This window comes from Protopterus annectens, chromosome 3.part1, assembly GCF_019279795.1.
Source record: "Protopterus annectens isolate FY-2018-M chromosome 3.part1, PAN1.0, whole genome shotgun sequence".
NCBI classification, from domain to species: domain Eukaryota; kingdom Metazoa; phylum Chordata; order Ceratodontiformes; family Protopteridae; genus Protopterus; species Protopterus annectens.
The window spans coordinates 1,476,307,214-1,476,451,392 of NC_056732.1; positions in this window are offsets into that span (position 1 = coordinate 1,476,307,214).

Sequence of the window (144,179 nt, forward strand, 5' to 3'; positions counted from 1 at the left end):
TGTAATGATGACATGTCATTGATCTCCAAATGTGTTACACCTACAGAGGAACTAGAGTACAGTAAAGATAGAATGCTTTTTGTTAACTAGGTACACTGGTCTCCTGGAAAATTCCCTTGATAGTGGCTGTAATACTACACTGCTATTTGTTTGGCACTGTTGTTTTTATATATTATAAGGGGGGTTTACACTTTGTGGCCACACTTTAATAGACTACTGTGTTGGGTGTGTGATAATATATGTATCTGTCATGGCACAAACAGGAATAGCTGCCTATTGGTACTATCCTAGTTGCATCCGCATCCTTACTCTGTTTGCATAGTGTTGAATATGAGATATGTAATCAAGCATACTGCTAGCCATCTGTTATTGCTGTATCACTATACACTATATTCCCATGTATGTGATCCTGACATGTGCTCCCATTTTGTTGTCTTTCAGGAAATATGTAAACTCGATGCTGGTTCCCTTTTACAGATGCTGAAAATGACATCATCCTGGAGGCCTTGCATCGACACCATCAACTCTTGCTGTCCAGGGGGAGGCCAAAGAGGGAAGAGCAGGCAGGGTTGTGGGCTGACCTGGTTTGCAATGTGAATGCTATCAGTCACCAGAGCAGGACATATGAGTAGGTGCGACACCACGCCACTGATATGATCAACACCGTCCACAAAGCAGCAGCAGACATGGCCAGGGATCATGGTGTCACTGGTGGATAGCCTGTAGCAGAACAACAACTGTAAGCCACTGAGGAACTCCTGGTGAACCTAGGAAAAACAGGACAGCTCCCAGGCATCCATCACATGGTATGTCATGGATGTGGGTGCCACCATTTCCATGCAAGAGGAGCATCTAGGTATGCTTAGTTGGATCCAGAAGTGGAATACTGTAGCATTCAGTGTGTCAGGGTGTACATAGTTTTATGTGGGTGTCAGGTATTTATTTTTACGGGGAAGGAGGTTAGTTGCAGTTTAAATCTCATGCTCAGATTGTGACCAACATACCAATTAACACAGTAGCTGCTGTAAATGTGAGCTATTTGGATGTATTAGCCTGTTACAGTGCAACATGTGGTGCTGTGTACATTACCTCTCCCTCAAATTTTCACAGGACTGTCAGGAATCAGACATGGCCATGCTCCTGCTCCTGGTAAGCACAACACTGTTTTGTTAGAGATGTAGATTTAGTGCAATGTATTCGCTAAAGTGTCATACCAGGCCTGCCGGCTAGATTGATGTACTGTCTGCACAATTGCCAGCCTCACAGATATTTTCCAACTAAACACAATTTAGAGTCATTCCTATGCCTTGTAGGTGTGACTACACTGATACATTTGACAGTATTTTCAGGACATTACAGACTGCCATATGTGTCGTCTGTGCAGAGGTTTGCCAAATGTCAACAGTGTACATCATTGTTGCTCATGAGATTCTTGATTAAAGAGCTTTTTATTTACAAGTAACTACAGATGTTTGTTAGAAAATGATGTCCTCATGTCCTAGTATATGAGGCTGGGGGTTAAACAAGTCTGTAATACTGATGACATTGTATACAGCTTAACATATATTGCAAGATAGTACTGCAGAGCATAGTAGTGCAGGTATTAATGTACTGCTTTACTCCTTTTATCACAGATGACCATAGGGGTTGGTTTCTGTGCCCTTCACAACCTGATGTCAGTGTCTCTTCAGACTCTGATGATGGTGACCAAAGTAAGGTACAAGTTGGGGTTGTAGGGGCTGAATCTGTCACAGAGGTTGATATCCCTCTTCTGCCCTCATTATCACCATACACAGTCAGTATACCTACGCATACCCAGTCCCCTGAGGCCACAGATATTTGGACAGTCAGAGGGTGGGGACATTGAACAGGAATGTGTGGCTACTATGGCTGCAGTGAGTGTCAATACTGGCCATAGCCAAAGAAATGGCAAGGTTCCACATAGGCGGATTGATAGGGTACTCATAGGATGCCTGCTGTCCTTCCACTACCTGTTGCAGGTGTCTCGCCAAGTGTCACTTGGAGTATGTTTAGGGCCATCATGGAGGCACAGGCATATTCTGAAAGGAACTACAGATGAATGCTCAGGGTTATGGATATAGCACAGTCTGACATCTGTGACTGCCTCCTCCATGTTGCTGATACCCTAGATTGGTTAATGGATGCAGTGGAAAGATATTTGTCCTAAACCAGTTAGGATTGTCTTGCTCCGCATCCCATTGTGTAACTTGCTCATGATGTGCATTACAGCAGAAGTGTGCCTCACATGGATGGGTAGCCTGTTACATATAGGGTGTTATTGTGTGGGTTACATACCTGTCTTTCCAGTATGTCCTATTTATACAACAGTCAAGGTGTAGCTGTGTAAAACTGGTAATTCTCATGCTAGTCCTTTCTTGGATATGCAGAAGGTACACAGTGGGATCTGACACCTCCCTGTATGACAGCCATATACCACCCCTCCAAAGCATGTAAGAGAGAGAATGCACAGTTATGGCCTTGACACAGTCTGCATAGGACATGTTATGTACACTGCATATTGGTTTACTGTGGAACCTCTGTGGCTGTTACAGTTGTTGGATATGCCTGTGTAATTGTACAGCAAAGGTGGCATTGCACTCCATAATAGGTGTGATGAGTGCCAAATGCAGTGCAACAGTGACATTTTGGGATATAGATGCCATACCTTTCTCTATAGCTTGCACAGCATTGGATGAATCCCCACATCTTACCGACCAGTGAAAGTCAAAGGCTACATCACTCTCTGTGTCCATAAGGTCCTGACTAATAGGTCAACTGTTGGAGGTGTGCAGACAATATGATATTTTCCAGGAATGGATTACTTCCAAAATTATAGCATTGTGCATTCCTTGACATTTAGTATTTATTAATGGCTCTGACAACTGAATGTGTGTGTCAGCCCATCTCAGATAACTGTTGGTTCTGTGTGGGATTCAATGACAGTTCCTAATTTGCAATCATCTGCACATGTACTCATTCTGAGGTCACTGACAGTGGCTGTGACTGCAGAAATGAGTATAGCTAGGAGGGGTAGTCCTAGGAATGATGTGTGAGGGAAGTCCACTGGTAACTGGCCTCATTGTAGAGGTAGACTACCCATGCTATCTTCCCCGGATAATGACTGTCAGACACTTGGCTATCCACTGGCTGACATACTAGTTTGTAAATAACCTGTACAGTGTTTCAAAAATGCCCGATGGCCTGATCTTGTCAAATTCCTTCTGAGGACATAGTAGGTGGAGTGAGTCATTTTCCCCTTATCCATTACATAGTTTAACACTCAGTGAGGTCCACTGGTTAGGGTAGGAATGATCTGACATTGAACAAAGCAAACTGTGTTTGGGCCAGTGTCTGCAGGTGTTCTACACTGTTACTGATAATTTCCAAGCTAAGTCTTTTCATGTCTTTAAATTTAAGAGTACTGAGACATCTGGGGACAGTGCTTGTCACTGCATGCTAGTTGTCCTTTGTGCAAATAAGTATTGGAGTTAATTCCATCATGGTTTCCAAGAATATAGTCATCCAGGATGTCTGTGTCTATACAGAGCACAGGCAAACAATGGAGGGGAAAGTCATATGTACACCATGTGAAGGTAAGGAGGGTGTGTTTACACAGTTATTCTGCAGCTGGACACTACTCAAGCAGTGTGTACTGAAATGACACATTTACCTTGTGAGGAATGCTGACAAGAGGGGAGTCCCCTGCAGTGCTGGTGCCTGGCTACTACTACTGCTGGTCTCACCACAACCACTCTCTCCTGGGATACCATGCTCCTATACTTTGTCTCTCACCAGAAGCAAAACGTTAGTGCCATGCTCAACATGAGGAGCAGACCACAGCCTGTTTGTTTATCCACATAGTTGTCCCATATCATGCAAGACTCTGTAGGCTTCACATACCCTTTTCCAGGTAGATGCCTTAATTAGCAACCAGAACACTCATTTGAGTTTGGCATGTATTATGCCTTGTTTTCCAGGGTTGTTAGGATTTCACTAGGGTATTGATCAGATGGTGAATTGGAGTGTTGCGTCACAATATAGTGTTCAATGTCTAGTGACACAGACATCCAAAGTTGCTCAAACAAGCACCACAGTGGCAGTGATCCCTGTTGATGACAATTTTACAGCAGTTCATGCAGCCTGACCTTCAACAGCTTCATGATGCATATCTGCATGACATGGATCTGAGATCTATTGCAGAGGAGTGGCCACTTTTGGGCAAGGTGTGTCTACCTCACACATGTCCTAGATATGTCATACTTTACATTTATGTAACTGAAACACATGTCTCTGTTCCACATCATGTCACACAACATCCAGTTTGCTGTCTGGTTGCTTGAGAGGCACTGTAGACTAGCAAGGTGAAAGTAATGACTGCAAAGTAATGACTGCAAAGTTGAACAAGGTCTCTGTGCATACACAGATATCCACATCTTCACTGCAAGGAGTGCCTACAGACAGTATGTCTGAGGCTGTCAAGCCCAAGGGTGTAGCAGCATGACCTAACTTAGCTGGAGTTGTACATTATCACATTTGTAGGTATGCTATTGCAACCATGCCTAATAACAGCATTATGGTTAATCCAAGGGCCACATGCCTGGCAAAGCATTGTACTCACTCAACAATGTTATGACACACTGTCAGGTGCTCTGTTACCATAGGAGAACTACATAAATTTCATAACCAGTTACATTTCAGCATCTGTCAGGCCACTACTAACAATGGCCTGCTGTGACATACACGCAAGCAAGACTGTATTGCTAATGGCATTATCAATGACCACTATCGAGATATGGAAAGTGTCCCTATCCCTATACTTCTATGCTACACAAACACAATGTGTGAGAGATGTAAGTATGTTACAAAGCTTGATTCTATACTGACTCAAACACCGGTCAGTACATATGACAATGAGCAGTCTGCCAACATGCACACCTCACCACATACTCCACTCACACCCACATCACAAAGACCTGCATGTGTGGATTTCCTTACCAGACATGCAAACAACAGACATCACAGAAATCCAATTGCAAGCTCACTACACATAATCATACATCTGCAAAACATAGTACACATAATACCGCATGCACCACTATCTCAGCGGTCAAACACCTGAAGCAAAACACAAACTCAAATATGTTCATAGCCTTCAACTGCATTTCACCTTCACCTAGGATTATGGCTCAATACACATGGAAAATGATTGAAGTCAATAATTGGCTTATTGTGTGGTGTCATTGTAAGGGAATCCAGTACGTGTCAGCTGGGGATGACTTGCTCAACAGACCTCTATGCTTTGCCACAGATGGTGTTCATCTGTCACCCCTGGGAGTTTGTGTACTGGCCAAGGGTGTTGACATCCCCATAGTGTATCTTATAGGTGGTGTCTCAAGAGAAAACTTTCCAGTAAGGAAATGCCATCTTCAAACATCACAGTTATGTTGCTACGTGCTAGGAATGCCAACACTACACACCACTCACTGGAAGGTGTCCCCACCTTGGAAAATGCAAACATTTGCACAGTCACACACACCTGGTTCAAGGCTGTGAACAGCACCACAGCCATACCAGGCTACATGACCTTCCACATATTCAGACCTCAAACTGAAAGTGTGCCAGGTAATGCAGGTGGTGTATCCATATTTGTTAAAGATAGATACACATCCAGATTAGTTACAGTGTGATTCCCTGGAGACACTGCAGGTGCTATTCAGGAGGACACCTAATCAAGCCATTGCCAGCTGCAGGAGCAACTCCATGAACCAGGACGCCCGTTGTTCTTATTTGAATCTACTTGTCTCTATCATGATACATCAAAACACCATGGTGTGGGGTGACTTTCAACTAACCACCAAATGTGTTGGTTACTTGTGCTCAAACTCACTTGGCAAAAGGTTAGTCCACATCCTTAGCTACAATGCCCTGAACCAGTGGAGTGAAATCCCCGCAAGGGGAACCGACGTACTGCATCAGGTGCATACCAATATGGGTGACCACTGTAGCACCTTCACTGTGAGGTGAGTTCTGACCACAAATTGGTCTCTGTAAAAGTAAGATTCACACCTGAATCTCCCTCTTGCAGCAAACATAATAAATTACAGCACAGCAAATTATAACCTCCTATGGGATGGTATACACAGCTTGACTGCACCTCCCCTCTCAGATGGGACAGGCAGTTATGCCAAGTTCTATACCAATGCTTTATGCAAGCAACTGTACAACTGCAAAGACTGGACTGTACCTGATAGGAGGAAAACAAGCTTCTTATGGCACAGCAAACTGGGAGCTGTCATACAATCCCCAGCCATGTCAATCTCCTACAAGAGGCTTGTCATAAACAAATGTTTGTTGACATACTCATGGCCATAAACCCCATGCAAATGTGAATGTAGTATAATTTCAATCAGTTACACAAGTGTTCCTGGTAAATAGCACATCAGTAGCAACACCTGATGTCATACTTGTGAGTGATAAACCAGGCTACACAGGTTTACACCTGCTTTAACATAGATCACCATGTCTCCCTAGTGGTATGAAGGGAAGTATATCATGCTCATGTCATTACTGAAGGCACTGTCACCTAATAATGATGTAGTTATAACCTCCATGTAATCTTCCCTCAGCATGGTAATATTTGAGTGCAATGGCCATTTGGTCATGTACCTTTCCAAGCACCAGTGACAATTGCACACAACACAAAGGATCCTTGCAAGGGAACTTCAAGTCCCCATCTGTCCTATGGGGATTGTCTGAAATAACTGTCATTGTAGCTTATGTCATATAGACTACTCAGATGTGATCTCTGCCTTCCATACAGGGCAATGTCTGACCTTGCTGTATTGGAAATGCTGCATATATGTAGGTGGAATGGTACATGGATTACTCGCTGTAAGGACATTAACCTGGTATGTGACATTACTAATACATATTGGTGGGGGGATATGTTTACCAGACTTTAACAAATCTTTGCAACAGACTGCCACCTAATGGCAAACAGTGCACCTCATTGGCCCTCTTCAGATGCAATCTGTATGATTTCCTGGATGACCCTCATTTCAACACAGGGCTTCTGCCTGTGTCCCTCGTGGACAGGGGCAATATGTGCTGATCATGAAAATTAGGGTAAGAACTTGACTAGGATTTTAAGGGACCTAGACCCATTAGGCTACTAAAGTCCAATGATCACATGATCCCATGATCACATATGCTGATGTAAAATGGTGTAACATCCATACTCACAAACTTAGCTACTATGAGAATAGTGCCATTACCAATTAATGTTTTCAGAACACTGCACATTGGTTAGTTAATCTTTGAATATGTATTTAAGATGTGTTGTTTTAACTGCAATGATGTCTGAGGAAGCAGTATGGCATACCGCAAAAGTGCTTACTGTTTGTAATAAAATGACTTTATACTAGAATTTTTCACCTTCTGCCTTTTGGGACTTTGCTTCTTGTGTTTATCATAATGGTTAAGGTGTTTACCTCACAGACACAAGGCACAGGGTTTGATTTTTACCTTTGAAAAGGAAATTGTCTATGCTTATAATGACTCACAAGGGTAGCTAGCCTAGCATTTACATATGAATCTATGAAACAATTTCCTAGGCTCCCTCACCACTGGGCCTGACTAAGATGGAAGACCCTGTGCAGGGCAGCTACATGACTCAATAAGCCACTGAAGAAAATTTTCTAGATGGCCATTGCAGACATCTAGCCATTGGTCAATCAGCTCACCCATAATACTGGTCAGCTGCTTGTGTATCATGAAAGTACCAACCCCACTGCTACAGAAGGGCACAACAGTCCCAAACATATAGTGCAGGGCTGGTTTGTGTGTCCCCTGCACATACCTCTCAACCTCTTAGTGCTAGAAATCTGGACAAAGCCTGACATAATGGGGGGGCAAGGCCCAGAAATAGGGACACATTTTAAATATTGCTCTTAGAAATTTAGAAAGTTGCTAGAATAACAGGGTTTGCATTAACATGCATTTTCTGAAGTATCTGAAGTCTGAAACTCAAATGCATATCATTATTTAGTGACTTCAATGGTTGGAACATACAAGAGATTTGCCAGAAACCCACAAATTGTATGAGGAAGAAACCAAACATATGAGGCAAAAATCTTGGCATTCTGTAAAAATATGGACAGTTGAGAGGTATGCCCCTGCAGCAAATGTTTGAGGTGGGTAAATGACCCTCACAGGGAATCCCACAGATGGGTTGGATGCTGGTGCCACTTGTGGAGAGATAGCAGTCTTATTTGGAGTGGTAGGTACAGGCTTAGCTGCTGCTGCATATAATTGTAAAACTAAATGAAAAAAAAAACAAAATAAAGAATAAAATAATTATATGTATGTAATACAAAGGGTAGTGCGAAAGAGGGTGAAAAAGTGAAAAGTACAGATGCAGGTACAAAATGTATCTCATATGGATTTTTTTCTCTTATAATGGTATAGGTGCTGTAATGAAAACTGCAGGAAACGCCCATTCTCAATGACAGCATGAAACAAAACCAAGAGGATGAATCAAATCCACATACATGAGCACATTCAACCCACAAGACAATTCCTGAACTTGCTGAGCTACTTGTAGAATTCCACTGAAGTCTGCATTCAAACACACAATAACATCATCAGACAGTCACACTGCTAGCTTTGAAATAGGGAACATCACACAGAATTGGCAGTACAGGACAAAATTTACATTGGCAGACTACTGCTATAAGCTGTCAATATCTTCCCAAGTCTGGCTATAAGAGATACCTGTTGCAGCTGTGTCAGCATTTATACCTGTACTGTATGAAGCAGGTATACTCACCATGGCACCGTGTAAGGTCATCTATCCTCCTCCTGTTCAGCTGCGCATTCTCTGCTCCTGCTTCTAAGGCTATGGAGAGAGAAACAGGAGTGTGTAACATCTGTGACCAGTAGCATAGTTAGGGTGGTGAAAAGTGGGCAGCTGCCCCGGGGCACAAGGTGGTAGGAGCTGCGATCTGGAGATGCTGATAAAATGGCAGTTCTATGATGGCATTTCTGATTGCTGACAGAAACTAATTTCAACACTGCTTTTGTGGTCAGGACTGCAGTACTGAAGTGTTTCAGTATTTTATGTGTGATATAAGTTGTTGCATGCCGCTTGTTACAATTTTAAATGCTGAAGCATTTTTTACTTTGTTTGCTCCTTGACTCAGAGTTGAGGAACACAGTAATGAGACCTGAATGGCTCCTGAGTTTTAGGAATGCACCTTTTTTTTCCTGCTCCTCAACTATTAGATGAAGGGTGCCAGATTAAGGTGCTACATGAGCCATCTAGGGCTCTGTCTGTGGTACCACACACTAGTAGTATGCATGTCTGAGTGAGATAGCTGTTACTTCCAGTACATCTGTAGTGCTGCAACTGTAACCTCAGCCTCCCACAGGTGAAGGAGGTCAGGGTGGCTGAATTTTGTGTCTGTATTAACTGTGACATTACTCATCAGTGTGTGGGATGCCTGTTGCATATTTTATAATGTTTGTCGCAACATTCCAGGTCTCTGTTATATAGGCCTTCAAATTCCATCATGCAGTAGGCAAACGCAGTGGTTACAGTGGGGTGTATGGAGGAAGATTTTTATTTTTCTCCACACACCACCACTAAGCCCTGTAAAATGCATTTACTTTACTCTCAGCCATCATGATTCCTATCACAGAAATATTAAAGAAATACAGTTTGTGTCTTGTAGCCACATCTGTAATCAAATTCACAAACTGCTATGCAATGTAGGGTAACTCAGTTGTGCAACTCATGGTGAGACTGTCAAGTGAATGCACCATTTTCCAATATTTGTACCCTGGATTATAAGGTGGGAAGCATGGCAGTACTGTCTCTGCCTGTAAGGTACGAATGCAGCATGCAGTATGGGGACTCCATTTCCATTAGGTAAGATGTACCACAAAGTTTTGGAAGTAAGCAGGACACTCAGCATGAGTGATGCTAACAGAATAATTACTTAAAGCCTTGTTAGGTCACTCACCATACCTAGACACCCATAGTTACACAATATAAGTGTGATGGAATGCAGTGAGTTTCATCGCATTACATAAGAAGTCATAGACTGCAAGATGAGAAGGTGCTGCAGGTGAATCTACTACTTGGCAATCAGAGTCACTTTATTCCTGCTTTCATAAGATAAGTGCTTTGTTTGCAGCTTCACACTTGAAAGTAGTTACATTTCTTTTACATTACCTAAATACATAATACATTAGGCATGACAGTAGTTTTATGAGCTTTTGCACTGGGGGAAGGGAGAGTCATACTATAGGGCTAATGCAATTGCACTGAAGGACTGTTAAGCCTAATGGTAAACACACCTAGCAGTAGGATGTTTTTTGTAAACTATTTACCTGTTGTATTGCTTATAACTCTATAAAGTGTGTATGTTTTGTTACGTGTTTGAAGAAACACATGTCACTGTGGTGATTGGAAATCTTATGGGTTATGGGCTGAGGAGAACATTTTGCTGCAGTGCTGTGGGCCTGTTATGGTATATCTAATTTTGCTACACAGGTATGACTATCACCAGACAAAGGAAAAGACAAGGAGTATGGTAGGAGTTACCAGGGTCAGTCATTACCAACATGCTACTACAACTGTTTTTCATGCATACATAACAATGCCTAATAAAGATAAGAGAAAAAGGAACAGTGATTCTGCTGAGAAAACACATCTAAAACCAAGTTCTCCAAAGCAGAGAATGAAACATTACTACAGGCCCTCTGTATCAAATGGCTGACAACAATTTGAGTAGGATTCTACCAACCGGGCCTACCAAGATTGTTCCTGGCAAGATCTTGTGGTGAACATTAATAATGTAGGTGGCCAGGACCATAGTTATGAAAGGTTCTGCCACAGGGCCACAGACATTACATGTGCTGTGGAGAAAAAAGTCTGGCCACCTGACAAGGTAAAGTCGGTTAATGGGAGGTGGGCCATCTGCATGACCACCTCTGATGGAGGTGGAGGAGTTTCTGGCCTCTGTCAGAAGCAGTGACATTTACTCATAGTCCCACAATGTGATGTTGGACATTGGAGCTGATCTTTATCATGCACCAAGAATGTCCACTGGTATTACTGTATCATAGTATACCAAAGTTTCCTGCCCATTTACACACAGGCCAAGTTACTAAAGTTGTCTGCTTTAGGTTATACAAGAGCATCACAGACCCAACTTTCATGGCCGTCTGCATGAGATGCAGTATTTAAATGTTTTATTTGCTAACATCATTACTACAACTTTATCTGAATTACAGGTATGCTTCTGGTGTAGGGTTATACGTACACAGTGTATTGTGCTTTGCTAAGTTCACAGGTGATTCTCTATTTTGCACACAGCTCTTGAACTGCCCTGCCTGATGGTGGAGGGTCTTCAACTTCTGATGATAGTGGGAATGAGCTGGCATGGTCATGAAGTACAGTGTGTGTGTTGGACACTGGGATATGAACACCACTGGATCCTCTATATAGACCACATACACAGCCTCTGTGCCTGAAGACACCCTGAAGATGCATACGGGCAATGGGCAGTGCCGCCTAATTGGGTTTAAACTATTCCTGGCTCCTAATTGGGTTTAAACTATTCCTGGCTCCACAAAGTCTGCTCTTCACTTTTTCCCTTAGAACTGCTCTATCTCTCAAATTAAATACCATATTCTCATTCTAAGGCCCTTCACTGGTCCAAATAAGTAATCTTACAAGTTAGCACTATTAAACCATAAGCACTACTTACTCTTATATTCTCTACGATTACCTTGACCCCTATTGGTCTGTCTTAATTCAGTTTCCCTATATTACTCTAGCATGTCCAAAGGTCAGTCAATGGTTTCCTCTCCAGTCCAGCTGGTGAATCTGGGAATTTTGAGGCAATGTTACAACTGTCTCATGTACACGGACAATCCTCTCCTCCTCCAAACAGGTTCAAATATATGTTAGAGATGCAACCATATAGCCAAACTGGAGGCTGAGCTCTCTCATCTCAAAACTGGTGAAACCAGTCAGGAGGAGAAGGTAACCTCACACAACACAATTCCAGTATCACATAGTCCCACCACATCAGCGAACCAAACATAAATACACAAAAACATACTCAGAGGCTCTAAATAAAAATCTACCTAAGCAACAGAGACCTCCAAAGCAGACATCCAAGCAAACGCTACCCCAAAACAAAACACACACAACACATAGCCCACAAAGTCAGTGTGTCAAGCAGCCACAGCCCTTAAGGCTGAATAACACACCTGATACTCTTGTAATAGGTGACTCTATTGTCAGACACACTGACGTCCCGCTCACCAGGCTGAACAAAGAGAAGGTCACAGTGAGCTGCCTGTCGGGTGCTAGGATCCGCCACATAACGCAAGCACTCAGGTCACTCCAAAGCAAATACAAATATGACTCAGTCATTGTACATGCTGGTGTGAATGACCTGAGACGTACCTCCCTGGACTACATGAAAAGAGACATAGAGGAGCTCTCTGATCATATAGCCCAGGCCGGTATGACCCTGACCTTGAGCAGCATCTTACCCTCACCTAGAATGATGCCACAGTACAAAGACAAAATGATCGATTTTAACAATTGGCTAAAATTTTGGTGTCATTCAAAGGGGATCCAGTGTCTGTCAGCCTGGGATGACATGCTCGACAAGCCACGTTGCTTCGCTAGGGACGGCTTGCACCTGCCACCACTGGGCTTTCGGATATTGGCAAAGGCTCTTGCCACCCCCATAGTGCCTTTTTTAGGCAAGGCTCAAAAGTCAAATCCACCTCCATAGACAGCACAAGGAACAAGAAACTAAGGGTAATGCTGCAAAACGCCAGAAGTCTTAACCTCAAGATGCACGCACTCGAAGCTCTCCTCAGTATGGAGAACATCGATATCTGTGCAGTGACAGAAACCTGGTTCAAGGTTCCAGAGAGCACCCCAGCACTACCAGGCTATACCTCATATCATGCTTTTCGGCCCCCAAAACCCGGACTGAACCACAAAAGAGGGGGAGTTTCCATATTTATCAAGGATATCCACTCCTCCAGGTTAGTGGCATTGCACAAAGTATCGGAGATCATCCATGTGCAACTAACAGTGGGCAAGACTGCTTTTCAGTTTATAGCATCCTACAGACCACCCTCTCAAAGTCAGGAATCCCACTCGGCTTTCCTGAAAGCATTGGAGAACATGAAGATCTCTCTGAACACCATTATATTGGGTGACTTCAACTACCCAAACATAGACTGGGAGCACTACTCAAGCCCAGCACCTTAGCCCAAAGGTTCCTGGAAATTATAAACTCAAATGCTATGGAACAACTAGTCACCACTCCCACAAGAGGGGATAACATACTAGACCTGATCATTACCAACATGGGTACTCTATGCTCCATACCAGAAGTATATCCCTCATTGGTAAGATCAGACCATAAATTAATTTCACTGGATATCCACATCCCGACCCCACCCCCAACCCAGAAAACCACTGTGAAAAACTTCTCAAAAGCGAACTTCTCACTTCTCACTTCTCACTTCTCAAAACTGAAGTGGAATCCTTCAAGGCCCCAGGGCCAGTGGAAACTACAGCCCAAACTGCAGAATCCTGTATAAACGCATTCTACGGACATCTCCAGGAATGCATGGATCATGCTATCCCAAACAAAACCAAGACCCAATCATCCAAAGGCAGGTGTCCAGTCTGGTGGACCCCAGCCATAAATAAACTGTACAACAGAAGGAGGAAGCTACTACATGATACAGCAAAATCCCTAATAGGGAAGGCAGCTCTGATCAGTACTAGCAAAAAATTACGATCCCTCATAAAATCCTCAAAAGGCCAGCTTCGAGAGAAAAATTGCACAGGACACTAAAGACAATCATAAGGCTTTTTTTAGTTATGTTAGGAACCTGGGATGCAACTCCCAGACTTGTTCTGGGAGATTCTAAACGACAAAAAATACACTGAACCCACAGACATCGCCAATATCCTGGCAGACAGGTTCAGTGCAAACTTCTCCACTCCTTCCCCCCCAAAAGAGCAAGTATCTATCCCAGCAGAGGGCTGCCTCCCAAACATCTCTGATGCTCAGGTGAATACTGCCCTCTCCAAAGCAAAAAACACTGCTTCCATGGGACCAGATGGCATTCCGGGTTGCGTCCTACATGAACTCCAAGAAGAACTAATCCCTCAAATAAAACAGCTGTACAATCTCAGCCTCACTACAGGATATGTGCCCACAGAATGGCGTACAGCAACAGTGGTCCCACTCCACAAAGGTGGAGCCTCTACGGATCCTGGAAACTATTGCCCCATAAGCCTGACTAGCCTAGTCTGCAAGGCTATGGAGAGGATCATCATGGAGCTCATAAACAAAGATATTGGGGACCTACAGACACTAGATGCTACCCAATTTGGCTTTGTCAAGGGCAGATCCTGCCTTTTGAACCTGGTCGACTTCTTTGAAACAGTCACCAAAGCCATAGATGAAGGGAAGGTAGTCCACACAGCCTATCTGGACCTAGCAAAGGCATTTGACACAATACCCCACTTGGGCATCATAGATAAGCTATCCAGCTTAAATATAAACCCCTATGTCACAAGATGGGTCGCAAACTGGCTCAAAGACAGAACCCACAGAGTGAGAGTTGCTGGAGCCATGTCAGACTCGAAACCGGTCACAAGTGGCATCCCACAAGGTTCTGTCCTGGGACCGGTCTTGTTTGGTATATACTTTTCCGAGGTACAGGCCAACGTGGGAGGACTATGGCTCACCAAGTTCGCAGATGACTGCAAACTGGGCACCATAATTGACTCTCCAGCTGACACAAACATCCTTCAAAAAGGTCTCACAGAGATGGATAACTGGTGCCAGAGCCATGGTCTAAAGCTAAATGCCAAAAAGTGTATAGTCATACCCTTTGGCAAAAACAATGTGCCCACAAATTACCACATAGGCGGTAACCCATTAAGTACAGAGAAAGTAATATGGGATCTGGGGACCCAAGTTGATAGCAATCTCTCCTTTGACAACCACATTGCCAAAGTGGTTAGAAAGACCTTCTACATAGCCCACCTCATCATGAAAGGATTCACATCTAGATCAAGAGAGGTAATCGTGCCCCTTTATTCATCCCTCATCAGGCCCATCATAGAATACAATGCCCCTTTTGGTATGTACCTTACCCGACACCTGCAGCAATTAGAAAGACCCCAAAAGTACCTCACCAAGAGGATCAAGGGACTCAAGCAGATGCCATATGCTGCTCGGTTAAAAAAACTCCAGCTCTACTCAGTTGCATACCGCCTACTTCGAGGCGATCTATGCCTGACATATAAAGCTATGTCCAATCCAGAATTAATGGACATGCTCCACCTCAGTAAATCTAAATCCCTTAGAGCCACACGCTCGAGGGACTTGAACCTCAGCACAGAAATAAATAGAACTTGCTGGAGGGATAGATTCATAACCCAGAGGCTCCCTTCGCTCTGGAATAGAATTCCAATTCATGTTAGGCAGAGCACCTCACTGAATCTCTTCAAGAAGAATCTTGATGAGTTGATGGGGGATCGTAGGTTTGTCCCGGGGATTACTTCCGTGTCACTATTAGACAGAGTAACAGTAAACTAAACCTTAAAAAGGGCACAGTATACTCAAATCAAGGGGTGGCATAAGCCAAACAAAATCGGGCTAGGCTTGTAAATGTCCCAGGGCAGATAGCCTAGTATGAACCTATGAACCTATACCATGCAAGGAGGACAGGTTACTGGGGGCACTCACAATCAGGAAGAGTGATGACCCCTATAGGACAATCCTCAGAGTCTTCCATAAACCCCACAGGATAGGAGAGGTACACACAAGGGGGTGACTGTTGGTATTCACTGGAGAAATATTTACTAACCTCCCCCTGAAGTAGCTGTTTCAGTTACTGTAACTCAGTGTATATGTAGGAACATCATGGAGTCATAAGCCAGTATGACCACAGCCACTTCAGAGTTAGTATAGTTGATCAAGGATGTGTGAGATGACCCCTGGAAGTCCATGTCCTGTATGTATGATAGTTCTGATAGAAAGAGTCCCATACTAGCCCATGCCATGTCCTCTATGTATGATAGTTTTGATAGAATGAGTCACATACTAGCCCATGCCATGTCCTCTTATGCTTGCTTGCTGTGCATCATGTTCTATCCATGAAGCCATTTCTCTACTGCCTTCATAAATGGTGATAATTATGGCCGCAGAAAGGCTAGATCATGGTTCAGCAGAGCATCTGCTGTACATCTGTTGTGGAGATGACTTTGGCTATGAGAGGACAACCCTGGGGTTATGGTAATTGCAGCAGTGGTATGTCTTGTAATGGACATTGGTCATAGTCCTGCAGCACACTGACATCTAGCCAGGGGCTTACAGCAACCAATGAAACTCTTGGTAGAGGCAGCTCTTGTGCATGCATGGGATGCCCATCCCTGTACCATGCATTTTCTGGAACTGTCCAATAGATCATGCCACTGTGTTGCTATTCCTGCTGAGACTGTGTCCTGGCAGAGATACACTCATAGCACAACAGCCCGCAGTGCTTCACACATTCAGATATTCAGTGACACTGGTCCTTCCCAAACCCTTTTAGAGTAATGTCCCCTCATCAAATCCCTCAACACAGTGCCCTACACACAAATGTCATTTTACATTTCATTGTCCTTAGCACTCAAACATTTCTCTGTGAAAGACTTTGCCACTTGTACTCCCTTCCACATGTGTACAAATTATATTAAATGTGCCCTGCACATTGTACATAGTTTCTTAGGTTGCCTATGTCTGCTGCAGTGTGTTTATCCTATACATGGGTAAGTGCAGTCTGGTGTTGGGATTGCATGCATCACTTTTACTGTAATGTATATGCTTTACTATGGGCCAAAGCTATCTGCCAGCTGCTGCCTCTTTGTTAGTGTCATAGCAGACTGCACCCAGCTCTTTCTAGCATGTTCATCCCTTCCTGTTGGCTCCTCCATCTGGTTCACCTTCCACTGTCTGGTGTGCTAGGGACTGCTGCTCCTCCTGGTGTAACTGCCTCTTAACTATGGTATTGTGTAATATTGCACGGACTGAAAATAACTTTGCACAAATGCCAGGGTCATACTAAATGGTGCCCCTGAAGGCATCCAGACAGAACAGTGTACCTTTGACGGCTCCAACCCATGTTCCACAATGACCCTAGTCTGTGAGAGGACATAGCTGTGTCCCTAGTTTGATAGGTGTTCAGCCACGGTTCCAGGGCATTTCCATTATCAATAATAAGATGCCCTGCAGGAAGCTCCTCCTCATAAACCACTGATATCAGTCATGCATGTGCCATATGTGGGAGCTGTGATAACTGCCTGGATGGCTTGCTGACACATTGTAGATGATACCATATGCATTGCATACCACATGACAGTAAACTGAGTGAAACCCTTTGTGGTTCAAATTTATTCTTTCCAGTTCCTGGGTGGGGCCTTTATTTCAATATGGGTGCAGTCTATGGCCTCCAGTATCTCAGGGAAATGGGCTATATCATAGAAGTCCTACATGGTATTGCCTGTCTCTACTATGCTACATGGAAGACACATATACTTCCATACATGCTGCAACATGGCATTGAGGAATTCATTGAGTATTCTCAAGGCAGATGTCTGAAATACCCCCACTGTGTACTTTACTGGTCAGTGAAAGGCCCTGCAGCTAGTATACATATGGCCACACATACATTGGCATCCACTGGAATATGTACTCTGTAACTCCTACAGGCCTGCCTTTCATGCTGATATGTATCTACCAGATCCTGCACGGTGTCCCTATCTGCATAATATTGGGCCATAATGTCGGTGTCATGGAGTTCATGAAATGTTAAGCTTGGTCGTACGACAGGGTGGCTCTAAGGGAGATAACACACACCAACATGGCTCACAGCAGTAATAAGAGAATCTTCCATATACGCATCAGCTAATGAAGCAACAGTCCCTAACATTTTCCAGGGATTTAGCTGTGTTCATTAACACTGCTGTTAGAGCACCATGTCATGTTCATTACACATTTTTGAATCCCTCTGCCACCTTGACTTAACTTATTTGCATATACAGCACTGATTACTTTCCTAAGGTCACTCATTTCTATCTATTTATGTGGCGATTAGCATATACTGTGGCCAGCTGTGCTGCATGGCATGCACCTCTCACAGCTACACAGCTGGATCCCAATGTTCATGCTAATACACCATGGAAAATGTTAGTGATTGCTACAGCATTAATTGCTCATTCCACAAAACTGCTTACCACAATGCCAACAGGTTTTCTGAATCCCAGCCATAATTTAAATTTATGACTGATAACTAACACACATAAGTGACACATGCTATAATGTCCATCTTTATGTTGAATTGCAACATTATGTGGTATTAAAAAGTATTCAAAATAATGAGGAGCATACAAAGTGACATGAACTACATAGTCAGCTATTCTTGCCCCTTTACAAATGGAAAATCTCCCAAGCCCCTGCTTACACTTACCAAAGATACCAGAACTGGTCGGTGATTTGGGATGTATGGCTAGGCTTAAAAAGGCCACCAGTGATTGGTAGCCTAGTAAACACCTATGAAGCTATGAACCTATGAAGAGAAGATATGAACCCATTTGAAACAACATTTTAAAGGAACATTGTACAAAAAACAAGACAGTGATAAATCCTATTGCACCAAAGAGGTAAGTGCACCATCCTTGTCAGTGTGTCAGAATTTTAAATCTGCTAACATAAAAGCAGGAATTGTGTTGTTACAGTAACATGGATAAAATTAAAAATGATGTCACAATATGATTAGATTAAAGAAACTAGTTATAGTTTGCCATGTGACACTATATCTCCAGATGACATGAGCCAGGTATTAAAATGGAACTCTTGCCCCTGGTTAATGGTTTTATTGCGTGTGCTTGGTTTTTAGAAATATGTTCTTTCATGGATTAACTTTTCCTTAGACGGTAGTTTGTGTCAATGTGCTAAGTGTATTAATTGTAAATTTTAATGACTGTTTTATTTATCAATGAAAGAATTATACTGTTAAACAGAAAAAAATACAGGACAGAAATTGCTGGTGAGGAAGAAAATGGCAGAGATCTTGGCTATAGGTTCACACTGCAAGACACGCTATTATCATTACTGTTAATGGTGACATGTTCTTACGAGAGCACATCATTTTGAAATTGTATTACTTTGCATACTGGCTTGCTTTGATGTTGGCTTATCTGCTTACCAGTTTGCTTCTATGAGGAAAGCTCCATAGAAGTATCTTTATGAGTGAAAAAATATGTTGTACTTGTTCATGTGTGCAAGCTTTTACAAAAATGTTAGATTCCAAATTTTTGATACATCTAGTTTATAGATTTTTTTCCATGACCTATATTTATTATCATCTTCCATGTCTGATTCACAGTGGGTCCATTTTTTGGTGTGCCATAGAACTTTTTTCACATTTGAATCTGTGAACCATCTGAGATCCATCTATTTTCACTTTTCTAAACAGTGAATTGCATTGTCTTTGACAAGCTTCTCTGGTAAGATATAAGGAAAATGAGGCACCCTTTTAGAAAGTGCAGTGGTCTGTGCCATTATACTCATCTGAAGTAGTGACCGCTTACATTCACAATTTTTAATGGGAGGAATCATTCCTCCTTTTTGTGTTGCTGAGGTCTGCATTAAGGAAAGATGATGTAGTAGTTATACGTCTTCTGGATTCATAAGTCAAACTAGAAAAGTATTCAGGTGTAAGAGGTGCTGAACAGTTACAGCTTTCAACTGCTGAGGCAATTTTATCCTCCTCCCTTCATCCACAGAGGATACTGGCCCAACACTTGTGAGTTGGAATTTTGGATACTGTGGACTGATACTCTATAGTCTATTAGATGAATATCAGCTGGCAATAAAAATGTATTAAAATGCTGAACAAACATAAGGCATCAGGTAACATTTTTAAAAGCTTTTACAAGTGCTATGGGTTTGAATATAGGATCTAAATGTTTTCAGGTTTTACTGCTTGGTCCATAGGTACATAAGTTAAGTACTCGACTACCTGCCCTTGTGGCCATTTTAACCCTATCCAATTCCCCTTTTGGTGCTTGAATTAACTTATCCCATTTGGTGTTGGATTGGTCTTACCCATCCCATATTCCCTAGTGAGAATAACTAGGATCATTCTATAGATAATTTGAGGGGACCCATGGTATGTGGGATTCTATGCTTTGTAGCCGCAAGTAATACTTTCAAAGAAAAAAAACAAGGAAGGTGATATTGATAAGGGCAGCAGTAAGTGGTACAAATGTATAATCAGTCAGCCATGGTAATTTTAGGTGCAAATTGATAAGAAGATCATTATTCACATTTAAAATAAGAATACATCATGTCTCTTTACTGACTTCATGGTGTCTGATTTCTGTGCGGTTTAAAGTCCTCTTTATCTGCTCTTTAATGAGAAGGCAGCATAACTACTAAGTAAAATCTAAGCCTCTTAAAAACAGATATGTCCAGTAAAACAGTTTACGTGTGAAATCAGGTCCCAGTGCCTGGTTCTTGTAGTGCCCAGTGATCCTCCTCTGATCTGCCAGTCCTCTTTGAGAGATTTAAGCCTATTTCCAAACAATTTCCATTTGTCCATTCATCCCCTCAACTTCTAAATTGAGGAGCAAAAAGAAGTCTGGCTCTATTTAACATAAAATTTTATTTTTATCTTTTTTTGTTGTTTTTTTTTTGTTTGTAGCAAATTGTTTATTGCCACAAAACAAGTGTTTAACAATAATACTAATTTAATTAAATTTCAATCCTATCTTCATTATGTCACATAATGCTTTTAATGTAATTATGATGGCATCTCCTCTCTCGATTTCTCTCCCAAACACTGCCCTCTCCCTGTGCTCCTCCTATGTATCACTGAAACACTACTCTCTGTGAAAACTTATACTAGTAGGTGTAATTATATGAGTAGCTTGAAAGGAACCTTATAGCTTGATTTGTTATATTCAGGGTCATATGTACACATTCATATTCATGCATTCATTTCATCATGTAAAATGCAACTTCCTCTTTACTCATGTATCAGCTTTCATCATGTATGAACTATCAGCTGGCTACTATCAGCTGTGTTTTACAGCTGTCAGTTTGTTTTATATCATTATTATATAATATATAATGCATATATATATACAGTTTCCCAATTCATCATTATTAATTCACTTTCACATTTCTTTTTCCATAGGGTTGATATATCTTGTATCTTGTGTTTTCCTCTCTCTTCTCTCTCTATTCAGTGCCTATCTTCTACCACATTTGCATTATTGGATTATTTTTTATCTTCTCATCGTCTCTTATTCCATCCATCCCATCCTGATCCCTTCTGCCTCTTTCCTATTTCTTCCCAATCCATGTCTCAACAAATCATCTTTTTTTCTTTTTGGCTCTTTGAAAGTCTTCTTTCCTTGTCCCACCAGTGCATCCTAGCCTCAGTCTCAGGCACTTCATCATCTACCATCAACTCTTCTGCTCTCTGCTCTTCACTGTCCAGGTTGGTTGCTGCTTGTAGCAGTAGTAATGGTCACTGTAACTGTTTTGTACTTTTTTTTTTTTTTTTTTTTTTACGACACACACACATTTACCCCTGACTCTATGCCAGTTGGTTGGCCTTGCCCCTCTGATTCCTTCTCCTCATCTCTCATCTAGACTTCCTTTCTCCTAAACCACCCCTCCCAGATACTTGAAGCTGTTAATCTGTTGCATTAGTTTCCCTTCTATTTTAGTTTTCAGCTTCTGATTTCCTCATTTGCTGCCATGACCACTGTGTTCAGTTTCATCCCATTTGCCTTTAGCTTTTTATTTCAGTCCCCCTGTCATTTGCTGACATTCTTGTTAGAGTCTGTAGTGACACATTGTCTCCATACAGTAGCTTTGTTGATTTGTCCCATATGATCTACTTCTAATATAGTCCATTACAAGTGTGAACAGGCGTGGACTGAAATCTGAACCCTGATGCACACCTACTCTCACTGGAAATCCTTCAGGTCATATTTAGGTCCTTGAACATAGCCTGCACTAATTCTACCAATGTTTCCAAGACTTTGAACCATCACAGAACTTTCCATATCAGCTTTTTGAGACCTTATCATATGCTTTCTAGAAGTCTGAGTGTCCAGTTGGACTCTTTTCTCATCTCCAACTTATCCACTGTCCACCTTACTATAAATATCAGTTTAGTTGTTCTGCAACCTGATCTGAATCACCCATTTCTCATCTTACTTTCTACTACTTCTACATATTAATTTATTAAACACCAACTCCAGCACTGTCATGTAGTAAGATTGGAGTTTGTATTGCCTGCAACTGTGAATGTCCCTTCTGGTCTTGCATACTAACATTAGAATGCTTATTCTTTGGTCATCTGGGATATGCCTTTCTTTCCATACTACAAACACCCCTAGGAGACATTTTTGTCTCTTTAAGGTTTGCAAAACTATGATCATATCTGTGACTTCATCTAATCATGGTATTTCGCTGACTTAATTTTCCTTTTCCTGGCTTCATTTTTCTTTCCCTGACTGAATTTTCTTTAGTGGTTTTTATATCTCTTCTAACATGAGTCTTTCTTTTTCATTGTAGGCTGAACATACAGCTTCTGTGTGGTTTTCTTCATTCAGAAGCTTCTGGAAGTACTCTTTCCATCCATCTTTGATGTCCTTTGGACTGATGAGCAGACAAGCCCTCACAGACACAGTGAACCTAAGGGATGCTTACTTGCATATTCACATTACTGGGGACCGTGGGAAATTCCTCAGATATGCAGTGTAGGGGGAACATTACCAGTTCACTTCCTTACCCTTTGGCTTGTCTGCTATACCCAAAGTCTTTACCAAGTGCCTGTGTCCAGTAATGGATTCCTGCAGGATATGAAACTTTAGAGGAGATAGCCAAGGCATTGAATTTTACTATGAGCTATTTCTCATATTTGGGCATCTTGGTCACGTTAAAGAAGTCCAAATATCTTCCCACAGGGAAACAGCTCTTCCTGAGAGCATGTCTGGATATAAGCTTCTAAAAATCTTCCTACCTGAGGATAATGTTTCTTTCCTGACCCTTTATTTTCACATATCATCCTTAATCTATAGAATGTTTCAGCAAGGTTGCTGGACCAAATGGCATCCTGCATTCTGATGGTGCTGTTGGCACACTTGCATATGAAGAAAGTCCAGTGGTATTGCAAAAACAGGTGACACCAGCAATCTCAACATTTAGAGACAAAGTTTCACCTCCTCTACAGGAAAAAGTTCAAATGGTGGATGGAACTGTTCCATCATAATCGATAAATGCCATTCAGGGAGGCCTAGCCCATTATAACCCTCACCATGGACTCCTTGGATCAAGCTTGGGTAGATTAATGTGGGCACACTGCAAATTCGAGAGACCTGGGACCAAACCAAGAGGAATAAATATACAAATGTGAAAGAAATGATGTCAGGTTCTGAAATTGAAAGCTTTCAACCATATATGGAGCAAGGAGTCCTCTAGGTCATGTTAGATAGTACTACAATAATGTGCTACAGCAACAAACTGGGAGTGATGTACTCCTATCTACTGTACATGCTTACCATGCAAGCTTGGAACATTGGACGGGGTGTAGGTATGAATCTGTGGAAGCCTTCATCCACATCCCCTCACAAAAATTTCCTAGCAAATAGACCTTGAATAGGGATGTCTTCCCATATGTTATCAAGATATGAGATTTGTCCAGAAATAGACATTGTTATGTCACTTCTGAACAGGCAAATGAGAAGGTTCTGCTGCTGTACAGCAAATCCAGAAGCCTGGAAAACAGATGCACCCTCCTTGGAATTGGGCAGGTCTGTTTCTCTATGCTTTTTCTCCTATGCCTTGATCCCCAGGATACTGCTAAAAATCAAGGAGGGAAGTTCAAAAGTGATAATTTTGGCTCCCTTTTAACCCAGACAACACTGGTTTCCCCTCCTGTGCAGTATAGCAAAGGGAAAATGCAAATTGTTGCCATAGAGTGTGGACCTTCTATCACAAAACCAAAGGTCCATTCTTTACCCCAACTTGAGAATTCTAAGGCTGACAGCATGAAAATTTTCACACTAATCCTTGGAAGGCACATGTTCTGAGAATGTGCTACACATTATGAGAGAGGTTAAAAAACACACACACAAGGAATCGGGCGTAACAGGTGAAAATGTTCTACTACTGGTACCTATCATGGGGCCAAGACCCAAATAAGGCAGAGGGGGCAATGATCCTGGATTACATTTATTTATTTATTTTACATTTGTTAACCAGGAAAGTCCATCTGGACATGTGTCGTTTTCCAGTAGAGGCCCAGGGAGAAAAGCTCCAGCATCAAATACAAGACTGGCCTTTCTTATGCATCATTACATGTACATGTTTCTGCCATCTCAGCCTGTTTACCTATGGATTCTCCATTGTACCCAAAAAGCAACTCCTAAAAGGATCCCTACACTTCAAACCACAAAGAAAAGAGATTCTCTACTGTAGGATCTTAACTTTGTCTTACAGAAGCTGACCCTGGCTCCATTTGAGACAGATTCATTCCTGCAGTTATTACCTTTGAAGATGCTGTCCTTGGTGAATACCACTCCTGGCAAAATGGTCTTATAACTACAAGCAGTGATACACAGAAAGCCCTTTTTGGTATTCCAACAGGACAGACTATCCCTATATACCATTCTTTCTTTAATGCCTAAAGTGGTCTCAGAATTATCCTGCAACCATGTTATTCATCTGCCAGTGTTCCTCTTTAACATTCAAAATACAGGAGACAAAACCCTTCATTCCCTCAATATGTATAGACAGTGGAGTGAAAAATAACATTGTGTATTATGACCAGAAATGACCACCAGTAGACATTTGGACAGAGCAGCTGCTTCATCACTTCTCCCTCTAGACCTCTGTAGTAGTTTGGTCTCTGTACTATAACTCCTTGTGTCAATATACAGACTTCCTATACCACTGAGAAACAGAAGCGTCCTTGGCTACCTTGGTCAGGTTTTATAAGGTGGGATCTGAGCGCTATGTCTGCTTACTGTTACCAACTCTCTCCTCCCTGAAGTAATGCCTTTCAGGAGAAGTCTAGGACCTTTTGCCACCTGTGGTTCTATTTCATTCTTGGTGCTGCTGTGCTGCACTTTTTTTGAAATAGTCACATCACCATCCAGTATTGGAGGTGTAGGCATTTGCTGGGTCCACTAACTGATGCTTTCCTCATATCCTTGTGTCCATGCTTGGCTGGTGTATCTGCTTGTACATAAGGTATTGTATCAGTAAAGCTGTTTCCTATCAGGACAGCTGCTAAGGTATTATAAAAAAAAATCTGCCAGTAGCTTTGGTCTGGTTCAGTGCTGTTCAAGGATGAGGCCCTGAGTACAACCCAGATAACTTAATGTTCAGATAGCAGCATGGATGCTAGAGGGAGCAGATGATAGAAGATGCATTTGAGTGGCTGGCATCTGCTGACTCATACTGGGGAAAGGAGGCAGCATCAGTCCACTACACTGGTGATATCTCCTGGATGGCATATCTATTGACAGCAGCAAAGGGCCTAGCAAAGCTTGCACTGCAAAAAAATGCAGGGGCTTTGTATACAGTAGTGTGCATGCACATTCCCTAAGAGGCAGTAATTGCAAATTTCTCACTGCCACTGTGGGACTGTGCTATGCTGGACCACCCGATCAACTGACTGGCCTGCTCCTTACATCTGACTCTTGCTTCTCAAGTTGGATGACTGGGAGAGAAATAGGCTATGGGGTTCGTGTCACAGAGATGGAATGGGCCACACTTTGCCCTGAACTGGAGCACTAGTCAACTCTTGAGACAGGGCAAATGAGTCATAGGGCTCTCATCTTTTCTGGGGTGCTTGGTGTATCTTGGGGTTGTGTTAGGTGGACATACGCTGGGGGCCTAGTCCCAGTGCTACGAGAGAGAAATGAAAGGGACGATTCAGTGAAGGTAAGCAGACATTGTCATGCAACTGAACTCAAGAGGGAAATAAAACTGCCACTTTCTTGCCTCTTTTTCATTTTGCAGTCTAAATGAATCATGGGCAATGGCACATGAAAAGGTGTTCCTCCAAAGGCCCTAGCCACAGTGGACTTATGTTCCTCCCAAACAAATGCAAGCTTAATAATATAGGTTATATTTGATACTATACTCTGTACTAGGACAGGGCACAGGCCCTTGTGAGTGAATGGAGCAGATGCAGTTTTCAGACAGTGCATTCATTACTGTAGTTAAGATAATCAGAACCAGGCATCTCTGAACAAGTATGCTTAGCAGAGGAGTTAAAAATCCCACCCATTGCTCTTTGTAACTTTGTTTCTGATTGCACAGTCTTTAAAATGCCCTTATTAAACTATCAGACTCATCCCTTGCTTTATACTGAGCAAATAATTTAGTACAGACCCTGGCTTCCATGACTGGGGTTTCATCCTAACTACTCACATGCACTTGATGAAGTGTGAGAACCGCTCTCTTGTACTTGCAACCTGTTTCTCTTTCTTCATGCTCCTACTGATACACTCTATAAGCTGGTTCAGCCTCCATGCATTTCATCCCCAGCTTTAGTCTCTCTAATTCAAGCTCTATGTTAAGATTATCCAGGGATGCACTGAGTGGTCCTTTTGCTGATGATGTACATTTACAGTCCCTGCAGGGCTGTCTCTACATCCAGTGAATTCAGTTAACTAGATTTTGACTATACTCAAGGTGTTTAAATCAGTATGTGGGGGCACATTGCTTTGCACTCTTTAACTCTTTGTGACACTGGCATTTTCGAATATTCTTCAGAGCCTGTTTCCTAACATTTCTGACTAAAAAATAAAGTAGCTGTTGTACAGTGAATACTGCTTTATATTTTAACATGTGGCTGCAAGAATGCACACACATTTTGTTGACAAAGCTGTTTTGCTGGCTATACAAATCCATTTTACAGTATGTCCACACTGCTGAAAACTAGTTTTATGAAAGACAGCAACATGGGCTTTTAGTCCTGAGCTGCTGACATCAGTTGTGTAAGGAGAAGGGTTGTTGTTGTGTCTTTCGGCTTTTCCCGGTTAGGGGTCGCCACAGCGGAACTCCGGTCCGCTAATGATTGGTAGTTGATTTTTACGTGCCGAGTTACAAGCTCTGACGCACAACCTTCAAAGAAGGTACGCCCATTCATGCATGTCTCCATGCAGAAGACACTCTAGTTGAGAATCGAACCGGACAGTGTCTTATGTAAGGAGAAGGGTATGGGTTTAAATCACTTTTGTAAGCAACTATGTCTGAAATCGGAGCTATGGGATTTGAATCATATATTGTTTCTATCAGTTATAGAATGGTCAGGGGCTATGGTCTCATGAACTGTACCACTGACTACCAAATAAATATGCAACAGGTGATTGGCGTTAAGAGAATGCAGCACATGTGCACTACTACCATGTCATTATAAATATCTGTCCCACCCACATAAGCTTTATGCTGCATAGTTACAGAATGGCAGTATAATCATTGTCTCCCAATGATTTTACCCGCCTTAGTCTGAGAGCAATCTTGTAATGCAGGCTTACAGTTTTACAACAACAACTTAGACTTATCACTTACCCAAAGCTATGTTACACACACACACACACACACACACACACACACACACACACACACACACACACACTGCCTCCAAGGAGAGGCTATATATACCTCTCCAGTGGCAGTATCCCAGCACCACTTTCCTGATATATGGTACATGCTGTGACCGGCCAACCCATAAACGTTTCAATTATTATCCACTCTTCCAATAGGTCGACCAATGTATCACATGTTGTAGTAACTTATAGACAAAAAAACTCCCCTGAAAAAGGGTAGTCGTCAACAGTCACACCAATACTACAAAATCACTATTATAAACTAATAATAAGACACCAGCCACAAGATTTTATAAATGAATAAATTAAACACTTTATATAATAGAAAATCATGCAAAACATCAATTAAATATATAAATCAGCAATTGACTGCACAGGTAAGGATAAAAGAAAAGATTTGAAAATGATCATTGACAATTAATAACTTCATCTAAATAATCTCATTCTTACCACTTTCTAGAGTGCACCTTAGCTAACTGCCACTAAATAACTAAAACATTCTGTAGCAGCAGATGACACACAGGTAGTTTATTAATATTTGAGATTACTGTCTCTGGGAAGGCAGGCGTATTTTCACTTCTCTACAATACCTGCAAAAATGTTCTGCTGCTTCCAGGTTTGAATATAGTTCAAGTCCATAATCCAAAATAAACATGTAAATTCAGGAGTCCTGATTCATCTTTCTGTGCAGCTTAGAGAGTTCCTAACTTAAACAGCAACTGTAGCAGGAAGGAAAGACTAACAGTTCTGGTTCAATACTCCCAGGAGGGAGTTTTTGTCTTTTAAACCAAAAGACAAAGAATTCCTTTCTAAGACAAGGTAACGCAGCTTTTGATAGCAAACAATGAATGTGGAAACAGTTCCACTGTACTACTTATAGCTGCATCTTTACTAAAAAGAAGAGCGATGCACATGGTGCATTACTCTTGACATTCCCAAAATTAAGAAAATATACAACCCTTGAGAAGTGGTATAGCCAGGATGCTAGGTTGGCGAAAGTTCAGTGCTTCAACAAACTCTCTCTAGTTACAGAGCAAATTTCTGATGCAGTTATACTCTGATTTAAGCCTGCATCACCTAGTTGTGATGGAATGTCAAAGGGGTGGGTGAGCAACTAAATGCACATTTTCTCACTCACTTTCTTTTCTTATGTTACAAACCAGTCGTGCTTTAAAACTACTTTTCCCTCTTCTCTGAAACTGTTACAATAATCCTACCACTCCTTATTTTTCTTTTACCTAGCCCCTGCAGTTTAAAACTATAAAACCTACAGCACTGATGTTTCTGCACAGTTCTGAGGACAGCCATTTTCCTTTTGCTCATCCCAGCTGCATCAAGATAATAAAGTTGTTTATTAACATAACCACTACATATAACTACATGTATCTTTTTACAAGTCTTAATTTTATAAACAATGATGCTACAGTATTAATTCAGCAAGTCAGGCCGTCTTAATGGGGAACACAGACAGATGACTCTGTAAAGACACAATATAGCCACCTTAAACCTAGTTTATTCCCTTTAAGTTTATAATACAGTAACACAATCCTATATGGTGATAGCTTTGCACACATCAGCACCTTTTATTTATAAATAAGACCCTCCTCTCAATTTTATACAGGTTATGTCTCTTCCTGTTAGTTCACTTATCATTTCATTATCTCTAGTAATAACAATATATATATATATATATATATATATATATGTATGTATGAATAAATGAATGAGTGTGTGTGTGTGTGTGTGTGTGCAGAACTCTGTAACTCGTAGCTAAAAGTAATCTAGATAGTGTACTGTCTAGTTTAACAGTATTCTCATTATGGTAAAACACAAAATCCAAAAGGTTCCAAAACCAAAATAAATCCAAGAGCAGAAGGTCTCGAGCAGCAACTATTTTATTTGGTTTAACAATTAAAACAAAAACAAATAAGTTACATGAATATTAAGCACTTTCATCCCTTATCGAAACTTCAACAGAATATAAAAACAGTTAAGTTATAAAACTTTTATACACACATCCATGAGTAATGATAACACATCCTTTGATGTTTCAAGAGGGAGTGTCTCCAACCATTCCTAGGCAAAGTAATATCACAATGCCATCTAGTGTTTGGAAGTCCTAAGTGCACTTCATCCCGACTGTAATCTTGCAGGCCAGCTAGAATGCTGTATCCTTTTTTTTGTATCAAACGGATTATCTTTTTATGTATATTTAAAGTATAGTTTCTGTATAAAAAAATCTTAAAATCACATTAAAATGAGAAATATGTAATCCTATGACCAATAAAGCCCAAATTCCCACACCCCACCTGATTATACTTCCACCCTTTATTACTTCTTTACAACAAACAAAAAAAAAAAACCGCCTAGTAAGTAAAATACTGAGATTCAAACCTCTCTATCTAAGAACGTAACAGGTAACTCCATATTTCACTCAGTTGGTAAAATAATCTGAATCCTCCTCCTGACCTGACAACCCTGAAAAACATAACTATCTTAAAATTGTGTACATAAAAACACTCCAAAAGACCTACCCCAGGATTCAGCAAGCCCTGCATGATGTACAGGAATAGTGCAGGAGCTGCTGCACACAATATGTCCGCTGAGTGATTCAGTATATAGGTTCCAGGATGTGTACAAGCACTCCTACACTATTCCTGCACGGACACCACTGCCTAATGCTAATTACCTCATTTGCTGGTGAAAACCATGCAAATGAGGTGAATTAGCAATTCAGCAAGCAGGCAGGTGTCCATGCAGGAATAGTGTAACCTGCAGAAATGTTTTCAGTTGCTAGCTGAATACATTTATGCAAATGAGAAAACGGAGGCATGACAGCTCGAAAGAAAGCATGTATTATATTTACTAGGCATGCTAATGGCCAAATATATGGTAATTTGCATGAAAAATAGTTTTAATTTTTTAAAATAAAACTTTTTTTTGGCCAATGTCAGCTGTTTAAGCATAGGGCAGTGGCGCGCAAATGGGATTGTGCCAAAAATTAAAAAAAAAAAAATGGGAAAAATCATTTTTTACAGAAATCTACATTTTGCCATTATAGTCAAAGGCATGCAGAATGAAAACAATACCAGGAAATAGTAGTTGCTAAGGGGAAAGGCTGGTAACTATGGAGTAAGGTAGTGGTGTATGCAAATGAGGGGAGTTATGCTGAATCGCAAATTTCTTCTAAGTGTCAGACTGCACCTAACCATGTAGGTGCTCCAGCACCACCATGTAGACAGGAGGAGCAGCTAACATGAAAAGGGGGTATGTCATGCTTGCTGTAAGCACATTGGAGCTCAGTGGCCTGTGTTTATCCTTAGCTAAGCACAGCTAAGGAAGGGGGTGTGTTTGAGGCTGTATTTTCTTATACCATGAAATGCAGACCATATTCGTGTCCAGGGAGAGCCAGTTCTGCTTAAAACTGTTTACTTTAGCTTAACAGGTGTGCATGGCATGCACCGGGCCTAACCAAAAAAAAAAATAATTAAAAAAAAAAAAAAAAAAAAACAACAGAAATAGAACTGTTTACAATTGAGCACTGGGTATGTGAGGTATGCATCAGAGCTTAAATTGGGAGGAAATGGGAAGGGGAAACAGCAGAAGGAAGGCAATCAAGGAGAACTACCATAGCTGGTAGGTGGAATGTATCAGAATCAGCCAGTTACACAGGCAGCAGCACAGCCCAGAACACTACTATAAACTATGCAAACACCTTTCAGTCTGCTTTTTCCCACAAACTCTACACCACTGGTGTACACATTCGAGGGAATTTTAAACTGAAAAAAATCTAACAAAACATGTTAGGGGCTGATGTTTCTCTGATCTATCAGTATGTGCTAGAGACTAAGGGTGGTGAGGAGGACAATGCTGACAACCAACTCAGACCGAAGAGGAGGAGAAAAGTATTCAGACCCAGGGTAACATACCAAGGATTACATGATCTGGAGATAATAGAGTGCAACAGGGTGGACAGGACATACTTCAGCAACTTGTTGAGCTGTGCTGACCTCACCTCAGAGACAGAACCAACAGAGGGGAACCCATCCCAATGGATACCAAGGTATGTGTAGCCTTAAGAATACTAACTACGGGTACTTTCCAAAGACCAACTGGGGATATCATGTGGGTCTCACAGGCATCTCTGTCCAGGATACTCCACCAGTTCCTGGATGCCATGCAAACACATGCCGCTGAGCACATTTACTTCCCCAGCACCTGTGAGGAGAGGACAGTAATATGCGTCTCTTCCACCATGTAGCAGAATACCTGGAGGTACTGGGTGCCATAGATTGCATGCACATCCACATCAAAGCACCACCCGGTGAGCAGAATAGGGTCTACCTAAACTGCAAGAGGTTCCACTCCATCAACTGCCAGGTCGTGTGCGATCCCCATGGCATTATCATGAACATGCCTGCTGGCAGCCCTGGAAGCTATCACGACTCCCACATCTGGCATTCATCACAGCTGTACCAGTCCTTTGCCATTGGGGATATCACATATGGCCATCTGGTGGATGATGCTGGCTATGCACTGGAGCCATGGATGATGACACCCATCAGAAATGCACAAACACCCACACAAGAATGTCATAATAAGGCACATGCACTAACCAGGATCATTATAGAGCATATGTTTGGGATGCTCAAGTCAGAGTTCCACTGCCTTGACATATCTGGCGGAACTTTGCAGTACTCTCTACCCACATGTGCACACATGTCCATAGTATGTGCCATGCTACACAATATGATCTTGCAGAAACAGCTGTAGCAGGAACAAAATGAGGAAGGGCCACACAGCCCCCCACCATTGCCAAGGTCTCCACAGGCACAGAGAGGCTCGGAGGAGGAATATCCTGAGCCTTGCCCTGTAGGCAGACGGAGGTGTGCCCAGTATGCCCTGGCCTTGGCAAAGAGGCAATGCATAGCACATACACTGACACTGTAGGGCCCCAAGGACTGATCTCTCTCTCTCTCTCTCTGACTCGCACACACAGTAAAATGGATGCCAAACATAGAACCACCTATACCTTACCATGTATAGGCAGTGTACTGCATGCATCCAACATAGTCAGCCCTCAAGCACCATCCTCACAACAGCCTCAGGCACAAAGTAAGCTAGTCTCCTTAACAAAATAAATGAATGGAGTGGAATGTTCTGATAGCATATCTATGGTATTGATCAAGCATGCAAGGGAATGGGGTGGCTAACTGGGATAGCAGCAGACAACTAACAGCTCTGTGGGACAGCAGGAAGTGTATCCCCAGTACTGGCCTATCCACACCATGCAGTACCACTCTAGTTGACAAATACCACTGCAGTATATGTGGTGAGCCAAATAACTGGGGGGGGGTCATAGGTCACATGCATGGATGTCAAAGTGGGGGTCCCATTTCCACCCCCAGCCTCACCCAGCAGATCAGCTGTAGAAACCATACAGAAATGTCTGGCAAAGGCCCCCACATGGTGACATCCATGAAATCCCCACCTGCAGACTTTTACACTGTAATATCACAACTATTCTGGCAGTGGCAGTATGGCTTTGAAAGGTAAGAAGTCTGAAACTACAAATGTTTATGCCAGAACAATCTGACCTGTGGTCGATATTGTTATGCCTGTAGTCTCAAAGACAGGGCACACCACTATGCTAAATGAGACCAAAATGTTAAGCAAATATCAGCACAGTCTCTGCAAATGTGTATTCTGTACAGATGTGTCACCCCCCCATAGCCCTATAGAAATGTAGTAACATATCCTTACCCTTAAGCAGCATCCAGCCATCAACTAGAGTGATGCCTCAACACAAACAGAAAGCAATAGTTAGCAACACACACAGTCAACTCACTGGTGCTATCCCAGGGTTGTCTACTGCCGGCAGCCTATGAACATATGATCATCAGAATGCACTGCCTTGCTACAGGTGGCCTGCATCTGTCACACCTGGCCTACAGGCCTCTGGCAAATGCCTATGCCTCACCCACAGTGCACTGTTACAAATTGTCATGGGGTCCATAACACCAACATAATTCAATCTACAAAATGCAAAGAAAGGTCATGCTGCTAACTGCTAGGAGAAAACCTGCCAGTGTCAGAGAGCCAGAAATCTGGACAAAGCCATGAATAATAGGGTGAAAAAGGTCCAAAGAGAAGGACACCATTGAAATACTGCTCTAATAATGTTATAAAATTGATGGCATGATTGTAGTAGCATGGAATGTCTGATGGGTATGAAGTCTGAAACTGCAATGTCAACTGTCAGTAATATCTGACTTCAACCCTGGGTGTCTTGCAAAACACTTGACCTTGAAAACCACACTTGTCTGGGTAACCAACAAAATATATGAATCATGGATGTGGACATTCTGTGATACTCTGTACAGTTGACATGCAGGGCTAGGAGTCTAAACATAGGGATGCACTCATTGCACGCAGTCCTAACCCTGGAAGATGGTGACTGGTTCAGGCTCCTGAGAGAGCACCCCCACATTATCATATATCTCATATCTCATCCCGCCCCAACACCACACACCACCACAAAAGGGAGGGGTGTATCCATATTCATCAAGGATACCCACACCTCCAGGTTGGTGGCTACACCTAAGCATCGGAAATCATCCAGATCAGCACTAGCAAGAAACTACTCCTCCTCAAAAAATCATTCAAGGCCAACTTTGAGAGAAAAAATGTCATAGATTCAAAAGACAATCATAAGGCCTTCTTCAGCTAGGCAGCTGTTTAATTAGCCTCACACCAGTGCATATATACAGGATAAGGAGTCACGGCAACTGTGGTCCCACTCCACAAAGGCGTGGACCCTGGTACGGACCCTAGTAATTTCCAGCTTTAAGCAAAGCCTGCTGCAAAAAGCCATGGAGGAGATCATATGAACCTGCATACAACAGGACATAGGGACTTGCAGACCTTGGACCCAACCCAGTTTGGCTTTGTCAAGGGCAGATCTTGCTTTTTGAACTTGGTGTGTTGGCATCTTCTCTGAAGTACAGTACAGGCAACATAGGAGGGACTATTTGACAAAGTTTGTTTACTGAACTGCAAACTGTAGTGGATAGTATAGGACACACACATCACCAGAGAGGGGGGTCTGGAAACTGATAGCTGGGTGCCAGAGCCATGGCATAAAGTTAAATGCAAAACAAGGTACCCAAGCTACCATATAGGTGGCAACAAACTAAAAGCACAGAAGGGTTATGGGGACCTGGGGACCTCATCTCTGTGTCACTGCTGGACAGAGGCACAACAAACTAATGGGCACAGTATTTCTAACAAGCCTAGTATAAACCTATGAACCTATGAACCTATGTCTGCACCCACAGAACCCTGGCCTACAGCCATGGGGAGTAACACACCCTTCCCTGATTACTCATCCTATGCAACATCCTGACCCCCAAAATGTGGCAATCCAAGAAAAATGAGGTGGGCCATACATATATGTGAGACAAACAGACACCTCCAGGCTGGTCAAACAGTCTGACACACACACACAAGACCCTCCAAATGCAGTCAACCATTGAGAAGACCCCAATGTAAAGTACTGGTAGCTACTGGCAAATATATCTGACCTAGGATACCCCCTCCGCCACATATCTTATCCCCTACAAATCTATCCGGAGTCTGCCTGTCACCATGATCCTGTCTGACTTATATTACCCAACTGTAGACTGGAAATCAGACCAGGCCAGAACAGAAATGCACAGAGATTCCACCATTGTAATATATCACCAAGTTGCTGGACCATTTCCATAGCACCAGCAGTCAATTGCATGTAGGCACACCTCTCAACAGGTTGGATTGTGCAAGAATGCGTAGCATTTGGCCCATAATCATGGTGTGTGCAACATCCATCCTGTATCCATCTGGTAAGTCATTGTGATGATCTGAGGAGGTATGTCATGAGGTACTGAAATAATACATGACAGTGTCAAATGGCATATATGTCAGATGTCTGCTAAAACAAGCCCTGTAACCCTAGTAACCCATACATTACTGAGAGAAATAGTCACAATTGCTGTACGGCCCATTTTCCCCCCATTTTGATAGGCTATCTCCAGATGTCCTGCACCAGCAGGTTGAGAGGTATGGCTGTACACAAAATAAACCAGACTGGAGTACAGCAATCCCTGGAATGGAGCCCCACATGCACTATAGAAGGTCACACTGGGCATGCTCATACACTTGGAGAAATGTCAGGCCTCAGCCCTATAAGCTCTGTGGTGCATGTGATAACTGTGTAACACTATAGTACAAATAACTAGTTAGGAGTTCTAATCTCAGTCTCAGCAAATGTAAAAGTGTGTGCATTTACAAATAAAAATGTTTTTGTCCATTCAAACCCAGTACACTTCCCTTTTCCCTACTTTAGCAGTCCTGCAGATATCAGTCACCTTAGAAGTGCCTTTCATCAGGCCTCAGCCCTGTAAACTCTTTGGCATGTGTGATAACTGTGTAACACTATAGTGCAAATACCCTAGTTAGGTAGGAGTTCTAATCTCAGTCCTGGCAAATGTAAAAGTGTGTGTGTCTGTGTGTGTGTGTGTGTGTGTGTGTGTGTGTGTGTGTTTACAAGTAAAAGCTTTTGGGTCCATTCAAACTCAGTGCACTTCCCCTTTCTATACCTTAGTAGTCTTGCAGATATCAGTCACCTTAGAAATGCCTTCTGTCAAGCCTCAGCCCTATAAGCTCTGTGGCACGTATGATAACTGCGTAATACTATAGTACGAATAACTAGTTCTGTAAGAGTTCTAATCCCAGTTCTGGCAAATGTGTGTGTGTGTGAGATTGTGTATATGTGTAATTTAAAGTATTTTGTGGCCTCTCTCACCCAGTACATCACCCATTGACATACTTTACAAGGGCTGGTGATGTTCCTTACCTTAGAAGCACCTTTGAATAACCTTCACCCTATAAGCCCCATGGTGCATGAGATAAATGTATAACACTGTAATAGCAATAAATAGATAGGTAGGGGTTCTAATATCAGTTCTGGGCAAGTGTGTGTGTGTGTGTGAGAACAGTATCCTCTCTGTCGTGGGGTTGTTGTGTTTGTGTGAGAACCATGCAATCGGGGGTTGGGTTTTTCTACTTTTTGCTGTTGCCCACCCAGTACATGTCCCAGTGTCCACATTACAAGGCCCACAGTTGCCATCCACTGTAGAGGGACCAGTAGACACTATGTAACCCTGTAAGCATTGTGCCATGTGCAATAACTATGTGATAGTATGGAATAGATAACAAGGTAGGCTGCCCATCTAATCCTTGGATATCACTCCCCACTCAGGAATCATACACACACACAGTCAGGTAGGCAGCCACATCTACATCAGTAGGTGGCCTGCAAACTGGCTCACAGAACCCACAGTGTGAAAGCAGTGGACTCCATGTCAGACTGCTGAACAGTCACAAGTGGAGTCCCACAGGTTGTGAACCTGGGTTCCCTCATGTTTGGAATCCACATCTCTGATAACCAGTCCAATACAAAGACACCCTAGCTATCAATGTTTGCAGATGAGTACAAGGTGGGTGCTATTATTACCCCCCCATGTGAAGTTGACATCCTTCACAAAGGCCTCTCTGAGACCTGTGACTGTTGTCAGAACCCTGGACAACATAAGCTCAATGCCAGATGATGTTCCACCATCCCCTTTGGGTATGACATGGGTCCCATACAGTAATACATTGATGGTAGTCCACTGAACACTGATGTTGGTATAATGGAACTGGGAACACAGGCTGACAGTGAGCTGTATAGTGACCACCACAGTGCCACTGTCTTCCGAATTTCCTTCCATGTGTCACTTCTTCTGACTCAGGGTGTTGAATTTGGGAAGAAAAGGGCAGTGCTTCCCTGTAACACACCCCTCACTAGGCCAAACAATGTGTACTATGGCCCATTTGCCATGTACCCCACTGGACACCAAACCAGCAACAACAGGAGAGGCTGCAAATGTACCTCATAAAGAGGATCTTAGGTACTACACACTTGCCCCATATGGACAGACTCCAACAACTGCAATGAATCTCTGTCTCATATTGACTATTTAGGTGGGCTCTCTGCCTGACATACACAGCCATGTCTGACCCAACCCTTTTAGGAATGCTGAATCTGAGGAAACCAATCTGTCCGCACAACATGCCCCAGATACCTCAACCCCATCCTCACAATCGACAGGACATGCTGGAGGGACAGGTTCACAACCCAGAGACTGGCTATGCCATGGAACAGATGCCACATACATGTCAAGCTGAGCACATCACTGGCCCTCTTTAACTGAAATCAGGAGGAGTGGATGGGGAAAAGAATACCCACCCCAGGGATCACTCCAATGACTATACTCAGCAGACACACTGGGGAGTATTGTCAGGTGGCATGCCAGTGTATTCCCATGGGCTAGCTTTGTAAAGCCTCCATGGCCATTTGCCACGTACACACCTATGACTCTTTGAAAGTATGGTTGAAAGTAGTTGGTGGCCTGTCTCCCCCATACAATTACCATTGCCATAACTTACAAGTGCTCTAGATGTTATTCACTATATAGGTACCTTGGGACACTTCACAACCTATAAGCTCTGTGGTGTGTGCGTTAACTGCATAACACTATAATACCAATAACCACATAGCTAGGGGTTCTAATACGAGTCCTGGAAAGTGTGTGTGTATTAGTGTGTGTATATGTGTAGGTTACAGTATTTTGTGGCCTCTCTCACCCAGTACACCCCCCATTGTCATAATTTGCAAGGCCTGGTGATGTCCCTCATCTTAGAAGTACATTTGGACAAGTGACACCCCATAACCTCTGTGGCACATGTGATAAATGCATAACAATGTAGTAACAATAAATAGATAGGTAGGAGTTCTACTCCCAGTCCTGGCAAATGTGTGTGAGAGAAGAGTATCGCGTGTGTGTGTGTGTGTGTGTGTGTGTGTGTGTGTGTGTGTGTGTGTGTGTGTGTGTGTGTGTGTGAATGGCATCCATTGGGTGGGCATGGATTCATATTTTATGGCATGAATAACACAGTACACATTCCTAAGTCTACTGTATCAGATCCACTGTTCACATCAACCGTAGTGGTATCTGTAGACACTTTTCAGCCCTATAAGCCCTGTGCAACAGTATGAAAGAGTATGGTATGTATAACAAGATAAGTTGGTCTGCTAAAGTCAGTACTGGCAAGTGTGTGTATTGCTGTGTATAGCAGTGGTTGTGTGTATGTAGACTTGAATGCGACACTATTATGAGTACTCACACACCCAGTTCGGCCACCATTGCCATACCTCACAAGGCCATGTGATGTTATTCACCTTACAGGTACCTTGTAACACTCATCACACTGGTAGTCCTGTGCTACCTGCAATAACAGCATAATAGTGTGGTATACAAAAGGCAGAGGACAAATTAAATTCACTCTGTAAGCTTTTACTAAAAAAAATACACGATAAACATGAAGTGCTTTTTGTCTTGTTGAATAGAAAGACTTCTTCAGATGCCTCTGAATGCCTTTTGTTTGCCATTTTTTGGTTTATGGACTTTTGAGAAGTTTGTTTTGCATGTTTATTTTCTTCTAGTAGTGTGGTATCACAACTTGATGAGTAAGGGTTCCAAACACAACACTGGCAACTGTGAGCCTGTGCATGCATATGTGTGTGTGAACAGTATTAACTATGTGTTTGGTCAACACAATATCCTTTGGGTTTGAGGGTGTTAGCAATCTGAGGTATGTTAAACCCACCACACTTACTGTTGTCCACTATACTAGAGCTGATGTCAACCACCATAGACTGAAATACAACCCCTCACCCCCTATAATCTGTGAGGCACATACAATAACTGTTAGACCTGGGAAATGTGTGCAGATACAGCTGTACCCCGACAATAATGTGGTGGATGTGCCATACCCCTTGTTGGTGATGTCTGCAGGGCCACATCCTGCTGACACACAGACACCTGGAACACAAACAGAACAGAGCATGTTACATCATGCATATCACAAACAGTTTTCTTGACAGTGAGAGCAATAAAATTGCTATCTCTTCTGCTGATACACTTATATTCATCTATTGTCTGAACTGAATACATGCTCTCATAATAAAACTCACTATCCATGATTACCACACCACCACCCTTATCTGCATTTTTAATCACTATATCAGGGTTACGTACTAATGATTGTATGGCTTTAAATTGCACAATATTCAAATTACATAGTTTATTCCAGTGTGTAGTGTTATGAAGTCTATAGATATTGTTTTCTACAACTTTCTCAAAAACTTGTAAAATAGTGTTACTGTAAGGCTCAACAGTACTCGAGCACTTAAACAAACTGGTTTCATAACCATTGCCTGTACCAAACAATATCTTCAAATTCCTTATAAACTGTTTTAATTCAAGCAATGTAACAGAAATATCCACAAACTTTCAGGGAACAAAAGTTAATCCTTTATTTAAAACAAACAATTCATGTTCAGTCAGAATGTGCTTTGAAAGGTTAAATACTAGTTTTATTTCTTCATCTGGCTACTGGTTAGCGGACGTTGTTTGAAAGTTGGTCCCTTCACATTGTTGTTTAAACTTTTCATACTTGCCCTTGGTTTGGCTATCAATAAAGGTTACTGCAAAAGCAGGGGAAAATCCACAGGATCCGGTGCTCATACCTGGTTGACATCAACAAAAACAGGAGGATCTAAATTAGATTCTGTTTTTGTAGGATTGGAGATTTTATTTAAAAATTACTTGGGCAGGGTGTTTGCTGCTGTTCATTTAGTACAGTCAATGATCAATGGAGTACATGAGGCAAGTGATTCTAATGGCTGTGTGTTTTCCTCCTGTTGTGCTTCCTGATTAGCTGGCCCACAGGAATCATCCACTATGTGTACCGTTTGGCTATTGGCTGACGAGCTAACCCTCAGCCAAACATATTTCCTTGCTCAAAATCTGCTAAATCTCTCCAAAGCTTCTTTTTCTTGGTTTCAATCAACCGTTGCTTGAAAATAACTAATCTTTCCAGGGATCCATTGAACAACCTGGAATGCTCATTTATTTCAATATTAGAAGCAAGATTAGAATATAATGTTTCAACTTTCGTATGGAGCTCTTGTTCAAGTGATTGAAAGTACACATTCATGAGCTTCATATAACAAAATGAGCAGTTTAAGTTAATTAGCTGCCACTTTCTGAGCAAATCAGGGTGTTCATCCCTGTAGGTTGCCATCTTGAGAATCCGGAGACCCCTGGGTGATATAAATATGCTGCAAAACTTAAGTGCTGCCACTGTAAGCACTTATAATGCATAACAGTCTCTTCAAGATCATGTATCAAGGTGTTGTATGCAGAAATTGTTAGAACTTGATGTAGCAGTAACATTTAGCTCTGTGTTACCCATATCTAGTTCATCAAGAAGTGGGTTGTGGTTAACATACACAATATCACCAGTGGTTCGGGTCACAGTCACAGCCATATAACTGGTAGAAGGCAGATAATTAGAAAATGTCCTAAGGCGTACCTTATCTGTGACAACCATTCACTGATACAAGAACCCAAAATCAACAAACAGTGAATTGGTTGTAAATCCCTTGTAGGATTATGTTTTGGATTTAATGTTATCTAAGGATATGGTTGGAAATATTGTAAATGGATTATATAGGAAACCTGTGAAAAATAATTGTTATTTATATCATACAAGTATGCATCCACCATTTATATTTAAAACATAGTTAAAAATCAGATGGGGGGATGACATAATGATTAAGGGCGTTACTTTACAGATACAAGGTACAGGGTTTGATTCTGACCTTTGGTTATTGGCTAGGCTTGTAATAGTCTGCAGACTTGTAGCCTAGTATTTACCTATAAACCAATCGATTTTCCTTAGTACCTATCTATGAACCTATATGTCAAGCAAAGTTCCTCATTAGCACTCTTCAAGAAAAATCTTCATGAGTGGATGGGAAATAGGAAATACATCCCAGGGATCACTTCTGTGGCTCTGCTCGACAGAGGCACAGGAAAATAAATTTCTTGGGTGGCATAAGCCAGGGAACCTTTTTGGCTAGGCTTACTTAGGCCGATAGCCTAGTACTTACTATGAACCTATGCATAGGGTAGCTAGTATAAACACCCTTGATTTGCATGTGATCAAACAGTTGGATAATATGGCCATAGACTTTAGTAAGTGCGGATACTCCAAAAAGGAAACAATGACAGCTCTTGAAGATGTTAATCAGAAATGTTCCAGTTCTACTAGACCAGCTTTTTTTTAAGAAGAGCCAATAATCTCTGGAAATGGGGGACATAAGCAGGAAGTTAGATGTATATTGACATATAATAAGAATACCCATATGGTATATGGTGATGGAGAGATGAAAAGTCAGCAAGCAAATGAGAGGAGTAGTGCTGAAATTGAATTCATCCTCAAGTCTTGGTGAGTACCTTCATGAGGTAGACCCTGTTTTTCACAAAATCTCACTAAGGCGACACTGATATATAGACTGTATTTATATAGCATATTATCATGGACAGAAGTAATCAAAAATAAAAAAAATATAGCTGGTGCACAAGACCCAGGATAAAAAAAGTGCCCAATCCCAGTAGGCACACTGGTGCCAGGACTGGAAAAAATGACAGTGCAGAATCCTCGAAATATGGAAACATTTCTACAATGGGGCCAGGTCAGGCTCAGGAGGAGGATGGCCCCCCTGTTGTAGAAGGAATTAGCAGTCTACAAAAATGACAAAAATTGGCCAAAGACGAGCCATAAAGATGATAGAGTGGACTATTGTGGATAAGAAAGAAATTATGTATTGTTACTATTATGTAAGAAGCCCAGAATTTCCAGACACAAAATATACAAAACGATTAAAGGAGAAATTAGAGGAAAGATAAATACTTTTGCAGGGAAAAAACTGTCAGAAGCTTCAAATAAAAATTTGTGTTCATTAATGCAACATATTTTTGAAAAACAGTATATAGATCAAGAAATTTTGATCTCTGGAAAAAGAAACATCTGAGGAAGTGAGAAAATATAAACAATAAAACTTAAGAGATATTTGAAAAATCTAAAAAAGAAATATGGACATGGGAAAGAAAGAGATTTGATATGGTGCAATATTTATGTAAAGGAGAAAGCCAAGTTAACTAATATCGAGAATGCAGTCTCAAAGATATTTGAAGAGAAATACAGGCATCCAGATATGGAAAATTTCACAATAAAAAGATTAATAGCACAAAAATGTAACATAGAAAAGATGATTAGTAAAGCAGAAGTTAAAGAAACAGAGGTTGAAGTTATGGAGTGCCTGCAATGTGAATGATTTAATGTAGAAGGGTTAAAACAGACTTCATCACAGCATGATGGAGTGAGTCCCCAAAATAAGGAAAAACAAGAAGATCAGGAGACGTCAGGAAGAAATATTGACAGGGGAAAGGAAAAGAGATTTAATATGGTGTAATATTTATGCAAAGGAGAAGGCAAAACTAACCAATAGAAAAAGAGCAGCACCAAAGATATTTGAAGAAAAATATAGGGAAAGGAATCTGGATATGGAAAACTTTACAGTACAAAAAATTAGAAGACTAAGAGGAAAAGTAGAAAAAGAGATTAGTAATGGAGAAGTCAAATAAATAGAAATTGAGGTTATGGAACAGCTGCAAAGAGAAGGATTCAGTGTAGTAAATCGAATACAGAAAGCACCACAACAGGATAGGGCAATGGATATACAAATTAAGGGGAAACCAGTGGAAAAGGAAACAATTGGTCTGTTGCCATATCAAGATATTTTGGAGCCTTCCACAGAAAACCAGTATAAACATTCATTTGAAGCTAGAGAGCAAGGAAAGGAACAGGTAACTGTGGAAACTGATGCAGTCAATGTTGAGGAGTGATAGGCCAGCGAGTTCCCATATGACAGAACAACAGATGACACAGGATGAAATTGAAGAGAATGTGCCACAGGAAGATGCTATAGAATTTTCTGTAGAATGTCTGCAGGAAACGGAAAACAAGGGATGTGCCCTCAGTATGGAAGAAAATGAGTTAAAAGAAGAGTTGCTTGATTTAATAGACAAAGACAGATATATCAAGATCAATGAGAGAAATAGACTGCAGAAGGTTAATAAAACCCCAAAGGTCAGAAGCTTGATAAAACAAATGAACACAGTAATTAGGACTGCCTATAGAGATCCATGCAATATAACAGAAGTAAACAGAATATATTACTGTGCTGCTAAATTAATAACTGATAAAGTTTTACCACAGGAACACAGGGTAGCAAGGGAAAAGAGGGGGCGAAAGCGAATACCATCATGGAAATATTGAATAGAGAAAACTATAAAGCAGCTTAGACAAGAAGTGTCATTGTTAGAAGATTATAGAAGAGGGAATAGATCAACAAAAATACTAAGAAAGATAGATGTGATAAAAGCAATGCGCAGTATTAGAAAAGACCAGGATCTATTATGCACTATTGGAGATAAAAAAAATTTTAAAACAGGCGGAAAGACTTAGAAGATACGAAGCTAAATATAAGGGAAAGGCACAAAATAAGCAATTTATTGATGACCCAAAAAAGTTTTATAGAGAATTGGGAAATAAGGTAAAAGGAATTGAAAGACCGCCAAAGAAAGAGGAAGTAGATACAGTTTGAAGAAGTATCTATGAAGATCCCGTGGAACATAACAAAGATGCTAAATGGATAGAAGAAGTAAAAGAAAGAATAAGAAATTTAAAGGTACAAGATATGAAATGAGATGAAATAACAGCCAGAGAGATTGAAACAAAGTTGAGAAAAGCCCCTAACTGGAAAACCCCAGGCCGAGATGCAGTACCTAACTTTTGGCTTAAAGTATTAACTTCTTTGCACAAGGATTTAGCTATGAGTAAGAATTATTTATATGTGCACCCTGAACACACACACACTGCACTGGTTAACAACAGGAAAAACAATGCACTTACTTAAGAGTGAACCTGCAAGCTACCCTAAAAATTATAGACCAATAATTTGTCTTCCAATGACATATAAACTATACTTGGGAATTGATGGCAACAGAGTTTATAGTCATTTAGAAGAAACCTCAATTATGGCAGTAGAACAAAATGGCAATAAAAGAAAGCCATATGGAACAAATGATCATTTGTTGTTAAACAAAGTTATAGTGGAGAACTGTAAGAAGGGGAAGAAGCTAAGTATGGCATAGACTGACTACAAAAAAGCATTTGATAGTATCCCACATTCATGGATAAAAGAGTGCTTAAAAATGTATAAGATACACCCTACACTGATTGACTACATTACAGTAACCATGAAACAGTGGGCAGACCACTTTGCAATTAAGCCATGATAAAGGGCAGATTATTATTCCAGGGATAAAAGTGAAAGGGGGATATTCCAGGGTGATTTTTTGTCACCGTTGCTATTCTGCCTTGCCATTAATCCATTAAGCTGTTTACTTAACAGCTTAGGCCATGGCTACAATCTGGCTCCTAGAAAACAACAAAGCCTTATCTTCTCTTTGTCAATGATTTAAAACTGTATAGCTCATCAGATAAGGAACTGAAAGCACAGCTGCAGGTTGTCAAAACATTTTCAGATGATATTGGAATGTCATTTGGTCTTGATAAATGTGCAAAAGCAACCTTTAAAAAAGGAAAACTGCAGCACCAGGAAAACATCAGTTTGGGACAAGAATGTGATATAAAAGAACATGAGCAAGAGGGAGTGTATAAATACTTGGGAATTGATGAAGGATCAGCAATAAAGCATGAACAAATGTAAATAAAACTCAGTAAAGAGTACTTTAGAAGACTTAAATTAATCCTGAAAACAGCATTAACATCTAGGAACAAGATCCAAGCTATAAATCAATTTGCTCTTCCTGTCCTAACTTATAGTTTTGGAGTGATTGACTGGCCTCAAAAAGTGTTGGATAGATTGGATATTAAAACAAGAAGGATGATTCATGCTCACCAAATGATTTATAAAAGTATTCCCCGTTCTGAAGGGTGAATGGGCCTCCTTGAAATTGATTACATGTATAGATCTGCAATTGTGGGACTCCACACATATCTAGTGACCTCACAAGATCCAAATATAGTGAAAGTTTTGAAACATGAGGAGAATAAATCTGAGATGATGTCTCTGCTTAATTTAGCAGAAGCATATCAACATCAAGCAGGAATGGAAGTCAAACCAAAAGTAGATAAAAACCAGGCAGCAACTGAATGTTCTAAAAAACAAAAGAAATAATATAAGGTGAAAAGGCAAAAATGTGGAAAAAACATAAATATTGTTGCAAATATAGGAAACTTCTGGAAGAGCCTCATGTTGATCAAGATCCAATGCAGGAATGGTTAAGTTGAGGTGAATTCACATCAAGAAATAAAGATTAATATTGGCAGTCCAAGATAGTGGGCTATGTACACATTGGTTTACAAAGTCCATTGAACATGTGGGAGAAACAGACATATGAAGGTTTTGTAAAACTGAATTGGGAACAGTCACACACCTTGTTGCTGGTTGTGACACACTAATGGCAGAGGGACTGTATACTGAAAGGCATAATAATGTGGTGAGACTGTTACACTGGAGATTGTGCAAACATTATGGTATCGAAGTGGCTGAAAAACACTGGAAACATGAGTCACAAAGAATCATAGAAAATAATGGTTTATATCACATGGGATCAACCAATACCAGCAGTTCAAAAGATAGATGCTAGAAAACCATATATAGTCATACAAGAAAAGAAGGCAAAAGTAGGATTGATCATTGAAATCGCCAAACCTAGTGACTACAGTGTCTTGCATACAGAGAGGCACAAAGTCATAAAATACCTTGATCTGCAAGCAGAAATGAGAGCCATGTGGAAGAAAGATACCCAGACAGTTCCAATAGTAGAGGGAGCAACTGGTCTTATAAAAAAGAATTTACAATAGTATTTAGATATGTTACCAATTCATGTAACACTGTACGAACTGCAGAAGGAGTCATTACTGGACACATTGCAGGTGCTGCGAAGAGCACTTTTGGCTAACATCAAAGAGTGAAACAATACTGATTTCATGATCTTTAATCGTACTTTGACTTAGGAATGGGGTCCATTCCTGTCATGGTATTAGAAACCCAAAAGACTTGGAGAAATTAAAAACAACAATAAAACAGATTATTAATAAACATTGATTTATTTTGCATGACATAACTGAGTTGAAACAAATAATATCAGATAAACCATGTTTTAGTTACAAGCGTTGCTCTACACTTAAACTCTATGCTATAAGGAACAACCAAAGTATTATTTTAATGTCACAAGTAACAAGCAGGGTATGTTCAAGTGTAACAACTGCAATATTTGTAAGTTTATTTATATGGAAAAATCTTTCAAGCATCCTGTTACTGGCCATAATTTTATTTTACAAGCTTATGGAAATTGTAGTACTCAAAATATTGTATATATGGTTAAATGTGAAATTTGTGAAGGTTACTATAGTGGCATAACAAATAGGAGATTTAAAGAGTGTATAGGTGACTATTGTTCTGATATTAAGTGTAAGGTTATTACTAATACTTTATATAAGCACATTTTAGAAAAGGGGAACACTCATAGTTTTAAACTTATGATTTTAAAGGTGATTTGTATGCCACTAGATGGTGGTGATGTTAAACTTTTAACAGACAATAAGGAGAGGCGTTGGATATTAAGAATGAAAGCACATGTACCACCAAGATTAAATGGTGCTTTCACTTTAAAACCAATGCTTAGACACCTACATGAGTAGGTGTAATTAACTGGTCACAGTCATGTGATCTGATGTTGCTTTTATACACTTATATATGTGAATTTAATTGATGTTTTATGTATTTTTGCCTGAGGAAGCCTGGTGGTGAAAGTTTTAGCATGCACATTAAAACAGTGTTCCTTTTGGTGGGTTTCAGTGATTTATTTTTCTTTCTACCATTATTGAATACAATGGACCTCTTGGCATGTATTTATTTAAACATATCACACAATTTAAGTGACCTCAGACATTTATAACTAAAATGATCAGTGGCCTCAAAAATCTTAGCTTTCAGGAGTGACTGGCAGGCCTTTTTCTGTACTCAGTCTCTTACAGACTCCTCCATAGAAATCTATGTGTAGCCTTTCATGCCATGAAAGATCCAACCCTATTTGATCTCATATTCCTTTGCAGAACTAATAGTACATCAAATAATCGGTTAAAGAAACTAAACCTTCATCAGCAGATAAATAAGACACATTGGTGTGATAGATTCCTATCCCAATTTATTCCTCACCTCTGGAACAAACTTCCGCTACACGTGAAAGAGTAGCACCCTTTCCACCTTCAAGGTTAACCTAGATAATTAGATGGGCAGCAAAGAATTCTCTCTTAAACTATCTTGTCTTGGCCTCCTTGAGGCGATAGGAACATTTTGAATAGTCTTTTTTTTGCTAGGCTTGAAATCATCTGCAGATCAATTGCCTAGTACCGCCTGTGAACCTAACCAGTAAAAGTCACTAATTCAACACACCACTAATCCATATAAAGCCATTCCTACAATTAACTCACCCAATCCTTGGCCAATAAAAAACACAGACTAACTTATCACACCACCAATCAAGATAAAGCCACTCCTATTGTTCCCTCACCATATAAAAACAGTGAACTATATTATTTTGCTGAATGATGTGCACTTACAATCACTGCAAGGCTGTCTCCACATCCAGTGGAGTGAATTTTGATGTACACAAGGTGCCTGTTAAGTCATCCTTGTTTAAATCCATATGCGGGAACACACTGGTTTGCATTCCTTAACCATTTGGGTCACTGATATCCAGAACGATCTTCAACAAATGTCCTTTCCTCACTCATTCTTCTGTTCCACATCACATGCCACACCATCACAATGATACTTTTCTACTGTCTCTTTTTCTTATTACTAGCAAGGCTCTGACATGTAACATCCTATCATCATACTATTTATGTTTACCATAATATCTACACAAAAGCATTAAGTGAAAGATAATACAATTCCTTCTACCTTCTCATTATATCTCCTGAAACACATTGCTGAAATTTACTATCACCTGAAACTTTTAAATAACCTAGACTTAATGCTATAACAGAAAAACTTTCCATAAAACTTAAATATAAATACAAATGGCTCCCTACATATCAACATACCAAACCTATGCAAATTCTTAGTCAGATATTCACCCCAAACCAGGCCCGCTATCAATACCCACAACTGCTCTCATAACAAAAACAACACCTATCTTGTCTACTATACCTAACAAAAATAATGTTTTGCTGCTCCTGAGCATGAATCTTAGCTGTACCTGTAATAAAATACAATGTACACATGCATGCATTGCGTTTTACAACCCAGACATACTTGCTACCACAGAAACCTGGTTAAAGCCAGAAGTAAACAAAGAGGAAAATAACACAGGGCTATAACATATTCAAGGACAGAAAAAGTAAAAAAACAAGCAGAGTTGCCATAATATAAAAATACACAAAATATAACCTTATGCTAACAAAGCACCCACCATTTTAACCAAGCATAACCTTTCACCTTAGTCCTAAACATTAACAGTCATGCAAAAATATGTATTACAGTACTGTACATATCACCGTGTGATAATATCAATATAGCTGAAGATAACCTATACTGGATGTCCTATAACTTACATTATGAAACCATAATACTGGTAGATTTTAACACAGATTGGGAGCTTACTAACTCAGGCACCACTAACCTCACAATAAATCTATATAGCTTCACCCAGTTTAACAGACAATCAACTCTTGCCTGGATCCTTGCCAGCAACTCACTCAGTTTTAACAGATCTGGGTGCTTACCTGATAATATTAATGATTACATGTCTACATTTACATTAAGGAAACTAAATAGCAGAAATAAACACATCATCTATAAACAAAAATACAGTCTTTCAGAATTCAACACTGACATTTTTATCTCCAGCTTAACATACTGGAACTGGTCTTCACTAAAAGCACTAGCTCTAAACATTACAGAATCAAAATTCAACATAGCATTTCTTAATATATTAAATCACCATAGTTGACTTCAACCAAAAAGAGTAAAATCAAACCCAGCCCCTTGGTTAACAAAATAAACAAAAGAAATCATGGCCCCAATAGAAAAGGCATGGAAAAATTGAGTTAAATGCAAATCACCAAGTACCTACAAAACTTTTAGACCTCAGAAATCTTACCAAAAAAGATTAAATCAGACAACCACTCTTACCACAATCTGCTCCAACACAAATATAAGAATATTCCAAAACACTTCTGGGCAACAATAAATTAAATCCCTCATCCTAGCCAATCCACCATCCCGACCTACACTGCCTTACAATTTAATTCTCATATTATTCAAACTGTTCTCTCTGTCATTCTCTCTCACTGCCTCTTTCTCTCTACTGAAGGATAAATCCACTCCTCACCAGCAATTCCACAAAACCCTGAAACTAAACCAGATTGATTTAGTTTGCAGCCTGGCCCAACATCCACTATAAAAATGTATCACTACACATTAAAACCACCACTTTAACAGCAGACAATCTACCTACAAACTACCTAAAAATGGCAGCTGACTCCCTTTATTATGCATTTTATATTCTTATAAGCCACAGTATCTCTGAACCCTATGTACCTGCCCTTAGGAAAAAAAGTCTTCTATTATCTCCCTGCACAAAGGTGGAACATGCACAGAATTCACTACCTTTAGACCAATAGCTATCTTACTACCTCTGTTTAAAATTCTGGAAAAATGCATCCATGCACAACTCCTGAAACACCTGACAGAAAACCTTCTGTCTGACATGGATTTCTTCCCAAACATAGTACTACAACTGTCCTCCTCAGATACACCACTGCTGTAAACCATGAAAGAAATTCTAGCCACTTAGTTTCATATATTTTTCTTGACCTATCAAAAGCATTTGACACTGTCCCTCACAAAAAAGGGTTCCCCTTCTATTCCTAGACAAACTTCACACAGCCTCTAAGCAAACATCTATAATTCAATACACAGATGATACCACCCTCATCTGCTCAGCACCATCCATATCAGAGCTGAAATAACTCACACAGGACTACTTCCCAAACATTGAAATATGGCTAGAAAAATCTCTATTTCTCAATCCTAATAAAATAAAACTGATGCTGTTCACCCCCCAATAATTTATGTATGAAAAATAATAATTTCAAAGCCTGACCAAAATACAACAGTAAAACAGAAATAGTTCAACAAACTAAACTGTTAGTTGTCATAATTGATGAACATCTAAATACAATTAGCACATACTCCTAGCTGTGTTGAAAAAACATCAGAAAGTTATCTTACTATAAAGAACACTACATCACCAATGTCTAAAAAAGCCATTGCAACAACCAACACTCTCAACTACTATATGCTTCCCCCATCTTAATCAACACTCGTAGCACCCAAAAAATGAGATGTGACAGTTATAACAAAATAACGAGATTTGCAGCTGGTTTGCCTTCAAAAAGCCACAACTGCACAACCTTAAAGCAACTGCACTGATTCGAGCTCCCACAGAACCTAAACTACCCACTGCTACTCACAGCCCATATTCACATATACAAGTGCTACAAAAATGTCACCAGATTTTGGAACTCCCTACCACTTCAACTGTAACAAATAGAGTAACCTAAAACTTTTAAAATTAATCTGAAATAATACATACAAAACTCCTGGCTATGCTTTTGTTCAGCCACTACCTAACTCCATAACAATATTCCATAATAGCTGTGCTTAAATTACTGCTGGCCATCTTCTGAAACCAAATGCTATTATCTGTAAATCCTTCTCCCCCTCTATGTTTTCTAGCCTCTAAAATTTCCTATTTTCACCATAGTCTATCTAAAAACCTTTCAAAACAATAAAACCCAAAACACCTCTGTTTTGCCCATCTGCCTTGTCCATTTTCCTTCACCTCAGCTACTCATGTTTTTTATTCTTATTCATCCCAATAATAACTATTCTAATACTGGATACAAATATCATATCAAGTACATAAAACAATGTAAAGATTATATCCTCTAACATGATCTTAAAACAATCTATATTTCTTTATTACATACTTTGTGTTCAGCTTATGTCTGTGTACTGCAAATGTAATTCAATATGACATGTACTATGATTATTTTGTTGTGCATTTGTATTATTTGTTATTACTTTTGTGTGGCGATTTCCTCAAGTCTTTGCTCAAAAGGGGCTTTTTGACTAGTTGGACTTTCCCAGTCAACAAATGGAAATTAAAATAAATAAATAAAATTAAATTTAGGTTAAAACATGTAGAGCATAAGTGTTCTTACAGGTATTCATACATGCCTTTAGTGCTGTTTTAGCTGCTTTTCTGTAAAAAAAAAAAAAGAAAAAATTCTAAGATTGTTTCCTGCTTTTCCTGTAACTAGTCTAGTCCAGGTACAGATTTGCTGCATCCAGGACTGTTTGTAAGCTTCTGAGCCCCCCCCCCCCCAAGAATTTCTGTGTTGGAGGGAAGCCTTCTACCTTATTAGTGGGAGTGGTAAGCACTAGGTAGCCTATCTATCACAAATGTGGTTTCTGGCCCATAAATTGTAGTTTATTGGCCTTTTGGGCAGTTTTTTCCATCTCCTTCAAATTTCTGGTCTAAAAGCCTGCATTTGCACTTTTCCCGACTTTCCTGTAACTAGTCTAGTCCAGATACAGATTTGCTGTATCCAGGACTGTATGTAAGCTTCTGAGCCCCCCAAGCCATTCTGTGTTGGAGGCAAGCATTCTAGCTTATCAGTGGGAGTGGTAAGCACTAGGTAGCCTATCTACCACAAAAGGGGTGGTTTCTGGCTCAGAATTTGTAGTTTATTGGCTGTTTGGGCAGATTTTCCATCTCTTTCAACTTTCTGGTTTAAAAGCCTGTGCTTGCGCTTGTTTCCCACCTTTTCTGTAACTAGTGTAGTCCAGATACAGACTTGCTGTATCCAGGACTGTTTGTAAGCTTCTGAGAGGTGCCAACGTCTGCTCTTTAATTTTTCCCTTAGATCTGCTAGTTCTCTCCTCTCCTGCACTTTTACTAGCTTATTAGTCTAGCACTTTACCATACCAGACTTAAGTGCTACCAGCACTAAACATTCTACAAGGAAACAACTCCAGTACTTATTATTAATGCCCACCCCTCCAGGCATGTCTAAAAGTCAGTTCCCTGTGCTTTCTTCTACTAACCTGGTGAGCTTGGGCATCCTGAGACAATAAAATAACTGCCTCTGTACACTAACAACCCTCTCCTCTTACCTCCCAACACTCAGACTTGTGAGAGATGCACTTATATATCCAAACTGGAAGCCACGCACTCTCCAGCCAAGACCAGAATAGCTGGTCAAGAGGAGAATGTCAACACTTGCACCACACCACATGGAACACATAGCCCTGCAGAACACACACCAGCACTCCTTTCACATAAAAACACAAACCACACACCCACCTAGTCTCAATAAAAATCTACAAAAACAGCAGAGACCTCCAAGACAGAAATGCACTTGACCACCACAACACAACACTAATCACAAGACACATAACAGTCCTAAACAATGTGTCACTCAACCAAAGCCCCTAAGGCAAAACAGCATGCCCAACACACTAGTCATAGGTGACTCGACAGTGAGGAACACTGATGTCCCACTCACTAGGTTAAAAAAGGAGAAAGTAACAGTCAGCTGCCTGTCAGGTGCCAGGATCCACCACATAATGCATGCAATCAAGTCCCTCAACAACAGGTACAAATATGACTCTGTCATTGTATATGTGGGTATGAATGACCTGAGATGTACCTCCCTGGACTACATGAAAAGAGACATGGAGGAGCTCTCTGATTATGTAGCCCAGGCGGGTATGGCCCTAGCCCTGAGCAGCATACTACCATCACCCAGAATGATACCACAGTACAAGCAGAAAATGATTGATTTCAACAATTGGCTAAGTTTCTGGTGTCATTTTAAGGGGATCCAGTATCTGCCTGGGAAAACATGATTGACAGACCTCAATGCTTTGCCAGAGATGGCCTGCATCTGTCACCCTGGGCTTCTGGATACTGGCGAAGGCTCTTGCTACCCCTAAAGTGCCTTTTTTAGGTGGCGTTCCAAAGACCAAATTACCACCATGCTTCAGGTGCAGCTAACATTGGGTAAGACAGCGATTCAGGTCATAGCTTGATACAAGTCCCCAACCATGTCCCGAAACTCACACTCCACATTCCTAAGCATCCTGGAGACCTAACACTCATAATGGGTGACTTCAGCTACCCCTCCATTAACTGGAAAAACTACTCATGTACCAATTCACTTGCCCAGCGCTTCCAGGAATTCATTAATTCCAATGCCCTGAACCAGCTCATTCTTACCCCCACTAGAGGTGGCAATATCCTTGGCCTGGTCATTACTGGGTGACTGTTGCTCTACACCAATAGCCAGCTTCTCCCTAGCTAGATCTAACCACAAACTAATCACCTTGGAAATCCACATCCCTCCCAACCACCCCTGCAAAGGTAATCACCATGAAAAACTTTTCCAAACTAACTTTGGGCTTCTAAAAACAGAGGTGGCTAACTTCATGGCAAACAAAGAGGAAAATAACACAGGGCTATAACATATTCAAGGACAGAAAAAGTAAAAAAACAAGCAGAGTTGCCATAATATAAAAATACACAAAATATAACCTTATGTTAACAAAGCACCCACCATTTTAACCAAGCATAACCTTTCACCTTAGTCCTAAACATTAACAGTCATGCAAAAATATGTATTACAGTACTGTACATATCACCGTGTGATAATATCAATACAGCTGAAGATAACCTATACTGGATGTCCTATAACTTACATTATGAAACCATAATACTGGTAGATTTTAACACAGATTGGGAGCTTACTAACTCAGGCACCACTAACCTCACAATAAATCTACATAGCTTCACCCAGCTTAACAGACAATCAACTCTTGCCTGGATCCTTGCCAGCAACTCACTCAGTTTTAACAGGTCTGGGTGCTTACCTGATAATATTAATGATTACCTGTCTACATTCACATTAAGGAAACTAAATAACAGAAATAAACACATCATCTATAAACAAAAATACAGTCTTTCAGAATTCAACACTGACATTTTTATCTCCAGCTTAACATACTGGAACTGGTCTTCACTAAAAGCACTAGCTCTAAACATTACAGAATCAAAATTCAACATAGCATTTCTTAATATATTAAATCACCATAGTTGACTTCAACCAAAAAGAGTAAAATCAAACCCAGCCCCTTGGTTAACAAAATAAACAAAAGAAATCATGGCCCCAATAGAAAAGGCATGGAAAAATTGAGTTAAATGCAAATCACCAAGTACCTACAAAACTTTTAGACCTCAGAAATCTTACCAAAAAAGATTAAATCAGACAACCACTCTTACCACAATCTGCTCCAACACAAATATAAGAATATTCCAAAACACTTCTGGGCAACAATAAATTAAATCCCTCATCCTAGCCAATCCACCATCCCGACCTACACTGCCTTACAATTTAATTCTCATATTATTCAAACTGTTCTCTCTGTCATTCTCTCTCACTGCCTCTTTCTCTCTACTGAAGGATAAATCCACTCCTCACCAGCAATTCCACAAAACCCTGAAACTAAACCAGATTGATTTAGTTTGCAGCCTGGCCCAACATCCACTATAAAAATGTATCACTACACATTAAAACCACCACTTTAACAGCAGACAATCTACCTACAAACTACCTAAAAATGGCAGCTGACTCCCTTTATTATGCATTTTATATTCTTATAAGCCACAGTATCTCTGAACCCTATGCACCTGCCCTTAGGAAAAAAAAATCTTCTATTATCTCCCTGCACAAAGGTGGAACATGCACAGAATTCACTACCTTTAGACCAATAGCTATCTTACTACCTCTGTTTAAAATTCTGGAAAAATGCATCCATGCACAACTCCTGAAACACCTGACAGAAAACCTTCTGTCTGACATGGATTTCTTCCCAAACATAGTACTACAACTGTCCTCCTCAGATACACCACTGCTGTAAACCATGAAAGAAATTCTAGCCACTTAGTTTCATATATTTTTCTTGACCTATCAAAAGCATTTGACACTGTCCCTCACAAAAAAGGGTTCCCCTTCTATTCCTAGACAAACTTCACACAGCCTCTAAGCAAACATCTATAATTCAATACACAGATGATACCACCCTCATCTGCTCAGCACCATCCATATCAGAGCTGAAATAACTCACACAGGACTACTTCCCAAACATTGAAATATGGCTAGAAAAATCTCTATTTCTCAATCCTAATAAAATAAAACTGATGCTGTTCACCCCCCAATAATTTATGTATGAAAAATAATAATTTCAAAGCCTGACCAAAATACAACAGTAAAACAGAAATAGTTCAACAAACTAAACTGTTAGTTGTCATAATTGATGAACATCTAAATACAATTAGCACATACTCCTAGCTGTGTTGAAAAAACATCAGAAAGTTATCTTACTATAAAGAACACGACATCACCAATGTCTAAAAAAGCCATTGCAACAACCAGCACTCTCAACTACTATATGCTTCCCCCATCTTAATCAACATTCGTAGCACCCAAAAAATGAGATGTGACAGTTATAACAAAATAACGAGATTTGCAGCTGGTTTGCCTTCAAAAAGCCACAACTGCACAACCTTAAAGCAATTGCACTGATTCGAGCTCCCACAGAACCTAAACTACCCACTGCTACTCACAGCCCATATTCACATATACAAGTGCTACAAAAAATGTCACCAGATTTTGGAACTCCCTACCACTTCAACTGTAACAAACAGAGTAACCTAAAACTTTTAAAATTAATCTGAAATAATACATACAAAACTCCTGGCTATGCTTTTGTTCAGCCACTACCTAACTCCATAACAATATTCCATAATAGCTGTGCTTAAATTACTGCTGGCCATCTTCTGAAACCAAATGCTATTATCTGTAAATCCTTCTCCCTCTCTATGTTTTCTAGCCTCTAAAATTTCCTATTTTCACCATAGTCTATCTAAAAAACTTTCAAAACAATAAAACCCAAAACACCTCTGTTTTGCCCATCTGCCCCCCCCCCCCTTGTCCATTTTCCGCTTCACCTCAGCTACTCATGTTTTTTATTCTTATTCATCCCAATAATAACTATTCTAATACTGGATACAAATATCATATCAAGTACATAAAACAATGTAAAGATTATATCCTCTAACATGATCTTAAAACAATCTATATTTCTGTATTACATACTTTGTGTTCAGCTTATGTCTGTGTACTGCAAATGTAATTCAATATGACATGTACTATGATTATTTTGTTGTGCATTTGTATTATTTGTTATTACTTTTGTGTGGCGATTTCCTCAAGTCTTTGCTCAAAAGGGGCTTTTTGACTAGTTGGACTTTCCCAGTCAACAAATGGAAATTAAAATAAATAAATAAAATTAAATTTAGGTTAAAACATGTAGAGCATAAGTGTTCTTACAGGTATTCATACATGCCTTTAGTGCTGTTTTAGCTGCTTTTCTGTAAAAAAAAAAAAAAGAAAAAATTCTAAGATTGTTTCTTGCTTTTCCTGTAACTAGTCTAGTCCAGGTACAGATTTGCTGCATCCAGGACTGTTTGTAAGCTTCTGAGCCCCCCCCCCCCAAGAATTTCTGTGTTGGAGGGAAGCCTTCTAGCTTATTAGTGGGAGTGGTAAGCACTAGGTAGCCTATCTATCACAAATGTGGTTTCTGGCCCAAAAATTGTAGTTTATTGGCCTTTTGGGAAGTTTTTTCCATCTCCTTCAAATTTCTGGTCTAAAAGCCTGCATTTGCACTTTTCCCGACTTTCCTGTAACTAGTCTAGTCCAGATACAGATTTGCTGTATCCAGGACTGTATGTAAGCTTCTGAGCCCCCCAAGCCAGTCTGTGTTGGAGGCAAGCATTCTAGCTTATCAGTGGGAGTGGTAAGCACTAGGTAGCCTATCTACCACAAAAGGGGTGGTTTCTGGCCCAGAATTTGTAGTTTATTGGCTGTTTGGGCAGATTTCCCATCTCTTTCAACTTTCTGGTTTAAAAGCCTGTGCTTGCGCTTGTTTCCCACCTTTTCTGTAACTAGTGTAGTCCAGATACAGACTTGCTGTATCCAGGACTGTTTGTAAGCTTCTGAGAGGTGCCAACGTCTGCTCTTTAATTTTTCCCTTAGATCTGCTAGTTCTCTCCTCTCCTGCACTTTTACTAGCTTATTAGTCTAGCACTTTACCATACCAGACTTCTTGTAGCAATTATTGTAGCACACAAAAGTGCTACCAGCACTAAACATTCTACAAGGAAACAACTCCAGTACTTATTATTAATGCCCACCCCTCCAGGCATGTCTAAAAGTCAGTTCCCTGTGCTTTCTTCTACTAACCTGGTGAGCTTGGGCATCCTGAGACAATAAAATAACTGCCTCTGTACACCAACAACCCTCTCCTCTTACCTCCCAACACTCAGACTTGTGAGAGATGCACTTATATATCCAAACTGGAAGCCACGCACTCTCCAGCCAAGACCAGAATAGCTGGTCAAGAGGAGAATGTCAACACTTGCACCACACCACATGGAACACATAGCCCTGCAGAACACACACCAGCACTCCTTTCACATAAAAACACAAACCACACACCCACCTAGTCTCAATAAAAATCTACAAAAACAGCAGAGACCTCCAAGACAGAAATGCACTTGACCACCACAACACAACACTAATCACAAGACACATAACAGTCCTAAACAGTGTGTCACTCAACCAAAGCCCCTAAGGCAAAACAGCATGCCCAACACACTAGTCATAGGTGACTTGACAGTGAGGAACACTGATGTCCCACTCACTAGGTTAAAAAAGGAGAAAGTAACAGTCAGCTGCCTGTCAGGTGCCAGGATCCACCACATAATGCATGCAATCAAGTCCCTCAACAACAGGTACAAATATGACTCTGTCATTGTATATGTGGGTGTGAATGACCTGAGTTGTACCTCCCTGGACTACATGAAAAGAGACATGGAGGAGCTCTCTGATTATGTAACCCAGGCGGGTATGGCCCTAGCCCTGAGCAGCATACTACCATCACCCAGAATGATACCACAGTACAAGCAGAAAATGATTGATTTCAACAATTGGCTAAGTTTCTGGTGTCATTTTAAGGGGATCCAGTATCTGCCTGGGAAAACATGATTGACAGACCTCGATGCTTTTCCAGAGATGGCCTGCATCTGTCACCCTGGGCTTCTAGATACTGGCGAAGGCTCTTGCTACCCCTAAAGTGCCTTTTTTAGGTGGTGCTCCAAAGACCAAATTACCACCATGCTTCAGGTGCAGCTAACATTGGGTAAGACAGCGATTCAGGACATAGCTTGATACAAGTCCCCAACCATGTCCCGAAACTCACACTCCACATTCCTAAGCATCCTGGAGACCTAACACTCATAATGGGTGACTTCAGCTACCCCTCCATTAACTGGAAAAACTACTCATGTACCAATTCACTTGCCCAGCGCTTCCAAGAATTCATTAATTCCAATGCCCTGAACCAGCTCATTCTTACCCCCACTAGAGGTAGCAATATCCTTGGCCTGGTCATTACTAACATGGGCGACTGTTGCTCTACACCAATAGCCAGCTTCTCCCTAGTTAGATCTAACCACAAACTAATCACCTTGGAAATCCACATCCCTCCCAACCACCCCTGCAAAGGTAACCACCATGAAAAACTTTTCCAAACTAACTTTGGGCTTCTAAAAACAGAGGTGGCGAACTTCATGGCACGCATGCAAATGAAGAATAGTTGCATGACTGCCAAATCATACACCAGTGCACTGTACGAACACGTACACAAATGCATGGATCTCGCCATACCCAATAGAACCAAAATGCTCTCCTCCAAAAAAAAGGTAGCCAATCTGGTGGTCCCCTGCCATAAACAAACTCTACAACAGAAGGGGGCAACTGATGCGGAATAAGGTGAAGTCCCAAGACTGAAAAAACTCCCTTATCAGCCTCAACAAAAAGTTGAGATCCCTCATCAAATCCTCTAAAGCTATCTATGAAAACAGAATTGCAGCAGATAGTAAAGACAACCACAAGGCCTTCTACAGTTATGTAAAGAATCTCCATGGCACTACCAAGATTTGCTCTGAGTTACTGCACAATGGTACCTCCTATACCGAACCAACAGATATTGCCAGTATACTGGCCAACAGATTCAGTGCCACCTTTACCCCTCCACCCCAAAGGACCAATCACAATATCAGTAGATTGCCAGGCACCCAGTATTACTGTTGCACAGGTTAAAACAGCGCTGTCCAAGGCCAAGATTACAGCTTCTATGGGACCTGACAATATCCCTGGCTGTGTTCTACATGAACTACAGAGTGAACTGGCACCTCACCTCACCTGTGTGCCCTGTTCAATCACAGCCTCACCTCAGCCTTTGTTCCTACCAAATGGTGCACTGCTTTAGTCATCCCTCTCCACAAACGAGGAGGGACTACAGGCCCTGGGAACTATCGCCCCATTAACCTGACAAGTTTGATATGCAAAGCTATGGAACGCATCATCATGGACCTAATAAACAAGGATATAGGGAATCTCCAAACTCTGGATCCCACACAATTTGGTTTTGTGAAGGGCAGATCATGCCTGCTCAACCTGGTCGACTTCTTTGAGTCAGTCACCAGAGCTGTGGATGAAGGCAAGGTAGTTCATACAGCCTACCTTGATCTGGCCAAGGCCTTTGATACCATTCTCCACTCAGGAATCATAGAAAAACTCACTAAGCTAGGCATCAACCCCTATATCACTAGGTGGGTTGCAAACTGGCTCACAGATAGAACACACAGTGTGAAAGTAGCTGACTCCAAGTCAGACTGCCGACTAGTCATGAGTGGAGTCCCACAGGGATCGTTCTGGGTCCTCTCCTGTTTGGTATCTACTTCTCTGAAGTCCAGGCAAACACGAAGGGACTCTGGCTGACAAAGTTCACAGACGATTGCAAGTTAGGAGCCATTATTAACTCCCCATATGATGTTGACATCTTACAGAAAGGCCTCATTGAGACCAACGACTGGTGTCAGAACCATGGCCTTAAGCTCAATGCCAAAAAATTGTGTAGTCACCCCCTTTGAGAAAAACCCATTTCCCATGAATTACCACATCGATGGTAGTCCACTGAACACAAAAGGTGTTATAAGAGATCTGGGTACACAGGTTGACAGCAACCTCTCTTTTGACCACCACATTGCCACTGTGGTCAGAAAGTCCTTCTATGTAAAAACCTTCTCTGTGTGGAAGATTTTCAGTCCATATATCTCTAGTTAATCACTGTATATTAATCAGATCAGACAATAGTAGTAGAAGTACTGAACTTAAACTCATCTTAAGTAAAAAAAATAATAAAAAATATATAATTTGAAATATTGTACAAAATTACTAAGTATTCAAAAGTAATCCAAGCAAGGCAGGCAGTCTGTTTCCAGTTGAAAATCCTCTATTCAGTACACAGACAAGTGATAAAGTCAAACAAAAATAACAGAGTAATAATTTCCTCACAAGCTTTCTAAATATATATATACTTTTTATCAGGCAAGGGAGTGGTTTATTGTGTTGTAAAACAAAGTGTTATTGGTACACATGTTAAATTCACATCCCTTCCCCATCAGTGTGACATTCGAGCTGGTCCTGCCCTACTTAAGGCTGTCATAGTAATATAGCCCTTATGTACTTTGAATAAAATTTATAATGATGTGGTACCTCTTATTTAACCAGATTATTAAGTCTGTGATTTTATCCAAGGCAATATACTACATGGCTGGAAATATATCAACCTTAATCCATTTGGCAATCAAAAAAAATATATAAATATACACATACATTTTGCATGCAAAAATCATATTCTGTTTTCATAACCTATTGTTAACAAAGATCGCTTTCGTCCTTCTAGACTTCTTCAGGTCTGTGTACAAGAACCCTAAAAACTATCTATAAAAATATTATTGTATAATTAGTTAGTATTGTTATTACTCATCATTTTGAATAAAGTGGGAAAAAAAAAGAGTACACATCATTTTTAAGACGAGTTTAAGTTCGCTACTTCTACTACTATTGTCTGATCTGATTAATATACAGTGATTAACTAGAGATATATGGACTGAAAATCGTCCACACAGAGAAGTTTCTTACACTGTTTTGTTTTGAGACCCACTATACATGTTTAGTAGGTTGTTTGAGACTTCGGGGATACCACGGATATTACTTCTTTTTTAAAGTCCTTCTATGTGGCAAATCTCATTACTAAGGGTTTTGCATCCAGGAAGAAAGAGGTCATTGTCTCCCTCTACTCTTCCCTCATTAGGCCATTCATTGAGTACAATGCTTCATTTGGTATGTACCTCACTAGACACCTGCAACAACTGGAGAGGCCACAAAAGTACCTCACAAAGAGGATCCTAGGCCTTAACACTTGTCCTATATGGACAGACTAAAAAAACTCCAACTATTCTATGTCTCATATCGCCTACTTAGAGGCGATCTCTGCTTGACTTACAAAGCCATGTCTGACTCAGCTCTGTTAAAAATGCTACATCTAAAGAAATCCCAATCCTTCCACACCACACACTCCAGAGACCTCAACCTCATTACCACAATCAACAGAACGTGCTGGAGGGACAGGTTCATAATTCAGAAACTGCCCAAATGTCAAACAGCAACTCGTTGGCCTTCTTCAAGAGAAATCTTGATGAGTGGATGGGAAATAGAAAATTCATCCCAGGGATCACTCCAGTGGCTCTACTTGACAAGCACCGGGAACTAAGGTCAGGTGGCATGATGCCAGGGTAATCCTATGGGCTAGGCTTGTAAAGGCTCCAGCGCCATTAGCCTAGTACACTCCTATGAACCTATGAATCTTGGGGCTGGCATATTCATGTTTTGGACTCATGACTGGGCATATATCATATATCTGCAGTAAAATGTGTTCATCAAACACCACTTTGTATGTCACTACATATGCAAAGCTACATGGATCTTGTAATGTAAAACACAATGGGGGATGCTAGTCCACTAGGCCAGGGCGGGACATATGGCAGTGATGTCAGACATCCAAGCTGAATCAGTGATTAATGTGCCAGGGGGTTGGGGGAGTGGAATTGAACAGCTGATGGCAGCTCTTCTTCCTTGTTGGGTGAACAGTGCCATATTCAGTCACTTTCTATTAGAGACTGACATGTGATTTTGTAGCTACAGTCATGTTGCTTAATCTAAGCAGTGTGTTTGTTTGTGTGTGTGTGTGTGTGTGTGTGTGTGTGTGTGTGTGTGTGTGTGTGTGTGTGTGTGTGTGTGCATGTGTGCGTGTGGGGGGGGGACGCTGAAGCTGCTGATTGTGGTTACAGTCAAGGGAGCATGGTATTAAGCATCATTACATTTCCTGCCTCTGTTAGGGATGTTTTGCCCCCTTCTAAATTCTATTTCCAAGCATAAAATAAGAAATATCCCCCCCAGCTACAGCAAGGAAGTCCCCTACCCCACCTCTGTGAGTCACTTGGGGTGGGAACTGAAAGTGAGTGATGGAGCTGGGAAGCTGAAACAATAATGGGAGGTCTCTGGTCAGTGCAGTGGAATTACTTTGTGGCTGAACTGAATACTATTCTGAATCATTTTATGTGAATGTGTGTATTCTTCCCAAACAGCTTTGCATCTGGTATATATGTAGTTAAGCTGCTCTCTTAGATTTATTACTTACTTAGAGCATGGTGAAGTAATCTGTAATCTGCTGGATCTCATAAACACTATTTAAACTTGAGATCATTTAAACTAAGATCATGCTCCCTGCTCCACTGTTTTAATAAGCCAAAAATAGACATTCTGTAATTATTGTGCTTGTAATCAGTTTTACAAGCTCCAGAAGTAGTTTTCAGTGCACAGCAGAGGAACTCTGTACTGATATGACTCTAAAATACAAACACAGCTATCAGTAACTGCTTTTTAATTCAGATAAACAATATACTGCAGTGCACCTTAATGATCTGATAATGTAGATAAACATTAGAGAGCTTTATGATAGTTATTAACATTTTGCAAGAATGATATTAACAGAATAAACAAAGTACATGGAAAAGGACCTTTGACAACACAGCTCATAAATATGGAAAGACACTTCTCCCTTCAAATCGGGGTGCAGAATATATGTATATGTAAGAAAAGGCAGTGAGCTGTTGGGGTGCATGTGAAGTGGTCTTGCAGACTTAACTAACCTGTGTAGAAGGACAGTGGCTACACCGTAGCCTCATTGCTTCCATATGCCCTAATACTAATGCCATAAGGAGGAACAGGCATAACTGCTAAAAGGAAAAAGAAGTTGCTTTAGTGCCTGTGGGAGATTTCCAGCTCCTTTTGTTGACTTTTCATTACTGATACCAGCACTGACCAAAATTCATTATAAAGAGTATTTCAGATCTGGAGCGTTGTCGCCTCACAGTAAGACGTTGTCCTGTTCGATTCTCAGCTAAAGCGTCTTAGGTGTGGAGACATGCGTGAATGGCGTGCCTTCATTGAAGGTTGTGCGTCAGGGCTGGCAACTCGGTACGTAAAAATCTACTGCCAATCATTAGCGGACCGGATTTCCGCTGTGGCGACCCCTAACCAGGAAAAGCCAAAAGATACAACAACAAGTGACACAAACAGGATTTTGGAGATAGAAACTGAGACAAAAAGATATTTGTTAGCATCAAACCCCCAAAGTTTGCACAATTCAGATAAGCAAACAGACTAAGAAAATCATAATACATGCTAACGGATGAAATGCAAAAAAAAAAAAAATGTTTACACAAGTAAGGAGCAAACAGTGCAGTCAAAGTAGCACAATGCAACCCAGTAGTGATTGATTATGCATCAAAAGTGTTGTTACAAACAGGGTCTGAATAAGTAGTCAATTCACTGGAAAGAAAAGACCAGGTCCCACAAAGACCTGGACAGTGCCACAATGGATCACAATGGGCCCAGTAATATGGATGTAGCGTGCTCATGAGCACGTGACTTCACACATACAATGATGCACTGCTACAGGTCTGGCAGATGGCGCAAAGTGTTAAGGCTGTTAGCTGTGTATTGTACCTAGTCAACCACTGTAGACAGATAGCATGTGCATATAACTTATTGAACACGTGCAAGATCAGCGCCATTTTGTATAGTTAGAGTGAATACAAGTATGAATGGAGATGCACATGCGAGTGTGTTTGAAGTAATGAGTCAGTCAGTTAGCTTAAATATATGTTTCAGTTGCAACTCCTGATGTGTTTATGTACAATAAACAACTTGAACCCCTCGCAGCGCCTCAGTGTCTCATCTGGATGCTAGAGACGTGTGACAGTAATGACGATCATACTGCTGGTTAATTCTTCAAATCGGTATTAGCCTTTTGGCTTTCCTAAATTCCCTGTTTCAAATTCTGAGTACATTTACAATGTATAACGGGGAAAAAAATGAAGTCTAATTTATAAAATCCACTTTTAATTACCTTGTTCAATGTACAAGACTGCGTTCTTCTGAAACAGCTGGCAAGTTCGAGCTCCTTCTCTCAAACTTTAAATCTCATTTTCTTTTCCATTGCCTTCTTTCCTTTTATCCTTGTGGTTCTGCCCTCCATAATTCCTTCTTCCTGATCACTGAGCTAAAAAACATATTTGTTCTGTCCTTTAGTTTCTCAGAACCTTTAAACACTCTGCCTTGTCACCCAGAGGCATTGTAAGGTGCTTAGTTTCTCAGAACCTTTAAACACTCTGCCTTGTCACCCAGAGGCATTGTAAGGTGCTTTTTTGGGATAGTAGTCCAAACTGTCTAGGAAACACAGGGCAACACTCTTTACTCTGACTATAAGGCAAGTAGTGAAGCCCTGCAGTTGTCTTTGTAAGAAGTCTGCATGGCTTTTCCAACTGCAATAGATGACATATGAATAAGTCACAGGATACAATTTTCTGTAACTGTTCTGATGACAGCAGTACAAGTGGACAGCTATGTACCAGGCGTGGATCTGGACTCCAAGAAAGATCAGATGGACATCTCCATATGCTTTGCAATCAGTAGCAGCTATAAGGGTATCAAATGAAAGGTCATCGTCTACAGGGATTCCAAAGTCTCTTGGTATTTTGTCATATTTTAGTTTTTGCTTATCTACAGTATATAAAGTTTTTTTTTTCTCCATGTGCCAGAATAATGCTTTTTGTTCACACTCAAAGCGATGTAATTTCTAATGCTCCATTCATGGTAGTGTTTAGTGACATTTACATGGAATTGGTGTTAGTGGAATTAAAGACAATGTAACCAACTTTGTAGCCTTTTGTTCATCTGGTGAGCCAAGTAATGTGATCAGTTTTGACATCTGAGAGAAAGATGCTAATATAAATGGCCTCAGGATAGAGCCTTGGAAGATTCCACTGGTGACGGGGGATGTGTCCACAGGATTTATTTTACCTGTCATGGGTCTGAGTTATTTTGACTTAATTTACCTTTAGATAAACTATGTTCTGCATTAAGTACATACAGTACGAGTAAATCTTATGGACTGCCTACATACCTCTCAACTTGGAAACATCAAAAATCTGGACAAGGCCCAAGAAAAATAGGTACAAATCTGTACTCTGATTAACATAAAATTAGCGTGCATAATTATGTAACCCCGCCCACCCCAATGGGGTTATGGGATACCAACTTTCAAACCCAAACTGAACAGACAACTAAAATATGGCACTAGAGTCCCCCTGCAGCCATTCCAATGTTCCATTACCTGGGTATTTCGCCCCATTTACCATAAACACTAATATGTGGGACAGTTATAGTAATTAAACATTTCCAAACTGTGAGTATGAACAGTACTTACTTGGCTCTACTATTAGTTTTGTTCCATCTCCAAATATTACTTTATAGTTGCTACTTGTTACTCATAATATGATAAGCCATAACATAAGCCTACACTGTTTACTGCTTCTTGCTTTTGGCTTGCTGTGTCTGTGTACATGTTTGTGTGTTTATTTGTGATCACAGTTATCAAAAGGTTAAATAACAAGCTATTGCCACAGCAGCATGAAAAATCTACCAAGCTTAAGAAGCATCTGGCATGCCATTTTTAGTATGAAAGTTGTTCTCAGATTGTTACAGTATTCTAACATTTACAGAAACTGAAATATTTTATTTCTTATAGGTTCATAGGGAATCTGTCCCTCCAGCCATTTCTATTAATAACCCGTGTCAAGGTTAAAGTCTCCTGCCCTTGTGGTTCTGAAGAAGGATCTAGATTTTGAGGTGAAGCATATTCATCAAATCTGGGTTTGACATGGCCTTGTATGTCAGGCACAGTCACTCTCTGAGCAGCGGTATGCGACTGAATAGAGCTGGAGTTCTTGAGGGCCTTTGGGCCTTCTGCAGCTGGTGTCGGTCAGGATACATTCCGAATGGGGCATTGGTAATCATTGGTGGTCTAATGAGTGATGAGTACAGGGAGGACATGACCCCCCTGTGATCTAGATGTGAATCCCTTCATGATCAGGTGGGCAATGTAGAAGGTCTTCCTAACTACTTTTACTTTATGTTACTGTATCTTTTTATTTTATATAATGCAGTAGAACTGTATACATTCTAGAAAACTACATAACTCAGAATAAAGATAGCTTCATAGTTTTCGTTTTTTAAGCTTCACTTTTCATGATATGATTTGACATATCTTCCAGTTTACACTTCCAAAAGCTAAACTGTTAATATTCTGAACTTTCGGATTATTTTAATTATTGTGTCATTTGCAGTTAATAATTTTGATTCCAAATACTACCCGCTTGAGTGAATCATTAGCACAGTACAAAAAGCCTATACAAAAAACAACTTTTTGGATTGTTATATAGTGTTTTCATGCATGAGCTGAACCAGAAATTGTTACAGCTCACAGCTTAAACAACAAAGGTAAAATAAAACGGGTCTATATTGCAACATCGAACGCTAAAAACAGCGAACGATGTTTCATCGACACATTTTCAGCGAAAGCTGAAAATGTCGAATCCACAGAACAGTGATTTCTTTCCTAGGGAAAGAAATTGCTGTTCCAACCCCCGCAAAAAAACATTAAACCCTTCCAAATACATACACACATACCCTAATCCTAATTATACCCCCCCAAAAAACAGTAAACAACTAAATACACATATGCACATAACCCAACCATACATTTAATGAAAAAAAAAACAGTAAACATTTTAAACCATATGCATTTACCTTAACCCGCGCCCTAACCCTAAGGTCAGTAACTCTCGCACATTTACATAAACAGTTCGAAACACATACACACTTACCTTAACCCTAATTCTACCCCCCCAAAGCAAAAGTAAACAGCTGAAAACACATACGCACGTAACTCAACCATACATCTAACACAAAATATAAAACAGTAAACACTTTCATACATATGCACTTACCTTAACCCGCACCCTAACCCTAAGGTCAGTAACTGTTGCACAATCACGCTCGGGAGCTATATCGGACAAGGGACCACACTACACTTCAGAACACGGCAAAACAATGAAGCAGTCAAGTGACTTCTTTCCCAGGGAAAGAATTAGCTGAACAGCCGCTTCACTGTTTTGCCTGTTCGCTCTACATGTGTTGACAAAAATACATTCGACAAAATGTGTTTTCGTTGTAATCATAGGAATCTAAACACATGCAGATTTCTAACTACGCCTTTACTAAATCTCTCTGAACAGTTCATTAAATATTTATATAAAATCACACCTGGCTTTCTGTTGTCAGTTATCATGTCTTTTTACAGGTCCATGATGATACTGGACAGCTAAACTTAATCTACTAACATGGATCAATCAGTAGCTGATGGCATATAAAATAAAGGGGTGCCAAGATTTCTCTGTCCCTCACTCACTAATGTAACTATATTAAGCTAACAACATAGAAATGAAAAAAAAACACATTCCAACTCTCCCTCTGTGGATGAAAACCAAAATACTTAGACTTCAGATGTAGATGACACTGTACAAATCCATAACAATTGTGTTATTATCCCATGCCCAGTCCCCAAATAAACAGGATGTCCACACACACACACACACACACACACACACACACACACACACACACACACACACACACACACACACACACACACACACACACACACACACACACACATTTGTCTTACTTACTTGCAGGTCTGCCATAATCCATTCAGTGCTGCTGACCCATTGCTGCCATTCCTGCTCACATTTGTAAATCCTACACACTCACACATAAGGTTTCCTTACTTTCTTGCAGGTCTGCCATAATCCATTCAGTGCCGCCGACCCGTTCCTGCTCACATATCCATTCAGTGCTGCCGTTCCCTGGCCTGCTCGCATTTGTAAATCAGTGGTCTAAATTGAGTTGATTGGACAGGTCTGTCATAATCGATTCGGTGCTGCCGTTATTTCTGCCGTTCCCGCTCGCATTTGAGCAGAAAGTTCTACGTGCATGACATGAGCTCCAAAGAGCTCAATTCTGACAGGCTGGTAGCCCTGACAGAGCTGATATCATCGCACACATGATGACATCAGCTCAGTCAGCGCAAAAATTAAAAAAACAAAGAAAAAAATCGGAAATGAAGGGGGGGCTACTCGGGAATTGTGGCACCCCTTCATTTGAGCCCCAAAACTTGGTAAAAAACAAGTAATTCTGTGCGGTTGGGAGGTATGACTGGCTATACTGCTACTCAGTATAATTTTGCCGCATGACAGTGTTCCTTTATAACAGTAATAGCCATGCCACATAACCATGCAACAGTCCTCCATAGAGTACTCACATGATCTTTGACATGAGTGAGTGTGTTTAACTCATTACTTTCAGTACAGCTCTTTTGAGTGTTCACCTTTAACTCCCAGTGGGTGTAGCTCGAGCCTTTAAAAAAATGAAGTTAACACCTTACAGTTCTAACAGATACTCATTAACAAAGGTAAAATATCAATACACTTGTGTTTGCCATCATGTATGCTTCAAGATAAAATATTCTAATACCTCGTATGTGGCATGGTTTTGGAATTATTAATACAAATATGAACAAGCAATATTTGATGCCTACATGTGCAGTAGGAGGTAAGTGCAGAAACGCCTGGAGTCAAACTCACTTGTAACAACATATGATCATAGGGTCATAGAAGATTACTAGGTTATCAATCTGGAGGTTATTTTAAGCCTAGCCATAGCCATTTCATCCCAATGTAATACCATGAAAATGCTAGTCAATACCCAAGATTGCATTAAGTGATGACTTCCCATGTCCAGGAGGGTTGTGGGCATTATCCCCGGTAAGAATTTAGGGTGCCCCTTCCACTCTTCCAGGTTCCTCTTGAACAGGGTCATAGAAGTGCTCTGTTTCATATGAATTGGTAGCCTGTTCCAAGGATGCAGCAGTCACTGGGAGATAAATCTGTCCCTCCAGCATGTCCTATTTAGGTCGCAGACCATATTTACGTCTCTGGAATGGGCAGCCCTAGTTCCATTTGATTTACTGATATGTAGCAAGTTGATTAAGTTTGGGTCTTGAATTGCTCTTTAAGACAGGCATGTCTCCCCTAAGAAGTCTATATGACACGAAGGGACTTTAGTCGGTTTGTGCAAGGCACGTGCTGGAGCCCCTTGATCTTCTTTGTTATAAACCTTTGAGATCTCTTCAGTTGCTGCATGTGCTTTGTATGGTACATGCCAAACTGGGCGATATATTCAATTATGGAGCAGATTAATGCCGACACACAAAATGACAAGTCTGAGTGCAGCTGCAAGACTCAGACTTGTCATTTGGTATGTTATTTATTTATTTATTTTGGAGATCCATGCACAAATGATCCAGATATTTAGATGCAACTACATCAAGAAAAAAAACATACGTCCCAGATAACCCTTGTCTGAGCAGCAGCACAAAATGCTGGAAGAGCTGGGTGGGAGTAAGAATGAGTGGCATTTTTTGATTGGCTATCCCTGAGGAAGAAAGGGGGTTTAACTTATTGCCATACCCCATCAGTAATGCAGGAATTGTTATTGAAGCTTGTAGGACTGACTATGTGTGTAAGACACTCCTACACCCTCCCGGACTGCAGGTTATGGGGTGGGTTAGAAAGGGTAGGAAAGGGGATGTGCGTGACTGGCAGACTGGCCCACTCCTTATCACCTGACGCTTACCTCTGAAGGGAATGGATGGGCTAATTAGGATAGCGTACTGCCTGGGGTAGAATTGGCCATAGGACTCTCACCCTGACTGAGTTATAAATGAGCCTGGCTTTTACTATGTAGGAGGAAGGAATGGGGCTACTGAGTGAAGGAAAAGGGTCTTCTGGCAGGTTGTGTGGATTGAAAAAAAAAATCAAGAATAAAAGAAGCACATCAGGTCAAACAGCTGTAGCAGAGCCAATGGGCAAATTGTGTAGACAAGTAAAAAGTTAAAATAAGCATAAAGTCAGACAGCCACAAAGTAAATACGAGCTGTGTTTTGCATTGTCATTACTGCATTTTAGTATTACAGTGAAAATGGTCATACTGGTTTACAGAGCATTAAAGTTAAAAGTGTCTACTAAACTAACTTGCTATAGAGCATAAGATTTGTTATTTCTTCATTGCATAATAAGTTGAGTTGGTTATCTTAATGGTGCAAAACATGGCTGTAGTGGTACTGCTTCATTGGTGCTATATATATGCTACTGGCCATGTTTTTAACAACATCTGTAATAGAGTAATTAGTGGATGGAGTGCTGTGATTATACTCAGAAAACAATTGAATAATATCCTGGTTAAGCACTATTATCCAACTGTAACAATGCCTGGAGGATTGTTAAGCACTCCCTATGTGCTGTTAAAGTCGTGTCTACACTAAAACCAGACAGCTCTGACTAGTAAACAGCAGCAGCAAGTAGAAACAGCTTTGTTTCATCTCCCATTTCTATCTGCTGTCTGCTAAACTACACAGGGAATATGTAAGGACGTCATTCATGCCTCCACTACTTTGGCTTTCAAAGCCAACACAACGCATCTCTTTTTTTTATTTTCTAATTTTGACCAATTTGTAGTACATGGAGAAGATAAATCTTTATACACTCCAGAATTATGACTGGATCTCTAATTGTAACTACATATTATTATTTTTATTCTCAATTTGGAAGCCAAGATTCTTCTTTTTAACTTTGTTCTCAAGGTGAATTTCTTGGCATTCATATCTCGAACACACAATAAGTGAGCTATGACTGCCGACCCCGATCATGGTCCACTATATTGCCCTTCATCTCAAACTGTAACTTAAAATTAGAATAAACACATGCAATATAGGCTCACTTCAGTACCAGAAGAGAATATCCATAGCAGATATGCACTGTACAGTGCACTTCATAATAAATGAATGCTAAATGTCAGAGAGATATTAGCAAATAGTCTGACAGAAAATATTATTAACAGAGTGAAGTCTGCTAGAGGAAGGGAAAATAGACATCTGTACTGCTGTGTACAACTGAGAAGGTGATAGATACATTCTCTTCACAAAAAAAATAGTCTTATAGTATCCTATGGCTCTGAAGAAAAAACAGTTCTCTTTAAGGCTGTTAAGTGGCTGGGAGAGTGAATGAACAGATGATATACATCTTGCTGATGAGAAATTATAAAATGGGGGATATTCCAGAATACTGACAAGAATCATCAGAGGCCTAAACTAAGTTTTCATCACCTAAGGTATTGCTACTTGGGCATGATTGTCAATCTGGTCTGAAGAATACAGAATCATGGATGTAGGGCACAACTAACCTAAACATGCCTACAACAAGGACTGGGAGCAGCAGCAACTACAAAACAGCATGGAAAACAGAGGTAACTAAATAGAACAAGGCCCAAAGACAGCAGGTTAGCACAGAAAGGCAGGTACCTGGGCACTATGGGTTGCCCAGAAGTCAGTATGATGCTGTTTCACAAGCAGAAAAGATAGTACCAGCTTGTGAAGTCTGTTACAAAACTACACTGGGTGGGTGTTCCATATATACTAAGAATATATGCATACCTCTTAACTGTCCAGAATTTCACAAAATCTGTGATTTTCTGGCAAATTGAGGAATGCAACCACTAAATAATTGCAAACATTTCAGGCTTCATATTCTACAGAGAATGCATGCTAATGCAAAACCTATTATTCTAATAACTTTCTAAGTTGATAACAGCAATATTTAGATGTGTATCTGCCTGATTTTGGACCTTGGTACTCACCATTAATTTTGGCTTTGTTCCTAATTCTTGTGCTAAGAGATTAAGAGGTATGCAAAAACTATCCTAAGAAGAGAAATTAATGCAACACTAGAGATGGCGTTTCAGCTCTCCTGTTTGGAAAAAAAAATGGTACTTGCGTATTATCACAACCAGATTTTTGACGGCAATTCAGGCTGGTTGACAATCAGGCAATATGTTTGTTAATGTTTTCAAAATGTTAAATACTGTGTTTTCTGTAACAGTTCAGGTTGTTTTTGGGAGTGTTATCACTGAAAAGTCAAGAAACATACTGTGTTGTTTCTTTATGCACTTGACTGCCAGCATGTCAGTTGTAAGTCTGCCTACTGAACATTCCTTTTATCGTGGCAGCAAAAGTGATGTCTGCTAATGTATTGCAGCATATTCTCTTGCCCAGAACTGTTTTTTAAGGTTGACAGTTCCCATACCAGCCGAAAAGGGGGTAAAAGCAGTTGACAGTTCCCACTCCAGCCAAAAAAAAAAAGGGGGAGAAAGCAACATGTACAAACGTGATACTTTTACCAGTAAAACACTCATTCACTCCCAAGGCCAACACAGCATGTGCAGGATTGAAAGAGAAAGCTAACAGAGTGTATTTCTGTTCATTCGCAATCAAGTCCCATAAAAAGCCACTACATTTTCTTCACATACTGCTCGGGTCATCTCAACTCCCATTTCCATGACAGTACAATATGGCATACATGTTGAAATAATTGCACATTACAGTTTTTTCACAATATGTGCTGGCCCGAGAAAGAACCACGCAGCAGGCGGACTTGAAAGAAGAGAAATGCCACCAGTGAAGTGCAGAAAGAAAGACGAACTATGTTTTTTTCAGTTGTATTGTCGTCACTAAAGAAAAGACAATGTTGTGATATAAGGACACGTTACACTACATTTCGCCAACATTAATGACAGTCTTTCAAGATCTTTATGCAGTTTTCACAACCGCAAATATCTGGTTGCGATAATACGTAAGTACCAAAAAAACTTTCATCTTTCTAAGTACACACTGCAAGATTGCGAAGAAAACAGAAATGAGAGATTTTTATATACTTATCAGTCATAAGTAAAGTTCAGAAAAAGGGGGATATTTCAGAAAATAAAGATGCAAGAAAATAAGGACCTGCTCTGAAAAGTGTAGAGGGAGGCAGATTTAGGGATATATAAAATGCTTCTTCAGGACAGTAATTTCAGGTTCCTAGCATATTGCTCTAGCTGAGATTCTGAAACAACTGCAATAAGCTCCAGAGTGCACAAGACAAACTCGCAATGTAAGAATGTGTGTGTGTGTTCGCATAAGCTAAGCGGTAAGTTAACGCAGTTAAATGGAGCTGTCAGAATTTGGCACCTTTAGCCAGAGGTCTGGAGTGCATCTGAACTGAAATCAAAGGCATCCACTGAAATCAACTAAAAAAAATAAGTATTTTCAAAGCCTCCATTGCACTTTGTGAACTGTATTTATTTAATCTGCTGCTTTATTTTTACTGTTAGTACTTGGGACTACATTTTTCTGCACTCTGTATCTGCAATAGTACTGCCTAATGTAGCACAGGCTAGATTCAGACTTGCTCAATTTAGACTCTTTGGAATCTCTGTTGCAGAAACCAGCTATCTTACATTAAGATGGCCTCCCTGCACCCTTGTGGCAGACGTGCGTAACCCAGGACCCATCTGAGTTGGGAATTGCTGGAAAAAGGCTCAGGTTGGGGCTTTACTATTGGTCAGTTTTTGTTAAAACTATTTAACTTTACTTGTATTTTATCCTCACGTTTGCGAGAAGCTGTGCACCATGCAATGGGGTTTATCGCTGCCATGTATAGAAGCAAATGCCTAGAAACTATCTTTTTCCCTAGACATCCAACAGTTGAACCCTTCTAAGCTTCCCTGCTGTACTGCAGGCAACTCAGCTGAGCACTGCTGCACTGCAGGCAACTCAGCTGAGCACTGCTGCACTGCAGGCAACTCAGCTGAGCACTGCTGCACTGCGGGCAACTCAGCTGAGCACTGATGCACTGCGGTCACCTCAGTTGATCAGCATCATCACATTTCTTCATCCCTATTCAGTCATCTAGCTCTCAATGCATTTAAAACCAAACTCATGATCTTTACCCCATCCAAAAACACCAAAATAGACAAAAACTCCTTTTCGGTAGTAAGCCAAAACTTGACTCCCATTGAAATTGTCCCCCATACTAAGCTTCTCGGTGTCCTTATCGATGAAGAACTAAAGTTTGACATTCACCTTCAAACTAACATCAAGAAAACTCACCAGAAACTCAGAATGCTTTATCATCACAATCACTATCTCACCTCTTTAACTAAGCTTACCCTCTGTACCACTTACCTCCTCCCCTCTTTCATGTATGGGGCACCCATCCTTACCAATCTTCAAGCCACCCTTAAAGCTAAACTAGCATGCTGCTACAATAAAATATCTATGTTTACTACCAGCTCTAAATCCTTGACCCACCACTATGATTCCTTACACTCCTTGAATTGGCTGGAGCTCCCCAACTATCTCTCATACATTCAACTGGCTACTGCCCATATACTGATTTTCAAGCCATCTCAATACCCCTCCCTCACCTCTGCCCTTACTATGCATCTTCCTGACCAACCTCTCAGGTCTAATAACCAGAACCTCCTTGAAGTGAATACACCGTTACGTACTCCTGACCAACTTCTTTTGTCATTCTCCCTAGCTCAAAAATGGAACTCACTTCCTCCCCATATCCAAACTACCCAAAACCTCTCCAGTTTTAAATCTTTACTCCATTCTTATCTCTCGTCTTCTCAGGAGTGCTCCTGCTCCCACCCCTCCTAACCCCACCCCCCACTTATCCCACATCCTTCAACCTTCTCTCTCAAAACTCTACCTAACACTAGCCAACCTGTTTTCCTCCTTCATCTTTCGCTTATAATTACTTTCTCCCTTTTACACCTTATATAGTATAGACATTTGTTTCCCACACAAAACAGAATGCTTTTTATCTCAAGAGGGTTCAACATCTATACTTATGGCACACTACAGAAATCCTACCAATACTTCTGTCTCTGTATCAATAGATGTCTATTCATTTTTATGTTGTAAAAATTTCTGTACATTTTTGCTGTTGTAATATCCTGCATTAATGTTTGTATTCATTTTGTATTAATGTTTGTATTCATTTTGTATTAATTCTTGCTGAACTTTGTTTTGTATGTGTGTACATGGAGCTTTTCTCCCCAGGCCTCCATTGAAAAAGGGCTCATCTCAGCCTAATGGACTCTCCCGATTAACAAACTGCAAATAAATAAATAAATAAATATTCTCATGGATAAGGAGAAGGTCACGGTTAGCTGCCTATCAGGTACCAGGATCTATCAAATCACACACGCACTCAAGTTCATAGGTTCATAGGTAGGTACTAGGCTATCTGCCCGAGGGCATTTATAAGCCTAGCCAGAGTGCGTCATCTTTCTCTGCCCCATTGATTAATTAACTGAGTCTCTGTCAAGCAGAGCCAATGAAGTGATCCCAGGGGTGTATTTTCTGTTACCCATCCACTCGTCAAGGTTTCTCTTGAAGAGTGTTAGTGAGGGGCTCTGCCTAATATAGTTAGGAATTTTATTCCAAAGCATGGTGAGTCTCTGTGACAGGAATCTATCCCTCCAGCATGTTCTATTTATTGTTGTGGTGAGGTTTAGCTTACTAGAGCACGTGGCTCATAGTGACTTGAATGTCTTTAGGTGGAGCATGTCTGTCAATTCTGAGTTGGACATGGCTTTGTAAGTCAGGCAGAGATCACCTCTGAGTAGGCGATATGCCACTGAGTACAGCCGGAGTTTTTTTCAGAAGGGCTGCATAGGACATATGTTTGAGACCAGTACTCCTCTTGGTGAGGTACTTTTGTGGTCTTTCCAGCTGTTGGAACTGTCATGTGAGGTGCATCCCAATTAGGGCATTGTACTCTATGATGGGTCTGATGGGTGACGAGTAGAGGGGCACTATAACCTCTTTATTTCTAGATGCGAACCCTTTAGTAATTAGATGGGCCAAATAGAAGGATTTCCTAACTACTTTGGCAATGTGATTGTCAAAGGAGAGATTACTATCTACCTGGGTCCCCAGATCTCTTATTACCTCTTCTGTATTAAGGGGGCTGCCACTTATGTGGTAATTCGTGAGTGTTTTGTTTTTCCCAAATGGGATGACTATGCATTTTTTGGCATTTAGCTTGAGGCCATGACTTTGACACCAGGTGTTCATCTCAGTAAGGCTCTTTTGGAGGATGTCGGTGATAGCCGGAGAGTCAATTATTGCTCCCAGTTTGCAGTCATCGGCAAACTTGGTTAGCCATAGTCCTTCTGTGTTTGCCTGTACTTTTGAAAAGTATATGCCAACAGTAGGGGTCCCAGAACCGAGCCTTGCAGGACACCACTTGTGACTGGTTTAGAGTCGGACCTAGAGCCCGCTATTCTTACCATGTGAGTTCTGTCTGTAAGCCAGTTGGCAACCCATCTCGTGATGTAGGGGTTTATATTCAGGCTGGTGAGTTTTTCTGTAATACCTGAGTGGGGAATGGTATCAAAAGCCTTGGCGAGGTCAAGGTAGGCTGTGTGAACCACCTTTCCCTTGTCTATGGCCTTAGTGACTGTCTCAAAAAAGTCAACCAGGTTTAGTAGGCATGAGATGCCCTTAGCAAAGCTGAACTGGGTTGGGTCAAGTGTTTGGAGGTTCCCAATGTCTTTGTTAATGAGTTCCATGATGATGATGTGCTCCAATGTCCTTACAACTGCCTCATGTACACAGACAACCCTCTCCTCCTACCACCAAACACTAATACATCCGAGAGATGCAATTATACAGCCAAACTGGAGACTAAGCTCTCTCAACCCAAGACTGAATCAGACAGTCAAAAGGTGACGGGAAATACTTGCATCACACCACCAGTCTCACATAGACCCATTAAACCAGCACAGGCAAAAAACGCACATAAATGCATGAAAACATACTCAGAGGCTCTAAATAAAAATCTGCAAAAACAACAGAGGCCTCCAAAGCAAACATTCAAGCAACATCCACCCTCCCAACACAAACCATGAAACACATACTTCACAAAACTAGTGTGGCATGCAATCACAGCCCTTAAGGCAAAGTTTGTATGTTCTCCCTGTGTTCGCGTGGGTTTCCTCCGGGTACTCCGGTTTCCTCCCACATTCCAAAGACATGTATCTGGAGCATTTCTCCCCGGGCCTCTGCTGAAAACAGGCTCTGTGGAACCTAGTCGGACATTCCCGGTCAACAAATGTTAAATAAATAAATAAATAAATAAAAACATACCCAACATACTAGTATAGGTGACTCTATAGTCAGGCACACTGATGTCCCACTCGCTAGGCTGAATGAGAAGGTTACTGTTAGCTGCCTGTCGGGTGCCAGGATCCACCACATAACACAAGCACTCAGGTCACTCCAGAACAAGTACAAATATGACTCTGTCATTGTCCATGTTGGTGTGAATGACCTGCGCTGTACCTCCTTGGACTACATGAAAAGAGAAATGGAAGAGCTCTCTGATCACGTAGCCCAGGCCGGTATGACACTGATCCTGAGTACATCCTGCCCTCACCAAGAATGATACCACGGTATAAAGAAAAGAAATTATTGATTTCAACAATTGGCTAAGTTTCTGGTGTCATTCAAAGGGGATCCAGTGTCTGTCCGCCTGGGATGACATGCTGGACAAGCCACGCTGTTTCACTAGAGACAGCTTGCACCTGTCACCCTTAGGCTTTCGAATACTGGCCAAGGCTCTTGCCACCCCCATAGTGCCTTTTTTAGGCACTCCTCAGTATGAAGAAAATCGATATATGTGCAGTAACAGAAACCTGGTTTAGGGCTCCAGAGAGCACCCCAGCACTACCAGCCTACAACTCCTACCATACATTTTGGCCACAGAACCCTGACCAAAATACAAAAAGTGGGGGAGTATCCATATTCATCAAGGATACCCACACCTCCAGGTTACTGGCACAGCACGATGCTTCAGAGATCATCCACGTGCAGCTAACAATGGGCAAAATTGCAATTCAAATTGTAGCTTCCTACAGATTACCCACCATGTCCCAGGACCCCCATTCCGTATTTCTGGAAACACTGGGAAACATAAAGGTCCTACCAAACACCCTAATGTTGGGGGATTTCAATTACCCAAACATTAACTGGGAGAACTACTCAAGTACTAACTCCTTTGCCCAACATTTCCTAGAATTTATAAACTCAAACGCCCTGGTTCAACTAGTCAACACTCCCACCAGAGGTGACAACATATTGGACCTGGTCATCAAAAACATGGGCGACCGGTGTTCAACACCCGAAGATTAACCCTTTGCTGGTTAGATCTGACCATAAACAAATCACTTTGGATATCCACATTCCGCCCCCACTCCCGGACAAGGAAACCACCATGAAAAACTTTTCAAAAGCAAACATCACGTTACTTAAGACCGAGATGGAAAGTTTCAAAGCTCCCATACTAAAGGATAATGCTGTCCAAGCTGCAAAATCCTTTATTAATGCATTCTACTGGCACCTACAAGAATGCATGGATCCTGCTAGCCCAAGCAAAACCAAAACTCACTCCCCAAGAAAAGGAAACCAGTCTGGTGGACTCCTGCCATAAACAAGCTATACAATAGAAGAAGGAAACTAGTACAGAAAAGAGTAAAATCTCAAGAAGGGAAGACATCCCTGATCAGTATCATCAAGAAACTATGATCCCTCATAAAATCATCCAAGGTGAGCTTCGAAAGAAAAATTGCCAAGGACTCCAAAGATAACCACAAGCCATTCGTTAGCTATGTCAAGAATCTAAGTGGCATGCTCAGATCTGCTCAGAGTTAGTGCAGAATGGCACAAAATACACTGAACTGACTGATATTGCCAACATCCTGGCAGACAGGTTCAGTGCCCTCTCACCCCCAAAAGGGTCCATAACCATACCAGAAGAATATAGAGTCCCTGAAATAACAGACACTCAGGTTAAAACAGCCCTCTCCAAAACCAAAAACACAGCATCAATGGGACTGGACAGTGACCCAGGCTGCGTCCTACATGAGCTCAAAGACAAACTAATCCTTCACCTAAACACACTGTTCAAACTCAGTCTCTCCACAGGCTACGTACCCATAGAGTGGCACATGGCAATGGTTATTCTGCTCCACAAAGATGGAACCACAACAGACCCCGGCAACTATCGCCCTATAAGCCTGACTAGCTTGGTCTTCAAGGCAATGGAGCGCATCATCGTGGAAATCATTAACAGAGACATTGGGAACCTCCAAACACTGGACCCTACCCAGTTCGGCTTTGTTAAGGGCAGATCATGCCTCCTAAACCTGGTGGACTTCTTTGAGACAGTTACCAAGGCTATAGACGAGGGAAAGGTGGTACACACAGCCTATCTAGACCTCGCAAAGGCCTTCAACACCATTCCCCATTCTGGTATTATAGACAAGCTCACCAGCCTGAATATAAACCCTTACATCACAAGATGGGTTGCCAACTGGCTCACGGACAGAACCCACATGGTGAGAGTTGCGGGAGCTAGGTCCGACTCTAAACCAGTTACAAGTGGCATTCCCCAGGGCTCAGTCCTAGGACCCTTCCTGTTCGGCATATACTTCTCAGAGGTACAGGCAAGCACAGGAGGACTATGGCTGACCAAGTTCACAGACAACTGTAAACTAGGGTCTATAATTGACTCTCCGGCTGACACAGACATCCTCCCAAAAGAGTCTCACTGAGACGGATACCTGGTGTCAAAATCATGGCCTCAAGCTAAATGCCAAAATGTGCATAGTCATCCTCTTTGGGGAAAAACAAAGTACCCACAAACTACCACATATGTGGTAGTCCCCTAAATACGGAAGTCGTAATAAGGGATCTGGGGATCCAAGTAGATAGCAATCTCATCTATGATAATCACATTGCCAAAGTGGTTAGAAAATCCTTCTACATGGCCCACCTAATCACAAAAGGGTTCACATCCAGATCAAAAGAGGTCATTGTGCCTCTACTCATCACTCATCAGATCCATCATAGAGTACAATGCCCCATTTGGGATGTACCTTACAAGACACCTGCAACAGCTGGAAAGACCACATAAGTACCTTACCAAGAGGAACACTGGGCTCAAACAGATGCCCTATGCAGCTTGACTGAAGAAACTCCAGCTGTACTCGGTTGCATACTGCCTACTCAGAGGTGATCTCTGCCTGACATACAAGGCCATGTCCAACCCAGAATTGATGGATATGCCCCATCTAAAGAAAACCTTATCCCCTCGAGCCACACACTCTAGGGATCTAAACCTCACCACAACAATAAATAGGACATGCTGGAGGGATAGATTCTTTTCCCAGAGACTTCCCATGCTTTGGAACAATATTCCAGTCTACATTAGGCAGAGCTCCTTGCTAACACTCTTCAAAAGAAACCTTGACGAGTGGATGGGAAACAGAAAGTTTACCCCGGGGATCACTTCAGTGGCTCTGCTGGACAGAGGCACAGGGAACTAATCTAAGGGGGTGGTGAAAGCCAACACATTCTGGCTAGGCTTATAAATGCCTTCGGGCAGATACCCTAGTACCTACCTATGAACCTGTAGCCTTGCAGACCAGGCTAGTCAGGCTTATGGGGCGATAGTTACCAGGGTCAGTTGTGGCGCCTCCTTTGTGGAGCGGAATAACTGTTGCTGTGCACCATTCTATGGGCACGTAGCCTGTGGAGAGGCTAAGGTTGAACAGCGTATTTAGGTGGGGGGGTTAGTTCATTCTGTAGCTCATGCAAGACGCAGCCTGGGACACCATCTGGTCCCACTGACGCTGTGTTTTCGGCTTTTGAAAGGGTTGTTTTCACCTGTGCATTTGTGATTTCTGGGACACTGCACTTTTCTGGTATTGTTGTGGGCCCTTTTGGGAGTGACAGGGGGGTGAAGTTTGCACTGAATCTTTCTGCCAGGATGTTGGCAATATCAGTAGGTTCAGTATATTTTGTGCTATTTTACACTAGCTCAGTGCATATCTGCGAGTTGCCACTTAGATTCTTAACATAGCTAAAGGCTTTGTGGTTATCTTTTGAATCCTTGGCTATTTTTCTTTGGAAGTTAGCCTTGGATGATTTTATGAGGGACCTTAGTTTCTTACTGATATTGATCATGGATGTCTTTCCTTCTTGGGATTTGCTTTTTTTCTGAACTAGTTTCCTCCTTCTATTGTATAGCCTGTTTATGGCAGGGCTCCACAAGACTGGTTTCCTTCTCTTAGAGGAGTGAGTCTTGGTTTTGCTAGGGATAGCACGATCCATGCATCCTTGTTAGTGCTCATAGAGTGCATTTGTAAAGGTTTCTGCATCTTGGGCAGCGTTATCCTTTAGCGTGGGGGCTGTGAAACTTACCACCTCTGTCTTAAGTAAGGTGAAGTTTGCTTTAGAAAACGTTTTTACTGTGGTTTCCTTAGCTGGGGGTGGTGGTGGGGTTTGGACATCCAGAGTGCTTAGTTTATGGCCTGATCTAACCAGTGACATTTTGAGATGTAAACTCCTGGCGTTGAGTTGCATAACCCTCAGTTTTTTGTTAATTGTGCTGTTTATGGAGGTGGGTTTGACTTTTGAGCCTTGCCTAAAAAAGGCACTATGGGGGCAGCAAGAGCCTTGCCCAGTATTCGAAAGCCTAGGGGTGACAGGTGCAAGCCATCTCTTGCAAAGCAACGTGGCTTGTCGAGCATGTTGTCCCAGGCTGACAGACACGGGATCCCCTTTGAATGACATCAGACGCTTAGCCAATTGTTGAAATTGATCATTTTTTTCTTTATACTGAGGTATCATTCTTGGTGAGGGCAGGATGCTACTCAGGGTCAGGGTCATACCCGCCTGGGCTACATGAACAGAGAGCTCTTCCATGTCTCTTTTCATGTAGTCCAGGGAAGTACGTCTCAGGTCATTCACACCAACATGAACAATGACAGAGTCATATTTGTACTGGAGTGACCTGAGTGCTTGTGTTATGTGACAGATTCTGGCTCCTGACAGGCAGCTAACAGTAACCTTCTCCTTGTCCAGCCTAGTGAGTGGGATGTCAGTGTGCCTGACTATAGAGTCACCTATTACTAGTGTGTTAGGTATGTTATTTTGCCTTAAGGGTTGTGATTGTGTGGCACACTGATTTTGTGTTTTATGTGTTGTCTGGTTTGTGACGGGAGGTGCAGGTTGTCTGGGTGTCTGCTTGGGAGGTCTCTGATGCTTTTGCAGGTTTTTGTTTAGAGCCTCCGAGTATGATTTTGTGTATTTATGTGTATTTTTTGCCAGCGCTGGTTTAGTACGTATGTGTGGCTGGAGGTGTGGTGCAAGTGTTAACTTTCTCCTCTTGACTGTCTGTTCCATTCTTGGATGGAGAGAGCTTAGCCTCCAGTTTGGCTGTATAATTGCATCTCTTGCATATGTTAGTGTTTTGTGGTAGAAGGAGAGGGTTGTCTGTGTACATGAGGCAGTTGTAACATTGCCTCAGGATACCCAGATTCACCAGCTGGACTGGAGAGTACACCTGAAGTTGCCCTTTGGTCATGCCTGAATAGTAGGGTGAGCTGCTTAGTCACTTGGTTGGTGAAGGGTGAATAAAGAGCCTTGTCCTGCTGGGCAATCAAGTGTCAGGGTATATTAGTGCTTGTTATTAGGTCTGAGCAAGTGCTGGGCTGTCGGATGCTTTTTGAGTGCTTAGATTGAGAGTTAGACTAGTTTCAAGGGAAAAACTGAGGAGGAGACTTAGTGGAGCTGGGAATAATTTAACCCTAGCTAACTGGCCCTGCCCGGCACACAAAACCACGCAAACACGTTTTTGTAGCATCACTTAACAATAATTACTGTTATGAATCTGTCATAGTACATGGGGTGAATGATTTGCGATGTACCTGGACTATATGAAGAGACACTTGACTGAACTCTCAGACTATGTTTCCCAGAAATAGACCCTTGTTAGTTAGTTGAGTTAATCCTAGAGTGGCATTGCCACATTTCATCATCACTAATCCTCAGTAGAATAAGTCCCCTTGTTAGTTAGTCGAGTTAATCCAAGAACAAAATGCTGATCCAACATGCCCACTCCCAAACTAGTACATACAGTTTAATGTGCTACAACTGACATTCAGTTTCCAAACATTTCTCCAGCCAGACTAATTGACATGGGCATCCTGGGGCAATGTAGCAATTGACTCATGTATACTGACAACCACTTGCTCATAAAGCAAACAAATACAGTATGTGAGAGCTGTAACTATACCATAAAACTAGAATTAATCCTTAATCCTCTCATGTAACAATAAACAAGAAACAAGACATGAAACAGGTTGTCAGCACAAAGACCTCTCGCAGCACAGACCCGCACCACTCACATGAGATAAGGTCAAGTCGCATAAACCCACATACATGGAGGTGTTCATTAAGAGCCTACTAAAAGACCAGAGACCTCCCAAGTGCAAAATAAATCACATATACTGGAACATGAACAGACCCTGCTACACACAGCAACTCAAATATAAGTGTCTCAACAAATAACCCAGGATGATGACACAATCCAAACAAAAAATGATTGACTTCAACAATTGGCTTACCTTCTAGTGTCAATCCAGGGGGATTCAGTATATGTCAGCCTGGGATGATATGGTCAACAAACCACACTACTTTGCCAGAGATGGTCTTCACCTGTCTCCTCAATGCTTTTGGATACTGACAAAGACACTTGCCTCCCCCATAGTGCCTTTTTTGGGCAACGTCAAACAACAAAATTCCCGAGTAAAGAAATCCAGTCAAGACAAACTCAAGGTTATGCTGTTTAATGCTAGGAGCCTAAACAGAAAACTGCACTCTCAGGAAGCACTCCTCACCTTGGAAGATGCTAACATCTGCTGTGCAGTCACTGAGACAAGGTTCAAGGCCGCAGAGAGCACCCTGGCCATACAAGGCTACAATGCCTTCCACACATTCAGACTCCAAAACAAGCATGAAAGAACCAAAGGTGGAGATGTATCCATCTTCATTAAATCCAAATACACCTCAAGACTGGTTAAACAGTACAACTCTCTGGAGCTACTCCAGATCCAAAGAACATAGGTAAAACCCCCCTACCACATCATCGCTAGCTTACAGGTCCCTCACCATGAACCAAGAGAAGTACACTGCCTACCTGGACGTCTAGAATCACTTCCTATACAGCCAAACATTTTGGTCATGGGAGATTTTAACTATCCTTCCATTGTTTGAGCAACATACACGAGCACAAATGTGATCACCCTGAGGTTCCTGCACTTTGTTAATTCAAATGCTCTGGAACAGTTAGTCAGCACCCCTATGAGGGTCTTGAATGTCCTGAACTTGGTACTCACCAACATGGGGCAGTCACTGCACTACTCCCGTGTGTTGCCCTACTTGGTAAGGTCAGACCATAAATCTGTCTCATTTGAAGAAAGGATCAGACCTGACACCCCCACAGGAGAAAAAAAACTGAAAAATTTCTCCAAAGCAAACTTTAGCCTACTAAGCAAAGGTATAAAAAGTTTCAAACCCCTTGCTAACACAGCCAACAATGACTCCTATGCAGAGGAGTATACAAATTCCCTGAAGAGACATTTAAACAACTATATAGACTCAGCTATGCCTAGGTGTGGTGCCGTGGTTAGCATTGCGTTCCTCACAGCAAAGGGTTCTCCCTAGGTGCTCTCTTTCTAGTCTTGCTGTGTCTCGGAGTCTCTGCCTCCTCCCTGTGGTCAGGTGTATGTCTTTCCTCCCACATCCCTTCCTCCCACATCCCAAAGACATGCTGCAGGTGGTGACACACTGCAGGTTAGGTGTGTGTTGTGTGTGTGGTGTGTTGTGGAGAGGCTTGGCGGGCTGGCGCGCGCTTCGACAAACTCCACTGCACCACCATTCAGCGGACAAGGTGATCGGTGCGGCTGTGGCCCTAACCGAAAAAAAAAAGCCGAAAGAAGAAGAAGAAGATAGACTCAGCTATGCCTGACAGGATCAAAACCAGGTCCTCCCAAAGAAACGGGCCACCTCAAGTATAAATAGGTTATATGATAAAAGGAAGAAACTGTCATCCAAGAACAAGAGGGAACTTACTCAGCTAAGGAAGAATATCCTTCTTAGCTTGAACAAGCAAATCAGATATCTTGTTAAATCCTCTAAAGCTAATTACAAGGCTAACTAGCAACTCTAGCTAAAGACAGTCATAAGGCTTTTTTTTTTGCTACATCCAAGATCTTAAAGGGAATGCCTAGCTATGCACTGAGCTTATAGTGGACGGTACTACTCACATGAAACCTGAAGAAATTGGCAACCTGCTAGTGGACAGATCTGGTGCAGACTTCACCCCTCTGTCCCCACCAGACATACCCCATAGTATCCCTGTTACCAGTCCTCGTATAGTGAATGTAATCGACTATGTATGTCTGTGCACGCCACTTTGTCTGTTCATGGTCATTGTCTTTGTGGTGCCCAGTCGTGGGCCTGTGTCACATATACGTGCTTCTTCTTATCCTCCTTTCCAGCTACTGCCATTATTTGCCATATATAAATCACTGACATTATATAACTTCCAGATCCCACCAAATAAATCAGTTTAACATATGGCTCTGCTACATGTGGTTCAAATATGCTCATTTGTATTTTGCTTCCTTCCCATGTCTGTGGTTGTGGTAAGTCTTCCTAAAGACAGAGAAGGAAGTTGCTACAATAACAGCATACCATTCAAGGGTCAGAACCAGGTTAAATGGATGCAGTGACTGTTTAAGGACACTCAGCTTATATTTTTGAACTGAAACTGCAGTATATTTTTAAATTAGGGTTCATCATGTTAAAGCTATATGACACAAACTCCTTCTACCCTTCTTAAGTGATGAAAACCCAACTTTTTACAGGCTTACTATGAGTAATTCAGTCTTGTTTAATAGTCATCCAATTATTCTAAACCTAAAACATCAAAAATATTGGAAGATCACCATACAAAACAACGGCAGTCCCAAGGTTATGAAAATTAAAAATTCTTTGCCCCTACACCCCCTAACACGGAAGCAAGCCAAACGCTCTCTCTCTCTCTCTCTCTCTCTATATATATATATATATATATATATATATATATATATGTGGGTGTGTGTATGTGTGTGTGTAACTTAGAGAAGAGGGAAACTGTCATTACAAGTTGCCAGTGACCTTCCAGCGATGACATTCTGAGCATAAATCAACTTGCCAAAAACAAACTGTAGCTTCCCACTTTTTACCATTTTAGCAGTAGCTTTCAGTGGGGCAAATAAGTATTATTTCTTGCAGCTTACTAAGAATATTCAAGTCAATAAAAAGTGAAAATTTCTACATATGCAGAGTATCTGTCCTTCAAGAATGAAATTAACTAATGAACACAGGATCCAGTGGCACAGGAAATCAGTTCTCAAATAATCTGACTACAGATAGTACTTTACTTTTTTAAAGACACCCTTGGTGCACAATGTCTAGATGCAATGACATTACACTTCTTGTATGTGTGGAAAAAATCACTAACATACTTTTGAAGAAAGATCATGATACAGTTTTAGTTTCTTAACAATGTACATCCAAAACACTTGTTTGTATTTTAAATGCTATAGCTTGCTAAAGAAACTCCATATCGAATACTATGTGGTCTAGTACTTACAGTAGTAAAACAGTGAAAAACTCTACAGTATTTGCCCACACACTGGGCATAAGAGCATCACAATCTGTGTACTTAATGCCACATTCTAGCTTCCTGGTGAAGCTGACACCACTAAGTAACACTGATTCCACATGAATTCTACTTTTTTCCGAGTTATACACCAATGTTATTCAATCTTGGGTGGGGCTAACATCACAACTCTGCAGAGTTATAGTGGCACTCGAGATGTTGTGCTGACTTATCCTTGGTTGGGCCCCCCCCCCAGATATACTGTTTATCAGATGACTACTGGATTAGTCTGCACTATAGGCTTTAATAGCAATGTGCCTCATGATGACAGAAGAATATCCTGGTTTGTCATTTGTTTACTATTACTGGCTTCCCTTAACAGTCAAACACATAGTGACACGCAGCTGACCTTCTGTTTCCTATTTTACATATTACTTATGCTCAGTTACTTAAAAATCTTCAGAGAACATCTGCTGTATATTTGTGGCTGCTTTTCCTCCTCACAAAATCTTCACGTGCATAATTTTAGCACATTTAGTTTGTCAGAAGCTGAACATCTTAATCACTACACCAGACAATATCCCATCCCAGTGAATAGCTTTAACTCTGTCTTATTTGAATTAATATAAAATGTCAGCTTCCTTGGTAATATGGCTTTGATGCTAGGTTGCTGACTTATACATTTTTTAGTATTTTGGTGATTGTATCCCTTGGTGTAGAACCTTTGGATGTGAAACTTTAACATGTCCTTTTAACATATTATAATTGCAACAGTTTTGTTTTTCACAGTGGTGCATTTATCCCTTAAAGTTCTTGGGTAAACCACCATCCAGTTTGTTGAGTTACAGTGAAGGCCTATTTTTTGTTTCTTATGTTTTGTGGTTTTGCTTACAGAAATAAGTATATGAACTACTCAGTTGAAAACATGCGCTAATGTCAATTACAAATTCAGCTTTACACTTTGAAAGAGCTTCAGATAAATAACAGTTTATGAACAAACAAATTAGTGATAATTATAATAAACAAATAAAGGTAGTCACACTGTTTGTACAAGTATGTTTATTCTTCTGAAGAAGCTAATTCATGTTCAGACTACAGAGAACAAACAGCTCTGTTCTGCTGGTATTTCTGTGCTCAGGTAGGCATGTAGTATAAGCTTTTAGTGCACAGCTAAAATAAATGGTCCTGTAAATTTTTAATGAGTAACTTGGCTGGTATTTCTCTTCAGAGATTGCTGTTGAATGTACATAGACCTCTGAATGCAATGCTGTTATTTAATGTAATCAACATTATGATCTGTTGCTCTTGGCAATGTTAACAATGGCATGAAGTCTAAAGTGCAAAAAGGTTGCTTACCTACTCACACATTTTTTTTCCAGATAAGTGATATATTAACAATTTCTGAGGCTCAGCTCAGTTGCTGTTATGCATAAAACAGCCCTTGTCAATGCAAAATATGGGTGTGTAATATACAAAAACTAAGAATGCTACACTTTTAATACCTCTACAGAAGAGTAATGAAGCTAAGAATTATTTTGAACAACTTTTATCAACAATTGTTTACACGACTCACAGATGATTAGAGTTTAAATTCTTATCAGAGAGTTTAAACACCAAGCTGTCTTCTCCACACAGAATGCCCTCTCCCCATACTTCTGTCCACTTTTATCTCACTTTAATATAACTTATCATACCTGAAGTCAGTGAGCAATGTAGGGATAACTGATCCAATGTAAGAATATTCTAGTTGTTTACCACCTGAGCTATGAAGTAGTGTTTTCTTTACTCAGCTCTGAACTGCCACATTCTACTATTCATTAGTATTCCCCAATTTCGGTCTTTTAATTTTTGTCCATGTTCTATTACATTTCACATCATTCAACATTTGGAATGTCTGTATTATGTCACCCCATTCTACTTTTGTTCTAAGCAATATAAATCCCAAAGCTTTTGGCTTTCTTCATATGCTCGAGCTTGGCTGCTGTTCTCTGGATACCAACAGCAGAATTATGTAACTTTCTTTGAATAGCTTCCAGAAATAGATGCCATGACCAAGCTACTGGGCTATTAAGAGGGCTTGATAGTTTGGAAGGATAATTTCCCTGTTTCTGTATTTAGGTCTTTGATGAATGCGACCCAGCACCCGGATTAATGCTAACCATGTAAGTAGGTTCAGCACCCTACTACCTTTTACTACTAACTTGTAATCAGTATAGAATATCTCATCCCTCCTGGGATGAGAACCACAGTATCCTTCTTTTCTCCTTTCTCCTTTCTTATCCAAGAACATTTTTCTCATTTAGTACGTCCTCCTGAGATGGTGTCTCCTCTTGTGAAGTACCAAGATCTTATTCACACTAAATTCCAGATGCCACATTCAGGATCTGTTGATCACTTTACTGAAGCCGTACAGACATTTGTCAGTTTCATCTTTTACCTTCTGTAGTCCTTACTTGGTATAATTTGCAAATGTTCACATTTTGCAGCATAGGCCATTAAAAAGTGTAGAAACCACAGGCAACAAATAGACTTCCACTGGTTAAAAATAGCTTAATACTATTCCAATAAATAAAAGATAAGTGCTTTCATCTCTAATCAGACAGACTTCATCAGATCATTATCTTCTTTTGGCTATTCCCGTTAAGGGTCGCCACAGCTGATCATCTGTTTCCATTTCTTCTTGTCCTCTGCATCTTGTTCTGTCACACCAACCACCTGCATGTCCTCTCTCACCACATCCATAAAGCTTATCTTAGGCCTTCCTCTTTTCCTGTTACCTGGTAACTTCATCCTTAGCATCTTTTTCCCAATATACTCAGCATCCGCCCTCAGCACATGTCCAAACCAATGTAATCTTGCCTCTCTGGCTTCGTCTCCAAACCTTCCAACCTGGGCTGACCCTCTAATATACTTATTCCTAATCCTGTCCACCCTCGTCACACCCAGTGCAAATCTTAACATCTTTAATTCTGCCACATCCAGCTCTAACTCCTGCCTTTTTGTCAATGCCACTGTCTCCAACCCATATAACATAGCTGGCCTCACTACCCTCTTGTAGACCTTCCCTTTCACTCTTACTGGTACTCGTCTGTCACAAATCACTCCTGACACTCTTCTCCACCCACTCCTTCCTGTCTGTATTCTCGTCTTCACCTCTCTTCCACACTCACCATTACTCTGAACTATTGATCCCAAGTATTTAAACTCATCCACCTTCACCACCTCTACTCCTTGCATCCTCACCATTCCTCTATCCTCCCTCTCATTCACACACATATATTCTTAGTCCTGCTGACCTTCATTCCTCTTCTCTCTAGAGCATATCTCCATCTCTCCAGGGTCTCCTCCACCTGTTCCCTACTCTCACTACAGATCACAATGTCATCTGCAAACATCATAGTCCATGGGGACTCCTGTCTGATCTCGTCTGTCAACCTGTCCATCACCATTGCAAATAAGAAAGGGCTCAGAGCTGATCCTTGAAGTAGTCCCACCTCCACCTTAAATGCATCCATCACTCCCACCATAGACCTCACCGCTGTCATACTACCCTCGTACATATCCTGTACCACTGTTACATACTTCTCTGACACTCCCAACTTCCTCATACAATACCACAACTCCTCTCTAGGCACCCTGTCATATGCTTTCTCTAAGTCTACACAAACACAGTGCAACTCCTTCTGACCTTCTCTATACTTCTCCATCAACACTCTCAGAGCAAACATTGCATCTGTAGTGCTCTTTCCTGGCATGAAACCATACTGCTGATCACTAATCATCACGTCCCTTCTTAACTAGCTTCCACTACTCTTTCCCATAACTTCATGCTGTGACTGATCAGTTTAACCCCTTTGTAGTTACTACAACTCTGCACATCACCCTTATTCTTCATCAGACTATATTAGACATTATTCAGACTTCATCAGATAATAACTAGAAAATCATGTGAACATTATATACTCTCTGCAAGTCACATGAGGGAATTGAAATCTGAGCATCTTGAAATATTGTAACAAAATAACCAAAAGCTGATATAATAAATGAATAAACTACTACAAAATATCGTGTTGCTTATAACTATAGCAGCTTAATATTAACTGATAAATAGTAAATAACTTCTTCTTTCGGCTTTTCCCAGTTAGGGTACGCCACAGCGGATCACCTGTCCACTCATGATTGGCAGTGGAGTTTTACAGTGTCGAGTTGCCAGCCCAGCGCCCAACCTTCCACAGAAGGCACACATACGCACTCATGCCTAGGGCCAATTTAGAGTGTCCAATCCACCTACAGCATGTCTTTGGGATATGGGAGGAAACAGGAGCACCCACGAGAAAACCCATGTGACCACAGGGAGGACATGCAGACTCTGCACAGAGAACACCCCAGCCAAGGATCGAACCAGAGAACCTCTTGCTGTGAGGTGGCAACTCTAACTGCTGCACCACCGCGGCCACCTGATAAATAGTAAATGACTATATATTATAAAATAAATAAACTTAGTAAAAAAAATGAATACCTGTACTACAAAAAATATAAATGAATGGTAGTGTATTGATGAAAGGCAAAAAAATAAACTACCCTATTTTTCATAAGATTTTATTTTTAATAGAATAATGGCTGATATAATGTCAATGAGGCCTGGTGGGGCAGTGGCATTAAGATAGATTTGCCACCACAGTTCTCTTTGCTCCAACATGATAGTTCAAGGGCCACCTCTTGGGTTACAATCCACTTTCTCTAAAATAGTAAAAGAGAAATTGTGATCATTATACTTAGACAGATGCTTAAATAAGGCATTGGTAACTTTTTGTCTCTTCACATCATAGGTATTGTAGATCAGAGTGTAGCGTGTGTGTGCTACATCTTTAAGAAACAAGCGAGGCAGTGCATGCACGTATAAATTCCAGACATGTGCAATTCCTAGTGCCATTTTGTAGAAGCATCCAGAGAGTGAGCATGTATGATCGCAGTAGGTAGTTTGTGTATAAGTTACTTAAGTCATAGTCGATAAACCTCTATAGTGATGTGTTTGTATAGAATAAAGCTGCTTAAACAGAACCCACAAAGACTCGTTTATTCGTGTACCAACATGAAAGTGACACAGTGTCAGAACCAGGATGAAAAAGAGAAGAACATATGGAGCAACGAGATGTAAAGACGACAGCGAAAGTAAAACCGAGAGAAAACAGTACAAACACAACCAAAAAGAATCAAAGGTAATGAAAAATAATACAAATTATTTACTCAATGTGAAAAGAGGCAAGAAAGGGCATTACAAGGGCACAAACTGCTTTATCAGGCAAGCAGAAAGTACAAAAAATGTTTATTAACTAAAGAAAATGTTTAAGATAAAAGTATTTGACAAGACGATTGACTTTAAAGTACAAAACGAGCATGTTTAAGGAAGAATGAGTGTGTTTAAGGCAGAATTGGGCATGTTTAGACTAAAACAAACACAAGAAAAGTATGTTGGGTATAAAAAGGGCATAAACAAGCAAAAATAATATAATAAGAAAAGAGAATAGGGCACAGTAAGCAAAAATAAAGCAAGGTGACTGCTTGTGTTTGGGCAAAGTGCTATGTTTGGACATAACTATGACTTTGTATTGTACCAAGGGCGTAATTAAAGTTATTTGAAGTATCTCAGAGTGTATAAAAGTGCTTACAGTGTGTGCTTATTACTGTGCATGCATTTCAAAGAGTTCACTGTGTGCAAAGTGCAACTGTTTTGTATAATCCATGCAAAGCATCGTTATTTAAAGAACAGTTCTTGTGCTGAGTGTGTCTATTTGCAAAGTGTCCCCATTACAGAGTGCTTCTTGTACTGTAAACAGTTTCCTAGCAAGGTGCTGCCATTCTGGGGACATTTCAGTGTACTCTATGTGGTCATTTGCAAAGTGTAAATACTTAGAAAGATATTGAATTTGGGTAACAGAAGTTCAATTTGTTTGCATCGTACAGTTGATTGGTATGTTTCTTGCATTGATAGAAGGTGTTGCTTATAAAAGATTACAAGAATGTTACAGTTAATAAAATTCCTACACATGACTCAGTGGCTTAAAAATAAATGCTTTATTAGTAAAAGTAGACGCTTTTGCGTTCTGGTCCAAATGCTTCCTCAGACTTTAATAAAATCACTTTAAACAAATACTACTAATATAGAGGGTAGTCATTTAAGACAACCATGGAATGTCTAGCTTAATTATGACATCATCATTCTATGCACCCCCCCATCAAGTTGTTAACAATGCTGCAACTAGAAACTGAACACGACTGAATGCCAAAGTCATCATGTTCAATGTCATAACATTCAAAACAGGAAAACACTCATCTGACTTGCAAAAAATATATATATCATTTACAGTTTATGCTAAAAATGCACTCATACATAAATAACTATATCCACTTATAACAAAACATAAAATTCTAAAATGAATAGTAACAACTCCAAACCATACATACTGTATAAAACATATGCAAGATAATATCTCGAATTTTTCGTCAAAGCCAAGTAAAAATAATGCTTTTCTGGGAGCTATATAACTAATTCAGTAAAGCCTCATATTATATAAGCAGTAAACAAGGACTGATGACATAGAATGCTCTGTAAATCCTGGCTTCCTAAACAAATATTGCTTAAGTAGCTCCAAATGTCTTCATGCTAGTGCACTTTAATGGCTCAATTTTCAGCTGACACAACAAATCTTAATCATGTTTCATTTCATGGACAAAGAACACAAAATTTTGAAATCAAAATATTCATTGAGACACTTCATAATTAAATCAACTTTAAAAACAGAAGCATTAACTAAGCTCTAACTTCAAAGATGTTCAACAATGCAGTGTTAGCCACTTCTTATTTCAATAAATGACTCCGCATCGAAAGGTTTGAAAAGCTATTCCATAATTTCGTAAAGAATTGATATCCCGAGAAAGCTGTTTCATAGAACACAATAAAGTATCAAGAAATCTGAAAAGCTAGTTCGCAAAGCACAGTAAAGCATCGAGAAATCTGAAAATCAACTTCGGGAAGTACAGTAAAGCATCGAGAAATCTGAAAAGCAACTTCGCGAAGTACAGTAAAGCATCGAGAAATCTGAAAAGCTATATCGCAAAGCACAGTAAAGCATCGAGAAATCTGAAAAGCTATTTCATGAAGTACAGTAAAGCATCGAGAAATCTGAAAAGCTAATTCTCAAAGTACAGTAAAGCATCGCAAAATCTGAAAAGCTATTTTGCAAAGTACAATAAAGCACTGAGAAGCCCGAAAAGTTTATTTTTGAAAGTCCAGTTATTTGAAAGTACTAAGAGGTTGTTCATTCGCATAATTCCAATAAGCTTAAAGAGAGAAAGTATAAGTACAGAGCACAAAAGCATTGAGCAAATTGTGTTTATGCCAATTACTTATGCACATCTGTGTGTGTGTACTGTATATTCATGCTTATTTGCAAGACCCTTCTCTGGTATGTGTTAATATGGCTATGTTAAATTTCAAAAACCTCAATCACTTGTATTTGATCAGAATACTGCAGAGAACTGGAGAATATTTGACCCTAAGAGTATGATATTTTCATACAAGCAGCTTATATAGATAAAGAGGCATGTGCCAAGGCATTCATTTTGCAAAATCTAGTAGGATCTGAGGCCAGACAAAGAGAACGTTCATTTGTATATGCACCAGCAGTGTATGAAGGTGAAGGTGCAGACACCATATTGTTGTGCAAGCTGAATCAAGGAAAGACTCTGAGTGTTTGAAGCATAAGTTCAGAGAAATGTGCAACCCCCAGGCAAACATTACATTAGAGAGGCATTTGTTTTACACAAGAATTCAGAAACCTGGGAAACATTTGCAGCTTATATAACTGACTTGAGAAATAGAGCTAAAACATGTCGGTTTGGTGATTTGAAAGATTAGCTGATAAAGGACAGACTTGTGTGTGGTATTAATAGTGCTGCAGTGAGAAAGATTTTACTTTGTGACAGTGATTTGACATTAAGCAAAGCAACAGAGATTTGTCAGATCTATGAGGTGACAGAAAATCATACAAATATGCTTGTGAGTGACAAAAGCATGGTTTCACTGAGCTTCAGAGAAAACATAGATAGTATGCAACATGTGGCAAAGAGGACCAGGCCTAAGCAAGGGGCAGCCACAGGGTTTCCAAAGAAGGTACGAAGCTTTCCAGAAAATTGCAGAAAAAGTGCAAGCTCCACTGCCAGCTCAGTGCAACACAAATGTGAGTTAGCAAAACCCAAGTCTAGCTTTATTGTTAACTGTCGCAATTGTGTTGCAAATCATGAGTCTAATAGAGAGAAGTGTTTAGCATATGGTTAGCAATGCCACAAATGTAAAAAATGGAACCATTTCCAAAAGTTTTGCAAATCAAGTAAACCTCACTCAGTTGTAAAGAAAGATCACACAAAAAAGCAAGTTAATCAAGTAGAACTGAAACAGTAAGTTTTCTATGTGGATGGTGTATCAGTACTTGGAGAAAGAGTTGATGCAGTAAACTTATTAACAAGGAGCAAAGTGTTTTGTATGGTTTGGATCAATCGAAAATCCACAGAGCTCAAAGTAGACACTGTGTCAAAGTGTAATGTTATATCAGTGGACACATTTGCAAAAGTGAGAACTAACGAACAACTCAGTGTAACCAACAGTGAGAGACTTGTAGCGCATGGAGGTGAAGAAGTTCAAACCGAAGGTTCAGTAATAATTTCATGTTATTTGGCTGAGAACTGTTACAACTTATTATTCCACATAGTCCGATGACCAGTGCAATCTTTACTAGGTCTCAAAGAAAGTTTGAGAATGAATCCGCTTTCTTTTGCTAAAGAAGTTCATCATGTGAGTGCAGTTCAAAGTTCAAGTTTTTCTGAAGCCATTTTCTTAGAGTATGCTGATGTTTTCGATGACAAATTAGGCAAACATCCAGTTGTGTATTCTATGATGTTAGATCCTGAGATCACTCCAGTAGTTAGACCAGCAAGAAGAGTTCTGATAGCAATACTTACAAAATGAAGTTAAAGCTCAGTTGGATAAGATGGTGCAGCAAGGTGTGATTTGTCCAGTTACAGAACCAACTGAATGGGTGTTGTCCATGGTAGCCAGTCACAAGAAAGGCTCAGACAAAATCAGAATATGCATTGATCCTAGAGATTTGAACAAAGCATTAAAAAGACCATATTATCCAATGTGCACAGTTGAAGAAGTTGCAGCTCTAATACCGAATGCCACTGTATTTTCTGTTTTGGATGCAAAGAATTAATTTTGGCAAGTGATGCTTAATCACAAATCCTCATTTTTAACTACTTTTGGTACTCTGTTTGGCAGATACGGATTCCTAAGGATGCCATTTGGAATAAATTCTGCAAGTGAAGTCTTTCAGCGTGCAATGGAACAAATTTTTTCAGGTTATCCTTGTGCCATAATAGTAGACGATCTATTAGTTGGAGGCAATGGCAAAGCAGAGCATGACAGAAACATCAAGAAAGGTCTAGACAGATCTCATGAAGTAAGCTTGAAGCTCAATACTCTGAAGTGCAAATTCAGACTTCCAGAAGTTACCTACATAGGTCATTTGTTTACAAGTACATGCTTAAGACCTGATGCAACCAAACAGCTATTCTAGAGATGTCATCACCAGACAATGTGCAAGGTTTACAGTGTTTTCTGGACATGGTCAACTATTTAGGCAAATTTATACCAGAGTTCAGTGAGTTGACAGCACCTTTGAGAGAGCTAATATACAAAAATGTTGTATGGTCATGGTTGGAACATCATTAGAAGGTGTTTGATGACCTTAAACAGAACATTGTTACCCATCCTACGTTAAGATACTATGATGTGAATAAACCAGTTGTTCTTTCCTGTGATGCTTCAAATTTTGGTCTTGGTGCAGTTATTGTTCAAGAGGGAAGACCAGTAGCCTATGCATCTAGGACACTTACTCATACTGAGATACATTATGCTCAACCTGAGAAACAGCTTTTGGTGATAGTTTTTGCATGTTCCAAGTTTCAGAATTATATTTATGGTTGAGTTATCCAAATTGAAACTGATCATCAACCTCTAGTTATCATTCTAAAGAAGCCTATGCATTCCGCTCCAGGGAGATTACAAAGAATGATGCTCAAATTGCAAAAGTACAATTTCAAAATGGTCTACACTAAAGGTAAATTGCTCTATTTGGCTGATACCATATCCAGATTGCCTAGAAGTACTACAGAACAGCTTGATGCTGAAAATTTTGACTTTAATGTAATGTTGGTGCATAATTTTTCCACCACTAGACTCAATAAGTTGAGAGATCACAGAGATCCCACTACAACTGATCCAATTTCACAAAAGCTTAATCACTGCATTAATGTCAGATGGCCTTCAAAGCAATCCAGTGTATCACCTGAGATGCAATCATATTTTCCTTACAGAGATAAATTGTTGATGGAAGATGACATTATTTTCAAAGGTCCTAAAATTGTTCCTGCTTCTTTACAGCAAGAATATATTCAGATTTTGCACTGTGGTCACCTAGGTTTATTATCCACTAAGGGAAGGGCAAGAGAATTAGTATTTTAGCCTTCATTATCAAAATACATTGATAGAATTATTTCTTCTTGTTCAGTATGTAATAGTACCAGAGCTCATTTGCAAAAAGAACCGCTTCAGCTAAATCCAATACTTGAACTACCTTGGTCCACTGTAGCAACTGATATATTTGACTGGAACAATCAACACTACTTAGTATTGGTAGACTCTTATTCAAATTGGTTTGAGATTGGTCTGCTACCAAACTTAACCTCAACAGCTGTTATTACTAAGTTAAAATGTCATTTCTCAGTTCATGGTAGTCCACACAAACTTTATTCTGACAATGGTATGCAATTTACTAGCCAATTGTTTCAGAAATTTGCAAGAGAATGGGACTTTGTTCATGTCACCAGTAGTCCTGAATATTCTCAATCCAATGGTGTAGCTGAATGAGCAGTACAGAGTGCAAAGCAATTACTTGAAAAGTCAAAGCGTGATAATACCGAGGTAGTCCTGAATTTAATTAATCTCAGAAACATAACTCGTGATGATATTCTTGGCTCACCTGCTCAAAGACTACTTTCCATACAAACTCAAACTATGCTACCTATTTCATCAAGTTTGCAGCAGCCCAAATCTAAGAACAATAAAACCATCAAGGCTCAATTGTTTAAGAAGCGTAATATCCGGAAATCTAATTACGACAGATCAAACAGATTACTTCATTCATTGAGGGAGGGAGAGATGGTACAAATTCAGACAACAAAAAGTTTTGATTGACTAGGACAGATCTGTGTCAAGGCAAGATCCTATTTGGTAAGCTTCGAGGGTGTGGATTATAGCAGGAATTGCAGACATCTTCTTCCTGTACCAGAATCATCATTATTGCAATCACAACATTGTATCTGTATATACTATATAACACTATATACTCTCTACAAGTCACATCATGGATGAAGGATCTGAGCATCTTAAAGAAACATTGTAACAAAACGATGAAAAGCTGATAGACTAAATTAATAAACTACTACAAAATATGATGTTGCTTATAACTATAGCAACTTAATATCAACTGATAAATAGTAAATGACTGCATATTACAAAATAAATAAACTAAGTGAGATGGTGTCTCCTCTTGTAAAGTACCTACATATTTTTTCCCCCATTTATGTTTAGGCATATAAAGTTAGTAGACCTGGTTCCCCTTTTCTGCCACAAGATGTCAGTGTACCACAAAACAAGCTAAATCCCACTATACCTAAACCAAAGAAAAGGATATTAAACTAAAGGTTAGAAAAATAATAATATATAGCTACATTATCCCATTCAGGTACGCTGCTTTCTAGCTAACAGCCCTTGTCTACATGGGAGCATAGTCCCTTAAAACAAATTTGTGCCCACCATTAAACTTCTTTCTTCCTGCCCACATAGGCATAAACTCACCTTATATTTACAAGCCAAGTACTGTTTCTGATTGTTTTTTTTTTGACAATCTTGCTTCTGTTACAGCTGGGCTAGCCCTGCTCCATTCACCCTTGCTTCACTTGGGCTCACTCCGCTCTCCTACCCTACCCCATTCCTACCCACCCCCACTTTGATTACATTTATACCTGTCCTTTGCCCCGCCTACCCATCCTCCAATCCAACTCCTCCTCCTCCACACCCCACTCAATCCAACTTTCATATAACAGCCCAAACACCTTTCTACTCCCCCACATATTCCACCTCCTCTGCCCATCTGTACAACCATATACCTAATAACATCACTTCATATCTCCACACCTCTTCCTTAAATCTATTCCCACCTTCCATACCTACCCTTACACCATTGCACTCTACCCCTACCTCACCACTACTACCTCAGTATTCCTACCCATACTTCCCTGTCAAACCCACTCTACTACTGTAGAAACTCACCTTACATATTCACCTATTACACTCTACTACTCACAGTAATGCCTCTCTTGTTCAACACCTTTCTCTTTGTTTTTAGTTTCCTCTCTCTCTCCTTCTAAAACTCTCATCACTTCACCCAACTTACATACCTCCCAAACCCACATCTTCTACATCCACCCACAATGTCACCCCATCTAGCTACTCTGCAATCTGCTCTAATCTGTATGCCATGGATTTAATTTTACAAAAGAAACTGACTATAATCTCTCCACAACATAATATTCCTTGTAACATTGCCCATAACTATTTTAGGGAAAAGAAGCTCCATCCAAATACTTTTCCTATTCATCTTAGCCTAGTCCAGTGTGGTGATATACACCCTAACTCTGGCCCTTCTCCCTCTCAAAATGCCCCTAACTCCACAAAATCCCTAAATTTTACCACCATCAACATTCAAAGTATAAGAAATAAAATCCCCCTTCTGCAAGCATGGTTAAGTCAATATAAACCAGACTTTACAGCCATAACCTAGACCTGGCTAAAACCATTTATAAAGGATTCTGAATTTCTTCCCCCAAACTATTTGTGCCTTAGAACAGATAGACTCCACAAAAAAGGTGGAGGCATCGCCTTACTATATCCAAGTACCTTCACAGTGATTCCATACTCAAATCCTATTCCCCTCTTCTCCACTGCAGAGCTACTTATTACTGTCTTAAAACTAAATAAAAGTAAATGCATTTGTATCATAGTCATATACATTCCCCCAGGCAATAATATTCACATTCTCAAAGACATTCTTGCCTGGAATACCAACAATATAAAAAAATGAAACAATCATCCTAGGCGATGTTAATATTAACTGGTTAGACTTCTCCAAAAACAACCTCTCCTTAGACATCAACCTTCAACATCTATACACAGCTAATTTCTGACATTACTAGACCTGACAATAAGAATGGCGAATGTTCAATCCTGGATTGGATTATGATTTCTGACCCTAATAAGATTACCACCTCCGGTATACTCCAAGATAGTATAAGTGACCATTCACAAGCATTCTTAATATGTAAGCCCTCCACGCTACCAACTATCCAGCAATATAGACACACCCAAGATCTATCCCACTTCTCTCCAAATACCTTTAATGACATCTTGCACAATACTACCTGGAATCCACTAAGATTTCTCCCACTTAATGAAGCCATGTAATTCTTCAATTCCACATTTCGTAGGGTCCTAAATAGTCTTTCCCCTCTCCTGCTAAAAAGAGTTAAGTCAAAACATGCTAACTGGCTTGCCAAGTCCACAAAGAAAATTATGTCCTCTAGGGACAAAGCCTGGCTAAAAAACAAAACTCCTTCCAACCTCACACAATATAAACAACTTTGCAATCAAGCCAAATGATTATTACTGAAAAACAAAAAGGAATACTTCTACACCCTCCAAAAGCAACATAAACAAAGCCCCAAGAAATTTTGGGGAGCAACCAACTCCTTACTGAAACTAACCATAATCCTTTTCGAAACACAGAAATACTCCCTCTGAGTTAGCTTCACTCTTTAACTTTTATTTCATTGACACCATTGCTAAACTTAATATCATCTTCCCACCCATCACCACAGACCCATTTAACCCTACACTAATACATACCTCATCTACCACATTACCCACTTTCACACTCTCTGCCATACCTACCTCAACTATAGAAAAGCTCTTCATAAACTAAAACCATGTACCAATGCCCCAGATAACCTACCTGCAGAATTCTTACAACTATCACCCTTCTCCATAGCTTACCCCATCAGCATTCTCATTAATAGGCCCATTCAGGAATCAAGTATACCTGATATTTGGAAAAAAAGCATATGTTCTCTCTTCATAAAGGTAGCAATAACTCTTGACATCTGTAACTTCCAACCTATTGCCATTCTTTCCCCCATCTCAAAAATACTTGAGAAGTGCATTTACACTCAGCTCCTTAGTCACCTGGTTAAACAACAAATCCTTTCCTCCACTCAACATGGCTTTAGGCCAGGACATAGCACCAATACCACCCTCATTTCCTTCCTGGACACAGTAAATAGAGCCTGGGATGCTGGATCCTTAGTCTCTCCACTCTTTCTTGATCTAACATAAGCATTCAGTACAGTTTCCCACTCCCTTCTGCTTACTAAACTCTCCAACCTTGGCATCTCTCCCCCACCCTTCATTGGTTTCACAACTATCTCAGTAATAGGCAACAATCTACTATTTGGCAGCACTGCTACTCTCCTTTCATCAATACTAATACAAGGGTATCCCAGGATTCTATACTGGGTCCTCTTTAATTCAGTATATTCATCATTGACTTCCACAATCGTCTTACCCATAACACTGTTATCCAATACGCAGATAATTCAACTATAATCTGCTCTTCTAAATCTGCCTCTGTACTACAGCAACTTATCCAAGAAGCATTTACCTCAACTGAATCCTAGATGTCACAGAACCATCTTCCCCTAAATCCCAATAAAACTAAACTCTTAACATTTACCCCAAAAAGATCCAGCCAAATTGACAAATCTGAATTCTTTGTTCGTTCACAAAATAATACTATTATTGAAGTTTTTCCCAGTACCAAATTGCTCAGTATCATCATTGATAAAAACTTAACCTTTGACCTTCATATCTATAATAACATAAAAAAAATCAAAAACTAGGAGCCCTTTATAGGCACAACTCCTTTCTCAGCTTCTCTGCTAAAAAGGCTCTTGCCTCATCATTCCTGCTTCCAACTCTCCTATATGGCACCCCCATCCTCAGCAACATTCAGTTCTCTCTAAATTTTAAACTCAACTCATGCTACAACAAAGTTGCCAAATTTGCTACAAATGCTAAATACTCGACCCACCACTGTTCCACACCACATCTACTAAATTGGCTTGAGCTCCCCCATCACCTCACTTATTTACAACTAACTACTGCCCATAAACTTATTTATTACCCAGCAGCCTGCCCATCCCTCTCCTGCATTCTGACCATGTACCATCCTAATCGACACCTAAGGTCAGAAAACTAAATGCTACATTGATAAACCTAAGCTCTCAGCCGACCATGGGCTGTATTCTTTCACTGTCTCCAAGCTATGGAATAATCTCCCTCCCTCACTCAGGGCTGTCAGTAATCCCACTACCTTTAAAAAATCCCTTAAACTTCATCTCTCCTCACACTGGATATGCACCTGCACCCCTACTGACACCCCCAAAACCTGGCCCCCTCTCAGAATCCTTACTCTGCCACACCCTATAACTAGTCTATCTTCCCCTTTCCTCAATCATATCAGCTCCTTCTGCTGTCTCTTTAGCCTGTGCTATCCCTATCTTAGCCTTTTGTCCCCTTCTCTCACCCTTTAAGCTAAATTCTTCTCTCTGCTAATAATTTTACTTATATATTTAAACTCTTTCATTCTTACATTCACACCAGTATAGTAAATAATTCTTCACTGTTGTTATCAAATGATTCAATGTTATTATCAAATTATTCTATGTTGTTATTCTTTATTTTAATGTGGTTATTCTTTTTTCTTTATTTTAATGTGCTACTACTGTCTTCTATATTCTGTATTATTGTGTAAAATTTTCTTTGTATGTAATTAAATGTGGAGCTTTTTTCCCTAGGGCTCCACTGAAAATGGGCTCTTCTCAGGCCCAATGGACTTTCCCGGAAAACAAATGCAAAAAATAAATAAAATAAATAAATCTTATTCACACTAAATTCCAGATGCCACATTCAGGATCTGTTGACCAATTTACTGAAGTTCTACAGACATTTGCCAGCTTTATCTCTTACCTTCTACTGTCCTTACTTGGTATACATGTTCACATCTTGCAACACAGGTCATTAATAACATTCTAACACATATCCTGAAAAAATGCTTGGGTTCCAAAGCAGTTTCTATAACCCTCCCTGTCATGACAGTCCCAGAAACAAGGAACTCCTTACTCACTGTGACCCCCTTGCTCTCTAGCTGATGTTCGGGTTGCCGTTCATTATCTCTCAGATACCTAGCCCACTCGATTACTTGACTAGTATCTTAGGTTCCAGATGAAGACCTTTACTGAATTTCAGGCAGTTTTCCTTCTGTAAAATTGTTCTGTCATAGTACTGGATTGTGTTATGTTTTCATTATCTGTGACAGCATGATTTTCAGTATCATCTCATCAGCTTCCTGAAACTGACATCAGTCAGACCAGAACATCCACTGCTTTTTAAATATTTTTTGTTTGACTTTCTTTCTCACAGATGGACTACATTGACTATTTTCCCCACTCACCACCTACCTTGTTATAATGACTTGTTAAAATGTACTTCTAATGTGTTGTCAGTATCTCTGTCATTTTTGTCAGCACCCTGCCGAATGCTATCTCTTTTCAAAGCTCTTTAATTCCCTGCCCCCACACACACACACAACATTTGCTGGCCCTGTCAACCCTGTATATTTGCAATCTACTGATCTTTCCAGCTTCCTAAGCCTTACCAATCTATTATTCCACTCAAATTCACTCATCCCTACCAGTGTGGAAACTCTCCTGTGTCTTTTATCATGAAAACACAACAAATAAAGTTAACACTTTTCCAGATCCTTGGTAGTCATAATAGATAGGCTTCCTGCATTGAATTATTTCAGATACATTCCTTCTCCACTGCCTGTCATAAGTGTATCACATGATTGATTTAACCCCACCACCCTTTCTACTCTTCCTTTTTCAGGCTGCTATGCATTATTCCTTTGCATGTGACATTTTAGACAATTAACTCTGAGCAGTGATGCCTTCTGCAACTTCTTCCATTGCTTGCACATTTTATGGAAAAGTGGCCCTCCCCCTCAACTTTATGTTGCCCAAAGGACTTCTAGCAATGGTACAACCTCTAACCTTGCAGATTGACAGCCAACTTTCTAGATGTTTTTGTTAAAGTTCCCTCAAAAGTTAACATCCAAAGTGTCTGTTATAACTTAAGCTTTTGTTCTTTTGATTTAGAAATATAGTAACATTTGATCACGGTTTCCTAGTGTAACCCTTATTTAAAAATTCTAGCTGATAATCAGAAACAAAGTTCTCCACAAGGCCTCCTTCAACCAGATGGCTAGAGTTTTCTTCCTTTATGGCACTAAATACTCTTTGCTGTCTGGCAAACTTACTGGCAGAAATTATCCTTTTACCTTCCAACACAATAGGCTTTCATCACCATGACTCTCTTCCTTCTTCACATCCTTGCTGCATCTATACAATCATGTTCTTCCTGTCCCACATTCCTGGCAGAGAGACCACTGCCATCAAACATGTGAAGTATTCCTAGTAATCTAATATCTGTAGTCAGCTTTGTTATCCTAATTGTCTCTGCATATCCTCTTCTTTTTCTCCTTCTGTTACACAATAATTTGCAGTATTCACCCGAACAATTTGTTTCATTCATCTTGTCAATCAGTTATATCTGAAAACCTAGTACTTCAGCTTAGCAGTACTGTAATTTGTTTGCCAGGGTTCCAGTAATCATGAATTATGTTTGAGAGTTGTGCCTTCAGCAGTGTCATGTGGTTCCCCTAGTTTTCTGCATAGTGCATCACTTCCCCCAGTCCTTTGTTTCCCCAATCTCCTTTCCCACGGTACCATCTTTGTCTGCTGTTCGCATAAATTCCTGTTCTCCTCCCCCTCCTTTTCTTAATGTGGGAGGATGACTTGCCCTACAGTGATCTTCTACCCTCATGTCCAGATATTTATTTTCATTGAGATGCATCTACTGAAAAAGCTGCTTGACATACGTCTTAGCAATTGTCTTCACTTGAAACTTTTATATACATTATCCTTTGCATAAAAAAGCACTTCTTTGTTTAGGTGTCTCCTGTCTTCTACCAAGGTCGATCCCTAATCGGTCACTCACTCCTTGGGCCAGTAGACATTACATTCTTTTGTTTTCTGTTTTCTTGGCAGTATAGCCAAGAAAATGTGGAAAATCATTCAGAATGCTGTTGATGCCTCTACCCATTTATAGATATCACTGAAGTCTTTAGACTTGGCTTTAGTATTTCTTCTATCAGTCATTTGTATCCATATGTACAGGGCCAATGTTGACCATTTCGGTTGCCCCGGATAGTTTATCCTGTCCACTCATAGTAATGACCACATTTTTGCAATGCACCAGTATCCCATCAATAGCACCATATCTAGTTACCCTCTCTAAATCATTTTTCTCACCCCAACTCTGCCTTAAATTTTCTCATCCCCTCTGTCTAATTAATATTCCTCCTTATTCTTCATTTACACATCACGGTACACGTCTACTTATTTTTAGTTTTTCTGAAACAAGCCATGAATAAGTTGTGTTTCAGTGTTGTTACAAACTTCTGTAATACAAATGTAGTCCGTCACACAGAGGTTCATTCATATTACTGTTCTCATCCACACCTGGTGCTGAAAAGTTGCATCTGAGCAAGCCGGCAGTCTTCTCATACTATTATTTACACTAGTGCCATATTCAACCCACCCCCCATTTCTGATTGACTACCCATCTCTGCCAGCATCTATTAATTTAACTATTAATACACAAGTTTGGTAGAGGTTTAACAAGTTGTCACTCGGTTCTCTTCCTAACATAAATACATGTCTACTTTTTTTATACATTTCTTACACATAAAGCTTGTCTTCAACCAACAAGCTTATCTTTTAACTGACAAGTCTAAATGATTACCAGCCAGTTGCTCTTACATCAACAGTAATGAAGTGTTTTGAGTGGTTGATCAAGAACCATATCTCTTCAAGCCTACCTTCAACACTGGATACATTACAGTTTGCTTATAGATCTAACCGCTGCATGGCTGATGCAATAGCTGGAACACTTCATGAATCCTTGGCACATTTAGAGAACAAGAACTGCTATGTCAGAATGTTGTTCATCGATTTTAGTTCCCCTTTAACACTGTCATCCCACAGACTCTGTTATCGAAGCTGATCCAGCTGGGCATCAACACCCCCCTACGTAACTGGATACTGGACTTTTCCATCATCAGACCCCATAAAGTATGCGTGGGAAATAACAGTTTAATCAGTATTACACTGAGCATGGGTGTCCCTCAGGGCTTCATCCTGAGTCCTCTGCTGTTCACCTTGTTGATGCACAACTGCATGGCCAAGCACAAATCCAACAAAATCATCAAGTTTGCGGATGATACCACTGTCTTAGGTCTTGTCAGAAATGGTGATGAAACAGCCTACAGGGATGAAGTGGAGCATCTGATAGGCTGGTGCGACATCAGCAATCTGGTCTTAAATGTAAACAGGACCAAAGAATTAATAGTAGACTTCAGGAGGACTCAGGAGATACATCAACCTTTGGAAATTAAGTGGATGGTAGTGGAAAGAGTCAAAAACACCAAGTTGTTGGGGGTGCACATCTCAGATGACCTATCCTGGCCGACTCATATTAGCCACACAGTGAAGAAGGCACAACAACGTCTGCACTTCCTACGGATACCGAGGAAGGCAAACCTGTCTCAATCCATCCTCAAAGCCTTCTACAGGGGGACCATCGAGAGCATCCTCTCAAATAACATCATAGTTTGGTATGGTAACTGCAAAGCATCTGACCGCTAGGCTCTTCTGAGAGCAGTGAGGACAGTGGAAGAAGTCATTGGTTTCTTTGCTCCCATCCATGGATGAGCTGCATGAGACCGTGTATGGGAAGGGCTAGGAAGATAATCGACAATCCCACTCACCCTGCCCATGGTATGTACTTCCACCTTTCCTCAGGCAGGCAGTATCACAGCTTACTCTGCAAAATATCTAGACTGAACAGGAGCTTCTTCCCTCTATTCATAAGGCTGCTAAACTTGAATGCGAGGCATGACAGTGAATAATCAGATCAATATCTCACTTGCTATGAAGTATCATCTATAGTAAGCGCTCTGGCAAATTGCTTCAATAACTGGTACAGTTAGCCTGATTTCTTATGCTATTACTTCTTGAAATTGCAATAGTCAGGAGTAAGTCACCACTCCATACATTTGCAATATGAACATCAGAATCTGTCATACTACAACTGATGAAGTGCAATATTCTAAGTAATCACAATGTGAAGTCATAATCTTTGCAGTACCTACTGGTATAATATTGTCTAATGTCTTCCTGTCCAATTGTGGGAATTTATTGTGATGTTAATATTTTAATTATTAGTATATATGCATTAGTCTTACTGTCATTCAATCTATGTGTTTCATTGTTATGTCTTACACGGGGACCAAAGCAACGTAATTTCGTTCAGCTTGCATTGCTGTGTATATATCTGATCTACAATAAAGTTTATTTTGACTTTTGACTTTGACTTTATCTGTCAAATAGCACACATATGAATAGCCTTTGAGTTAAAGTGTTCGTATCAAGTTCTATACCACACAGTCCCACAGAGGCCCTTTCTTTACCACCATCACTTTCTCCCATACCTTATTTCTGTAAAGTCTACCTAAGTATACATTTGGTCACATCAATTCAAATCACACACTGTGCCTACAATTCTGATTAACCAGGTCATTGCAGCCAATGCCTAATTTAAGTAATTATGCATACATAAGATAAGCAAAAGCTTAACAATCTGAAATGCAATGTTGTAGTTGCGATATAGTTATATATTCAACATAAAGAAGCAAATTTCCTATAACACAGAGAGAAGGGCTTGATAAACTACATGTATATAGTGAACAGCACTTTAAGTACAAAAGGATAGAGGCTGATTGGACTTAACAATCAGTACAATTGACATTGGATATTACTCAATGGAACAATTTCTCCGGGCAAAATGAAATACACATCAGTGTGGTTACCAAAACAACTAAAAAATATACCCAACATTTTGTTCCTGTTGCTAACCAGTCATACAAAGATAATTCCACTTCAGATAACCACAAAATAAAACCAATCAACTCTGTATGACTCTTAAATCAGCAGAATGTACCCAGCCTGTGCCTACAATAATGTATGTCACAATAAGTTAGCTAAAAAAGTGGCAGTTTGTGCAGTTAACCGATGTACTATCCAGGCATTAGCATGCACACAGCTACATGCATGAGCTGTACATGTGCATTCTATTCCTGGAAATTCACATCAGTGAATATCAATATAATGATGAATGAAATTCCTTAAAAGGATGGCACTGGGTAATTCTTTTGTTTTATGTTGTACAGTTCCCTTGTATCACTATTATACAAACATGCACGACTACACAAAGTATAAATGCAGACACACATTTTCGCAGTTTGATGACATCATGCTTGTCCTGCACATTGAAGGTAATAAAATACTCAGCAAAAAGTGGCACCAACTACACTAGAAAGATCTACATTGCCATCATGTACCCAGACTTATCCACACTCAGTATATCACAAGGCCATCCCATCCCAGACGAGAGGCAGAAGATAAATGAAATTCCCTTACGCAGTGGCGAGACATTTCGATTTAAATAACACCACTGTGAAATAGCAATAAAGGATGTTTAGCTGTGGGTAATAGTGGTCTACTATTGGCTGGCTTTGTTCCATTACTCTGGCTTCATGACCAGAAAATACCAGTCATGTTTATATTGATTATTACTAAGCCTATAAATGGTTTATTTATAAATTACAAAGCATGCAAAAATATAGCCTATTTACATCTGCATTAGTCATTAGTCACAGATGAGGCGACAGTTTGTTATCTCTCTCACCATAAAATAATGGATACTCAATAGTCAAAAATAAAATGTAAGATACTAGCATGCAGATTACAAACATATGCTATCTGTATTATAATATAGTGTAAAAGAAAAAAAAATCAATACATTTTTCAGCCTTCTCTATCCCTTTTTCAGTTGAATATATTAGCAAAAAGTATTACCAATATGTTTACTCAGAGGCAAAAACAAGGGATTTTATATAAGTTATAAGAAAGCAACTGACTATGTAAAAACTGTTAACTCTTCTGATTAGGAGAGACAGTTAAGCGTTATTTCAGACTAATGCATGGCTGGGTAGTAGGGCCAACTTTATAGTATTGGGAGACCCAGAAGAACTGAGTCAGTGATCCCTAGAAGGATTAACAGAACAAAAGGGTCACACTAGCCTTAGTGGAATCAGTATAACCACAGCAGGATTAACAAAAACATGAACCATATGAGTAATGGAACCATTGCTCATGAACTAAACTTGACTGTAGATATAGAAAGAATGCAAATAATGTCCATGATGTCTGTATAATAGAGCTTTTCACCCTGGGCCTCCACTAAAAAAAGGTCACTACTGATTTGGACTTTTTGGGTAAACAAATATCAGTCAATCAATCAATCAATCAATCAATCAATCAATCAATCAATCAATCAATCACCTTCCCAAAATTAATATATGTAGGGCCCTTACAATTTATTAAAGGGGAGGAAAGTTTTCAGCAGGATTAACTGCTCTGAAAAATCAAACATTTAACAAAGTCAAAGAGCTCACAGCATAAGTAATTCAGTTGGGCACAAAGCAGGATGAATAGAAACCTGAGTTCCCAACTAAATTACTGGAGCTTTCAGGAACAAAACAGAAACGTTTGTTGATTTATTTTATTTACTATTTGTTGGTATGATGGTACAAATTGTTTATTTTCAGGTATATTTTAGGCCAGTAGCCACAAATACAGTAGTTACAATATTTAGACAGCAAATTAATGAACAAAGCATGCAATAAAATAGAAAATATAGACAAGTTAAAGCAAAAAAAAAAAAGACATAAGTATGGAAATAAGACATATGTATGAATGCTATAATGATTAGATCTGTCAAATCTGTAAGAAATGCAAAGATGTGTAATTAATCCCATTTCTAACATGAATGCCTGTTTGTCTTAACACAAATTCTGGTACATGGTATGGAACAGAACCAAGGGATTTACAGCAGGAGTAAAGAAGTCTGAAGATGTTAGAGATCCAAGAAGATTTAAGGAATCAGGAGAGTCAGTAATATTAACAGAATCAGGAGACCTCAGCAGAATAAGCAGAGCCCCCGTAGAACTGTGTCAAGGGATTCGCATTGACATTAAAAGAGCCAGCCTCCTCTCAATCATGACTAGCAGAATCAGGAGTGTGCATCAGTCTTTAGTAGACAAAATGTCCAAACAGGGGTAAACTGAGACATGTTGGCATGGCACATCTGAGTTAACAGTCCACCTGTATCAGTGTTCTCTCCTGGTCAACAAATTTAAATAAATAAAGAGCCAGGGTCGAATTTAATGAAATTGTACAATTGTATTTCTTGAAGAATAATGATCCTACAAAACTACATGATGCCTTTGTACTGACAATCTGAATCTTTAGTATAACCATAGATACATTTGAATTGTTTGAAAGATTAACTGAGCTGGGGGGGGGTTCTTTCAGCAGTGATAATGTTAAGGGAATCATGAAGCTGCATTTTGGTATTCACCAGGCAGTTAAGTCTGTCCTGATTTCTGATACTCTGAATTTATTTTTCCTTACAAGTAGAGAGGTATGCTTGAACTTTAAAGGGGTAAAATTGGTACTAGTCATTTGGGTTCTTCATTCACAACTGATTTACTGGTCACACAAGAGTGCTATATATGAATTTTGCTGCTAAGCTTTGATGAACTTTTAACAAAAATGTCAAACTATGATACCTTACTCTAGTTCCCCTTCCCAACTCTGAACAAAGTGCCCCAAGGAACAACGGGGTTCAGTGGCACCTAAAACAGGCTATGTGTATTTATGTGGTATGTGTCTACTGTATCTAATAAATTGCATTAAGACTCCCCTGTCAAACATTCTATGAGCCCAGGTAGAGATTTCTCACTTACCTTGCTCCCTTAATTTGTTCTTTCACTTGAATCCAATCATTATTGCATCACTTATGAAAAAACATGATTAACAAGCAATCTAAAAACACAAATTAAAACCAGAGAAAAAGTGTGGTTCAACTGGAAAGGAACGTTAATGACTAAAATAAAAGAAAACACTTCCAAAGACTTAGAAAAGGTGATTACAATGCCTTCTTACTCAAAAAATAAAAATAAAAAATCAGTAGCCTAAAGCGTAAAACTATGTAGACCATCTCAAAGCCTTATCTATCTTCTTGGCATCATACAGGCTGTTAAGAAGCAACCCTTGCCTTGTATAAAGGGCATCAAAAGACCCTATTCTTTCATACCTGTTACACATTTGTATGTGCAATGGTATCATAAATACCCACTCAATGGATTTCAATCTTCTTTGCAAAATAAATAAAACATGTTGGAGTGATAGGTATGCACCATGAAGAATATTGCTTCTATGGCACTGTCTTCCACTACACATAAAACAAAATACTTCTCTTACTTTATTCAAATGTACTTTGGATGAATGAATGGGTAACTGTAAATTTGCCCCCACTTTAGCACCCCTGTCATTCATGGATAGGGGAAACATGTGAATGTCCCATAACCCTCTCTCGGGGTTATTCATAAGTAAAATATAAGGGCTAAAACCTACCACAGAAATGTATTGCTAGGCTTCTTAAGATTCTCACAGTTCACTAGTCTCGGAAGTGCCTGTGAACTTATAAAAGGAGCCAGATTAAACATCAATACATTTAAAGTGACCAGCCTATTCTTGCTGCAGACCAATCTACTTCAGAAACCAAAAAAGGTTTTGGTAGGTGGTTAGAAGCATTAATACCTATCTCAGGGGCAAGATATACAACAAAAGCAGTCCTTGAGTGCTCAGTGCTGGGATCCCTACTATTCTATTTATATAAATTGTCTGCTTTACAGTCTCCAGACTATCAGCTGCACATTGTATGTATATGCTATTGTGTTTACATGGGGAAATAAATCAGCTAGTGCATTAGATAAACAGTTACAAGAGGACTTTGCTCAGATATTGAATCGGTTGACTTCTAATAATCTAATTATTAATCCCCAAAGGTCTGTTGCCATGATATGAGGAACACAGAAGAGGCTCAAACAAGTGCATCCTCTAAATAGTAAGTGGTATGTAACCATTTGAAATGTTGGGACCCGCTAGATCAAGTCTTGAAATACGAAGACTGAATGTCCGAAAGATCGGACTTGTATATAGTAAGTCCACAATGCCATTTCACAGAATATTCCCTTTATTCCGAGGTATGGGGATCTGTGAGTTCCCCCCACTGCAATAAGAAGTTTTAAGGAGAAGACAGATTTTCAAGATTCGCACTTCTGTATTTTCATTTTTTTTGGGCTTTTTATCACTCATCATTTGGAGTGCCGGCATTTCAATAGGGAGCCACATTAAGGATCTAGAAGGAATATCAAGTCTCTCAACTATACTACTAAGGTATCTAGAATGTATATTAGATAACAAGTTATTCTTTAGCAGGTATAGAACAGGCTGACAAAGTGCTAAAGCAACTAAAATGTCATAAAATCTCAAATATGTTGCCTACTAAAGGATGGGCTTCAGTTGCCAAAAATGCCTTCATTCCACATCTCTCGTATGGTCTACTACTAATTTATTTAAATTCCCAACAAAATATTGTTACCCTTCAATTTCCCAAGAACAAAATACTCAAGAGTCACTCATTTATCATATAAGATGAAGCTGTGATACTATACGGGAAAAAAAATGGTTACCAGTTGAGGCAAAAGGAATTTTTTTACTAAATGCTCTAACAATACAAGCTATTAAATGAAAGCTACTTCCCACCTTTAAAAAGAAATTATGAATCAAGAGCATCTGTAAAACCTAAGAAGACAAGACACCCTACAGCTATAAAGACCCCCATGTAGCAGGGCAACGACAGAACAAACCCTGCCCCTGACCTCCATATAGCATGGCAACACAGAACAAACCCTGCCCCTGACCCCCATGTAGCATGGCAACAACAGAACAAACCCTGCTCCTGACCCCCATGTAGCAGGGCAAGAACAGAACAATCCCTGCCCCTGTAGCATAAATATTATACTAGGTAAAATACAAAAAGTTAGCAAACTAACTTTCTTATGAAAGCTCTTAAAAGCAAATTTTTGTAGCATATACATGTGAAGTTGTTAAAGGGAACCAAGTTAGATCTAAGGAATCAGTCACTTGCTATACTACTAAAAATTATACAACATGCAGGAGTGTTCGCCCATAATGATAGACAGACAGAGCTTTGTAACTTTGAATTGTATAAACAGAGCTTTGTAACTTTGAATTATATAAATTAACATTTATGTAAAAACACAACTGTAACAGGAATTGAACTAGTTTTAGAAGGTAATGCCATAATTTACAAAAGGAGGTTACTAAATTGTAAATGTCTGTTATAATGTAATGTAAATGTAATTGTTGTCCTGGAATATAACTTGTAAAGTAATCTGTAAATGCTGTTTAGAAAAGTTGTAACTACCTCTTGGCACAGTTTGTGACTGAAAATGGTCATTGGACTGGTTGAACAAACAAGCAAACAAACAAATATGTAAATAAACCACTGTGAGCAAATGTCCCTTCCTTCAATGGCTTCCCACTTACAGCCATGATCCTAAACAAGATTGTTTCATACTTTATTCCTTTCTGCCTTTGTTTCTTGCATGCCCCGCCTTGTTTATCTCCATGTTTCTCTGTTCCACTTTTTCATTCATTTGAAAAGACACCACAGCTTATTTACAGTTGAGTAGATACTGAAATAATTAAAATGTAAGAATAAGAATGTTTTTTCTCTAGTAAAATTATTTCAGATATTGCAACTGTCAAAATAGATTTCTATATTTCAGAACTGAACAAGTTTGTATTCTGTAAGGCATGGGTACAGCAGCTGTATGTTGCAAGTTAGATGAAACTCATAGTTCTGCTTTGTTCTAAAACAAAGGAATATTATGGAACATTGGTTGCTTAAATGAAGCAGTTAAATACCTGTATAATTTGACCTTGTCTTTTTATAAGTTCTGTAATGAATATAGAGTTGGCTGTGTAAAGAAAAATTGCTGCACAGATGAACTCATGAAAAGCACTATAATGCATGAGAATATGCCGAGATATAACTGCATTGACAGGTTCTGAATGATGATTGTGTTATTCTACTGTCAATTAAGGATATAAATTATGATTGGAAAGTATTTTCCAAAAGGTGTAACATGGACTAGTCTCTGCTGTGTTTCACTTATTTAAAGTCTGTAGAGGTTTGTCATATTAGTTAGATTATGTTAGATTACATATGATTTCACTTTGTCTATGATCTCAGTTTGCTGTCATACTTTTCTGAAAAATAAATGCCTTGCCTTAAACTGCTTTCATGTTTTAGTGGATTTATTAATGAAAGACAGTAATAAGGAACCTCTTAACATTTACTATGGGGTTCTCCCCACTGCTCATTTCCATTGCAGTGCTGTATTTCACTCTCTGTCTATGGAATTTCCACCCCTTATAAATTTTCATTTCAAATGCTTCCTGTCTTGTAAACATATATTCTCCAGTGCCACTTGTCCTGAACCTACATGTATAGTTCTTTCCATATGATCCTCTAACCCCCTCCATCTTTCTAATCTCCAAAGGCATTCAAAATGTCACTCACCTCCCTCGTTCCCTCCACCTTTCTATATTTCTTCCACTGAATCTACCATTGTACTTGGTTTCTAACCATCACATATCTATATGCGCAGTTGTGCTACCTTACCCCACCACTCTTGTCCATCATCATCTTCATAGTCCTTTTCACATAGAATCAAATCTGTACTACATCCTCTTAACCTTTAAACTATTTCTTAACCTCTTGAACCACTGTTACATATTCCACTCAGTGGAGAATGGGGTGTCACTGATGCAGTAGGTGGCAGCAATTTGCTGTTTTCTGAAGGAGATGATACTGCATTTCTTAGATTTTAGTTTAAGCCCTTTATGGGAGGGGGTTAGCATGATGGTTAAGGTGTTTGCCTCACCGACATAAGACACAGGGTCTGATTCTCACCTTTGGGAGAAGAAGTGGTTAGGCTTAAAATGGCCCACAGGAGCAACTAGCCTAGTAATCAGCTATGAACATATGAACATTGGGTGTTAAAGTGTGATAGTTCCATTTGAAAGGAGTTTGTAGCATTTATTGATGTAGCAACCACTCCTAACTGGCAATCATTGACAAACTCAGACAGAGCATATTGTTGTCAGTGTTGAGAGCAGAGAGAGAGAGAAATAAATGCCAAAAAGGAGAAAGATTGATACAGACCCACGGGGAATGACATTTTTCACCTTTTCCTTAATGGAGGAGGCATCTCTGACCCTGACAATACTGACAACATTTGTTCTGTCCTTGAGCCTGTTTGCAATCAGTCTTACCACATATCTGTATATAAAGCTATTAGCTTCTTTACAATCCCATTGTGTGGTATGGTGTCAGATACTTTTGCTAGATCAAGGCAGACAGCATGAACAGTGTGGCCATTGTCCAGAACTTGTGTGACCTTTTCAAAGAAGCTCACAAATGGAGGAGGCATGACCTGTCCTTAACAAATCTGAATTGTTGCAAGGTTAAATTATTAATGTCCTGGTTTATGATGAGATCAGAGCAGAGAATGAGATAGGTTGAGAGAAAGAGATATGTTAGGAAAAATGTTTGAATGGAGCAACAGAGGTAAATTATGATGATTTATGTGTACACTGAATAGCAATATTAACATTAAGATTATCAAATCAAGCTTTTAAGGTATGATAGATGTGGAGAGAGCAATGGAAGGGAGTTTGTCTTCTGGCTGTATAATCATCTAGTGAAATACAACACACTACAGATGCCTATGCTTCATTTATATATACATCCCTGGTTTCACATACATTGTAGGTTTTCCACTTTCCTTTTTAACACTGGGATGTGTCTGCAAAATATATCATGCAGATACTGGCCAAGAGTAAGTATCTTGATTGAGAGACATTATGAAATATTGAGAGATGATTTTAACAGACAGGCCGGAGGATGATCTGTAGAGGATTTTCAAGGCAGTGAAAGTGTTTTTTGAGAAGAAGTATTGGAAAAGTATTTTAGTCTTGCAGAGCACTTTAAGGATATGGTCCTTGGAGATAGTGTCAAGGTGAGACACAGCTATGTCTGGGATGGAGATAATACTTTCAAGGGAGAAATGTGCAGCAAACATGTTAGCCAATATGTTAACAATGTCATTAGAATTTGAACAGGAGGTGCCATTACAGATGAGTTTTGAGAAATTATGTGAATTCTTTCTTCGTTTTCTAATACATAAGATGAAGGATATATAATTGTCCTTAGCTTCAGAATCTGGCCTACATTCATGGGAGCCTTTGCTTAATAGCTGTCTTTAGTTTCTTGGTGAAGCATTTTATATTCTCTTTGTGATGGGGGCTCTGGCCTTACAAGATAATCACTCTGGATATCCACATTCCACCACCACCCCCGGTCAAAGAAACCACCTTGAAAAACTGTTCAAAAGCAAACTTCACATTACTTAAGACCGAGGTGGGAAGTTTCAAAGCCCCTATGCTAAAGGATAATGCTGTCCAAGCTGCAAAATCCTTTACTAATGCACTCTAGGGGCACCTACAAGAATGCATGAATCATGCTATCCCAAACAAAACCAAGACTCACTCCTCCAAGAAAAGGAAACTAGTCTGGTGGATCCCTGCCATAAACCAGCAATACAATAGAAGGAGGAAACTAGTACAGAAAAGAGTAAAATCCCAAGAAGGGAAGCATCCCTGATCAGTATCAGCAATAAACTACGTTTCCTCATAAAATCATCCAAGGCTAGCTTCGAAAGAAAAATTGCCATGGATTCCAAAGATAACCACAAGGCATTCTTTAGCTATGTCAAGAATCCAAGTGGCAATTCCTCAGATCTACTCAGAGTTCGAGCAGAATGGCACAAAATACACTGAAACGACCAATATAGCCAACATCCTGGCAGACAGGTTCAGTGCAAACGTCACCCCCCTCTCACCCCCAAAAGGGCCCATAACTATAATAGAAGAATGTAGTGCCCATGAAATCACAGGCACTCAGGTTAAAACAGCCCTCTCCAAAGCCAAAAGCACAGCATCAGTGGGAACAGATGGTGTCCCAGGCTGCGTCCTACATGAGCTTAAAGATGAACTAACTTCTCACCTAAACACACTGTTTAAACTCCACCTCTCCACAGGCTACATGCCCACAGAGTGGCGCACAGCAACAGTTATTCCACTACACAAAGGTGGAGCCACAACAGACCCCAGGAATTATCACCCTATAAGCCTGACTAGCTTGGTCTGCAAAGCTATGGTGGGCATTATCATGGATCTCATTAACAGAGACATTGGAAACCTCCAAATACTGGACCCTACCCAGTTTGGCTTTGTTAAGGGCAGATCATGCCTTCTAAACCTGATGGACTTCTTTGACACAGTTACCAAGGCTATAGATGCGGGAAAGGTGGTACACACAGCCTACCTAGACCTTGCAAAGGCCTTCGACACCATTCCCCACTCAGGTATTATAGACAAGTTCACCAGCCTGAACATAAACCCCTACATCACGAGATGGGTTGCCAACTGGCTCACAGACAGAACCCACATGGTAAGAGTTGCGGGAGCTAGGTCTGACTCTAAACCGGTTACAAGTGGCATTCCTCAGGGCTCAGTCCTAGGACCCCTCCTGTTTGGCATATACTTCTCAGAGGTACAGGCAAGCACAGGAGGACTATGGCTGACCAAGTTCACAGATGACTGCAAACTAGGGGCTATAATTGACTCTCTGGCTGACACAGACATCCTCCAAAAGGGTCTCACTGAGACAGATACCTGGTGTCAAACCCATTGCCTCAAGCTAAATGCCAAAAAGTGCATAGTCATCCCCTTTGGAAAAAACAAAGTACCCACAAACTACCACATAGGTGGTAGCCCCCTAAATACAAAAGGCGTAATAAGGGATCTGGGGACCCAAGTAGATAGTAACCTCTCCTTTGATAATCACATTGCCAAAGTGGTTAGAAAATCCTTCTATGTGGCCACCTAATCACAAAAGGGTCTGCATCCAGATCAAAAGAGGTCATTGGGCCCCTCTACGCATCACTTATCAGACCCATCATAGAGTACAATGCCCCATTTGGGATGTACCTTACAAGACTCCTGCAACAACTAGAAAGACCTCAGAAGTACCTCACCAAGAGGATCACTGGCCTCAAGCAGATGCCCTATGCAGCTCGACTGAAGAAACTCCAGCTGTACTCTGTTGCATACTGCCTACTCAGAGGTGATCTCTGCCTGACATACAAGGCCATGTCCAACCTAGAATTGATGGACATGCTTCACCTAAAGAAAACCATTTCCCCTCAAGCCACATGCTCCAGGGATCTAAATCTCACCACAACAATAAATAGGACATGTTGGAGGGATAGATTTCTGTCCCAGAGACTTCCCATGCTTTGGAACAAGATTCCAATCTGCATTAGGCAGAGCTCCTCGCTAACCCTCTTCAAGAGAAACCTTGATGAGTGGATGGGAAACAGAAAGTTTACCCCAGGGATCACTTCAATGGCTCTGCTGGACAGAGGCACAGGGAACTAATCTAAGGGGGCGGCAAAAGCCGACACATTCTGGCTAGGCTTACAAATGTCTTCGGGAAGATAGCCTAGTACCTACCTATGAACCTATGAACCTATTAAAGTGTCCAATGGCATTATCTAATGGTAAGGTTTTTTAAGATATTCCAGTTATACTGAGTTAAGTGTTCAGTTGAAGATATCTTTGTTGAATTGAGTTGCATTATGGATTTGATTATATATAATTTGTTCCTGATTTTATTTGGTTTTTTTAATTGTATATGTCGGAAGGGATGGTGGCTTAATGGCTAAGGTGCTTGCCTTACAAACACAAGGTATAGGGTTTGAGTCTCACATGGGCAAATTGGCTAGGCTTAAAATGGCTCACAAGGGCAGTTAGGTTAGTACTAAATTATGAACCTATGAACTAATGGCATCAAGAAAACACCCTGATTTGTGATATTTGTTTGGAATATTGATAAAGACTCAATCAAGGATTAACTGCCTGTTAGATTTTTTTTTTTTGGTTCTAGTGATGGAGGTAATTATTTGGGTAAAATTATACAATTTCATAGATTCTTAGGGTTTTTCTTTGTTTATCTGCTGCCGGTCTATATTCAGGTCACCTAGGATAATTGCTTCCTGATTTATTTGTTGAGATAGCCACTTTAGGATGTTTTCTGCAGTGATAGTGTTGTTGCCTGATGGAATATTTGTGGGCATGATACATTTACTTTTTCTTTTGTTAATTTTATGGGATGATAGCAATAGTTCATCATTATTATACTGAGGGATGTTGAGAGGATGTAGAATTATATCAAGGGTGTTACATAGTTGATTACTGTGCCACCTGCTTGTTTTTTATTTTTTTGTCAAGTCTTAGTGTGTTATAACAAGGGAGTGTTATTTTATTGTCCTTTATTTCTTTCTTTAGCCAGGTTTCTGTTACTATGACTATGTCAGGAGTGTATGTGGCAATACTTGCATTAAAGTCTTGATCTTTATTGCATATACTTTTAAGGTTTATATTTAAGACTAGGAGGTCTGATTGCATGATTTTATTAATGATTTGTGTGGATTTGCATGTCTGAGAATAGTTTGATGCATTGGTTTCATATTTTGGTCAAGGGTTGGGGTAAATGTCTATCTGAGTCTTAGCAGAAGACAGTTATGGATAAAGTTATAAAGGTGGATGAGGAAGAGTTTAGGTTTTATTGGGCTTTTGTGGGTATTTGTTTGATTTTAACATATTTCTAAGTAATAAGGTTGTAGAATGTCAATTGGAAGATGTTGGGTGCTATGCAGACAATAAGATGATGTAGCTTTTGTTGGTGTGGAAACTGTCTAGGTGGACTTGATAATTTATCTATAGTAAAATGTTGTTAGCTAAAGAGGTGGGCTAGTATAGTGAGGAGACAATGTACTTGAGTACTGGTAATACATAGTTTTAAACAAGGAGATGCTAGAGTGAAAAAATGGGTGTAGAACAATGATTAATCAGAAAAATAAAAATATGATTGTATGATGAGATCAGAGCAGAGAATGAGATAGGTTGAGAGAAAGAGATATGTTAGGAAAAATGTTTGAATGGAGCAAGAGAGGTAAATTATGATGATTTATGTGTAAGAGTACCGAATAATATTTTGCTGTTGGAAGATGGTGATTGGTTAGGTTGCTTAACTGAAAAAGCAGCGAGAGTGGTTGCTTGATGTAGATAGGTGGGGCTAAGTGAGTATAAATTTAGAGTAAGGGGATGTGTGGGGATTGGAGGGTAGGGTAGGGAGCACAGTGAGCCCAAGTGTTAGCAAGGGTGAACAGAGTGGGGCTATACAGATGAGGCAACACACCAAGTGACTTGTAGAAACTATGTCTGAGCTTACTTTTTGATGCAGTATGTAAGCATGGTTCTAAGTCCTAAGTGGAATACAGAGATGCCAGAAGTTAAAGATTTAAACTTATTCTAAGTTTTGTTTACTTGATAGTAGTACACTGAATAGCAATATTAGCATACAGATTATCAAATCAAGCTTTTAAGGTATGATAGATGTGGAGAGAGCAATGGAAGGGAGTTTGTCTTCTGGCTGTATAATCATCTAGTGAAATACAACACACTACAGATGCCTATGCTTCATTTATTTATACATCCCTGGTTTCACATACATTGTAGGTTTTCCACTTTCCTTTTTAACACTGGGATGTGTCTGCAAAATATATCATGCAGATACTGGCCAAGAGTAAGTATCTTGATTGAGAGACATTATGAAATATTGAGAGATGATTTTAACAGACAGGCCGGAGGATGATCTGTAGAGGATTTTCAAGGCAGTGAAAGTGTTTTTTGAGAAGAAGTATTGGAAAAGTATTTTAGTCTTGCAGAGCACTTTAAGGATATGGTCCTTGGAGATAGTGTCAGGGTGAGACACAGCTATGTCTGGGATGGAGATAATACTTTCAAGGGAGAAATGTGCAGCAAACATGTTAGCCAATATGTTAACAATGTCATTAGAATTTGAACAGGAGGTGCCATTACAGATGAGTTTTGAGAAATTATGTGAATTCTTTCTTCGTTTTCTAATACATAAGATGAAGGATATATAATTGTCCTTAGCTTCAGAATCTGGCCTACATTCATGGGAGCCTTTGCTTAATAGCTGTCTTTAGTTTCTTGGTGAAGCATTTTAGATTCTCTTTGTGATGGGGGCTCTGGCCTTACAAGATAATCACTCTGGATATCCACATTCCACCACCACCCCCGGTCAAAGAAACCACCTTGAAAAACTGTTCAAAAGCAAACTTCACATTACTTAAGACCGAGGTGGGAAGTTTCAAAGCCCCTATGCTAAAGGATAATGCTGTCCAAGCTGCAAAATCCCTTACTAATGCACTCTAGGGGCACCTACAAGAATGCATGAATCATGCTATCCCAAACAAAACCAAGACTCACTCCTCCAAGAAAAGGAAACTAGTCTGGTGGATCCCTGCCATAAACCAGCAATACAATAGAAGGAGGAAACTAGTACAGAAAAGAGTAAAATCCCAAGAAGGGAAGCATCCCTGATCAGTATCAGCAATAAACTACGTTTCCTCATAAAATCATCCAAGGCTAGCTTCAAAAGAAAAATTGCCATGGATTCCAAAGATAACCACACGGCATTCTTTAGCTATGTCAAGAATCTAAGTGGCAATTCCTCAGATCTGCTCAGAGTTCGAGCAGAATGGCACAAAATACACTGAAACAACCAATACAGCCAACATCCTGGCAGACAGGTTCAGTGCAAACGTCACCCCCTCTCACCCCCAAAAGGGCCCATAACTATAATAGAAGAATGTAGTGCCCATGAAATCACAGACACTCAGGTTAAAACAGCCCTCTCCAAAGCCAAAAGCACAGCATCAGTGGGACCAGAGGGTGTCCCAGGCTGCGTCCTACATGAGCTCAAAGATGAACTAACTTCTCACCTAAACACACTGTTTAAACTCCACCTCTCCACAGGCTACATGCCCACAGAGTGGCGCACAGCAACAGTTATTCCACTACACAAAGGTGGAGCCACAACAGACCCCAGGAATTATCACCCTATAAGCCTGACTAGCTTGGTCTGCAAAGCTATGGTGGGTATTATCATGGATCTCATTAACAGAGACATTGGAAACCTCCAAATACTGGACCCTACCCAGTTTGGCTTTGTTAAGGGCAGATCATGCCTTCTAAACCTGATGGACTTCTTTGACACAGTTACCAAGGCTATAGATGCAGGAAAGGTGGTACACACAGCCTACCTAGACCTTGCAAAGGCCTTCGACACCATTCCCCACTCAGGTATTATAGACAAGCTCACCAGCCTGAACATAAACCCCTACATCACGAGATGGGTTGCCAACTGGCTCACAGACAGAACCCACATGGTAAGAGTTGCGGGAGCTAGGTCTGACTCTAAACCGGTTACAAGTGGCATTCCTCAGGGCTCAGTCCTAGGACCCCTCCTGTTTGGCATATACTTCTCAGAGGTACAGGCAAGCACAGGAGGACTATGGCTGACCAAGTTCACAGATGACTGCAAACTAGGGGCTATAATTGACTCTCTGGCTGACACAGACATCCTCCAAAAGGGTCTCACTGAGACAGATACCTGGTGTCAAACCCATTGCCTCAAGCTAAATGCCAAAAAGTGCATAGTCATCCCCTTTGGAAAAAACAAAGTACCCACAAACTACCACATAGGTGGTAGCCCCCTAAATACAAAAGGCGTAATAAGGGATCTGGGGACCCAAGTAGATAGTAACCTCTCCTTTGATAATCACATTGCCAAAGTGGTTAGAAAATCCTTCTATGTGGCCACCTAATCACAAAAGGGTCTGCATCCAGATCGAAAGAGGTCATTGGGCCCCTCTACGCATCACTTATCAGACCCATCATAGAGTACAATGCCCCATTTGGGATGTACCTTACAAGACTCCTGCAACAACTAGAAAGACCACAGAAGTACCTCACCAAGAGGATCACTGGCCTCAAGCAGATGCCCTATGCAGCTCGACTGAAGAAACTCCAGCTGTACTCTGTTGCATACCGCCTACTCAGAGGTGATCTCTGCCTGACATACAAGGCCATGTCCAACCTAGAATTGATGGACATGCTTCACCTAAAGAAAACCATTTCCCCTCAAGCCACATGCTCCAGGGATCTAAATCTCACCACAACAATAAATAGGACATGTTGGAGGGATAGATTTCTGTCCCAGAGACTTCCCATGCTTTGGAACAAGATTCCAATCTGCATTAGGCAGAGCTCCTCGCTAACCCTCTTCAAGAGAAACCTTGACGAGTGGATGGGAAACAGAAAGTTTACCCCAGGGATCACTTCAATGGCTCTGCTGGACAGAGGCACAGGGAACTAATCTAAGGGGGCGGCAAAAGCCGACACATTCTGGCTAGGCTTACAAATGTCTTCGGGAAGATAGCCTAGTACCTACCTATGAACCTATGAACCTATTAAAGTGTCCAATGGCATTATCTAATGTTAAGGTTTTTTAAGATATTCCAGTTATACTGAGTTAAGTGTTCAGTAGAAGATATCTTTGTTGAATTGAGTTGCATTATGGATTTGATTATATATAATTTGTTCCTGATTTTATTTGGTGTTTTTAATTGTATATGTCGGAAGGGATGGTGGCTTAATGGCTAAGGTGCTTGCCTTACAAACACAAGGTATAGGGTTTGAGTCTCACATGGGCAAATTGGCTAGGCTTAAAATGGCTCACAAGGGCAGTTAGGTTAGTACTAAACTATGAACCTATGAACTAATGGCATCAAGAAAACACCCTGATTTGTGATATTTGTTTGGAATATTGATAAAGACTCAATCAAGGATTAACTGCCTGTTAGATTTTTTTTTTTTTTGGTTCTAGTGATGGAGGTAATTATTTGGGTAAAATTATACAATTTCATAGATTCTTAGGGTTTTTCTTTGTTTATCTGCTGCCGGTCTATATTCAGGTCACCTAGAATAATTACTTCCTGATTTATTTGTTGAGATAGCCACTTTAGGATGTTTTCTGCAGTGATAGTGTTGTTGCCTGATGGAATATTTGTGGGCATGATACATTTACTTTTTCTTTTGTTAATTTTATGGGATGATAGTAATAGTTCATCATTATTATACTGAGGGATGTTGAGAGGATGTAGAATTATATCAAGGGTGTTACATAGTTGATTACTGTGCCACCTGCTTGTTTTTTATTTTTTTGTCAAGTCTTAGTGTGTTATAACAAGGGAGTGTTATTTTATTGTCCTTTATTTCTTTCTTTAGCCAGGTTTCTGTTACTATGACTATGTCAGGAGTGTATGTGGCAATACTTGCATTAAAGTCTTGATCTTTATTGCATATACTTTTAAGGTTTATATTTAAGACTAGGAGGTCTGATTGCATGATTTTATTAATGATTTGTGTGGATTTGCATGTCTGAGAATAGTTTGATGCATTGGTTTCGTATTTTGGTCAAGGGTTGGGGTAAATGTCTATCTGAGTCTTAGCAGAAGACAGTTATGGATAAAGTTATAAAGGTGGATGAGGAAGAGTTTAGGTTTTATTGGGCTTTTGTGGGTATTTGTTTGATTTTAACATATTTCTAAGTAATAAGGTTGTAGAATGTCAATTGGAAGATGTTGGGTGCTATGCAGACAATAAGATGATGTAGCTTTTGTTGGTGTGGAAACTGTCTAGGTGGACTTGATAATTTATCTATAGTAAAATGTTGTTAGCTAAAGAGGTGGGCTAGTATAGTGAGGAGACAATGTACTTGAGTACTGTTAATACATAGTTTTAAACAAGGAGATGCTAGAGTGAAAAAATGGGTGTAGAACAATGATTAATCAGAAAAATAAAAATATGATTGTATGATGAGATCAGAGCAGAGAATGAGATAGGTTGAGAGAAAGAGATATGTTAGGAAAAATGTTTGAATGGAGCAAGAGAGGTAAATTATGATGATTTATGTGTAAGAGTACCGAATAATATTTTGCTGTTGGAAGATGGTGATTGGTTAGGTTGCTTAACTGAAAAGCAGCGAGAGTGGTTGCTTGATGTAGATAGGTGGGGCTAAGTGAGTATAAATTTAGAGTAAGGGGATGTGTGGGGATTGGAGGGTAGGGTAGGGAGCACAGTGAGCCCAAGTGTTAGCAAGGGTGAACAGAGTGGGGCTATACAGATGAGGCAACACACCAAGTGACTTGTAGAAACTATCTCTGAGCTTACTTTTTGATGCAGTATGTAAGCATGGTTCTAAGTCCTAAGTGGAATACAGAGATGCCAGAAGTTAAAGATTTAAACTTATTCTAAGTTTTGTTTACTTGATAGTAGTACACTGAATAGCAATATTAGCATAAAGATTATCAAATCAAGCTTTTAAGGTATGATAGATGTGGAGAGAGCAATGGAAGGGAGTTTGTCTTCTGGCTGTATAATCATCTAGTGAAATACAACACACTACAGATGCCTATGCTTCATTTATTTATACATCCCTGGTTTCACATACATTGTAGGTTTTCCACTTTCCTTTTTAACACTGGGATGTGTCTGCAAAATATATCATGCAGATACTGGCCAAGAGTAAGTATCTTGATTGAGAGAGGGAGGGTGGCCTAATGGTTAAGGTCTTTGCCTTATAAACACAAAGTGCAGGGTTTGAGTCTCACAAGGGATAATTGGCTAGGCTTAAAATGGCTCGCAAGGGCAGTTAGCTTAGTATGAACCTATGATGATGATGAAATATTGAGAGATGATTTTAACAGACAGGCCAGAGGATGATCTGTAAAGGATTTTCAAGGCAGTGAAAGTGTTTTTTGAGAAGAAGTATTGGAAAAGTATTTTAGTCTTGCAGAGCACTTTAAGGATATGGTCCTTGGAGATGGTGTCAGGGGGAGACACAGGTATGTCTGGGGTGGAGATAATACTTTCAAGGGAGAAATGTGCAGCAAACATGTTAGCCAATATGTTAACAATGTCATTAGAATTTGAACAGGAGGTGCCATTACAGATGAGTTTTGAGAAATGATGTGAATTCTTCCTTCGTTTTCTAATATATAAGATGAAGGATATATAATTGTCCTTAGCTTCAGAATCTGGCCTACATTCATGGGAGCCTTTGCTTAATAGCTGTCTTTAGTTTCTTGGTGAAGCATTTTATATTCTCTTTGTGATGGGGGCTCTGGCCTTACAAGATAGTCTAACCAGTTTCTTCCTTCTTTTGTAAAGTTTATTTATATCTACTAACCAGATGGTTTGGTTTTAAATTAGCCTCTATATTTGTTCCATGTAGGGACAATTCTATCAATGCATTTATCAAAATGAGCTTAAGGATCCTTAGCATAGATGGCAACTTTTTTTATTTTAATAAAGTGTATCAAGAGTCATAGTAGTTCCTGTAGTCTTGTGGTGGTCGTTCCCTTTATTTTTTATTCGTTGGTCTGATTTTCTGTTAAAAGTGTTAGGTGGCAACATATCCCAGTTTCATTTTGAAGGTAGCATGCGAGAATTTTGCAATTTCATTGTACAATTGTGAAATGTGAGCTTTTTTGAAATCTCAAAAGAGGGTGTTGTTCCTAACAAGTGGACATGTTTTTTGAGGTTAAAGGTAACCAGAGCCATCTCTAATGGAGATGTTTTCTAGGAATGCTAGGAACTTATCATGACTATCACTAAAGAACAGGTGCTCACTACATTCTCTAGAGATACAATTATTGCATAAATGAGCCCTGATAATATCCCAAGATACCTTCAAAATAGTTTGAAACATGACCTGTCAGTCCCACTAGAATCCCTAGTCAACTACAGCCTTCAGACAGGCTTCATTCCTTGGGAATGGAGGACTGCAACGGTCATCCCTCTAAGCAAAGCTGGGCCATCAATAGACCCAGGGAACTACAGACCCATAAGTTTGACTAGTCTTATATATAAGGCCATGGAAAGAACTACTGTAGACCTGATAAACAAAGACAAAGGAAATAATCAAACACTGGATCCATCCCAGTTCAGTTTCATCAAGGGCAGGTCATGTCTACTAAACTTGGTGGATTTCTTCAAGACTTTCACTACAGCCATGGAGGAGGGCAAAATAGTACATTCTGCCTACCTTGACCTGGCATAGGCATTTGACACAATACCTAATTTGGGTATTGACACACTCACAAATTTGGGTATAAATCCCTGTGTCACCCTATGGATAGCCAAATGGCTCAAAAATGAGACACATGAAGTTAGGGTGAGGGAATCCACCTCCACCAAGAGTCTTGTTCCTAGTGGCATCCCATAGGGCTCAGTACAGGCCCTGTTTGAAATATACTTCTCTGAAGTCAAGGCAAATATAGAGGGACTTAGGCTGACCACATTTGCTGATGATTGGCAGCTGAACTTTGATCACCCTGTGTCCATGTTAGTGAGAACATTCTTCTACGTGATGCAACTTTTAAGTAAGAGAATGGCATCCAGCTCTAAGGGGGTCAAAGTCCCACTTAATTAGCCCACATTAAACCAGTAATTGAGTATGATGCATCCTTTGACAAGTACCTGATCAGGCATTTGCAACAACTGGAGTGGACACAGAGGTTACTCACTAAAAGAATATAAGGTGAAAATAATATGTCCTGTGAGGACCACCTTAAAGCCCTTTCCCTATATGCATTATCCTATAGACTACTGAGGGTTGATCTATGCCTAACCTACAAAGTATTCTCCAATCCAGTCCTGATGGATCTGCTACACATTCACAAAGCATACAGCACTAGAATTATCAGATTTAAGAATCTAAACATCATCTGTGACATAAAGACATGTTGGAGGGACAGTTACGTGTCTCCAGCATTACCCCTTTTTTGGAACAGATTCCCCATTCATTTGAAACAGAGCTCTTCCCTAAGCTTATTCAAATGCAATTTGAATCAATGGATAAGAAATCACAAATTCTTCCATGGCTTGCCATCTGTGACCCTTATGGCTAGTGATAGTTTGTAGATGGTCTAAGGCACAGGTATATACCAAAGCCATTCTTGCCTGTAGGCATTGATAATTACGAAAATTGGGGCATGAATGACTAGGCTTAAAAAGGCTGTAGGGCTATTAGCCTAGTAACCTCCTATGGTCCTATGAATGTGTGATAGATACAGAAAAGAGGCAGAGAAGTTGGGACTCTCATTCCATCTGAACCATGTGTCAGTCACTATACAAATATGGATTTATTTCATTTGCAGAAGTGTCTCCAAATTGGACAGTTTGTTATTAAGACTCTTGGCACTGAGAAGGCCATCTTTCTGTCATCTAAGTTATTATTTGATTATTGATTAGGCTGGTATGTTCTTTAGTTGAACTCTGACTAAAAAGGCACAATGGGAGTAACAATGGCTTTGGCCAATATGCAGAAGCTCTTGAATGAGTGGTGTACACCATCCTTGGCAAAGCAAGCAGGATTGCTGATCATCTTGTCCCAGGGAGACATATATGAGACCCCTCTCCTGGAATGATACCAGCTACTTAGCCAGTTGTTGAATCCAATTATCTTTTCTTTGAATCTGGGTATCATTCTCAGTGAGAATACCAGTCAAGACCAGAGCCTCTTTCTATAACGGAAGCATGTGGAGCAAGTTCCAGCAAGTCCTTCTGCATGTTTTTCATGGGGTTTTCTGCAAATCATACAGAGTAGCATGGACAATGATCATACCATAGTTATGCTTACTTAAGGAGAGGATTTTAAGGGCACATGAAATATCAGTAACCCTGGCTCTCATGATACAGCTGACTATAACCCTGTCCTTGTGCATTCTGCTGACCATGGAATCAGTGTGTCTAACAATGGAGTCACCAATTACTAGGATGCTCCTAGAAGTCAATTTATTCTGGATTTTTTGTTGTTTGAAACATGTTGATGAAGGTGTGTGTGCTTGTGTGTGTGTGTGTGTGTGTGTGTGTGTGTGTGTGTGTGTGTGTGTGTGTGTGTGTGTGTGTGTGTGTGTGTGTGTGTGTGTGTGTGTGTGTGTGTGTGTGTGTGTGTGTGTAGTAGTAGACATATTTGTGGGGGGGTTTGTTGATGCATACTGTTTTGAGTTCTAGGAGGCTTGGGTAGTGATTTGTGAATGGCATTAGTGTATGGCTGTTTAGTGCTAATCATACGAGTATGCTGCATTTATATGAGTGGAGGGTGAAATAACATGTAGCTCACATCATGCATGATATTTCTAGAGGACTGTCTCCAGATTAGTTATCTGTTTGCACCTCTCACAGATGAAATCAGTTTGGATGAGCAAGAATGCATTTTCAGTGAGCATGTGTCAGTTATTACACTGCCTTAGGATATCAAGTGTTAGAAGGCTGACAATGGAAGGGAAGTAGATTGCTGTATCTCCATAATGATATGGGGGGTGTGGGAAGAAAGGATGGAGGGAGAGTACACAGTCCAACTGAGGCTGTAGAAAGTAGCAATGTGAAGACCTGTGCAGCAGGTAGCAAGTCTGTGCAGATCAGTAGAGTTCCAAACAGATCAGTGCAAACTGATAATGCTCAGAGCTGACTGGTGCCAGTCTCCCAAGAGATGGAAAGGAAGAAGTTTTTTTTTTACACTGATAAGTAAGAGAAAGACTTCACATTGCAAACAAACCACTATCCAGCTACAACTACACTGGCAGTGTGGTCAGTACATCGAAGTGCAGTTGATCTCAGTATAAAGCAAACAGTAAAAAGTTAAGACCAATGAAATAACAGTTGTAAATATGACCATTTAGTGGTAGGCTACTCAGAAATGACAGCACTCAATGTACTCTCACTATCCAAACCACCACTGCTTCAAAAGATGGTTCCCCGAACAAGTTTAGGAGTAAATATTGTAAACAGTGAAATAATTGGAAAAAGCAGTCAAAATAGAAATTTGGCAGGATTAGCTAATAAGTTTAACTGAGGTTCAAATAATGCAAAAAATGCAAAAATAATTCCTGGATTAATAGTAGCATATCAGATATTCAATGCAGTTTTGTACATCTCAAGAAGGAGCAAGCCATGGCAAGTTTCTGGAGGTTTTGTTATTTATCTTCTCAAAAAAGCCCCAGCAATGACAATGCAGTGGTGTTCCTAGATGCATATAAGGTCATCGCATTAATACCTTTCTGTCCCTGAAAGGGGACTTGTTTACTGTTTAACAGGGAGAAACAGTGTGCACAATTCTCAGCTTCCCAATTTTCAGTTTTGAATGAACTCAGAAATGCCACTGAAAACAAACAAAACAAATGCTACTTTTCTATATCATTTCAGTAGCTAGTGGAGAGAGGAACACTAAATTATTACAGCAATTAAGTAATTTGCCAACCAGCCTGTCTGTGCTGGCTGGCAATATATATTTATATAGACATAAACACACACACACACACACACACACACACACACACACACACACACACACACACACACACACACACTTGGTAATTTTGTTTTGTGTTTTCATTTTTGCTTTACAAATTCAAAAAGCCACCTCTAAGCCAACCTTTGCACACATAAGCATAAAAGCACACATTCTCTTTAAAAGTCTCATGCCTAGTCAGGTTGTCCTTAAGCCTGCTCTGGTATTCTTTTTTGCTTAGCTAGAATTTGAAAAAGAAGTTCAAGACACATGCTGCACAGGTAAATAACTTAGATTTCAGTTTCAGACAAATCAATAGACTCAACCAAATTGTCTTGGATGTCTCAGTCAAGTGAGAAATGATAGCAATTCTTATGTCATTGCTGACTTGCTGGCTGGCTTGGGTGTGACCCATGACCCTTCCTTGTCAGTCAGATGTGTGCATCTTCTTGCATGAACAACAATAAAAACTAGTACCAGGCTAATTGTATGCAGAAGTGACAAATATATTAGGCTGGTACTGTTTTTATCATTTAAGTATTGTATCTGTTCCAGTACTGTCCAAAACATTTTCAACCGATAGGGCCATGTAATAAGAAATTGTAAACTACACTTCAGGCTTTAGGTGTTGCCAAGAAGGAAAAGCTATTGCTGGAAGAATATAAAAAGTTAGTTTACTTATTCAAATGGAGTCATGAGAGGAGGTGAAGTCTACAAAAGTTTATCAGCAGTTGAAACAAGTTATCATAATTAAAATGGTATGTAGATGCAGGTGGCACAGCCTAGCTCTGAGTGTAGATGATGTAACTAGTTTCACAACTCTCTTCTGCTTGACTAAATTGCTTGTTAGTGGCTGCTGTCCTGGTTGCCTGCATGCTTTCTGTTTCCCCCTCTTCAGATTACAGTACAAAATGAGTGTAGATTTGCTTTACTCAGCAGCAGGATGTTTCCCTTCCCATACCCAACTCACATTCATTTATTTTACAGCAGACCATACTCTTCATCTCTCCTGTAGCTCACTGTTGTTGTCCGCATTACTCAGATATGACTAGGCAAGTTTCCAGTCATACTTGAGAAGGGATAAATCAGGAGTTGTGCGATCTGCCTGAGATGCTATAAAATAAAGTAATTGGGCACTGGCCACAATGTACTTCATCCATGATCCACTGTACTAGTCTGTAAAAAGAAATTAATAACATTGTAGGCTTGCACTTCAGATGGGAGTAGGACTTTCAACTTTTGTGTTCAGCAATCAAGGACAAATCAAAAATAATGGGGTCACAAATGTCCAAAAATCAGGGACAGTTTTTAAATATTATTCTATTTCAATTAAAACTTAATAGAACAACATATTTTGCAATCACCATGCATTTTTATGAAGAGCAAGTACGAAACCCTAATGTTTTACATTTTTAACTGACTATAATCTGTAGTGATTTATCATAAAATCAACAATTTTAAAAGGGACAGAGCAAACATATGAGGCAGAATCAGGAATGTTCTGTACAATCAGGAACAACTGAAAGGTATAAGGGTCAAGGTGGCAAGGAACTCATCTAAAAAAAAAACGAGAGTAAATATATTGCTCTCTCCCCATTCCTGTGCTCAGTTGTAAGGGATGTTTAGAAATGTATTTATTTGTTTTTGGTTATACATAGTGATAGTGCTTCTGTGTTTTGCTACATTCCTTCCTGATCTGACCTTTCAAGCATTGCACTATTTGTTTTTTTTTCCTTCCAATGACAGAAGAGAAATGATAAAGGACTGTCAAATACCTTGCATTGTTTGTGATAAAATAAAGAAACAAGATACTGAGTGGTAAGAACAAGTGTTACAACTTGTTATAGATTTTATTACCTCTCCAGTATTATGTTTCTTTGTTTCCATCTTGCTGAATTCTCTTTTAAAGTGTCAGCCGCACTTGCAACAGTCATCCAGTGATGAAGAAGCAGGGCATGGGTGGGCTGTCAGGTCGTGTGTTTCTGGTTATCATCTGAGCTTGTCATTGCAGCAGATGGTAATGTAGACTGGTAGACTACTGTGTCACTCTCTCTTTCAGTCTCACCTTGCCTCTTACCACATGCTGTCTTGTCAGAATCATGGTAGACAAAAGGTGATCAGGGAGAACTTAACCATTTAGGTCCCAATCAGGGAGCTGGAGATGAGAGATCTTGAATTAACATGCATTTGTTTCTTTCTAAAGTTAACTGTCCCACTTCCCCCTTAACTCACATCTCACGTCTCACAAATCACACATCAGTTTAGTGGCTTCATAGACATTATAGCTGCTGGCATGTCATCCATGCTGTTCACACATAATGGGAGTTGCAGGACTATGGTACTTTATCTCTGAATAATCACCGCAATGCCAAGTTACTGATTGGGTACAAGGATGCAGTTTCTTGATTCAGTGAACAAACATTTGTACATGGAGCAGCACTGCTTTGCAGAGTTGTGGACACATTTTAAAAGTAAAAAAAGACTTTTGGCCAGATTCAATAAAACCTACATGGTCCGTTTACACCATAGCGCACAGTTTTGGATTTAGTAATTGGCTCTGCAAGGTGTGGAGAGCAGCACACAGCCGATCAAACAAGGTAAACACCATAGCATGCAAATTACAGCATAAGCAGCTGAATTATATGCTAATCAACCAATCCAAGATGGAGGAGCTATTCAACAAGCTATAAAGCAAACATGTAGACTCAGTGCTGGTTTTCCCTAAGAATTCCAAAACCTATTGCACTATGGCCACAGAATGTAGTAGTCTACATAGAAACAATGTTAGGAGCTGTTGTTGCTTTAATTCATGTGTATGTGCAACAGGCTGGCACTGCTGCTAATAGACCAAGGCCAAGGAGGAGAAGAGTTTTCAGACCCCGGCTAAGTAATCACAATGTACATGATATGGAAATTGTAGAGCACTACAGGGGTGATAGACACACTACAGGAACTCTGCAGACTCTGTCACCCTCAACTCGGAGCCATGGCAAACCAAGGGGAACCCATCCCATTGGAGACAAAGGTATGTGTAGCACTTAGAATCTTAGCTACGGGTACCTTTTGGCAACCAACAGGGGACATGCTGGGAGTGTCACAGACATCAGAATCCAGGATCCTCCATCAATTCCTGAATGCTATGCACCAACATACTAGTGAACACATATATTTTCCCGTACTCCTGAGGATAGGGCTAAAAATATGCAGGAGTTCAACCGTGTAGCACACTACCCTGAAATACTGAGTGTCATAGATTGCACACATGTAGAAATTAAGACACTACCCAGGAGCAAGGAAGGCTCTAAATTAACAGAAAGGGCTTTCACTCTATTAACTGCCAAGTTGTGTGTAATGCCAAGGGAATCATCTTTAACATGTGCGCTGGAAACCCTGGCAGTTACCACAACTCATATATTTGACACACCTCCCAACTGTATGTTCACTTGGGGGGGGTATCCCACAGGGTCATTTACTGGGGGATGCAGGTTATGCACTGGAACCATGGCTGATGACACCCATCAAAAATGCCCACACACCCGCTGAAGAACACCATAATGAGGCACACTCTCAACCCAGAAATATCATAGAGTATGTGTGTGTTTGGGCTGCTGAAGTAACTGTTCTGGTGCCTAGATACATTTGGGGGGTAGCGCTGCAGTAAAATCCATGGACATGTACAGAAATATTCACAGTATGTGCCATGCTACACAGCATCATCCTGAAAAACAGCTTCAGCAGGATCAACAAGGGGAAGAAGCACATATCCCACTACCAATAGCAAGGTCACAACAGCCACACGCAGGTGAGGAGTCAGAGGGGGAAGCAGCATCTGCTGTGAGTGTAGGCAGACATAGGTGTGCTCGGTATGTCCTCACATTGGCTAAGAGACGATGCATAGCACACTCACTCACCACCTAAGGGCATAAAACCTTCCTGCTTTGCATATACATATAGTAACATTGATGCCAGGCAATGCTCACAACCTTTGCATACCCATGTATTGGCTGTGTACTACTTGCATCAGACAGAGTCAGCCCTGAACTCAAACTGTTGTAACTGCTGGATTTACAAGGTGGTTGAACCTGGAGTGTATCGTGTAATAATATGAATGCTTGGCATATCCTTGCATTTTGTTACTTGGTAGTGCAAGTAAAAGGTGGGTGTTATGTACAGAAATTACCTTAATATGTGACAGCAGAGACTTGACTTATATGTATCCATTATTAAGTAGTAGGCCTTAGCCATCAAACATCCACACACCTTTCAAAAGTAGTGATGGCCACTGCATGCCATCAGTTAACACCATATGTTTGTACTGGAAAATCATTAACGAGAGAAATTAGAAAGTAAAGATACACATTGCAGTTTCATAATTCACAACTCTCACAAGATCATTTACAATAAAGTTGGAAAATTTGATGCTATCAATTGTCTATCTTTCTAAGACCAATATAAGTCAAAGGTACAATTACCAGTTCAACATCACAAATTCAGTATACTAAGCACCAAGTGAGCTATGCACCCTGAGCATCAGACACAAATCTTATATATCCCTGAATCCACAAGATACAAAATAGGGATATGGCACAGTTATCATCACTTGCACAGGGAGTTGGGAGGGGCAGAGAGCCTAGGCTGACACAAAAGGTTGGTGAGTGTGTGTAAGTAAGAAAAAGAAGCAAGCAGACATTTGGATAAAGCAGCAAATAGCCAGTGAGACAAAATTAGTTTTAAGCTGCATGGCTGAACCATGTAACTGTTGTGTGTGTGTGTGTCTGTAAGGTCCAGGTGAAATTAGTGTGTGTCTGCATGAACACAGCCAAGCTCTGTTCTAGTTCTACATCTTGGTATGTTGGACAGGTGTGAGCCGATAATGGTAGGGGTCGCAGTTCATCATTGCTGTCCCCAGCCCCGAGAACTGGCTCTACCAGGAGTTCCACTGGCATGTCTATGCCCACAGTTAGATGCACTGCTGCTACCTGAACATGACTAATGTCTACTGGGTGAGCTCCCCTCATGAGTATGCCCAGGACCATGACCCCATGGCCTGCCATGTTTGAGTGTGGATGGCTCACCTACTGAAAGAGCAGTGGAAGTACTACCACTATGGGAGCATGATCGGGCATGGCCATGTTGACTAACAGCAGATGATGTGGCTGACCTATGCCTACAAGGATGCCATCCCCCTCCCAGCAGACTTCCATCTCAGACACTGCTCATTCTAACGTGTAATTCGTCCAATCCATTGAATCAGCAACATAGTGGAGGGAGTCATGCATGTCAGCTGTGCCACATCTACAACCCTAAGCATTTCTCTGGAGCAAATATGGAACCATGCCTATGCCTCCATGGTGGGCCTAAACATACATTGAGTAGCACAGGAAGAGACACCTAGATCAGGTGGAGGATGGACAGCAGACCTCCTCCAAGTGCCCCTAACAACCCTTCTGCATGGCACCTTTCCCATACTTTTGCTATGGCCAGTGACAACAGGCACTGAAGCTGCAGTAAGCACACTTCCCTGATCAATTGTCTCGCCTTCCACTTGCCCAGTATCTGTGGGTTCACTGGAATAGGTATGTGTAGGCCTACTGGCTGTGTCCAATGGAATTCCAGGGGATGTCAATCTCAGTGTCAGATTCAACCTCTGCATCCCTTCAACTATGCCTTTGTTTGGCCACTATCATCATCAGAGTATGCTGATACTCTGAAATCAGGTGGTAGAAGTCCCACACTTCCACTGTCAGGATCACCTGTGATAATAAGCAACAAACAAAGGAAAAAAAATACCTACATTACTATAGTCCAATATATGTTAACAAAATAAAAGTGCTGCCACTTTTAGTACAGCAGTACAGACAATAGCCTGACATCAACATCACACACTGCATTATTTCTTTGACTTGCTCATCAGTACTAACATAACAATGTAAGGCTTACCATGTGCAGTTGATGGTATTCTCTGTATGCCAGATGGTCCTGGAAGAAGTTAGGCAAAAGATAGGGACAACATCATCACGATTAACACAGGGAGTAATACTTTTTCCTCTTTATATGTCCATTAACTATACTTTCAAAAAGAACTTGGATGATAATTCCAACCTAAGCCCATGTGTAATTAATCGAAATGTGTTGCTAACTGTAGCAATCTTCAATCCCCCCCCCCAAAGAAAAACTTCTTGTGAAACAGAACTAATGTATTGATTTAAATTGTTTTACTATACAACATTATTTAATAAATGAAATACAAAAGCCTACCTGGAAGCATCTAATCAGTAGCACCAATGTCAAGAACATGCTGTTCTGCACTTTCCTGGGAGCTGTCTGGATCCTTGACAATGGACAGCAACTCTTCATTTGCTGTTAGTGGTGGCTCTGTAGCAGGCCCCACTCTGGTACCCATCCAACTGTGGGCCACAGCAGCTGCTCACCTCTGTGCAGATGAGATCATGTCAGTGGCCCTATGGCGCTACTGGTCATAAGTACTGCTGTGGCCACCCACTGTATTAACGTCTGCAATAATCTGCTGCCAAATTTGCATTCTGACATATCTCCATGTTCCCTCAAGCAGAAAGGCACTATGTCACCTAAAACCTTCCACAATGACCTGATTCTCAGGGTCAGTGAAGGGTGGTTTTCAATAATTGAGATGCCTGGGTGGCATAGTCCTAGGTATCCTAAAAGACAACAGAAGGATAATACACATACGTATCACATAACTACAAACTAACTGTTCCCAGATAAAACAGAAAAGGTAGTATTTCAATATTACCTGCTGAAGAAACATAAAACACTCTAGAGATATGAAATATGAACAACAGGCTGGATTAAAAAAAAGGAGAGTAACAATGACAACATAGCCATGCTTGTGTCATAACAGAAATGCAGCTTTGCTCCCCCAACCCCCCAAAGAACAGGCAAGTGACATATTTTGCTAACAAACCATCTTTGAAATGTTAAAAGTGCTATCAAATGAATTGTCCCTGAATCATGTCTACAGATTTAACACAGAAGATTCCATGTTAGGTATTGCTAATCATGTATACCTGCGAAATGCCCTGACAAACATACCCATGCCATCAGTACACTTCTATCTAATGCATACAGATATAAGTGTAAAAGCCTTTACTAATATATATATTTAGCATCAGTTTTGCCTTTGAGTGTCTTTCTTTTAGTTTATAAGAAAGAAGTTTGTTGTTTTCTTAGTACAGTTATTCGTATATGTTAGTTATCACAGTTTGGTTTTATTATTTATATATATGTATGTATATATATATATATATATATATATATATATATATATATATATATATATATATATATATATATGTATATGTATGTGGGTCTACTTCAGAAGACTGACATACCAAAAGACTGAATCCTAAAAGACTGAAAATTCAAAATACTGAACACATCTTTAATGCAGAGGCAAGCCCCTCTGCACCCCTAATGTGTGGAACTTCACCACCATACCCCCTGCTAACTGTATATATATATATATATATATATATATATATATATATATATATATATATATAAGATTGCACAACAGTGGACAGTGTAGAAGGAGAAAATTCTATCATTCAGTATTTTGAATTTTCAGTCTTTTGTTTTTTTTTAGTCTTCTGAAGTAAATATACATATATATATATATACATACACATACATATATATATATATATATATATATATATATATATATATATATATATATAGGAGCCCTTCATTTGTTCGAACTTTCAAATGTTCGTAACTCATATGGCTGACACCATATGAGCAAACTTTTGAAAGGCCGGCAAATGATAGCGGAGATCCTGCTACAGTGCAGGACTGGGAGATTCCCCTTTCCTGCACTGTAGTGCAATCACGGATTGAGAATTAAGTAGCAGGGGGTGTGGGGGTGCAGAGGGGGCTTGCTCCCCTGCATAACACAGTTTTACTGTGTTTACAGGTAGGTAAATGGTGCTATTTTAGGATGTCAGTCTTTCAGAATGTCAATCATATGGTGTTGGCCATATAAAGGTTGGCATTCTGAATGGTTGACATTCTGAAGTAGACCCATGTATGTGTGTGTGTGTGTGTGTGTGTGTGTGTGTGTGTGTGTGTGTGTGTGTGTGTGTGTTTATATATATATATATATATATATATATATATATATATATATATATATATATATATATATATATATATACATATATATATATATATATATATATATATATATATATATATATATATATATATATATATATATATATATATATATATAGATCTAGGATTTTTGATCAAAAGATCAAAAGCCCAAATCCATTACCACCAAACACACTTTAATGAAAGCGCTTTCATTGAAAAAGCAATTTTGTTAAAGTATGTTAATAAAAAAAAACACAAAATCTACTTGAATGCAGGGGGGCAAGCCCCCCTGTGCCCCCCCCCCCCTACTTTAATATTATTTTTAAACAGATTTTTCTGAATTACATTTCGATGCAAGAATACCTTTTCAAGTTCATTAATCCTCTGTGCAGATATATGCCAAAGTAATACCCTCTTTTCGTGTTCTTCACATAAACAAGTCTCCTCACCTTCAGTTTCCCTAGCTATATGGTTGCCTCTTTATTGTGTTGATTCACGGCGGTGAGCATGGTGAGTATACAAATGAGGTGTGAACTGATTAGAATTACTCAATCTCAAATACTTGGCTCCATGTTTCAGATGTAAATATAGCGCATGCACTCCCTCAGTGTTTGTTTTTAATGGATTGCAACTGTGAATGATTACTGGTACGGAGAAGGAAAATGCAACAGCAATGCAGACTGCCCTGTGTAGGTGTGTCAGGTTAGACTTGCAAAGTGTTATATGTAATTATATCAATATTGGAAATGTAAATAAGCAGTACACAATTCACAGGTTCTAGTCATTAATATCCAACCACCCCTTCATTTGTTGGCAACTGCATATTATATTATTGCCATTTAATATTTTCACTCATTTTAAGGACAATGATATAGACTGGCTTACAGACTGCATGTTTTGTATTACTGGTCAGATAAGAGAATGAGGAACAAACACAGACAGGTAAGACAGAGCTGCATATTTGCAAGCAATACTCATAACTGGTTGTATGATTACTTAGTGCAATACATCCAAACATAATAAATTACAAATTACAGTTGTATGGTTTCATATTACTGTAGATGATGTTACAGTTCATTGCATGCAGAATGATTTCAGTTCCTTGCTGCAAAGCTGTTTGTGTGGCACCCTTACTGTGTTCTGATGGTTCATTGTAGTGAGAATTCAAATCTAGACCAATGTACCTATGTAGAAATATGTCATGTGTACTAACATTTTGTAGTGTGCATGTCATAGATTGCTTTTCCTCATTTCAACTACTTTTCTCTTTGTTTCTTTTTTTGTGACCAATGTTTGCACGATGCATCATTTAGCTCAAACACAGGAAATAGAGAAAATGAATGTTAGGTTTGGCTGTGCTTATCTTGTTTGTGCAAAGAGTGGCAGTGCACAAACTGGACTAGTTGCCCATCCAGGAATCAGACAGAACACCTGCAAACAGGGCAACTGTAAAAGGGCAGAGGTCCAAAACAATACATTGTTGCAATTTATATTTTCCATTGCACAACTGTGCTTAGCAGCATTGTACAGCAATTAGAAAGGTTCTCCACCAGCTCTGCTGCAGCCATTGAACACTTGCAGACAGGACTCAGACAATAATTGAAACCGTATACATGGTGATTAACACAGGGACCTTAAGAATGATTAAGACATTAAGGAATATCATGTAACTAGTCCTGTTACAGCAAGTATAAGTGTAAGGCTGGAGTACAGATGGTCCTGGGTTCTAGTACAGGGTGTGAAACCTTTTTTACTGTTGTGACAGTGCGGTTTATAGAAATGAACTAAAAAATAGACAGTGTTATTTCAGCATTCTTGTGGCAACAGGTGTAAGTGTAGAACTGTCATACACATGATCCTGGATTCTAATATACAATATTCCATACAGGTTTACTGTTGCTCCACTTCCCATTATATTCACTCTCACTTATAACACTTTAGATAGTGGAGCTGATATGAATTATATGTGAAATATATATATATATATATATATATATATATATATATATATATATATATATATATATAAAAACCTATCCCAGCTGCTAAAGAAGACTCACAAAGCAAAGCACCAAATCCAGAAATAAGTATAAGTGAGTCAAACCACCATGGTCCAGCCAAATAAACGTCCATAAGATATGTAAAACAGCAAACAGTTTATTGGAAAAAGGTTAGTGCTTTAACGGGGTTATCGCTTCATCAGACCAAATACAAAATGAAAATAAAACCCTCATATTTTTAAAAAAGTACTCAGCCAATCAGTAAGAAACAATTAAAACTGAACCAATTAAAAAACAAAAATAATCTTCTGCCTAATAAGGCAGGCTTAAGGGAAGTGCCACTGTTAAGGCCTGTAGGTTCATAAGCCCTCATAGAGATAGTCCACTTTAGTTCACACAATTCAACAGTATTGTTAAAATCACCTCTTCTTCTGTTGGGATGCAGCACTTGCAGAACCCTAAACAAAAAAGGTACTATGGCCTGGATAAGATAAGGCATGATTGGCTAGGCATTAGATATAACCTGATTGTATATGTTTCCTAAATGATCAAGAATTCTTTCCCTCAGCTGGCGTGTGGTTTTACCAATGTAAAAACCATTACAGGAACAGCATGTCACTTAAAAGGTTTTTATGTTATGGACCAAGGTCTGTTTGTCCCACACCCTCAGGGAAGGTTGGTACCCTTCCCTGTTATAATTGTAAAGCTTGCTCTGCTATTTCTCCAGATCCCTGTTTTACACATCCTGTCACCGGACGTGTTTTTGCACCTAGATTTACGGCAACGTGTAGGAGCAGGAACATAGTTTATCTTGCTACATGCTGTTCCTGTAATGGTTTTTACACTGGTAAAACCACAAGCCAGCTGAGGGAAAGAATTATTGAGCATTTAGGAAACATACACAATCAGGTTATATCTAATGCCCTAGCCAGTCATGCCTTATATTATCCAGGCCATAGTACCTTTTTGTTTAGGGTTCTGCAGGTGCTGCATCCCAGCAGAAGAAGAGGTGATTTTGACAACAGTGTTGAATTGTGTGAACTAAAGTGGATTATTTCTATGATTGCTTATGAACTGCCAGGCCTTAACAGTGGCACTTCCCTTAAGCCTGCCTTATTAGACAGAAGATGATTTTTATTTTTTAATTGGTTCAGTTTTAATTGTTTCTTACTGATTGGCTGAGTACTTTTTTAAAAATATGTGTTTTTTATTTTCATTTTGTATTTGGTTTGATGAAGCGGTAACCCCGCGAAAGCTCTAACCTTTTTCCAGTAAACTGTTTGCCGTTTTACATATCTTCTGGACATTTATTTGGCTGGACCGTGGTGGTTTGACTCACTTATACTTATTTATTAATTATATGTATTAAGGATGATGAGACACCATTATTGTGTTTTCAGATGTATGACTGAAGGTATACTGTCTACTATATTTCTGTAAGTATAATTCTGCTATCTGGACTTGCATGGCCTTCAGAATTACCTAAGACACATACACAACTGGATCTATCTCCAATAACCTTGTCGGGTCACACTCATACATGTGTAACAGCTCAAACTGTCATCTGTAATTATGTATGATTCATGACTATGTCTGAGCAGCACTTCTTCCATGGCAAAGATGAAAGATCAATGCTGTAGAAGAAAATGTTTTGTCCCTTATGCCTAGGTTTGAATCCCACACTGTAAAAATCTATTTTCCTCAGTGTATAAGGACAAAAAAATGTGTCAGGTTATTACATGAATGCCTCCAGTGCATGTCTGCAAACTTAACTCACCTAAAAGTTACATTACAGTTTCCAGTATATATTTCCAGGCTACATCAGTAGACACCACTCAAACTAAGGCTGTGTCAGACTAACTTTTCAGTTTCAGTTATTTAGTTGATTTAGTTTATTCTAAAGACATGCATCTGGAGCATTTCTCCCCGGGCCACCGCTGAAAACAGACTCTGTGGAACCTAGTCGGACTTTCCCGGTCAACAAATGTTAAATAAAAAAAAATAAATAAATAAAATAGTTCCTCCCTGCTTGGCACTGCTGCACTCCACTTAAAATTGCACAAACGCAGTTAGCATTGTTGCTTGGGTTTGCACACTACCAGTAAATGCGATAACTGGAATTGCAGGAATGCATCAGTTTTCATTGCTCTAGTTCAGTTGGTAGACATGACTGGCTATGGAGAGGAAGGTGTCACATTTAAGGCACAGAGTTGGGCTGTCCAGGTGTCCAGGATATTTATTGGACTCCTGGTAAAGCACCACAGCCAAAGGCTTCTGCAGAGAGATTTGTCTGGCTCCCA